Source organism: Muntiacus reevesi, chromosome 13 (genome assembly GCF_963930625.1).
Source record: "Muntiacus reevesi chromosome 13, mMunRee1.1, whole genome shotgun sequence".
Taxonomy (NCBI): domain Eukaryota; kingdom Metazoa; phylum Chordata; class Mammalia; order Artiodactyla; family Cervidae; genus Muntiacus; species Muntiacus reevesi.
The window spans coordinates 63,530,058-63,674,236 of record NC_089261.1 but is presented as its reverse complement, the minus strand read 5'-3'; the positions used below and the strand labels follow the sequence as shown (position 1 = coordinate 63,674,236).

The 144,179-nt window shown below is 40.5% G+C and overlaps 2 protein-coding genes, 2 non-coding genes and 1 pseudogene across 7 annotated transcripts; 2 read left to right on the top strand and 3 right to left on the bottom strand.

The window, feature by feature from the left end:
- Positions 1–32,969: 32,969 nt before the first annotated feature.
- SH3D19 (SH3 domain containing 19) lies at positions 32,970–112,750 on the top strand. Of its 4 annotated transcripts, none has more exons than XM_065903930.1 (20): positions 32,970–33,010; positions 48,898–48,938; positions 61,430–61,472; positions 63,668–63,806; positions 63,953–64,106; positions 65,178–66,167; positions 75,842–75,949; positions 82,159–82,274; positions 89,960–90,021; positions 90,946–91,210; positions 93,553–93,621; positions 93,791–93,931; positions 97,482–97,554; positions 98,530–98,660; positions 100,774–100,829; positions 103,044–103,246; positions 104,361–104,413; positions 107,211–107,397; positions 107,801–107,898; positions 108,592–108,801. In XM_065903930.1, the coding sequence occupies exons 6-20, from the start codon at positions 65,486–65,488 to the stop codon at positions 108,724–108,726; spliced, it is 2,379 nt and encodes a 792-aa protein (XP_065760002.1). In that variant the 5' UTR covers positions 32,970–33,010; positions 48,898–48,938; positions 61,430–61,472; positions 63,668–63,806; positions 63,953–64,106; positions 65,178–65,485; the 3' UTR covers positions 108,727–108,801. The 4 variants fall into 4 exon arrangements, with proteins under 4 accessions (XP_065760002.1, XP_065760001.1, XP_065760004.1 ...); XM_065903929.1 differs by having other exon boundaries at positions 63,953–64,115; XM_065903932.1 differs by lacking the exon at positions 108,592–108,801 and adding an exon at positions 111,076–112,750 and having other exon boundaries at positions 32,984–33,010.
- A 15,796-nt stretch (positions 112,751–128,546) lies between these two features.
- Positions 128,547–133,120, bottom strand: RPS3A (ribosomal protein S3A). Its single transcript, XM_065903968.1, has 6 exons — positions 132,994–133,120; positions 132,252–132,355; positions 131,700–131,887; positions 129,537–129,745; positions 128,915–129,024; positions 128,547–128,714 (listed from the first exon to the last, which is right to left on the bottom strand). Exons 1-6 carry the CDS (start codon positions 133,053–133,055, stop codon positions 128,593–128,595), a joined length of 795 nt encoding a protein of 264 aa, XP_065760040.1. The 5' UTR covers positions 133,056–133,120; the 3' UTR covers positions 128,547–128,592.
- LOC136146187 (small nucleolar RNA SNORD73) lies at positions 129,221–129,289 on the bottom strand. Its single transcript, XR_010658920.1, has one exon. It is a non-coding gene; the product is annotated as a small nucleolar RNA SNORD73 (small nucleolar RNA).
- LOC136146186 (small nucleolar RNA SNORD73) lies at positions 130,383–130,449 on the bottom strand. Its single transcript, XR_010658919.1, has one exon. It is a non-coding gene; the product is annotated as a small nucleolar RNA SNORD73 (small nucleolar RNA).
- Positions 133,121–135,256: 2,136 nt separating the features above from the next.
- LOC136146192 (small nucleolar RNA SNORD116) lies at positions 135,257–135,354 on the top strand (annotated as a pseudogene).
- Positions 135,355–144,179: the final 8,825 nt, after the last annotated feature.

Below are 144,179 nucleotides of genomic sequence, written 5' to 3'. Positions count from 1 at the left end.
CTGTTACAGAAAAATACAAACCAACTTTTTTGGCCAATCCAGTATATGTATTGAAAGTTTACCATTTAAAAGAACAATATACTAGTCACTTACAAATAGCGGTGAATAGGAGAGAAGCAAAAGGCAAAGGAGAAAAGGAAAGATATACTCATTTGAATGCAGAGTTCCAAAGAATAGCCCGAAGAGGTAAGAAAGGCTTTGTCAACAATCAATGCAAAGAAATAGAGGAAAACAATAGAATGGGAAAGACTAAAGATCTTTTCAAGAAAATTAGAGATACCAAGGGAACATTTCATGCAAAGATGGGCACAATAGTATGGATCTAAAATAAGCAGAAGATATTAAGAAGAGGTGGCAAGAATGCAGAGAAGAACTGTACAAAAAAAAAAGATCTTCATGACCCAGATAATCACAACGGTGTGATCACTCAGGTAGAGCCACACATCCTGGGATGCGAAGTGAAGTGGGCCTTTGGAAGCATCACTACGAGCAAAGCTAGTGGAGGTGATGGAGTTACAGTTGAGCTATTTCAAATCCTAAAAGATGATGCTGTGAAAGTGCTACACTCAATATGCCAGCAAATTTGAAAACTCAGCAGTGGCCATAGGACGGGAAAAAGTCAGTTTTCCTTCCAATCCCAGAGAAAGGCAATGCCAAAGATTGCTCAAACTACTATTCTAGTGCAAAGAATGCTCACAATTGCACTCATCTCACATGCTAACAAAGTAATGCTCAAAATTCTCCAAGCCAGGCTTCAACAGTACATGAATCGTGAACTTCCAGATATTCAAGCTGCTTTTAGAAAAGGCAGATGAACCAGAGATCAAATTGCCAACATCTGTTGGATTATCAAAAAAGCAAGAGAGTTCCAGAAAAACTATTTCTGCTTTATTGACTATGCCAAAGTCTTTGAATGTGTGGACCACAACAACTGTGGAAAATTCTGAAAGAGATGGGAATACCAAACCACCAGACCTGCCTCTTGAGAAATCTGTATGCAGGTCAGGAAGCAACATTTATAACTGGACATGGAACAACAGACTGGTTCCAAATCAGGAAAGGAGTATGTCAAGGCTGTATGCTGTCACCCTGCTTATTTAACTTCTATGCAGAGTACATCATGAGAAATGCTGGGCTGGATGAAGCACAAGCTGAAATCAAGATTGCTGGGAGAAATATATCAATAACCTCAGATATGCAGATGACACCACTCTTATGGCAGAAAGTGAAGAAGAACTAAAGAGCCTCTTGATGAAAGTGGAAGAGGAGAGTGAAAAAGCTGGTTTAAAGCTCAACATTCAGAAAACGAAGATCATGGCGTCCGGTCCCGTCACTTCATGGCAAATAGATGGGGAAACAGTGGAAACGGTGACAGACTATTTTGGGGGGCTCGAAAATCACTGCAGATGGTGACTGCAGCCATGAAATTAAAAGACACTTGCTCCTTGGAAGGAAAGTTATGACCAACCTAGACAGCATATTAAAAAGCAGAGACATTACTTTGCCAACAAAGGTCCGTCTAGTCAAAGCTGTGCTTTTTCCAGTAGTAATGTATGGGTGTGATATTTGAACTATAAAGAAAGCTGAGCACTGAAGAATTGATGCTTTTGAACTGTGGTGTTGGAGAAGACTCTTGAGAGTCCTTTGGGCTGCAAGGAGATCCAACCAGTCTGTCCTAAAGGAAATCAGTCATGGATGTTCATTGGAAGGACTGATGTTGAAGCTAAAACTCCAATACTTTGGCCACCTGATGTGAAGAACTGACTCATTTGAAAAGACCCTGATTATGGAGAAGATTGAAGGCAGGATGAGAAGGGGAGGACAGAGGATAAGATGATTGGATGGTATCACTGACTCAATGGACCTGAGTTTGAGTAAACTCCAGGAGTTGGTGGTGGACAGGGAGGCCTGGTGTGCTGCAGTCCATGACGTCTCAAAGAGTCAGACAGAACTGAGCAACTGAACTGTACTGAAGTGAACTGATATTAGTCACTGTGGGAGTCTCAAAAGTGGCTAAAAATCAGTTTGGAAGTACACCTGAACAAAGTGTGGAATTTTAAGTAGAAAGAGGAGGTGACTAGGTGTTAACTTGTGTCAGTAATTTGTATAATGAATCCTGGATTCCTTCCTAGTAAACATATTTGTCATTTTCTCAGGAAATGGCATTTAAAGATTTTAGGAAAGCCTCTGAAACTCTCATCTGAGATATGTAAAATTCCATCCATGTACTATTGAGGAGAACCAGTTTTGCCATCTTTTAAAGAGTCATTAGGGTAAGATTTGTGAACACTGAGTATCTTCTCTCTTCTCATGGAGGAATTCATTATTTTATTTATTCTGTTTGCCATAAGGTGCAAAGAATTCTTCTCCAGAACATGTAGATGTTTCAGTTAATACTGACTGGCATTGATCATTCTTTAAAATAACATAAAGTATTCATATATACTTCCAAGCTGGAATGTGTAAGTAATGCTTGGAAGTCTGATGCAGAATCCCTTTACAGATAATAGTCATTCTAAAGAGAGATATTAGCACTCCAGTATGAAATACAAGAGAGACTCCTACTCTATTTTGAGTGTGTCGATGTATTTTCACTCCTGGGGACTGAGTCTTCCCACAAATTTCAAAGAATGACCTAGGACCTTTTGTTGCCCACTTGAGCTAGTAATATAAGTCCTGACCCAATGGGGTTTGATTTTTCTCTCTAGTTAATTGATTAGAGCCAGATTCTCAAAGCCCACATTTCTTAGAGTAGATTCTACTAAGTTCTGAGTTGGCCATTCTTCTTTTTATCAAAGCAAAAGAGGACATCTGCATTTTTGTTATATTCATTTCAAAGTGTTATCCTATTAGATTCAGAATCACCCTGAATAATTAGCAGTAGTAGAATCTCTCTCTCCATTTCCAAAAAGCTGTCCCTGCCAGTATAAGGGCCTATTTCTACAATGGTGTGGTATACCATATAAATATATAAACATTGGGATCCTGAATGTCCAGATTACTTAGGACCAGGAGTCATCATGGCAGGAAGATTTGGTCATCTGGAGCTCTCAGAGCCGTGGAAGCTTCCCAGCCTGTCCTGACTCTTGGCTTTCTTGCCCACTGCCTCCTCAGTTGTCCCTACAACACCCACACATACAGAGTCTTGAACACCCTTTGCGCCAGTTCTGCCTATGTTCTGCCTTTGTTGTTCTTTCAGGGTGTTCTTCCATTTCCTCAATGAGCTTTATTAACCAGGAGATGTGGATGAGTGGGAGCAGGAAGTCTAAGGTCTCTCTCTGTCTCTTGCATGGCGTGTATGTGTGTGTGTGTGTGAGGGAGAGAGAGTGAGTGACTTAAACCTACAAAGCTGCACACTTTCACACAGCCATCCAGCCATGCTGACTTTCACCTTGAAAGTATACTGCCAGCCTCGGCCCCTGGAGCTAGTGCATTGTCCACTGGAAATGTGCAGCGTTGGGTAACTAAATTTTAGAGTTAGGCCATTCTTTTTTTGAATTTATTTTTAATTGAGGATAGTTGCTTTGTAATACTGTGTTCGCTTCTGCCAGTGAAAATCAAAACTACAATGGGGTATCACCTCACACCGGTCAGAATGGCTATCTTCAAAAAAAAAAAATCTACAAACAATAAAAACTGGAGAGGGTGTGGAGAGAAGGGAACCCTCTTGCACTGTTGTTGGAAATGTACATTGATGCAACCACTATGGAGAACAATATGGAGATTTCTTTTAAAATTAGGAATAAAACTACCATATGACCCAGCAATCCCACTACTGGGCATATACCCTGAGAAAACCATAATTGAAAAAGGCCATTCTTATTTTCCGTAACTCTTTTCTTTGTGGAAATGGTGAGGCTTTGGACTAGTAAATTATCTAAGTATGTAAAGATTTGGAAAGCCTTTGCAAGTATTTTCTCTCATAATTATTTAAAACTTAGAACTCTGAAAAATTGGGGGGAATATGCCAAAGAATACTTGATTTGAAATAAATAGAAACCATACGCTTAAAAAGCACTGTATGTAGTCAAGATGAAGTGTCCATGTTTGCTATAGATCTGTTCTCATTTTTCTTAAGGGAATTTTAATCCAAATGTTTTATTATCGTTGGCAAGATCCAGATTCTGGATCTACCCTCAGTGCTTTGTTTTGTTCAGTCTCAGCTTTTGGATCAAAATAACCACTTATTATTTTGCCAGAAATTCAGCATTAACAGTAATGTATTTCTTGACAATTGCACAATAGTGTCGGCTATCATGAGAATTACTTTGCTTAAAATAAGTATATTAAAATGCAGACACACAACATGCACACAGTATATATTTATATGTTTTCAAGCTAAAAGATGGCTTATGGAAAAATGTGAAGTCCAGTTATTTGTGTATTTTAAGAAAAAGGCTTAAGCCAAGAACATGAATCTTAATTTGTTTTCCATTGCCAAGAGCCAAGATGGGGGAATACTTTAAGTAATGGATAATTTACCCTTACCCTCAAATTATCAAATATATGGGTCTTAAGAGTAACATATTATAAGCACTGTGTATGCATATTTATGTGGAAATATAACATGTGTACACTAAGAGTGAATTTGGGAGGAAACGTTTAAAATGTCCTCCAACAAATTATCAAGTTATTTTCTCCAATTTTAATTACTTCTCCACTGGGAAGTACAGTGGGAAGGTATTTGTATTTTCTTGGAGCAGAAAGTATTAGAATGTTGGTAGAATTTCCTGTTTTAAGCAAGAATGAAGGAGAACTATGAGCCATTTGCTTCCTGAATGGCTGCATTCCAGCTGTGCAGACTGATCACAGCACATCTGCCAATCAGAACAGGCCCTGGAGGGAACCTTGGAGGCTGAGTCTTGTTTACATGCATCGTGACTCTGTTTCTCCCCTCCTCCTGTGAGTTGTATGACTAGGAAGATTTGTAGGGGAATTCGCTATTACGTGCCTAAATGAGCTATATGAAACTAAGACACCAGCCGCAGCAAATTGTATTACGGGCAGACTTAGCTCATCTTAGTTACAGGTAAGAGCTATTACTTTGTTATGAGGATAGCTGATGTGCATCTAGTTTCTGGCTTTACTTTGAGACAGTATGCTTTACTTTTGTTAGCAAAACTAACAGGCTAAAAGCTGAAGAGGAACAGTAAAAAATGGTTTAACATGTGCGCTGTATTCTTGACTTTAAATTTTGTAGTACTCAACAAATGAAAAACTAGACTTTTATTTAGAGGAGGGGTAAACTAAGTTAAATTAAAAGTTTTAAAAGTGGCAGTAACACTAAGTCACTGTGTAGAGAAATTGGAACCAGAAGCGTATTAACCTCATGTGTTTGGGAGAGCCTTAGCTAAACAAATATGTTTTATTGTGGGTCTTTCTCCTTGTCAGCTTTTCAGAGGACAGTATCTTCCTGTGTGCTAACTCCTTGGTTTAAAAAGACATTTCTTTTTAAGTACCCATTCAGAAAGAATTTGTATTTGACTATGTAAATCTGATTCATTTTCTTTCATAAGTTTCTCATAAAATTTCTTCAGAAATTTTAGAGAATGTTTTCGTTATCTTTATGCTGCTGCATCAGCAGTAAAATTAAGGGGGGAAGAAAGGATTCCAGTGTAATCTTTGTTTAGCCACTAAATCGTATCATGTTAGTGTTAATTCAGAAGATAGTTTCGAAAGCTACCTTTTGGTAATCTTGCATAGGATTTTTAAAAGTCATTCTATAAGATTTTATTGTGGTTTTACCCGTTGCTAACTTTCTTCTTCTTCTTTTTTTACCCATTGCTTTCTGTTGTTAGTTTTTCATTAACACTGCTATCTTGCTACTTCATTTATTTTTAAGCATGTACTGAAGGAAAAATTATTAGTAAAAAAAAAAGGACAACCTGTGGGTTTTGTGGTTCTTTCTCTTATATATAATAGTCTTCAGGTTGATGAAACACGTTTTAGAGTAGTATGTAGAGGCACTTTTAAAAACGTCTAGCAGCTAGGCTTTGGCCTCTTATTCTGTAGCAGGATTTCTCCATTTTAACACTGTTGACATTTTTGGTGAGATTATTCTTTGTTGTAGTGGTTAGTAGCATCCCTGGTCTCTGCCCGCCAGACGCCAGTATCTCCTTCCTCCTGAACTGTGACAACCACAGACTATTTCCTGGCGTTGCCAGGTGTCCCCTTGGGGAGGAGGAGCAGAATCGCCCCTGGTCGAGAACCTCTGCCCTGTAGCCCATTAGACCCAATTTTCTGTGAAACACGGAAATCCAACTTCTGAAAAGTTCTGGGTGATAGAGAGTTAAGGAGGAGGCTGTACTGGTCTCAGTGTATTTGCAGATGTAGCTGACTGCTCATTTCTTTCCCCTCCCCATCCTGTTAGAAGCTTTTGCCAACCATGATTCATGGAATGATTTTTTTGAGCTGAGTAATTTGTGGCTTTTCAGTTTCCTTACTTTCTTTCCTTAGCTAAACTTGTTTTGGTTTTAGCAAAGTGTTAAAACAGCAAAGATCTTTGAAAATGAAATAATACATGTAATGATATATTTTCTAAGTAGATGATTTTTAACAAACTGTAAAAACTTTATATGCCTGTCCTTCTTTGTATCTTTCATAACTCCTCTGTCAGACAAATCCTCTCAACTCTGAAGGAGCGCCTTATGTAGGGGAAGACAGCAACCTTTGAACAGTCCTTTGTGAAATCTGATGGTATGGCAGCTGGTATTTAAGAACTTCTTTTCTAAGACTTCTAAAGAGCATTTAAAAAATATAACTGTCTTCTTTCTTTACAGATCGAAACGAACGAAATAAACCAGAGCATCGTTCTTCAAGGTATGAATTTATAGTTATAGTATTTAATAACTCTGTATATAGCTTCTCTTTTAGGAAATATTATTTGGAAGAAGTGCAACTGTACCTTTTTGAAACACTGTATATTTGAATCTTCCATGGCCCTCAGGCTTCACAAGGGAAATACTGTTCATTCTCAGAACAAACATTCTTTAAAAAGTATTGACTACCTGGAAGACATGTTTTATTTTGAGAATTTGTGTCAGTGACAGGTATATTTTTACAGAAAATTATTTTATCCCTGTTTCTTTTCTTTTGTGGTTTATTTCCCTCCACTTTCTTTAATTGGTATTTTTATAAATGTGTACTGCTTTTTTTTCTAATTATGTATAAAGCTAGCATGGGCTTATAGAAATTTAAAAATTATTTTTTAAAGTGGAAATCATTTAAAAAAACAATGTCTTTCATCAACTGGAAATGGCAGGCTACTGCTAAAAATTTGATGTAATTAATTCTTTCTAGAGCTTATCAGTATCTATCTATCTATCTATCTATCTATCTATCTATCTATCTATCTATCTATATGTATATTCCAGTTGAATTCTTTAAGTTCTCACTAGATATTTTTGAATGGCCAGGAAGATTCTATCCCTTCAGCCTCTTATTCATGCTGAGAAGTGTGTCTTATGAGATCTTCACCAACACTGAAGAGTGTTTTTTAAAATCCTTGTCATACATATGGGATGGTGGTAGCTCAGATGATAAAGAATCTGCCTGCAATGTGGGAGACCCGGGTTCAATCTCTGGGTTGAGAACATCCCCTGGAGAAGGGAATGGAAACCCACTCCAGTATTCTTTCCTGGAGAATCCCATGGACAGAGAGGCCTGGGGGGCTACAGTCCCTGGGATCACAAGGAGTTGGACATAACTGAGCAACTAACACTTGTCAAACTTATATGTGGAAAAGTGTCTAACTTCCACTCTCTAGGCAAGAATGACAGATCTTTTTTGATTTTTTTAACCTAGTTCTGTGAAGGATTGTAACTTTTTAATATCATTTTCACCTTATTCCACATTTCATCACTTTTTCTTTGCATTTTATATTGTGATAGTGTTATTAGTCGCTCAGTCGTGTCTGACTCTTTGAGACCCCTTGGATTGTAACCCACCAGACTCCTCTGTCCATGGAATTCTCCAGGCAAGAATACTGGAGTGGGTTGCCATTTCCTTCTCCAGGGGATCTTCCCAACCCAGGGGTCGAACCCAGATCTCCTGCAGTGCAGACAGAGTCTTTACCATCTGAAGCACCAGAGAAGCTCCAGTACATTTTGCAGAGATTGTCAATCAGAGTAAGTTACTAAGATCTAATCTGGGAGGAAAATATAACTAAGTACTTGGGATGTGAGGTGTTTTTTTGGGGAAGAAGTATAATTCACATACATTAAAATTCACTCTTTTTGGTGTATGATTCTATGAGTTTTGACAAACACGTACAGTTAGATAGCCATAATCATAGAAAACTATGTAAGATTGATTTTTTTAATACTTAAAAAATAATAGAAAAAAAGAATGTAAGAGGACTTTGACAGCATGCTTGACTGTGAGTGACATAAAGTTGAAAGGGTAAAAAATACTTAGGATGATAAAATCAGGATCCTGACATACTGAAGGTTTGATTGAATTAAGCAATATGAGTTTTAATTGGAACAAATGTAAATCCTTACCCCTATGGCTAAAAGATCAGTGGAGCATGAAGCAGTAGGGGAGAGGTGACTTAGCAATATTTTTGAAAAAACCTTGAGGATTTAATTCTTCATAAATTCATCATGAGGGGAGTTCCCTGGTGGCCTAGGGGTTAGGATTCTGGGCTTTCACTGCCATGGCCCAGGTTCAGTCCCTGATCAGTGAACTGAAATCCCTCAAACTCCACAGCATAGCCAATAAGAACAAAATAAATAAATAAATCCATTCATTAAGAGTCAAAAATTTCATGTTGTTGCCTCCACTGCCCCCCAAAATGTCAGCATTGATTTAATTATGCTGAAAGACCTAGAATGTCCAGTATAAGAAAAGTGATAGCTGAGACCACACTTTTGATATGCTATTCAATTCTGGGCCCACAAGGCTTTGAGAAATTGAAGTGTGCATAGGACTGGCTTTGTCGATATTACTTGAGGTACTTAAAAGCAGAATCCTATGATCTACTCCAGAGATTCTCATTCAGTAGGTGTGGAGTGAGGAGATCATGGGAATCTGTATATTAAAGAAGTGGCGAGTGAGTCTGATGGAGAGCCAGGTTGGGAACCACTGGGATAGAAGACCACAGCTGAGTTGTTGGGAGAGGGAAAGTGAAAGAGAAGAGCTGGGTAGAAGTCAAAGCTAAGTCACAGGAAGACTTGTTTAAGGAATTGGGAGAAGTTAGCCATGGTTTGGAAGTTTGGGAAGGGGTATAAGACAGAAATAACTGGATTCAAATACCTGAAGGACTGTAGAAGAGACTAGCAAAATTGTTCTCATAATTGCTGTTCCTAGCATTAGCTCCCATTTGCTAGGAAGAACCAGGGAGCCTCAGAGGAATAGCTAATTCCAGATCCTGGGAAAGGGAAAGTCCGGGTAAGCCTGGACCCTACTGATAGGAAGGTAGGAAGTGCTCAACCATTGGGGTCATGTCAAAAAGGCCTAGGAGGCAGCTTCAAGAGGCTCCCATTGGCCAAATTGGACAATTCGAGTAGCAAAAATTTTAAGTGACAACAGATTCTAACAATGATTTTTTTAAAATCCATGTAGAAGAAGAAATACTTAAGTTTTTAATTATAAAAGGAAAAATGTACCTTTGTCAATGAAGAGCTCTGGTAATCACATTGTTAATCAAGTGGCCAACTTGTATACCTGTCACCATCTGTCTCGCTCTCGGGTGAGACAGCCTGACATTCTGTGACTCCAGCTGATGCTCTCGCAGTGCACATAGATGTCATTTATGTAATAGGAACCCTGGCCAAGAAAAGGTAATATGAAAAATACAAAAAGGCTAAAAAGATTTTAGATTTTAAAAGACTATGGTTGTTTTTTTTTTTAATCTGGAATTTTAAAATCTAGATTAAAAAAAATGCTTTGGGGATAATTAAGAAAATTTAAATATGAACTTTATTTTAGATTTTTTTGTTATTATTTCTCTGATTAGGTGTATATAGGAAAGCTGTTATGTGGGAGAATGTCCTTATTCTTAGGAGATGTAAGCAGATGTATTAGAGGCGACACAGGCTTATGTTTACAGCATACTCTCAAATAATTCATGAACATTAAAAAACAGAGATATAACAGTAAATACAGGAAAATATTAATAATTGGTGAATAGATGAAATGTATATATGGATGTTCAATATACTATTCCTTTAGCTTTTCTGTAGAGTTGAAATTTTCACAACAAGAAGTAGTCAAGGAGGGAATCTGGAGAAGGGGATGGCAACCCACTCCAGGATTCTAGCCTGGAGAATCTCCATGGACAGAGGAACCTGGCGGGCCACAGTCCCCGGGGTCACAGAGAGTCGGACATGACTGAGCGACTAAGCACACACAGTCCAGTGGAGGGAATTGTTCTATATGTTCTGTGTTGTCCTGGGGGTAAAATATACATCTCTGGGTGCAAAGCTGAGAGAGTGGATTTCTGCACAGTGTGAGGAAGGATTTCCAGACGTAGCAGGTCAAGGATGGAATGGCATCTGTGGGGGACACTGTCAAGGAAAAGCTGGACAAGCTAGTGGAGGGGATAAAATGGAGAAGTTTCATGCATAGCTAAATCATGATTCTAGACGGCTCCAGCCCGTGCTCATTCAATAGCCGATAATATTTGTTGAGAGACCCTAGGCCTAATCCAGGCTCAGGACACAACAGTAAACAAGGGAAGGTCTCCAGCCTTGTGGAGCACAGAGTGCCCATTGTTTGGGATTTGCATTCCCGATCGCTCACGTCAGGATCCGAGTCTTCCCAGTTCTACTTCAGGCAGTGCTTGTGGCGCTCGGCCTCCAACCTCTAATTTATACTTTCAGGCTCTCCAGGACTGTGAGGCTGGCCTTGGTAACCCTAGCAATTAGCACACGCCTGGTTCGCAGTAAGCACTTAATAAACAAATGTTGGAATAAACGTCAGATGTAGTTCAAAGAGAGACAGGGAATGCCAGTATTTTTCCTAGCTGCCTGGAAAGAGCCTGACTCTCCAAAGCTTGCCCATGAGTGCTGTTGAGTGCTCGTCACTACAGCAGCGAGGAGTACACCCTATAAAAAGAAGCGTTTTCCAGGAAAGGCCAATGTCCTCTGTCTGAGGCGTCTGCCGAGACTGCAGTGACCTGCTCTTCCCCTGCTGTCCTTAGTTGAGCAGGGCCACCCTGCCAGTCCATCAACCAGATTAATACCTGCTGCATCAACAGGGCAGAGGGGAGAAAATATAAACAAAAGTCACTTAATTTTGGTGTGCTTTTTGGTTCTCCTCAGGCCACTTGGCAGCAAGAACATGGGCTCAATGCCCAGCATGCATAAGAGAGATGCATTTCTTTGGTTTGTATTTTTATAAGGCCAAATACTCCTATAGCTTTCACAGTGAGAGGTGAATAAATCTGGGACGGCTGCCTGTTCTTTCATTTCAGTGCTGAAATAAAAAGGAAAGTAAAACTTTTGTCAAGTTAAAGGAAAAGTTTTATTAGGTATAGGTCAACACTAAGACCCCAAGCTAAAAAAAGCATCACTTAAGCATTTCGGAAAGGCTTGCTGGGTGCTTTTTGATTGGTTTGTTTTGTAGAAGTCAGAAATATCTGAATTCTTGTCTTTTCCTTGTTAGTTTAAATATACCATTTCCCAAACTGATGTCCTGTGGAACTTTCTTTGTAGGATATTAATCAGTATGCAAAAAGTAAACAATTACTGCATGCAAAAAATTTGGAAATGGTGAGTTAGCAAAATTAGACATATTTCTTTACTGAGGGTCTTTCTGAGGGACTTTGATATACTGAAATGCATTATAAAGCTCCAAGTGAGAAACTTACTACAGAGGATTTTTTAAATTTGTCTGAATTTATAGCTTCCTTTCCCAGACACAGGTACTAATAACATCTAGAAAAATGTACTATGGAATGGCAGTTGGGAAACTAATTGAGAGGGAAGTAGGAGCTAAAGATAATAAAAAAAGTTAAGCCCGGTAGTAATCAGTGCCAGCAATGGAAAATTAGAACTTTTTTAACCACCCCAGCAGGTCTGAATAATAGGTCCGAATGACTTATAGCGACTGAAAAATAAGCTACTTTGTCTTAAATGTTTTATGTACTGCAAGAAAATAATTTATAGCAGAAAAAATAAGAAGGCAGCAAAACAGAGAACCCTTAATCTGTTTCTCAGAAATTATAATTTTAATCTTAGTCTTTTTTAAAGCCTTTGATATCTGTTTATAAAGTTTGATGGAACTTCAGTAAAATTCACAAAAACTATTTAAAAATTAGACAAAAATAAAATTTCCTAAAATTTATCAGGAAGAACAAGAATAACCAACTTTGAAGATCAAAACTGGGAGATGGACTCTTGCAAGCAATTAAGACTGAAAGAGGTCGAGGGAACAGAAGGGAGAGCCCAGCAAAGATACACATGGCTTCCCAGGTGGCGCGAGTGGTACATAGGACCTGCCTGCTAATGCAGGAAACATAAGAGATGTGGGTTCTATCCCTGGCTCGGGAAGATCCCCGATGGAGGAAATGGCTCCCCGGCTCCAGTATTCTTGCCAGGAGAATCTCATGGACAGAGGAACCTGGCCAGCTCCAGCCCATAGGGTCACAAAGAGCTGGGTACGACTGAGCGTCTGAGCAGAGCGTGCACGGTCCGTCAGGCGCTGGCGATACAGGTCCGTGGGGAAGGTGCACGTGTCAACAAGTGGTGCAAGAACAATTGATTACCTCTATTTTTAAAAAAATCTTTTTTTTTTTTTAAATTTTCTGCGGGGACACGGAGGGATAGGGTCAAGGGCAGAAGAGGGTCTAGAGTCTGGAGAGCTAGTCTAGGGGGTCGGACCAGACTAAAATGATAAGGTGGAGTTTGAAGCAAGAAAAGGAGGGGCCACATCAACAGCACCTAGGCTAGGCAGGAAAAGTTGAAGTCGCTCAGTCGTGTCCGACTCTTTGTGATCCCGTGGACTGTAGCCTACCAGGCTCCTCGGTCCATGGAATTTTCCAGGCAAGAGTACTGGAGTGGGCTGCCATTTCCTTCTCCATGGATTTATGAAAAACCCAAATGAACTTTTTGGCCACCCCAATAAATCATCTATACATCAATTAAAAACAAAAAAAGCAAGTCATAGAAGAAAGATAGCTCAGTATGATACCATATATATAAACCAGAGGTTAGCACATGGGCCAAATCTGGCCTGCCACCTATTCCTGCAAATAGTTTTATCCGGCCTCAGCCACGCCCATTTGTATGCATACTCTCTGTGTCTGCTTTCACATCACTGCAGCAGAGCGGACTAGTTACCACAGAAGCCACACGGCCCTCAAACCTCTGACCCCTTACAGAAAAAGTTTGTCAACTTCAGATACAAAAAACAGTTTGCCAACTCCGTTTGTCATAGGTGAAACACTAGCAGCATATTCTTTATTGTATATTTTTATGGCTATATGTATATATATACTTCTATATGAATATGCGTACCTTTAAAATAAAAATATGGTGTGGCAGTCTGGATGGGAGGAGAGTTTGGAGAACAGATACATGTGTATGTGTGACAGGGTTCCTTTGCTGTTAACCTGAGACTATCACAACATTGTTAGTCAGCTGTACTCCAATGCAAAATAAAAAATTTAAAAGGTAAATTAAAAGTATACAAAAAGTGCATATGGAAGTGACAAATAGTGAATTTAGGACATTGCTTATCAAAAGAATGGATGAGAAACGAGTACACAGGGAGTTTCAAGTGTATATTAATGGCTCAGTTTTGGGCTTTGTTTATCTATACTTTTTTTGAATCTTGAAAAATTTCATAATTTTAAAAGTCTTTAAGAAGACCTTCTTTAATTCTGTGACACCAACAATGGTGTTTTTACAGGACAGGAGCATAAAATTGAGTGAAATTTTCTTGACTATTTCTGAAAGAGGAAAATAAAAAGGAAGAAGTAATTGAGAATGTTAAAAAAAAAAACATGATCAAACACTGTTTCCATTTCTACTCATAGTGTACACCTGTAGATCCCTCTACTCTGTTCAGTTCAGTCCGGTCACTCAGTCGTGTCCGACTCTTTGTGAGCCCATGGACTGTAGCACACCAGGCCTCCCTGTCCATCACCAACCCCCAGAGTTTAATCAAACTCATGTGCATCAAGTTGATGATGCCATCCAACCATCTCATCCTCTGTCATACCCTTCTCATCCCGCCTTCAATCTTTCCCAGCACCAGGGTCTTTTCAAATGAGTCAGGTTGCCAAAGTATTAGAGTTTCAGCTTCAGCATCAGTCCTTCCAATGAATATTTAGGACTGATTTCCTCTAAGATGGACTGGTTGGATCTCCTTTCAGTACAAGGGACTCTCAAGATTGTCTTCTCCAACACCACAGTTCAAAAGCATCAACTCTTCAGTGCTCAGCTTTCTTTATAGTTCACACCCATACATGACCACTGAAGAAACCATAGCTTTGACTAGACAGACCTTTGTTGGCCAAGTATTGTCTCTGCTTTTTAACATGCTGTCTAGGTTGGTCATAACTTTCCTTCAAAAGAGTAAGCATCTTTTAATTTAATGGCAGTCACCATCTTCAGTGATTTTGGAGCCCAAAAAAATAAAGTTGGACACTTTTTCCCCATCTATTTTCGTGAAGTGATGGGGCCAGATGCCATGATCTTAGTTTTCTGAATGTTGAGCTTTAAGCCAACTTTTTCACTCTCCTCTTTCACTTTCATCAAAAGGCTTTTTAGTTCTTCACTTTCTGCCATAAGGGTGGTGTCATCTGCATACCTGAGGTTATTGATATTTCTCCCAGCAATCTTGATTCCAACTTGTGCTTCATCCACTCCAGCGTTTCTCATGGTGTACTCTGCATAGACGTTAAATAAGCAGGGTGACAATATACAGCCTTGATGTACTCGTTTCCTGATTTGGAACCAGTCTGTTGTTCCATGTCCAGTTCTAACTGTTGCTTCCTGACCTGCATACAAATTTCTTAAGAGGCAGGTCAGGTGGTCTGGCAGTCCCATCTCTAAGAATTTTCCACATTTTGTAGTGATCCACACAGTCAATAAAGCAGAAATAGATGTTTTTCTGGAACTCTCTTGCTTTTTTGATAATCCAATGGATGTTGGCAGTTTGATCTCTGGTTCCTCTGCCTTTTCTCAATCCAGCTTGAACATCTGGAAGTTCACGATTCATGTACTGTTGAAGCCTGACTTGAAGAGTTTTGAGTATTACTTTACTAGTGTGTGAGATGAGTGCAATTGTGCAATAGTTTGGCATTGCCTTTCTTTGGGATTGAAATGAAAACTGACCTTTTCCAGTCCTGTGGTCACTGCTGAGTTTTCCAAATTTCCAAATTTGGCATATTGAGTGCAGCGCTTTCACAGCATCATCTTTTAGGATTTGAAATAGCTTAACTGGAATTCCATCACCTCCACTAGCGTTGTACTTTGTGATGCTTCCTAAGGCCCACTTGACTTTGCATTCTAGGATGTCCGGCTCTAGGTGAGTGATCATACCATAATGATTATTTGGGTCGTGAAGATCTTTTTTGTATAGTTCTATGTATTCTTGCCACCTCTTCTTAATATCTTCTGCTTCTGTTAGGTCCGTATCATTTCTGTCCTTTACTGTACCCATCTTTGCATAAAATGTTCCCTTGGTATCTCTAATTTTCTTGAGGAGATCTCTAGTCTTTCCCATTCTATTTTTTTTCTGCTATTTCTTTGCACTGATCATTGAGGAAGGCTTTCTTATCTCTCCTTTGGCCTCTGCTAAAGGGACTATTTATTGCTCTGTGGATTTTTACCTCATTTTGATTTTGTTACCCAAGAGTTAAACAAGTAACACATGAAAACACTTTTCAGTAGTACAGAAATATGTGGTGTCTGTCTTTGTCCTACAAGCAACTTTTATTAAAGGAGTCTGGTTCAGTGTCTATCCTAGTCTACTTCTATACATATATGTAGCAGATACTCAAATATAATACTAACATAAGTGAGGATATATCTGTGTGTAGTGTAGATGTACATGTTGTTGTTGTTCAGTCACCAAATTGTGTCTGAATCTCTGTGACCCCGTGGACTTCAAGCTTACAAGAAATCAACTTTGAATATTCATTGAAAGAACTAATACTAAAGCTCCAGTACTCTGGCCAACTGATGTGAAGAGCCGACTCACTGGAAAAGACCCTGATGCTGGGAAAGATTGAGGGTCAAAAGAGAAGAGGGTGGCAGAGGATAAGATGGTTAGATAGCATCACTGACTCAATGGACATGCATTTGAGCAGACTCTGGGAGGTAGTGAAGAACAGGGGAGCCTGGCATGTTGCAGTCCTTGCGGTCAAAAAGAATCGGACACAAATTAGCAACTGAACAACAACCCTATTCTTGGTCTTATAAAGATGTTAGGATTTTATTTTGACACTTTACCATTATCACATTACGGTTTAAATAGATTAGCTAAAAGCAAAAGATTTAACTTGTTTTTGCTTTTCTCCTTTCTAAATATGTCTATTAAAATGTCATGCTCTGCTGGGCTTAGTTTAACTACTATAATTCTATAGCATCTCCCTACCCGTATATTTTGATTCCTGTTCCTCTATAAAATATAGCTTGTGTGTAATTACTTTTTGGCATTATGTTTTCTAAGCTGTAAAAGAAGTATCATTTCTGCTGCAGCATCTGTTATGTTGTAAACAAGGTGAAAAATTGAAGTGTATACAGGTTTTGTAGGGAAAAATCCTTTTGCAATCAGAGATATGAAAGGATTATTAACATTTTATGTCATTCTACAGAGAATATGTATTTTTTACTATGGCTTTAAGAAATGTGACTTTAGCCTTTTCCCTTAGTGTGATGGGAATGAAAATGAAGCATTGATATGGTCTGTCAGTTGGGTAATTGAAAAGGTTTATCAGCTGGCCTACCACTGCCGTACTACTTAGTATGGGAGCTTCTCTGAAGTTGCTTGAAATTAAACTATCAGCGGGCAGTTAACTGGAACAGCAGCTGGTCCTGTATTTGCTACTTTTTCTCAAGACTGACTGACACGTGTGGCCACCCACTTCTCAGCAGTCCAAGGAGCTCATGGAAGTCCTGGCCCTTGTGTTTTTTCATCCTAATTCTTTTCTCTCTTTCCCTTGGATTATATTTTATTTCAGTTCTTTGCTTTCCTGCAATATAATTTAGAAATAGTTATCTATACAGTCTTATAAAATCTGTATTAAATAGCCTTTAGTTGAGTGAACTTTGTATCCATCTTTGTGGATCTCAGTTTGCCCTTAGATTATCATTTTACCTCAGTTAAATGTCCTTGTACAACTGGACTTTAATTTTTTATTTACATGCATTCCCTTACTGGCAGAGCATGTATCACATTCTTCAAATGTATTGCATAAGACTGTAAACCATAAAATTGTACTAATTCCTGGAAGAATCTTAGTGTGGACAGAATTGCCAAATAGTCATTTAGAAGCCCAATCACCTGCTGTGTCATTAACAGAACCCTACTGTTGATCCAGATTCAGTCGTTTCATATTTGAAAACCCTTCCATTTTGTCTCTTTTTAAAATTGAAGTGTAGTTAATTCACAGTATTGTGTCAATTTCTGGTATACAACAAAGTGATTCAGATACACACACACACACACACACACACACATATCTTTCAGATTGTTGTCCATTATAGATTCATTACAGGGTATCGAATATAGTTCCCTGTGCTGTCCAGCGACACTTGGTGCTTATCTGTTTTATTATAGTAGCTTATGTCTCCCATACTCCTAGTTATCTCTCCTCTGCTCCCTTTCCCTTGGTAGCCATAAGTTTGTTTTCAATGCTTGTGAGTCTGTTGTATATATAGATTCATTTATATTATTTCCTAGATTCCGCATATAAGTGATATGTAATATTTGTCTTTTTCTATCTGGCTCACTTCACTTAGTATGATATTCTCTAGATCCATCCATCTTGCTGCAAATGCAATATTTCATTTTTTCTATAGCTGAGGATTCATCTATTAATGGGCACTTGGGTTTCTTCCATATCTGCCCTGTTGTAAATAGAGCTGCAGTGAATACTGGGGTGCATGTATCTTTTCAAGTTATCCATTCCTTCAGATACTTGCCCAGGAGTGGGATTGCTGGATCATACAGTAGCTCTATTTTTAGTTTTTTAAAGGAAACTCCATATTGTCTTGAAACTGGAAATCGGACCAGGTTCCAAAAATATAATTTCAGGGTTGGACACCTCCTTTTTGATGAGGGGCTCCTCTGGACACTGTCAGAACATTCAATTCTGCCCCATGACAAGATCTTGTCACTTTCCATCACATTCCAGTTGTAGAGCAGCTATCAGAAGATGCAGAGTAAGCCTGCCCACCCTTGCACAACACTTCTAAATACAGCAAAAATAAGGCAGGAGTGCCAAAGAAGGACTTTGTGTGTGACTCTTCTTTTGGAAAGGAGGGCTGAGAATCAGTGCCCTTTGGTAATAAAGAAAATAAAAGAATAGAAGGAAAATATCGATTGTCTGAATGCTTCTGAGTAACATTGTGTCTAAACTACAAACATCCCGTCAATTGTAAACCTGTTTCCTAGAGATAAAGTTGTCCCTAAAGTACTGCCTTGTGCAGGCAGTCCAGGGATGCTATCAAGGAAGGACAAGCAGACCTAAACATTTATCACCATCTCTTGCCCAGTACTTTTACAGATTCCAAAGAGAAACTCTTAATAGGAAGAAATCCTTATAAGCTGAACTTGCTGTTTGGATTTTTCTTATTGAAAATTATTTAGATTTGGGGTTGGTTGGGGCATATATACTGGTAAACACTGTCCAGGTATACTGATGACTAAACTGAAAGAGTCCAACTGTAGCAGGAGATTTAAAGAGAGAAACTCGGATGGTATGGTCTCAGAAGAAGAGTTTGTGTAGGAAACTACTTTGTTTTCAGTGCTGCCTGATGTTCAGCTGTACTTCCTGTTTGTGGGAATTCCTAAGATACCCTTGTATGCTCAGAATTAAAATCCCATTTATTAAATTCAAGTTTAAAGGGTTTCAGTTGCTTTTAACCTTGCAAGGTAATAAAATAACATCTAAGGAATCTCAACAATATTGTAATTTAGAAATGAAAATTACATACTTATATTAGCTTTAGGACTATCCCAAACTGTATCCTTGACTCTAGGATTTATTTCCACCTGGGTTAGGGTATCATGAGTATGCTGAAAGAACAGAGCAGAATAGTTCTTGAAAGTGTTTATGTACAAACCAGATTTTTGCCATACAAATATATTGTGGGAAGAGGAAAATGTATTGCTTTTCTTATGAACACTGACAGCATATCTATGCCTTGGTGAGTAATAGAAGACTTTTTTTGCTTTGTCTTCTTCCACCAACAAAAGGAAAAAAAACAAACACCAAACCCCACAAACCCAGCCCCAAAATACCCCTCTTTGATGTGGGATCTCTTAAAACACAAATACAGCTAGCCCCATGAATTTTCAAACATTTGTTTGCATATACTCCTTGACATGTTATATATTATGAATAAATCCCAGAAGTGATGAAAGTCTTAAATCATTTTCTAATAAGCTTCAAGACATTTTCCCCCTTCCTCTGATTTAAATCTTCCAGTCATGAAGAGTCTGTGAAAAAAAGACAAGTTTTCAGAGTTCTTTGGTAATTAATTCACAATTTCCGCTTATTTAAATTTTTTTTAAGTTTTCTTTTGTCTTTGGTGACTTCCTCTCAATATTTGGCTATAGGTGAGACAGTGATGTTCAGCAGCTAAGAACTCAGGCTCTCGGGTCTAAGAAGTCAGTCAGTTCAGTCACTCAGTCATGTCCGACTCTTTGCGACCCCATGAATCGCAGCATGCCAGGCCTCCCTGTCCATCACCAACTCCTGGAGTCCACCCAAAACCATGTCCATTGAGTCGGTGATGCCATCCAACCATCTCATCCTCTGTCGTCCCCTTCTCCTCCTTCCCTCAGTCTCTCCCAGCATCAGGGTCTTTTCCAGTGAGTCAGCTGTTCGCAAGAGGTGGCCAAAGTATTGGAGTTTCACCCTCAGCATCAGTCCTTCCAATGAACACCTAGGACTGATCTCCTTTAGGATGGACTGGTTAGATGTCCTTGCAGGCCAAGGAACTCTCAAGAGTTTTCTTCAACACCAGAGTTCAAGAGCATCAATTCTTTTGCACTCAGCTTTCTTTATAGTCCAACTCTCACATCCATACATGATTACTGGAAAACCATAGCCTTGACTATATGGACCTTTGTTGGCAAAGTAATGTCACTGCTTTTTAATATGCTGTCTAGGCTGGTCATAACTTTCCTTCCAAGGAGTAAGCATATTTTTTCATGGCTGCAATCACCATCTGCAGTAATTTTGGAACCCAGAAAAATAAAGTCAGCCACTGTTTCCACTGTTTCCGCATCTATTTCCCATGAAGTGATGGGACCAGATGCTATGATCTTAGTTTTCTGAATGTTGAGCTTTAAGCCAACTTTTTCACTCTCCTCTTTCACTTTCATCAAGAGGCTCTTTAGTTCTTCTTCACTTTCTGCCATAAGGGTGATATCATCTGCATATCTGAGGTTACTGGTATTTCTCCCGGCAATCTTGATTCCAGCTTGTGCTTCTTCCAGCCCAGCGTTTCTTATAATGTACTCTGCATATAAGTTAAATAAGCAGGGTGACAATATACACCCTTGATGTACTCCTTTCCCGATTTGGCACCAGTCTGGTGTTCCATGTTCAGTTCTAACTGTTGCTTCCTGACCTGCATACAGGTTTCTCAAGAGGCAGGTCAGGTGGTCTGGTATTCCCATCTCTTTCGGAATTTTCCACAATTTATTGTGATCCACACAGTCAAAGGTTTTGGCATGGTCAAGAAAGCAGAAATAGATGTTTCTCTGGAACTCTCTTTCTTTTTTGATGCTCCAGCAGATGTTGGCAATTTGATCTCTGGTTCCTCTGCCTTTTCTAAAACCAGCTTGAACATCTGGAAGGTCACAGTTCACATATTGCTGAAGTCTGGCTTGGAGAGTTTTAAGCATTACTTTACTAGTATGTGAGATGAGTGCAATTGTGCAGTAGTTTGAGCATTCTTTGGCATTGCCTTTCTTTGGGATTGGAATGAAAACTGACCTTTTCCAGTCCTGTGGCCACTGTTGAGTTTTCCAAATTTGCTGGTCTAAGAACCAGACCATCAAAATTTAAATCCTGGCTTCATCATTTACAAGCTTTGAGAACTTGAATGTAAACTCTTTCCTCATCTGTAAAATTGAGGTCACAACATATTTATACACTCTTCTAAGGTAAGGGTGGACGTGGGTATAAGTGAGTTAAAAGGTATAAGGCGTTAGAGCAGTGCTCAATAAGGTCACCTAGTCTAGCTATTGTAGCCACTGGAATGGACTAGTTATCAGCTCTAACGTCTTTCACTCTAGTTAGATTAAGCAATTAATTTTTACCAAGTGGAATTTAAACTGAAATCTTGGAGTTTTTTAAGTTTCATATTAAAAAAATTTTAGAGTGGAGGGTAGAATAAAGATCATTCAATCAAATGATATTATATGACAGATAAGAAAATTGACATTAAATGATGCAGTTATGCTCAGAGTTGTGGCATGCCTGTACCTGGACCTCAAACCTCTGAACTCTTCTCACAGTCCCATGTCTGTGTCTGACAGCTTTCAGAAGGAAAACTTCTAGTCCTGAGCCCTACATGCCCTGTGTCTCTGGAATTCACTTACAGTCTTAATGCTATCAGATGCTTTAAGTAGAAGGTTGAGTCACCTCTCCCCTCTCCACTCTTCTGTTTGGCCCTTATTTGCATAGACATGTGATCTTGGTGTAAATAATGTACCATCCTTTATTGTTTTATAGTAGTGACTGTTGAGAATATAGCCTTCAGATCACCCATAGATTTGTTTTGCTTAAGCCTGAGGCAAAACCACAACCTGCATTTAGGGTAGCCCTCATGTTAGGGAAGTATCATGACAAAAATAACAAAACTCCATGAAACATCAATGAAAGCAAATTTGATATCAAACAAATGTACTGGGGTTTCTTTTTCTTTTTTTTTTTTTATAAGTAATTTTTGGCACTTTACCCTACAATCGAGCAATTCCACATTTAGGTATCTACCCAGGAAAAGCAAAAAGATACCCAGTCAAAATTTTGTACATCAGTGTTTGTTGTTTAGTCACCAAGTTGTGTCCAACTCTTGTGCCATCCTATGGGCTATAGCCTGCCAGGCTCCTCTGTCCATGGGATTTCCCAGGCAAGAATCCTGGAGTGGGTTTTCATTTCCTCCTCCAGGTGAGGTTTCTATGATGCCATGTTTGAAAGTGGGATTCACTTATATTCACCAAATAGTTATTGTGTATGATAAGCATTTATAGAGCAGTGAGATAGTTTATACTAAATCTGGGGAATTGGAACCCTAAAAGACAATCTGTAGGAACTTTGCCTCTCCCTAATTTCCCTTTAACTGTTAAGGTTAGCGGTGTTTCTGTCCTCCTCTGACTAGCCCTTCTCTTCTCTGTAAAGCAGCACTCCAGATGTTCTTTCCAGTGACACTAATCAATGTGGTGAGCCCCACAGTTGGGCCTGCTTGACCTCATTCCTCTTTGTGGACAGGACCTCACCTTGAGAAAAAAATACTTGAGTTTTGACAACACTATACTAATTCTTGTAGGGGATCTTTTCTAGTACCGCCTACAATCTCTTAGAAATAAAACATGAAAAGCAGAGTTTGCATAATCCTAGTGTTTAAAAACACAAGACTTCCTGGTGGTCCAGTGGTTAAGAATATACCCTGCAGTGCAAGAGACACGGATTCTATCCCTGGTCCAGGAAGATTCCACATGCCATGGGGCAGCTAAGCCCATGAGCCACAACTCCTGAGCCTGCTCACCCTAGATGCCGTGCTCGGGGCAGGAGAAGCCCCCACAGTGAGAAGCCCGAGCATTGCAGCTGGAGAGGAGCCCCCACTCACTGCAGCCAGAGAGAGGGTGTGCACAGCCATGTAACTGTGCAGCAAGAAGAGCGCTTATGGTCGTGTGATAACCATAGCGATTAATGTAAGAGGTAGATAACGGGGCAGCTGGTGTGGGGTATGTGAAAACTACTGATCTTCACAACTTTTAAAAAAAGGCTGTTTACAAAATTTTTAATTTTATTTTTAAAAAAATCTTCCCCTTCAAATACATATAAAACTACTGTGACAAAACAAGTTACAGCAATTCAGTATTAGCATAGTAAGTAGCTTTTATTCTGTTTTACCAGATAATCTAGGATAAAATGATCAAGCCTGAATTACTTGAATAAGAGAAAGATCACTATTCTTATACAGAGTCCTAGTTTGAAAACAAACATATCAAAGGAAATGTTAGAGTTAAAGGGGGAGTTAAAGTACAATCTCTATGTTTAAAATGGGGCTTAAAGTTACTCTTTGAAACATTTGATACCACAGGACCAACTAAAGACTGGGTACTAATTACTTGGGCATACTTCTGTCTAGAGCACGGACTACCCTGTATTATAGTTCATAATTATGTGTTTTTAAGTCTGGCTCACCACCTGAAGGCAGCTATTCATCTTTCCGTCTCTAGGTTTGGTAACATGACAGATGATCAGTGTGTTCTGATTTGAGAAGAGGTACTTGCAAATGAACTACAAATAACTAGAAATCTCAGGATCTCAAGAAATGTATTCCCTTTTGAGGATACTTGCAGAAGTAAATAACCCATGTTTTAAAGAAAATAACCTTTCTGATGTGTACTTGTATGTTGATTGTCTGTACACATTGCTGTTTTCTCAGGCTGCTAAAATCATCCCGTAGACCTACTGCCCCACCACCAAGGATAGTCCCACATCAGCTGACGCTCATAAAAGTGGCAATGCTAAGGGAACCTTTGCTGCTACTGTGGGTTCCTGTCAGAGGAACCCCATCCTGTCTTTCTCAGGGCCTTGCTATCAGGGCTGTGGCCTCTGGGAATGAGGTGGGATTAGGAGAGGAACTTGGAAACGTCTTAGATCCAAACCTCGCCATTTGTAGTTATGTTTCTTTCCTCTTTTGTCTCCATTTCCTTCTTTCTTCTTTTCTTGAAATTCCAGGAAAAATCTTAAAATGTCATCTGACTTGGTTCAACTCAGACTGCAACAGCTGTACGTCTCTCCCAGGAAAACCATGGCCCCAGGTTTAACAGTGTTTGTCTGGAAGCAAAATGTGTGGCATTATCACACCAGCTTCGGGTGTTTGGAAGCTTTCCTCTCTTCACTGCTCTATCAATAAAACAGGGATGATATTTGCTACCTAAATAAAGAGGACATACAGGGAGTTGCTAAGTCACTTCAGATGTGTCCGACTCTGTGTGACCCCATAGACAGCAACCCACCAGGCTCCTCCATCCGTGGGATTTTCTAGGCAAGAGTACTGGAGTGGGGTGCCATTGCCTTCTCCGATACAGGAAGTGGGAATTACTAAATAATGTATCTTCTTTTTTGCAAGTAAGGGTCTTAAGAAAACAACAATTCTATCTACCCATCCATCTGCCTGTCTGTCCACCCACCTGCCTATCCATCAATCTGTCCATCTGCACGTTCATTTCAGTTGATTTCTGTTGTTAGGAATTCTTGTAACAGGAAGAGCCACAGCCCAGGGAATAATTGCTGTATCTGTTGGTATTCTTAAGGTAACATAGGCGTTGGTGGCAGGTGAGCAGGATGGTCTTGGGTGCCACTAGAAATTTGAGTTAGGATGGCCAAACCTGTTCTGGAAACACCAGCCCTGAACTAGCTGGGAATTTGAGGAATGTCTCTTGACTTTGGCTGCTGCAAGGAGGTAAACTTTACTGTTCATATCTTCACAGTCTTGCCACTTGCAATCCAATTTATGATTTTTTTAAAGTTTGATTATACTTCACCCTTCTATTCATTTGAATTGACCATCATGACTTGTTTTATATTTGTGATGTTATTTTTCTAAAGATTCCAGATATCCTTAGGTTTTCCCACACCCCCTAATATGTATTAAAATTGTCTGATTAAATTTTTCTAAAAGAGCTTGCCTATTTACTTATGTATCTTCTCCACTTAACTATATAAGCTCTTTGAGTGCCAGGGCTCATCATTTTTACTCTTGTCCCTAGCACTTAGGAGAATCTCTGAGTGTAGAATATGCTAAGGAAATAATATATACATTCTTTTTTACTCTTATTTTTAATATTTTTTTATTTGGCTGCATTGGTCTTAGTTGCAGCACTCAGGATCTTCTTCCCTTGTGACCCATGGATTCTCTACTTGTAGTGCACGGGCTCAGTAGTTGCAGTTTGTGAGCTTAGTTGCTCCGTGGCATGTGGGATCTTAGTTCCCCGCTCAGGGATCAAATGTGCATCCCCTACATTGCAAGGTGGATTCTTAACCACTGGGCCACCAAGGAAGTCCCACATTAATGATTTTTAAATTATAAATGTTTATGATAATTTAATTGAAAGTATATGAAAGTGAAAGTTGCTCAGTCGTGTCCAATTCTTTGTGACTCCATGAATATACAGTCCATGGAATTCTCCAGGCTAGAATACTGGAGTGGGTAGCCAGTCCCTTCTCTGGGGGATCTTCCCAACCCAGGGGTGGAACCCAGGTGTCCTGCATTATGGGTAGATTCTTTACCAGCTGAGACACCAGGGAAGCCCAAGAATACTGGAGAGGATAGCCTATCCCTTCTCCAGCAGATCTTCCCAACCCAGGAATTGAACCGGGGTCTCCTGCATTGCAGTGGATTCTTTACCAGCTGAGCTACTAGGGAAGCCCATATAATAATTTGACTATTAACTATTTTTTGTGTGTAAATTAATTTATTTACTTTAGTTGGAGTCTAATTACTTTATAATATTGTAGTGGTTTTTGCCATACATTCACATGAATCAGTCATGTGTCCACCATCCTGAACCCCCCTCCCACCTCCCTCCCCATCCCATCCCTCAGGGTCATCCCAGTGCACTGGCCCTGAGAGCCCTGTCTCATGCATCAAACCTGGACTGCCGATCTGTTTCACATATGGTAGTATACATGTTTCAATGCTATTCTCTCAAATCAGCCCACCCTTGTCCTCTCCCACAGAGCCCAACAGTCTGTTCTTTACATCTGTGTCTCTTTTGCTGTCTCGCATGTAGGGTCATCCTTACCATCTTTCTAAATTCCATATATATGTGTTAATATACTGTATTGGTGCTTTTCTTTCTGACTTACTTCACTCTGTATAATAGGCTCCAGTTTCATCCACCTCATTAGAACTGATTCAAATGCATTTTTTTTAATAGCTGAGTAATATTCCATTGCGTATATGTACCACAGCTGTCTTGTCCGTTCATCTGCTGATGGACATCTAGGTTGCTTCCATGTCCTGGCGATTGTAAACAGTGCTGCAGTGAACATTGGGGTACACGTGTCTCTTTCAATTCTGGTTTCCTTGTTGTGTATGCCCAGCAGTGGGATTGCTGGGTCGTATGGGAGTTCTATTTCCAGTTTTTTAAGGAATCTCCGCACTTTTCTCCATAGTGGCTGTCCTAGTTTGCATTTCCACCAGCAGTGTAAGAGGATTGCCTTTTCTCTGCACCCTCTCTAGCATTTATTGTAGACTTTTTGATAGCAGCCATTCTGACTGGCATGTAATGGTACCTCATTGTGGTTTTGATCTGCATTTCTCTAGTAATGAGTGATGTTGAGCATCTTTTCATGTGTTTGTTAGCCATCTGTATGTCTTCTTTGGAGAAATGTCTGTTTAGTTCTTTGGTCCATTTTTTGATTGGGTTGTTTATTTTTCTGGAATTGAGCTACATGAGCTGCTTGTATATTTTTGAGATTAATTCTTTGTCTGTTGCTTCGTTTGCTATTATTTTCTCCCATTCTGAAGGCTGTCTTTTCACCTTGCTTATAGTTTCCTTCCCATTTGTTTATTTTTGCTTTTATTTCCAATTACTCTGGGTGGTGGGTCATAGAAGATCCTCCTGTGATTTATGTCAGAGACTGTTTTGTGTATATTTTCCTCTAGAAGTTTTATAGTTTGTGGTCATACATTTAGACCTTTAATCCATTTTGAGTTTATTTTTGTGTATGGTGTTAGAAAGTGTTCTAGTTTCATTCATTGACCAGTTTTCCCAGCACCACTTGTTAAAGAGATTGTCTTTTCTCTGTTGTATTTCCTTGCCTCCTTTGTCAAAGATAAGGTGTCCATAGGTGTGTGGATTTATCTCTGGGCTTTCTATTTTGTTCCATTGATCTATATTTCTGTCTTTGTGCCAGTGATGTACTGTCTTGATGACTGTAGCTTTGTAGTATAGTCTGAAGTCATGCAGGTTTGATTCCTCCAGTTCCATTCTTCTTTCTCAAGATTGCTTTGGCTATTCAAGGTTTTTTGTATTTCCGTACAAATTGTGAAATTATTTGTTCTACTTCTCTGAAAACTACCATTGGGAGCCTGATTGGGATTGCATTGAATCTATGGATTGCTTTGGATAGTATACTTATTTTCACTATACTGATTCTTCCAATCCATGAACATGGTATATTTCTCCATCTATTTCTGTCATCTTTGATTTCTTTCATCAGTGTTTTATAGTTTTCTATATATAGGTCTTTTGTTTCTTTAGGTAGATTTATTCCTAAGTATTTTATTCTTTTCGTTGCAATGGTGAATGGAATTGTTTCTTTAATTTATCTTTCTGTAGTCTCATAGGAATGCAATGGATTTTTGTGTGTTTATTAACTATTTTTTAAAAAGTTTTACACTAGATTCATAGAAGTTTTTAAAATATATAGGTTGTTTTCTTTTTGAAACCCGTTTTGAAGTTGTATGCATGCTGCTACTCATACTAGGATTCTGGGGGATTTTTATCCTGCTAATGGCATTTAGATTTACCTTAGCCTGCTGTTTTCATAGAGTTATTGATTATCTAATGATCTGAATGTAATTTTTATTAATAAAAAGCCATGAATTTGGGATTTCCCTGGTGGTCCAGTGGTTAAGTTCAGTGCAGGGGATGTGGGTTCGATTCCTGGTCAGGTAGCTAAGATCTCAGATGCCTTGTGACCAAAAAACCACAACATAAAACAAACACAATATTGTAACAAATTCAATAAAGACTGTAAAAAAAAAATGATTCACATTTAAAAAGCCTTTTTATTTTTTATTTTTTTTTAATTTTTTTTATTAGTTGGAGGCTAATTACTTCACAACATTTCAGTGGGTTTTGTAATACATTGACATGAATCAGCCATGGATTTACATGTATTCCCCATTCCGATCCCCCCTCCCACCTCCCTCTCCACCCGACTCCCCTGGTTCCTCCCAATGCACCAGGCCCGAGCACTTGTCTCATGCATCCCACCTGGGCTGGTGATCTGTTTCACTATAGATAATATACATGCTGTTCTTTTGAAACATCCCACCCTCACCTTCTCCCACAGAGTTCAAAAGTCTGTTCTGTACTTCTGTGTCTCTTTTTCCTTTTTGCATATAGGGTTATCGTTACCATCTTTCTAAATTCCATATATATGTGTTAGTATGCTGTATTGTTCTTTATCTTTCTGGCTTACTTCACTCTGTATAATGGGCTCCAGTTTCATCCATCTCATTAGAACTGATTCAAATGAATTCTTTTTAATGGCTGAGTAATATTCCATGGTGTATATGTATGACAGCTTCCTTATCCGTTCATCTGCTGATGGGCATCTAGGTTGCTTCCATGTCCTGGCTATTATAAACAGTGCTGCAATGAACATTGGGGTGCATGTGTCTCTTTCAGATCTGGTTTCCTTGGTGTGTATGCCCAGAAGTGGTATTGCTGGGTCATATGGCAATTCTATTTCCAGTTTTTAAAGAAATCTCCACACTGTTTTCCATAGTGGCTGTACTAGTTTGCATTCCCACCAACAGTGTAAGAGGGTTCCCTTTTCTCCACACCCTCTCCAGCATTTATTGCTTGTAGACTTTTGGATAGCAGTCATCCTGACTGGCGTGTAATGGTACCTCATTGTGGTTTTGATTTGCATTTCTCTGATAATGAGTGATGTTGAGCATCTTTTCATGTGTTTGTTAGCCATCTGTATGTCTTCTTTGGAGAAATGTCTGTTTAGTTCTTTGGCCCATTTTTTGATTGGGTCATTTATTTTTCTGGAATTGAGCTTCAGGAGTTGCTTGTATATTTTTGAGATTAATCCTTTGTCTGTTTCTTCATTTGCTATTATTTTCTCCCAATCTGAGGGCTGTCTTTTCACCTTGCTTATAGTTTCCTTTGTTGTGCAAAAGCTTTTAAGTTTCATTAGGTCCCATTTATTTTTGCTTTTATTTCCAATATTCTGGGAGGTGGGTCATAGAGGACCCCGTTGAGATTTATGTCGGAGAGTGTTTTGCCTATGTTCTCCTCTAGGAGTTTTATAGTTTCTGGTCTTCCATTTAGATCTTTAATCCATTTTGAGTTTATTTTTGTGTATGGTGTTAGAAAGTGTTCTAGTTTCATTCTTTTACAAGTGGTTGACCAGTTTTCCCAGCACCACTTGTTAAAGAGGTTGTCTTTTTTCCATTGTATATCCTTGCCTCCTTTGTCAAAGATAAGGTGTCCATAGGTTCGTGGATTTATCTCTGGGCTTTCTATTCTGTTCCGTTGATCTATATTTCTGTCTTTGTGCCAGTACCATACTGTCTTGATGACTGTGGCTTTGTAGTAGAGTCTGAAGTCAGGCAGGTTGATTCCTCCAGTTCCATTCTTCTTTCTCAAGACTACTTTTGCTATTCGAGGTTTTTTGTATTTCCATACAAATTGTGAAATTATTTGTTCTAGTTCTGTGAAAAATACCGTTGGTAGCTTCATAGGGATTGCATTGAATCTATAGATTACTTTGGGGAGAATAGCCATTTTGACAATATTGATTCTTCCAATCCATGAACACGGTATGTTTCTCCATCTGTTTGTGTCCTCTTTGATATCTTTCATCAGTGTTTTATAGTTTTCTATGTATAGGTCTTTTGTTTCTTTAGGTAGATATACTCCTAAGTATTTTATTCTTTTTGTTGCAATGGTGAATGGTATTGCTTCCTTAATTTCTCTTTCTGTTTTTTCATTGTTAGTATATAGGAATGCAAGGGATTTCTGTGTGTTAATTTTATATCCTGCAACTTTACTATATTCATTGATTAGCTCTAGTAATTTTCTGGAAGAGTCTTTAGGGTTTTCTATGTAGAGGATCATGTCATCTGCAAACAGCGAGAGTTGCAGCTCTATGCCAATAAAATGGACGACTTGGATGAAATGGACAAATTCTTAGAAAAGTATAACTTTCCAAAACTGAACCAGGAAGAAATAGAAGATCTTAACAGACCCATAACAAGCAAGGAAATCGAAACTGTAATCAAAAATCTTCCAGCAAGCAAAAGCCCAGGACTAGATGGCTTCACAGCTGAATACTACCAAAAATTTAGAGAAGAGCTAACACCTATCTTACTCAAACTCTTCCAGAAAATTGCAGATGAAGGTAAACTTCCAAACTCATTCTGTGAGGCCATCATCATCCTAATTCCAAAACCAGACAAAGATGCCACAAAAAAAGAAAACTACAGGCCAATATCACTGATGAACATAGATGCAAAAATCCTTAACAAAATTCTAGCAAACAGAATCCAACAACATATTAAAAAAGTCATACACCATGACCAAGTGGGCTTTATCCCAGGAATGCAAGGATTCTTTAATATCTGCAAATCAATCAATGTAATACACCACATTAACAAATTGAAAGATAAAAACCATATGATTTTCTCAATAGATGCAGAGAAAGCCTTTGACAAAATTCAACACTCATTTATGATTAAAGCTCTCCAGAAAGCAGGAATAGAAGGAACATACCTCAACATAATAAAAGCTATATATGACAAACCCACAGCAAGCATCACCCTCAATGGTGAAAAATTGAAAGCATTTCCCCTGAAATCAGGAACAAGACAAGGGTGCCCACTCTCACCACTACTATTCAACATTGTGTTGGAAGTTTTGGCCACAGCAATCAGAGCAGATAAAGAAGTAAAAGGAATCCAGCTAGGAAAAGAAGAAATAAAAAGCCTTTTTAAAAAAAGCCATAAATTTTATATGAACCCATCACTTTTTTGGTTTTTGCCATAATGAATCTTTCTTTAAAAATAACTTACAAATTGCAGAACTAATAGTGTTCATTATATAAAACTTGGAAAATATAGAGATATAGGTAGATAAATCATATGCAGTGATGTGCTTATACATGTTTAACAACCAGTTAAGTATAATTTCATATGAATATTGGTTGATACTTTTGTTTATATTAATGAGTAAGATGAAAGTGAAATAACCAAAACTTAGGTCAGATTTTGTCAATGACTTGAGCAACTTCTTGCTGATTCATATAATAGTTTTCAAATCCTGGAAGAATATTTCCTCAAATTTTTGTGATATTCCTAATGTAACAGCTATAAACTTGTTTTTATGTTGAATCTACATTATTAACATTTTCTCAATCACTTTCTTATGTCTAGACAATCAGTAAAACAATAAAGTGAACCCTGGTTTGCCAGTGTTTTGTTGGCCATCATGACCTCAGTGATGATGAATTGGTGAAAAATTGATGAAAAATTGCACAGTAGTACATCATTATACAGTATTTTCACCATTCAGAAATCATATGAATAAATCATCTCAAGAGCATAGATAATGATAAATTGTAATAAAATAATAAGAAATTATAAGTTTTGAGTATTTATTAGGCTGACCAAAAAAGTTCGTCCAGGTTAACTTTTTGGGCAACCCAAGTTTACCTTTTTTATGTGATTTGTTCAATTGTAAGTTTATGTGATTTAAATGTTTATATAATTTTAAATAGTAGCTATGTTTTAAAAACTGGTCTGCAAAGTTTCTGAAAATGTAATTGTCTATTTTCAGGAGCCAGTATAATCTGGTTCCACCACACCACTGGGTAGATTTATTCTCATTTTTCTTGTATAAATATAAAATATACTCATATAAATTATATAAGTATATATATATAATGTGTACATATATATGTGTATATATGACTTTTTAGGTAAGATTTAAAAAACAAGATTGGGGTCACATTGAATATTCAGCTTGGGGACCCATTTAGTTTTGTATTGGTCATGTGCTGTTTCTTTGCCACAGACTGCACTTTTGGCCATTTCGTTGGTATAGCTGGTGAGACTCAGTGAGAATGGCTGAATGCAGTGCCTCTCCTCTCCAGTGTGGATGGGAAGAGGAAAGGATAGTTGTGAAAGCGGCAGCATAAATCTCCGTTGTAGCAGGTAGTTAGAGCTAAGTATGGTGCCCCTGTGGGTTGCCTCAGGCTTCAGGCAGAGTCCTTCCCTTGAGAACTCTGGAGTTCTGCTCATCCACGGTACAGTTGAACCTATTCTCTCCTGTGTTCTCTTCTGCATCTTCTTGCTTCCCTTCTTTCTGCTTTTTTTCTAATGCTTATAAATAGATTTACTCTGTGAATCTTTTTAAATGTCCTGTAGTACAGCTATTAATACTTTGAGGGCAGTTGTGCTCGGGGTCTACAGTCTTCATATGTGCTTGCTCAGTCGTGTCTCACTCTTTGTGACCCCATGGACTGTAGCCCACCAGGCTCCTTTGTCCATGGAATTTTCCAGGAAGGAATACTGGAGTGGGTTGCCATTTCCTACTCGGGGATCTTGCAGACCCAGGAATCGAACATGCATCTCTCTTGTCTCCTGTGTTGGCAGGTGGATTCTTTACCACTGAGCCACCTGGGAAGCCCAAAGTTTAGTATACCTATTAGGTAATTTCATTTAAATGAAATTAATGATGTCATTAATGATAATGACTACCAGGAGGTAGTCATCATTTTAAATGCCTTTAAAATCTTTTGGCTGGAAAAAAAAAAGTCTTTTGGCTGCCAAATATGTTCTTATTTTCCAATGAAAAAGATTTCCAGTGGATTTGTAAAAAAAGAGATATATAATAACTGGTAATTGTCTTGCTTGCACTCCTTACATAATGGAAAACTTGTTGAATATTTGCAATAAAAGTTTTCCTCCCTACTTGCTATTGAAGGGCTGTTTTAATTCCCAGAGGAAAACAAATCCGCCAGTTGTTAGAATGAGCTCAGCTGTCTCTGTTCTCTTTTACATTCTTAGTCAAAGTTGTAAGCTTTAGCAGGAACTCTGAGAACTGCCAACTTGTTAAGTACTTGATTAAATGATTTTTTACTGTATTTGTTTTTATTAGCAAAATAAAAGCCTTTTTAGGCTTTTAATATTTGAAATTACATTGATTAGGTTTTTCTGTTTTGTATGTTCATTGCTTCATTATTATTTCCTCCACCTTTGGTTAAACCTATTTTATTCTGACTTAGACATCACTGCAATTTGGTAAAAAGATAGAAATGTAATTCTGAAGGAAATTCTAATGGAAGAATTTAGCCAATCTAAAACCTTTGATCAAGAGATGATGAAGCTAAGAAATGGGTGGCCGCAATGTTTACTTTTAAAAGAGATTTTTAAAAAGTTAATGGCCTCGAAAAAATCTTGTAGTGTCTTCTAACAAATAATTACACCTTTTTATGAATAACATTTAAACCTAGCCTTTAAAAAATATCTGCCTCACTATTTCAAATAAAAAATGGAGCTAACGTTGTTAGAAGTAATACCTTTGTAATTTTTTTTTTTTTTTTTTTTTTGCTGTGCTGAGTCTCTATTGTGGTGCGTGGGCCCTCTATCTGCGCCCCAGCCTCTCTGGTTGCAGTGCATGGATGTCTCTTATTGAGGCATACTGGCGTAATTGCCCCATGGCATATGGGATCTTAGTTTCCCCACCGGGAATCAAACCCGAGTCCCGGCATGGGAAGATGGATTCTGGACCACCAGGGAAGTCCCTACCTCTGTAAGTTTTTAAAGACAGGGTTTCAAACTGACCTAATTTCTTTTTATCTTGTTGAAAACATTAATTAATATTTTGATCAGTTACAGATGCTTAAAATATGTGTTTGTTTTTGCAATGAAAAACAGCAAACTATCATCCCTTGTGGCGGTTTTTCCTTCATACCGTAAAGAAAGGAGAAACGCAAACTCATGTTTCTCACCTTTTATCTTTCTTTCCCTGCTGCCTTCTACTAAACCCTCTGATTTTTCATATGCTTTTATTGATAGTAGTAAGGTTTTATTTTTTACAAAAGAATATTTTCTTGGTTAATTGAGATCAGTTTGGTTTCATTTGAAAGCCACCACATGCTGAGATTGATGCATCTTCTCAGATACTCATATGCCTACACACATCCCTTTGGCACACATCTTGTTGCTGGCCCCGAAGAGACATCAACTGCTTCTGGAACTTTTCTGTTTGGGTGCTGATTTTGATTGCTGCATCATCAGGAGACACTCAGCCTCCATGTTATACCATTATGTTTTCTAGGTTTCAGTCCTGAATTATTCAAAGTGAGTCAGGAATGTCAAGGTTAGAGCCAAAAATATGGTCTATACTAATTGTACCCCCACTGAAAATGAATCCACTCACTTTTACTGAGATAGATTTATCAGGTTATGGATAGAGTCTAAATCCTCTTTTCCTCCTCCCATCCTTCCTGCCTTGTCCTCCTATATCCTTTATATGACCTAAAATTCAAATAATCTATTAATCAGATACTCTCACTTACTTATCTGCATATATATTCCTTTGAGTAGAGTCAATCTCAGGTTGTTTTTTTTAATGCTAGATTTGTTCATACACTAAGGAAGAAAAAAGGTAACTAAAAGCTATAACCAGAAGTATTAGAAAAGAGCTTGTCTCGGAACTGACACGTCACATCATGTTACCAGGTACGCCTCCGAGTTTATAGAGGCAGTGGAGGGGACAGCATCATTCTACATCATTCTCTTTCTGCATCCCAACCGTCTTCCATCTTTTTGCATAATGGGACTAATAGAAAAAAAAAGATTATATGGTCTCATGAGAACCATCATTAAAAAAAAATAAAAACAACTTTTACAAAATGCAGATTTTTCTAGGTGGGTGATAAATTAATCAGTTAGGAGAGACTTCCTCCTTCTCCTTGCTCCCTGTATGTTTTTTTCATCCCTGAGTAGCGGGTTGTTACTTTGTGTTTGCTTCTTATTAGGTAGGCCTTAGGACTCAGTGTATGGTCTGTGATCTAGGAAACATCTGCCTTTAATTTTCCCCTCTGTGGTGTGACCAGGTGACTCTGGATTTCCACCACACTTCCTGTGTCCTAATTTCTCTTGCCAGGTGGAGACCCCTGCCAGTCTTGTGTCTGTCCTAGGAGTTTATCCCAGGTTTTCCCTGAATATCCATTAAGGAAGTATCCAAAAGGAAATGGCAATCTTTTCTAGTAGAAGTTCTGCTGCATAGAATTTTTTAAACCAGGATGATGGATTTTAGGGAAGAATGTGGATTTTCTTTTTTTGTTTTTTCTTTTTTACAAAGAACTTTTCTTTAAATTCTTTAAAAGTCATTGTTACATAGGGCAGAATTGCTTGAGTCACACAGGCAGGCAAGAAAAAAAGAGAATTGAAGGATGAATTCAGAAAGCTAAACATCAACTAGTAAGTTTTCCAGGAAGACAAACAGTAGAGGAAACTTGTCAAAGAGAAAACACAGCACACTTTCCCCCGGATGAAGAGCATGTCTCCAGGCTGGCTGGGTTCCGGGTACCCTGGGCACAGCGGGGGGGATAGGGGGATGCAGAGAGGCTGCAAAGATACAGGGAGTCTGGGGACCTCCAAGGAAAAACAGCAGAGGTCACAACAGGCCTCTCTGTGGTGCCAGTGGAGCTAGAAGACACTGGGATTCTGGAGAAAATTCTGGAGGGGGCATGGGCAAGGGACTGTCATTTTGTATTATAATAAGTTTCTAAGACTATATGGTTTCTAAAGTGACATTATGTGTTACTTCAAGAAAATAAAAATAAGCGTGAAGAACAAGAACTGCCATTAGTCACTAATCTTTAGGAGACTTGTTCTTTACTTATGATCTGAAATATTTTATGGCATGGAATCTGAACATGCCAAAAGTACTTTAAAAGTTGTGTTAATTTTTTTAATTTAAGGTTTATATGTAACATCTTTCCAATATGTACATTGCCTGAGAAGGAATTTATAGACTAGTAGAGGAAATAATGCAATAGAATACCTCTAATAAAGGTACCCAGTCTATGAAAGACTTTATTTTAGGAAAAGCAGAAGTACATATTGTGAGCTTCAGTCCACAGGCTTTTGACTAGACCATGAGCATCTTACAACCAGGGACCATGTCCTAGGCACAGATCTTATTTTTTGGTATCTAGCATAATACCTGGGGTTAAAATAAGCATTAAAGTTCTTAGTTGAAAATTAAAATTGTTCTCTTTGTAACTGGGTACATACCTGTCTTTTGGTCAGAATACAGACATAGTTAGCTAATAGGACAAAAGTTTGCAAAATCTGTCTCTGGATGTTTGCAGTGCTTCTAGCCGAAACTGCCACATGTTCATAGTTTTATTATCCCTCACTCTGTCCTGGCATATCATGGACACTTTTTTAGAATGTGATCTTTTCATGCTTTTGTTGTTGTTCAGTTGCTACATCGTAGCAAGCACTTTGAGACCCCATGGACTGCAGCACATCAGGCTCCTCTGTCTTCCACTATCTCCTGGAGTTTGCTCAAATTCATGTCCATTGAGTCAGTGATGCTATCTAACTGCCTCATCCTCTGCTGCCCTATTCTTTTGCCTTCAGTCTTTCCCAGCATCAGGGTCTTTTGCAAAGAGTTGGCTCTTCGCATCATGTAGCCAAAGTATTGGAGTTTCAGTTTCAGCATCAGGTCTTCCAATGCATATTCAGGGTTGATTTCCTTTAGGAATGACTGGTTTGATCTCCGTCCAAGATAATTCTCCAACACCACAGTTCAAAAGCATCAGTTATTTGGCACTCAGCCTTCTTTATGGTACAACTCGTAAGTATGAGTATGGTCCATCTCATCCATACATGACTACTGGAAAAATCATAGCTTTTTTTTTTTTTTTTAAATCATAGCTTTGATTACACAGACTTTTTTCAGCAAAGTGATATCTCTGCTTTTTAATATGCTAAGTTTGCCATAGCTTTTCTTCAAAGGGCAAGCATCTGTTAATTTCATGATTGCAGTCACTGAACGCAGTGATTTTGGAATCCAAGAAAATAAAATGTCACTTCTTCCACTTTTTCCTTTTCTATTTGCCATGAAATGATGGGACTGAATGCCATGATCTTAATTTTTTAAATGTTGAGTTTTAAGCCAGCTTTTTCACTCTTCTATGTCACCCTCATCAAGAGGCCCTTTAATTCCTCTTCACTTTCTGCCATTAGAGTGGTGTCATCTACATATGTGACGTTGTTGATGTTTTCCCCAGCAATCTTGAGTCCAGTTTGTGATTCATCCAGCCTGGCTTTCCCATGATGCATGATGCACTCTGCATAGAGGTTAAATGAGCAGGGTGACAACATGCAGCCTTGTTGCACTCTCTTCTCAATTTTGAACAGTCAGTTGTTCCATGTCTGGTTCTAGCTGTTGCTTCTTGATCCACATGGTTTCTCAAGAGACCGGTATGGCGGTCTGGTACTCCCATCTCTTTAAGAATTTTCCACAGTTTGTTGTTATCCGCACTGTCAAAGGCTTTAGCATAGTCAATGAAGCAGAAGTAGGTGTTTCTCTGGAATTTCATACTTTTACCAACAAATAACTTCTAATCATAAAAATTAATCCTCCTGTATTGCTATATGTCCAGGAAAGGGAAAACTAAATTTTAGCCCTTTTTGTCTTTCTAGGTTTTCTACATGAAAGTGAAAGTAGCTCAGTTGCATCTGACTCTTTACGACCCCGTGGACTATATAGAATGGGGTCATGAAATTCTATACATTCTATACATGGACAGGCCAGAATACTGGAGTGGGTAGCCTTTCCCTTCTCCGGGGGATCTTCCCAACCCAGGGATTGAATCCAGGTCTCCCGCATTGCAAGTGAATTCTTTAATACCTGAGCCACCAGGAAAGCCCAAGAATACTGGAGTGGCTAGCCTATCCCTTCTCCAAAGGATCTTCCCAACCAGGAGTCGAACCAGGGTCTCCTGCATTGCAGGCAGATTCATTACCCACTGAGCTACCAGGGAAGCCCAGGTTTTCTATGTAAACTTGTTCTATAGATCACTTCAGGTTGACTATAGAAGAAAGACATAAAGCAGAAAAGATTTATTCTGGTTATTGTTTCCTTGGTTCATTCAAAAGATGTTTATTGAACACAGTTATACATCAAACCCAAAGTTTGCAACCTTTTTGTATTAACATCTTAAGATCATGCCGAAGATCCTGTTCTTACATGTTGCGATAAATGCCGCCTTTCTTGGGTGCTGACTTGACATTATGCCTGTTCCTCTTCTCGGGGCAAGTTGTACATGCTCTGCATCAAGTAACATAGCTCGCGGTTGCATCTGATTAACATCACTGTGTACTATTGTGTATGGGTCATGACTTGAAGTTTAGCAGCACACCAGTGATGTGCTGCTTATTGATTGGGAATTACCAGAGGCTTGACTTATAAAGAGACAGGTTCTAAAGATAGCATATGGTAAAAACCTGTGAATAGGCAGAATTACGGCTAAAATTCCATTAATTGACACTTAAAGTACATTATTTGCTGCCAAATTAGGTGCCACGATGGATACCATCTCTTAATAAGAGAGTTTTCCATCTACTGTTAGGAGAGAGTTCTGTTCTTCACTGAACACTAGATGCTTATCAAGGTGACATTTTGTATGAAAAATTCCTGTTTTTAAGCATAAGACCCAGACACTTTTGGCAAGATGTGCATACAAGATGTAACAAACAAGCAGAACAAAGCCAGCAGCGAAATTATTGCTGGGGATTTGCTTGTTAGGTAGATTGTAGGTGGGATCACCTGTGCTATTCATGCTATTGTGTTTCTCTCTGTGAGTAGGACTGAGTTCTCAGTAGTTCAGTGAGCCTGTGACTCCCACCAAGCTATCCTGTAAAAACAAGTGGAAGATCCTCGGGTACTCTCCTTGAGAAGTTTACAGTGTAATTAGGAAATCAAGACATGCATGTGTGGGGAAAAAAAGAAAAAAGCGTTGGAAAGGGTGGGGCAACATATTCTAATTTTAAATGTACTTTAGTTATTAATAGTAGAGTTAAAAGCCTCTTTTAGGATCTTTGAACACTTCTTTTTTAATAAAGCTAAAGAAATATGAAACTGCAGAGCCATGATCACCATGCCCATTTGGTGAAAAACATCGTGGGAAGGATGACCTAAAGGAGCAGGGAAGTGTTCTCAGTGGGGAAAATACAGTGCTCAAGGAAGCCTGTAGATCTGCTTTGTTCTCTCGGCTTTATTATTGCTTCAGCTTCAAAAGAAATTAGGTACATGAGAAGCGTGCATTGTGAAGCTCAGAATGGTTGTAAGTTGTGAATAATAATTGCAACTGAAATGTGAATGGTCAATTATTTGAATTTATAAGGTAGACTTGTGATAACTACTGGGCAGCTCAACTGGTGTTGGCAGGGTATCTCCAAAAAATTTCAGCTTGGTATAATTATGGACTCCAGAAACTTGTGTACTGGGAAATAGGGTAGAAAAATAGAACCTGCTTTTTTTTCTTTTCGGCTGTGTGGGCTCATCATTGCAGTGCTCGGACTTCTGTAATTGTAGCCTTTGCGCTTAGTTGCCCTGCAGCATGTGGGATCTTAGTTCCCACACCAGGGACCACATGCCCTGCACCGGAAGCTGGATTCTTAACCGCCGAACCATTAGGGAAGCCCCAGATGTGCCAAGCATTGTACTGTATTTTTTATGTAGGTTTTTTTTTTTTTTGGTCATTCAGTTTTAGTAACAAGCCAAAAGATGGGCATTAGTATCCACGTATTACAGATAAGAAATAATTCCAGGAAGTGAGTACAGAGGCTGAGCTCTACCCACTCCAGTATTCTTGCCTGGAAAATTCCATGGACAGAGGAGCCTGGCAGGCTACAGTCCATGGGGTTGCAAAGAGTCAGACACAGCTGGGCAACTAAGCATGCACACAAATGGGAAAGCAGGCCTCTGGCTGGCTCCAGACTCTTTCCTTCTCCCACTGCAGTCATGATGCCCTGAGAGGTATATCATGCATCCTGTTTGCTTTCTCTCTACTTGTCTGTTGTTCATGCTCACAGCTACACTGTCAATAGAACCCATTTTACACATTTTATAATAGGTAAAGTATATTAATTAAACTCATTCAAATATGTATTAACTTTTTTTGTCATGAAATCAAGTATATAAATAAAGGTTTGTACAAATGATTTTCTTGTCTTTAAAAAGACTGAATAGAAAAATAACCTGATAGAGCAATGTTATGTTATAGATCTCAGTGATTATAGTTGAGCTGTCAATGTGATGAAAACATTTTAGTGAATTCAGGACTCATATAACTTTTTGTAAAGCTTTCACAGTGTTATTAATAATAGAAGTATTTTGTAGTTTTGTTATAGCTTTTCACTTTAGTAAAAGTCATTCTAATTAGATCTCAATTGTTTTTCTAATCTTTATTTTCTAAGTCTGAAGAAGGAACTCATTCTCCTTGCCATACCCAAACTTTATGGAAGCTAACCAGAGTTTTAAAGCTAAAACATAATGTGTTTTCATTAGTTTCAGGTAATTACACTTATTTTTTTCCATTCCCCATAGTTTATCAGATTTGGCCCTACATATTTTGATCATGATATTAACTTAGACACTTCAAATGGCATCATAGCTTTATATTTGTCTTAGTGGTAAATGTTATTTACTAACTCGTACTTTATCTCCCCATTACATGATATTGTTTTAATCTAGCAGGTAATGTAGGATGATAAAAATTTGAGTGATGCATACAAAAGATGAAAGCACAGGTATTTTTGTTGTTCTATAACACTATTACTTTCTGTTTTAAGAGAAAAATATGGGTTGGCCCAATGATCTGCTTATAAAAGTATATATAATGATTTTTTTTTCCTGCAGTACAGCAAGTGAAGGTTTATTGTAGTCCTGAAATTAATATCATTAAAAAAAAGCAGTGCACATAAACACCTGACTTGGTTTATAAACACCTGACTTAAAAAGGTTATATTCATAGAATGACTGACTTCTTACGTTCCTTCTTAGTAAGACTAATTTTTTCACCTGACATGGTGATAGTACCACTTTTCAAAGGCTGCTCTTGGTGCTAGAAATTTCTCTTCTTTCTTCTCTTCTAGTCACTGCCTTTGTCCTGTTCCCTCAGATTGAGCCTCCACTCCCACCCCCAGTTGATCCCCCTGCTGCCGCCATCAACTTGGCAACTGGAAATGGCAAAGCCAACTTCTTTCCCATCCATATAAATACCATTACTCTATTTTGTTGTCATTGGCTTACTAGTTCAACTGAGGGTAATTTTTCTATTTTTAAAAACATAACTTATAATATTTAGTATGAATTTAGGATACCAACAAGTGTGAAGAGCATGCATTTGAACCATTGCAGTGAACACTTCGTCTTGGGTAGCCCTACACTCAAGGCTCATACATGGCTTATAGCTTCACTGAGTTATGCAAGCCCCTTCACCACGGCAAAGCAGTGATCTGTGAAGGGGAGGCCTGGCATGCTGCAGTCCATGGGGTCACAAAGAGTCAGACACAACTGGGTGACTGAACAACAACAGAGACATTTTGGGTTGTCACAAGTGTTGGGGGTAGGGGAGCATGTTTTTAGCATCTAGTGGGTATAGGTCAGGAATGCTGCTAAGCCTTCTGTTACACACAGGGTAGCCCCCCCGCCCCCGCACCCCACACCTTTAACAAACGTCAGTAGTTCCAAAGACGAGAAAACTTACCCTGGTTCTGTTCAGGCCTCAGCTCTGTGTCTTCCTCACAGCTCCCAGGGTGATTTACACACCCCTCCTCTCAGCCCCCATAATACTTCACATAACATTTTTTTGGTCACATTCTGTTTTTATCTTTCATTTGTTGATCTTGCCAAAAAGACTGCATATTTCTTGAGGGAAGAGATTATGTAGTATCAACATTGGTGTCCCCAGTTTGTGGCAGAATGCCAGGTACATAGCTAGAGCTTCATAAATTAATAAACATACTTTTGAATAAGACATCCTAGACTACCCCAGTGTCTTTCTGGCCCTTTCAGAAATCTAGTCTTTCTCGTTTTTATCTTCTTTTTCCTATATCTACTCATTACTTATCTTTTAAAATATTAACATATCAATCTTATCATCCATAAAAATGTAGATCTTTCCACAATTCAAGACATATAAAACCAGCATTCCAGGATTTATTCATGAACTCTTAAAAAGTCAGACATGCCATAAACATCATGGCTGGTGCATACAGACTGGCTACGGTCAACAATGTTTATTCTAGGGAGATGTCCCAAACAAATTCCTACTTATTTTTTGAAACAATTTGCTGTCATATCCCTGACCATGGATCCTTAGTGTTTAACCTGACTGGTCATGCCAGCATCGACAATTCCCTCTGGCATGTTCCCACATCCTTCAGCATGGCATCTGCGTTCCAAATCTTTCTCTCTTACCGTGGCTTCTTCATATGCTATGCTTAGATCATGTTCAGCTGTCTCTTCACTCCTGCTTTCTTTCTCACATTCTTCAGGCTCAGTTAGGATACATGTCCTATGTTAGACGCCACGATTGAGCGATGATACCTTCTCTGCATTCATAGCACTTTGTGCCTACCCCTGCATACTATGAATAGAAAAGCACCTCTGATATTTGTCTTTCTCACCAAGGCCAGAGTCTGTGCTTTCAAGGCATGTCTGGTGCCTGATACATGTTATACATGTAATAAACATTGGATGTATGAGCGAATGGATGGGACAGAATGCCTCTTTCAACATGAAAAAATCACACCAATCTGGTTAAACCTTTCTACGGAGAGGTGGAGATGAATCCGTCCAAATGTTGAGAGCCTTCAGAGAAGATGTTACCATGAGATAAAGTTTACATCCACTGGCAGCTTTGTCAAGTTGACGAGAGCACTGTACCTCTGGATCACATTAACTCAACTCCTTGTTAAGCTGATGTCTTTATTGACTGGTACTTTAATAATATGCACATGACATGTATTGAGGATTTTTATAAAGAATGCATTTCTAGAGGTATTTTCAGTTCCCTCTGAAGACAGGAGCTCCAAAAACCCGTGTGGTGATGACGTCGGGCACCTGCAGGCATCATTCTCGTTTGTTTACCAAACCGAATCCAGCAGCTCCTGGATTTTCTGAAATGATTTTTTCCTTAGTAAAGTGAGGGGGAGAAGGATGGATTTAAACCTAGGAACAAACTGTTACTTTGAAGGTTGTGTAAATATTTTTTAGAATCTGTTTTACTGTTATATTAATAAATAAAATGTGACCCAAAATAAGGAGAGGTTGGGTTTTCTTAGATGAGATTAAGAATGACCATTGTGTTTGTTGTTGTTGACAACATTACAACGTCATACTTAGCAACTTTTATTTTGTTCTTTCCTGTATCTATAGAGTCTGTATGAAATCTGGGAGGGCAGGCTTTATACCTATAAGTAATTTGCCTACATATTGAACTTTGTGTAATATTCAGAAACTTTTACCCACCCACCCTAGCCTGAATTAGAGACGCTTGGTCTATAATCAGACTGCAGTGAATTCACATCTGCTTCTGTCACTTTCCCTCATATTGGGGCTTCTCTGAAAGCTCAGCTGGTAAAGAATCTGCCTGCAATGCAGGAGACCCCGGTTCGATCCTGGGTTGGGAAGGTCCACTGGAGAAGGGAAAGGCTACCCACTCCAGTATTCTGGCCTGGAGAATTCCAAGGACTGGATAGTCCATGCAAAGAGTTGCAAACAGTTGGACACGACTAAGCGACTTTAACTTTCTGTCACTTTCCAGCTGTGTGACTGAAACCCTAACCTCTAAGCCTATTTCCCCCTCATTTTCAAAGTTATGTTTGGCACACATGATAATAAGCTATTCTCATCATTATATTCATTACTGGAATTTCATTTCATTATGCTGAGAAACTCATTTTTAAAATGCAATTTTCTTTCTTAAAAGCATCTTCTTAACCACTAAGCAAGATTCTGTGCAAAAGCAGCGGGAGACAGTGATCCTACAGCACAGGCCCAGAGGGGCTTTTGGGGGAAAGTGGGAAGAAAAGATGGAAGGGGACCCCAAAGTCCTGGAGGAAGAGAAATCCACAGCAGCAATCAGGCCTGAGACAGTTCTCTCTTGACCTAAACTTTTGGTTCTCCTCCTCAGGATCCAAAAGCCATTTCCCCAACCCTTCATTTTCCTCTAGAAGATTCCATGATTCTCATGCTCTGGACTGGGTTATCCGCTGCACTGAGAACAAGGGCTCCTAGTTATAGGGCAGCAGTGCTTAAAGAGCAGGCGGCGAAAGATCTGGGTCAGCTCTGCCAGGGGCCAGGACACAGGCTTATAACATTAAAATGGAGTGAAGACGCACTTCTGCAGTCCTGTGTTTTGTCGTGGAGGAGTCGTTCTGGGCTCAGGTTCTGTCTGAACAGCAGAAATCAGAGGAGAGCAAAGTAAGCCTCGAGGAAAAAAATCTCTTAACGTAAACTGTTAAGCCTATTCTCTATAGGCTATCAGACCCCAAAGTGAGAACTTGTCAAGGTTTATATGTGTTGTCAGATATTTTGTGATGCCCCCAAAGATTATGAACAAACAAATCATGCTCATAGTGACTTGTGTTTAATGAACACACACTTCGTTCCAGGCATTGTATCAAATGCTTCCATATAGCAGTCCCCAACCTTTCTGGCACCAGTAACCAGTTTTGTGGAAGACAGTTCTTCCATGGATCCAGGGCGGGTGAGGCTGGGGTGGGGTGGTTTGGGGGTTATTCTAGCATATTACATTTATTGCAAACCTTATTTCCATTATTATTACATCAACTCCACCTCAGATCATCAGACATTAGATCCTGGAGGCTGGAGTCTCCTGCTTTAATGGTTTCTCCCTCTTATTCTTCACAGCAACCTTGTGAGGAAGTTGAGTTATCTGTGCTTTTATATGTGAGGAAATAAGGTTCCTCGGAGAAGCTAAGGAATTTAATTTGCACAAAGTTGCACCAGCTGGCAAGCAGAGGCGCTGGAAGTGAATGTGGGCAGTTGGATCCACAACAGTTCCTGCTACCCGCTTCTTTAGTCAGAGGTCAGGTGACCACACCTCCACCCCCGTGGTGGCTGTCCTGCCTGGGTGTCCCCCGCTGGGACAGGAGCCTGAACTGTGCTGAGCAGGATTCCCATAAGCTCTCATGGAGTGGTACCTTCACCTGTAGCCTGGGCTCTGAAGAAAGGTGGAGATACGGGGGCATCTGCAAAACCACGGATTTTTCAACCACAGCTACATTTGAGGTACAGAAATTGTATTGTATGCACTGCACAGCCTGGAGGCTACTGCAGCATCTCCCAAAACTGCTTCCCATAGACCTGCATTTGACCACAGGCCTTCTTTTTTATTCTCTCTTCCACAAAACCTGACAACCACTAAAGCAGAACTTTAAACCAGATATAAGATGTTGGTTGGTTTCTAGATCTAGCCTAAACATGATGCTGCAAGTCTTGAGAACTGTAGAATCTAAATTAATCTCAGTCAAAATTCGATTTTGTAACAAGGTCTCCAGTGGCCACCCCCACCCTCACAACAGCTTGTGGGATCTTAGTTGCAAAGCAGGGATTGAACCCTCACCCTTGCTAGTAAAAGCGCAGTCTGAAGGAGTGGACCACCAGGGAATTCCTGACACAAATTTCTTTTTAAGTGTTAACGTACAGAAAAATACACGCAGTATACAGCTCCCACTCAGCACTCTAGAGGCTGCCCTAGCAAACTGGGTGACTTAGAACAGCAGAAGTGTGTTGTCTCACAGTTCTGGAGTCTAGAAGACGGAAATCCAGCCTGTCGAGGGCGTTCTTCCCCTGAGAGCCACAGGGGAGTCCTCCCTTGCCTCTCCCTAGCGTCTGGGGGTGTGCGGTGTCTTCCCGCTCCTCAGCTGGCGGCTGCCTCCCATCCCCCTGCCTCCGCGTCGCGCAGCACTTTCCCTGTGCGCCTGTCTTCACACTGGAATCAGGGGCCCTCCCCACTCTAGGATGACCTCATCTTGGCTATAGTAATGACATCTGTACTGACCTTATTCCCAAATAAGGTCACTCGCTGAGGTACCAGGGATTAAGAATTCAACATATTTTTTGGTTGGGGGGGGTGGGAGGAACAGTTTAACCATAACACCCCCTACCATGTTCCACTCCAGTCAACATGCCTTTCTCCTTCACATAGATAACAAAGTGTTATAACATCCTGTAAAATCAGTGGTATTAAATAAGGAGATTACTACATGTAGACATTCGATTATATCCATTAAACCCTGCCTGGACACATACATGAAACTTCGCCTTTTTTGGCCCTGCTTCTAAGTACTGATTCTGATCCTTTTAATTGCTGTATCTAAGTCAACATGATGTTAACATGTAGTCTCTCCAGTTTTATACCAAGAAGTTTCTTCTCAAAACTTCAGTCAACCTGCTTGTATTTTAGTGCTGTTATTAATACCACTTTTATGTCACCATATATTAATCTTTTTTCAAGTAGTTTTTTACAGAAAGCCTTCAAGAACCTTTTAAAAAAAAAAAATAAATATTACTGAAAATACTATACTTTTTTTTTTGTTTGTTTGTTTTTTTTTTTTTTTAATACTATACTTTTAATTACAGTCTTACCATCATGATATTGGAGACCTCCTGGAATTGTTTTTTTTTTTTTTTTTCTGCTCTGGTATAATAGTATATGCTTAAAATTATTCCTCCCATAAACTGAGCTGATATATCATTGTATAGTCATTTATTCATTTATTTTTTATTTTCATTTATTTCATTTATTTCATTCATTTTTATTAGTTGGAGGCTAATTATTTTACAATATTGTAGTGGTTTTTGCCATACATTGACATGAATCAGCCATGGATTTACATGTGTTCCCCATCCCAATCCCCCCTCCTGCCTCCCTCCCCACATTGTATATTCTTGAAGTTTTATCTTATCTACCTGCTGCTGCTGCTAAGTCTCTTCAGTCATGTCCGACTCTGTGCAACCCCATAGACGGCAAGAACACTGGAGTGGGTTGCCATTTCCTTTTGCAATGCATGAAAGTGAAAAATGAAAGTGAAGTCGCTCAGTCGTGTTGGACTGTTTGAGACCCCATGGACTGTAGCCTACCAGGCTCCTCCATCCATGGGATTTTCCAGGCAAGAGTACTAGAGTGGGTTGCCATTTCCTTCTCCGTATCTACCTAGCAAGGGGATTTATATAGATTACTATAGGCATAAACTTTAAAAGAGCACAAACTGGAAAATAAGTATAAATCTTTTAAAAAGCATTCAAAAAAAAAAAAAAAAAAAAACACCAAGGAATTTTTAAACAAGTATTTGTTCCTAAATCGTATCATCAAAATTTCATGGTTGTATATTTTTTCTAAATGATTTTAAAGACAATTAATCCAGCTGGTTTGAATAAAGCCAAGAAACAAGTGAGCAACCTCACCAACTTGTGTTAATAGTATTACCCCTTGCAGTTAGGTAGTTTTGGCCGGTGAGATGAGGCTCACAAGGTTTCTGTGACTCAGCCAAGGCCACATAGTCAGGGGCAGCCAGGACCAACCAGCTACTGAACAAAACCCAGAGCAAGCAGAAGACTTTTCTTTTTAGGCAGTGATATTTGTGATTCTAATCTTAGGAAGAAATGCTGTTGGTCTTTAGGTCAATAAAAAAAGTAGAGGTGAAAGGGTCAGTCACTCAGTCGTGTCTGACTGCGACCCAGTGGACTGTAGCCCTCCAGGCTCCTCTGTCCATGGAATTCTCCAGGCAAGAATACTGGAGTCGGTAGCCATTTACTTCTCCAGGGGATCTCCTTGACCCAGGGATCAAACCCAGGTCTTCTACATTGTAGGCAGATTCTTTACCATCTGAGCCACCAAGGCAAATGACTATAAAAATGATCTAGTTTGATGTGATGTAGAAGACAGGAATTCTAATGTCAAAAGAGATATAGCAGCTCAAAATTCTTTTAGACACCATGTAATTAGTACCTTACTTTAAGCTGTGTCCAGAATTTTACTGGAAGATTCAGTATGCAGAAGCTATGAAAACAGTCTTAAGGGCTTCCATGGTAGCACAGTGGAGAAGAATCCACCTGCCAGTACAGGAATACAGGTTCGAGCCCTCGTCCAGGAAGATTCCACATCCCGCAGAGCAGCCCAACTTAAGCCATGAGCCCTGAGTACTGAGTCCGTGTGCCGCAACCACTGAAGCACACCTAGGGCCCGTGCTCTGCAACGAGAGAAGCTGCCGCAGTGAGAAGCCTGTGCACCACAGCGAAGACCCAACGAAGCCAAAAATGAAAGCAAATAAAGTTATTTTTAAAAATTAAAAAAAAACAGTTTTAAGGCAAAATTTTACTTCTATCAGCCTCCTGAATTCTCATAAAGCATCTTAAATAGCAGAGGCAATTTTTTTTTTGGTTGCATTGCAAGGTATACAGGGTCTTAGTTATTTGATCAGGGATAGAGCCCCTGCAGTAGAAGTGCGGATTCTTAACCACTGCTCTGCCAAGGAAGTCCCTCAAAGGCAATTTATAAAGTTTTTTAATTTGTGTTTTATAAATATGATAGTCCAGTAACTAATATATCAAACTGGCTGCTTACAGCTATTTGGATCCTGGAAATGATCTGGCATTATAAATGATTCTGTTTTAAAAAGATTAATGAATGAATGTGTAATAACTTTTTTTTCTTTCTTTTTCTAGCCAAGGACCCTTGTCATCAATTAGAGCAGTAATCAAGAGATGTAAGTTTATTTTTCCTGCTCTGTATTTTCCTCTGAAATAATTTTAAATGATGATTTAGATTTCCAGCAAATGATTGTATTTGATGAATCTTACAAAGAATCTGACAAGAGTAGCTTCTCCTAAGGAGTAATAAACCATTTCAGACAAGCAGCTAGGTTTTCAAGGTTATTTTCAACTTTCATTTATTTATAAACCAGTTCCTGAGAACAGTATTTTTCTTTTAGAGAACGCACCTGTTTTTAACAAATGTATTATCTAGTCAATTTTAATGATCTAATATAAATTGTAACTATTTTTCATAGGTAGAAACATCTGATGGGTTTCAAAAATATCAAATCCTGTACTTTTTTACTGATTTACTTCCACACTATTTTTATTTAACTCTATAAATGCTTATGGAGTTCAGCTTACACTTCCACATACATGATAGAAGTACTGTACCAGAACTCTCTCTAAAATGGTGCATTCATACTTCCTGACTTTACTTCTTGGTTAAAGCTTTAAAATTTGCTGTTGGTACAAGAGTTCAAAATTCTTTTTAATAAAAGGGTTTGCAGACATCCCTTTTCCAAATAGAACATGGATGGTGGGTGCTCAGTCACTCAGTCTTGTCCAGCTGTTTGAGATCCCATGAACTGTAGCCTGCCAGGCTCCTCTGTCCGTGGGATTTCCCAGGCAAGAATACTGAAGTGGGTTGCCATTTCCTTCTCCAGGGAATCTTCCTGACCCAGGGATTGAACCTGCGTTTCTTGTGTCTCCTGCATTGGCAGGTGGATTCTTTACCACTGCACCACCTGAATTAACTGTTATTTTTTTAAAAATAAAGATAAGAAAGGGATATTAAATGTTCTTTGCATTATTTGAGCTGAGGTCACCACCCTGAGGAGAAGTATCCTGTTTTTAAAAACATAACATAATATTTAGTATGAACTTAGGATACCCACAGGTGTGAAGAGCATGCATTTGAACCATTGCAGTGAACACTTTGTCAGGCAACAACGCGGAAAAGTATTTCACATTTCCCATATTTAATTTTTTGATGATGGTCATGAATTATAAAGGTGTGGGAATGCCACAATGGATACTGGTGGGAATTCATATATGAAATGAAAAGTTTATAGTAGCTGTACATGCCTTAGAGCCCTTGGGGAAATTGGGGGAGATGGGGCAGGAAAGGAATCTAGAAAGAAAAGTAGGATTTCGAAATTTGGTAAGAGTTTCTTGCTAAAGGTATAATTTGGGATAATTAAGGTTATATGTGTGTAAGCAAAACCCTGGAAGTAGCTCAATATTTAGGAAGGTAGTGCTGACAATCAATAGAGAAGGTGGGAGAAAAAATGAAACAAAAAACCAAAAAATAGAGAAGGTGAAAAAGACAGAATCTTATGAAACATTGGTGTCTGAGATCAAGCCGTGCCTTTAAGGTTCTCTAGAGCCAGAGAGATGTGACCTGGCAGGAGTCTCGTCTGCCAACTCCTGCCTTTGTTCTCTGACTTCTTACCTTGCCTTGCCTCCCTGTTGAATTTCAAGACCTCTTTTTGGGGGGATTTGTAATCCATACCTGATTTCCTATAGATCCTCCAAGATGGATCTTGCTTACCCTGAGGCCTCTGTACCATGCAAGGCTTAGGAGAGGTCGGCTGAGGAGGAGGGGGCCAAAAAAAGCTGAAAAAGAAGGATACAGTAATAGACAAACTCAGAGACACCTGGATGTTAGTGGCCAGGGGAGGAGAGGTTTTCAAAGCGAACGAGTGAAAGCCGCAAACAGCGCTTCCTGCTGCAGCAGGCGAGGTGACAGGAGGTGAGACTAGGGTGTGTGCGGTGCTGAGTGACCTCTCAGCCTGGGAGAATGCGAAGCTGGAAGCCGCCCTTCATTTCAACAGTGAGTGGAGCGTGGGAAGTGGGGGCAGCTGGATAGGCTACTCTTTCATGCACTGGGTAGAAAGAGGAGGAGAAGGATGGAGGGTCAAGCAGAGAGATCTGTGCACACATATAGATTGTTTAGAAAGAAGAAGCCTGGAGATGTTTGTAGGCCCCGAGGAAAGAGTCAGTGGGGAGACCACACTGTTGAGGAGAAGGGAGGAGGGGAAGAGATGAAGCAGGGCCCCAGAGAGAGGGAAGGAGGGAGAGGTAACACAGAGGGAAACGCCTGCTTTAAGATGCCTGTTATAAAAAATAATGACCCACTTGTCATTTAATGTACCTCGCACTTTGTGTACACTAAAGAGCTATGTGTTGGTTATAATTATCTTTGATGTTTAGGCGAGAAGGCCAAGCAGATCCTTGGGTGCTGCCATATAAAATAGAATGAAAAATAACTGTGCCATTCCCTCTCCATTTCCCCTTTTTGTGCATTGTATAAGAAAAAGGCAGAAGCAAATTTTGTCTTTGTTGCTGTTGTTCAGTCACTGAGTCATGTCCGACTCTTTGTGACCTCTGTAGACGGCAGCACGCCAAGATCCTCTGTCCTCCAGTATCTCCCTGAGCTTGCTAATTCATGTCCATTGATTTGGTGATACTATCTAACCATCTCATCCTCTGTTGCCCTCTTCTCCTTTCCCAGCATCAGGGTCATTTCCAATGAGACAACTCTTCACACCAGGTGGCCAAGGTATTGAAGCTTTACCTTCAGCATCAGTCCGTCCAAAGAATATTCAGAGTTGATTTCCTTTAGGACTGACTGGTTTGATCTCCTTGCAGTTGAAGGGACTCTTCAGAGTCTTCTCTAGCACCACAGTTCAAAAGCATCAGTTCTTCAGCAAATCAGCCTTCTTTATGGTTCAACTCTCTCACATCCATACATGACCACTGGAAAAACCATAGCTTTACCATACGAACCCTTGTCAGCAAAGTGATGTCTCTGCTTTTTAACAGGTTTGTCTTAGCTTTTCTTCCAAGGAACAAATGTCTTTTTTATTTCATGGCTGGAGTCACCATCTGGAGCCCAAGAAAATAAAATCTGCCACTGCTTCTACTTTTTCCTCTTCTATTTGCCAAGAAATGATGGGACTGAATGCCATGCTCTTAATTTTTTAAATGCTGAATTTTAAACCAGCTTTTTCACTCTCCTCATTCACCCTCATCAAGAGGCTCTTTAGCTCTTCTTCACTTTCTGCCATTAGAGTCGTATTATCTGCATATCTGAAGTTGTTGATACTTCTTCTAGCAGTCATGATTCCAGCTTGTGATTGATTCATCCTGCCTTTTCACATGATGTACTCTGCATATAAGTTAAATAAGCAGAGTGATAATATACAGCCTTGACATATTCCTTTCTCCATTTTGAACCAGTCGTTCCATATTCAGTTCTATCTTTTGCTTCTTGACCTGCATACAGGTTTCTCAGAAGGCAGGTAAAGTGGTCTGACCCTTCCATCTCTTTAAGAATTTTCCACAGTTTGCTGTGATCCACACAGTCAAAGTCTTTAGCATAGTCAATGAAATAGAAGTAGGTGTTTTTCTGGAACTCTCTTGCTTTCTCCATGATCCAATGACTGTTGACAGTTTGTTCCCTGGTTCCTCTGCCTCTTTGAAACCCAGCTTGTACATCTGGAAGTTCTAAGTTCACATAATGTTGAAACCTTGCTTGAATGTGAAATGAGCACAGTTGCACAGTAGTTTGAACATTCTTTGGCATTGCCCTCCTTTGGAATTGAAATAAAACTGACCTTTTTCAGTCTTGTGGCCTCTGCTGAGTTTGGCAAATTTGCTGACATATTGCGTGCAGCACTTTAACAGCACCATCTTTTTGGATTTTCAGTAGCTCAGCTGGAATTCCATCACCTCCACTAGCTTTGTTCATAGTAATGCTTCCTAAGGCCCTCTTGACTTTACACTTCAGGATATCCAGCCTAAGGAGTGACCACACTATTGTGCTTATTACCCTGATCGTTAAGATCTTTCTTGTACAGTTCTGTGTATTCTTGCCACCTCTTCTTCATCTTTTCTGCTTCTCTGAGGTCATTATTGTCTCTGTCCTTTATCGTTCCATCCTTGCATGAAGTCTTCCCTTGATATCTCCAATATTCTTGAAGAGATCTCTACTCTTTCCTATTCTATTGTTTTACTCTGTTTCTTTGCATTGTTCATTTAAGACAGCTTTCTTATCTCTCTCCATGTTATACTCTGGAACTCCACGTTCAACTGGGTCTATCTTTCCGTTTGTCTCTTTTCCAGTCCTGTGACCACTGCTAAGTTTTCCAAATTTGCTGGCATATTGAGTGTATCACTTTTACAACATCATCTTTTATGATGTTAAATAGCTCAGCTGGAATTCCATCACCTCCACTAACTTTGTTCTTAGTGATGCTTCCGAAGGCCCTCTTGACTACTTCGCACTCCAGGATGTCTGGCTCTAGGTGAGTGATCACATCATCATGGTTATCTGGGTCATTAGGATCTTTTTTGTACAGTTCTTCTGTGTATTCTTGCCACCTCCTCTTAATATCTTCTGCTTCTGTTAGGTCCATACCATTTCTGTCCTTTATTGTGCTCACCTTTGTATGTATGTTCCCTTGGTATCTCTGATTTTCTTGAGATCTCTAATCTTTCCCGTTCTATTGTTTTCCTCTGTTTCTTTGCATTGATTGATCACTGAGGAAGGCTTTCTTATCTCTCCTTGCTATTCTTTGGAACTCTACATTCAAATGGGTGTATCTTTCCTTTTCTTCTATGCTTTTCACTTCTCTTCTTTTCACAGCTATTTGTAAGGCCTCCTCAGACAACTGTTTTGACTTTTTGCATTTCTTTTTCTTGGGGATGGTCTTGATCACTGCCTCCTGTACAATGTCACGAACCTATGTCCATAATTCTTCAGGCACTCTTATCAGATCTAATCCCTTGAATCTATTTGTCACTTCTACTGTATAATCTTTAAGAATTTGATTTAGGTCATACCTGAATGGTCTAGTGGTTTTCCATACTTTCTTCAATTTAACTCTGAATTTGGCAATAAAGAGTTCATGATCTGAGCCACGATCAGCTCCCAGTCTTGTTTTGGCTGACTGTATAGAGTTTCTCCATCTTCGACTACGAAGAATATACTCAGTCTGATTTCAGTATTGACCATCTGGTGATGTCCATGTGTAGAGTCGTCTCTTGTATTGTTGGAAGAGGGTGTTCGCTATAATCACTGCAAAACTCTTTGCCAAGAGAGTTAGCCTTTGCCCTGCTTCATTTTGTACTCTAAGGCCAAACTTGCCTGTTAGTCCAGGTGTCTCTTGACTTCCTACTTTTGCATTCCAGTCCCCTATGACGAAAAGGACATCTTTTTTTTGGTGTTAGTTCTAGAAGGTCTTGTATAGGTCTTCATAGAACAGTTCAACTTCAGCTTCTTTGGCATTAATGGTTCTGACATAGACTTGGACTGAACAGTTTGCCTTGGAAACTAACAGAGATCATCCTGTCATTTTTGAGATTGCACCCAAGTACTGCATTTCAGATCCTTTTGTTGACTATGAGAGATACTCCATTTCTTCTAATGGATTCTTGCCCACAGTCAGTCAGCCAGTTCAGTCTCTAAGTTATGTCCGACTCTTTGCAACCCCCATGGACTGCAGCACGCCAGGCTTCCCTGTCCATCACCAACTCCTGGAGCTTGCTCATACTCATGTCCATTGATTCAGTGATGTCATCCAATCATCTCATCCTCTGTTGTCCCCTTCTCCTCCTGCCTTCATCTTTCCCAGCATCAGGGACTTTTCTAATGAGTCAGTTCTTTGCATCAGGTGGCCAAAGTATTGGAGTTTCAGCTTCAGCTTCAGTCCTTCCAGTGAATATTCAGGACTGATTCCCTTTAGGATGGACTGGTTTGATCTCCTTGCAGTCCAAGGGACTCTCAAGAGTCTTCTCCAACACCACAGTTCAAAAGCATCAATTCTTCAGTGCTCAGCTTTCTTTATGGTCCAACTCTCACATCCATACATGACTAATGGAAAAACTATAACTTTGACTAGATGGACCTTTGTCAGCTAAATAAGGTCTCTGCTTTTTAATAGGCTGTCTAGGTTGCTCATAGCTTTTCTTCCAAGGAGCAAGCATCTTTTAATTTCATGGCTGCAGTTACCATCTGCAGTGATTTTGGAGCCCAAAAAAGTAAAGTTTCCATTGTTTCCCCATCTATTTGCTATGAAGTAACAGGACCGGGTGCCATGATTTTTGTTTTTTGAATGTTGAGTTTTTAGCCAGCTTTTTCACTCTTCTCTTTCACTTTCTTCAAGAGGCTCTTCAGTTCCTCTTCACTTTCTTCCATAAGGGTGGTGTCATCTGCATATCTGAAGTTATTGATATTTCTCCTGGCAATCTTGATTCCAGCTTGTGCTTCATCCAGCCTGGCATTTCACATGATGTACTCTACATATACTACATATAAGTTAAATAAGCAGAGTGACAATATGTAGCCTTGATGTACTCCTTTCCCAATTTAGAACCAGTCCATTGTTCCATGCCTGGTTCTAACTGTTGCTTTGACCTGCATATAGGTTTCTGAGGAGGCAGGTAAGGAAGTTTGGTATTCCCATCTCTTTAAGAATTTTCCACAGTTTGTTGTGATCCACACAATCAAAGGCTTTAGTGTAGTCAATGAATCAGAAGTAGATGCTTTTCTGGAACTTTCTTGCATTTTCTATGATCCAACGGATGTCGGCAATTTGATCTCTGATTCCTCTGCCTCTTTGAAACCCAGCTAGTACATCCGGAAGTTCTCAGTTCACATAATGCTGAAGCCTAGCTTGAAGGATTTTGAGTATAACCTTGCTTGCATGTGAAATGAACACAATTGTACTGTAATTTGAACATTCTTTGGCATTGCCTTTGTTTGGGATTGAAATGAAAACTGATCTTTTCCAGTCCTGTGGCTGAAAGATGACCTCCCCAGTTCAGTAGTTGTCCAATGTGTTACTGGAGAAAAGTGGAGAAATAGCTCCAGAAAGAATGAAGAGGCTGAGTCAAAGCAAAAACATTGCCCAGTTTGGGATATGACTGGTGATGGAAGTAAAATCCCATGCTGTAAAGAACTATATTGCATAGAGTCCTGGAATTTAGGTCCATCAATCAAGGAAAATTGAAAATGGTCAAACAGGAGATGGCAAAGTGATTATCAACCTGTTAGGAATCAGTGAACTAAAATGGATGAGAATGGGCAAATTTAATTCAGATGACCATTACATCTACTACTCTGGGCATACAGATCATCTACTATGATCTGTTGGATCATAGAACAAGGAGGAGAGTTCCAGAAAAATGTCTTCTTCTGCTTTATCGACTATGCCAAAGCCTTTAACTGTGTGGATCACAGCAAACTGTGGAAAATTCTTAAAGAGATGGGAATACCAGACCACCCTACCTGCCTCCAGAGAAATCTATGTTCAGGTAAAGAAGCAACAGTTAGAACCGGACATGAAACAGTGGTTGGATGGCATCACCAGTTGGATGGCATCACCGACTTGATGGACATGAGTATGAGCAAGCTCCAGGAGTTAGTGATGGACAGGGAAGCCTGTGTGCTGCAGTCCATGGGGTCGCAAAGAGTTGGACACGACTGAGCAACTGAACTAACTGGAACAACGGACTGGTTCTAAATTGCGAAAGAAGTATGTCAAGGCTGTGTATTGTCACCGTGCTTATTTAACTTATGTGCAGAGTACATATAAGTGACTGAACTGAACTTGTCCCTTGCCTTTCACATCTCTTATTTCCTCAGCTATTTTCAAGGCCTCTTCAGACAACCACTTTGCCTTCTTTCACTTCTTGTTCTTTGGGATGGTTTTGGTCACTGCTTCCGGAACAATGTTACAAACCTTATCCATAGATCTTGAGGCACTCTGGCTACCAGATCTAATCCCTTGAATCTGTTCGTCACCTCCACTGTATAATCATATGTGATCTAAGTCATACCTGAATAGCCTAGTGGTTTTTCCTACTTTCTTAAATTTAAGCCTGAATTTTGCAATAAGGAGCTCAAGACCTGAGCCACGGTCAGTTCCAAGTCTTGTTTTTGCTAATTGTATAGTGTTTCTCCATCTTTGGCTGCAAAGAACATGGTCAGTCTGATTTTAGTATTGTGTTGTTGGGAAAAGGTTTTGCTATGACCAGTGTGCTCTCTTGACAAAACTCTGTGAGCCTTTGCCCTGCTTCATTTTGTACTTCAAGCCCAATCTTGCCTGTTATTCAGGGGGTCTCTTGACTCCCTAGGTTTGCATTCCAATCCCCTATGATGAAAAGGACATTTTTTGGGGAGGGTGTTATTTCTAGAAGGCATCATAGATCTTCATAGAACTAGTCAACTTCAGCTTCTTCAACATCAGTGGTTGGGGTATAGACTTGGATTACTGTGATGTTGAATGGTTTGCCTTGGAAACAAACCGAGATCATTCTGTCGTTTTTGAGATTGCACGCATGTACTGTATTCTGGACTCTTGTTGACTATGAGGGCTACTCTATTTCTTCCAAGGGATTCTTGCCCACAGTAGTATATATAATGGTCATCTGAATTAGATTCACCCATTCTCATCCATTTTATTTCACGGATTCCTGAGATGTCATCTCCTGCTTGACCACGTCCAATTTACCTTGATTCGTGGACCTAACATTCCAGATTGCTATGAAATGTTGTTCTTAACAGCATCAGACTTTACTTTTACCACCAGCCAAAACTGAGTGTCATTTCTGCTCTGGCCCAGCTGCTTCATTCTTTCTGGAGCTTTTAGTAATTGCCCTCTGCTCTTCCCTAGTAGCGTATTGGAGGCCTTCTGACCTGTGGAGCTCATCTCCCAGTGTCATATCTTTATGCCTTTTCATTACTGTCTGTGGGATTCTCCAGGCAAGAATACTGAAGTGGTTTACCATTCCCTCCTTTACTGGGTCATGTTTTGTCAGAACTCTCCACCATGACCCATCTGCATGGCATGGCTCACAGCTGCATTGAGTTACGTATGCCCCTTTGCAATGATAAGGGAGTGATCTGTGAAGGGTATCCTTAAAACAACCCTAATGAAGTAGGTGTTATTTTCTTCATTTTGTAAGCTGAGCAAATCAAAAGTCACCCAAATCATATGTGCTTTCTTTTCTGCAGTAGTTTGCCATTCCCTTCTCCGGTAGACCACATTTTGTCAGAGCTCTTCACTGTGACTCGTCCGTGTTGGTGGGCTCTGCGTGGTGGTGTGGCTCATAGCTTCATTGTGTTACACAAGCCCCATAGCTATGTCAAGGCTATGATCCAGGAAGTGGAAATTTTGTCTTACCCAACCCAATAAAATGTTTGCTTTCCTATCCCAGACTTAGTCATCTATTCTTGACAAGGAAAAGACCTTATCACATTTTGAAAACAATATTCCTTAACTGATTGTATTTTAAATTCTTTCATAATGATTCTGGATCCAGTCAAGTCTTGAGATTCTTCCTTTTGTGTTCATTCTTATGAACACTAAATATTTTGGGCAGAGTTCTCGAACGTGTTCTACATGGATATATATGGAAATTCATGCTTTTCCTTTCATTAACTTTTTAAGAGGAAATTACACTTTGAAATTCACAGACTTAGCTAATATTCATTGCTTACTATGAGTCAGGAACTGTTCATTTACATTATAAAATAATGGCCAGCATTGTAGGTGTTAACCCCATTTTACAGATGGTAGGGATACTGAGTCTAGGAGATTAAATGGCTTCATGAGATAGGTCTGAGATGTGAACCCAGACTTCCTGACTTCAAGGCCATTTTGAGCTTTCCACTCCAAGGGTATTCCTGTTACCATGTCATATGCCTCTAGTTTATACTCTGTCTGAAGCAAATGTAGTTAGTATTTTTATTATTGTGATTTTTATTGGTAAGGTAGTACTATAGCAAAGATGCTTATAATATAATAACCCTTCTATGTGTTTATTTCTCCTGCCCATCATTTAGTTAATAATTTTGAATTATTTAGAATGAGGGCTAGCATCCAGCTCTCCTGGCTCCACAAGGAGTTAACTGGTCATTCTCCTCACCTCAGGATTGGAGAAGGATGGTCATTAAGCATTCATCCAAACTTATGACCCTGTTGGAATTTAGGAGAGTTCTTTATTAGCACTAATATTGCAAATCAAGATCTCAATCTTTTATAAACAACTGGACCTTTGTACTGAGAATTTAGCCACATGAACTGGAAAGTTTGTGAATGATTCTATGAAAAAAAAAACATTTCACTAAGAAAATCTTGCCTTTGTTCTGTGGTCTTCATCCAAAATGCACGGAAGACTGGCAGTTTGTGGCAGAGGTTAAAAGGAGCGTGTTCTGTCTGGGCCATGGTAGCAAATTTGATTCTCTTGGCAACAACCAGATCAAATCTATTTAATATGGGCAAATGAGAATGAGATTAAGCAGATAGCTGAGAAATTAGCAGGAAGATTGTGAGGCACTACGTGAAAATCTGCCATGAAAATCTGAAGTGTTTCTAGCTGCTAAACTTGTTCACTGACAAAAAGTGCCAGTCATCCTATAAAAGGTCAGGAGCAAAAAGAGATTTCAAAGATGAGGGGGTGTGAGGGGAAAAATTCAGAGCAGGAGAGGGGAGGGGAGTGATTCTGCAAGACTGTGGAGGAGGCCTGTAAGTATGATTAGTGACCTTCAATCCCCTCATCCTGCTCCATCAGTGTGGGAGTTCCAGTCTGCTTTCCAGGGGTGGGGGCCAGTTCCTAACAGCCGCTGGTGTGAAGGGGCAGAGTCAAGTGAAAAGCCACCGATTTGAAAGATGTAAATTGACTACTGAATTACCTTTTACATATTATTCATACTTTAAAATTGATCCCTGTTGAAGTAGCAAATTGATTTTGTAAAATGATTCTTTTTTTTTTTTTTTTGCTAAAAACTATAGGAAGATTTCCCCCCCCCGCCCCCGCCCCGTGCTTATTTGTGTGGATATCCTGCCTGCAACATAATTCTCTACTCTCTGAAACTATGGTTCATCAACTTTTCCTTTTTCTCGAAATACAGAGGGGGAGAAACAGTGGCATGGCAAGACAGATTTGCTGCTGAATTCCTTTTAGAGCTTAGGCAACTGGGTTCACTCTTTTTTCTCCCTTTCTTCTTCTGTAACCCCTTCTTTTTTTCCTTTAGCATTCATGAATAGTACACAGCAAAAATGCCCCGTGGAAGAGGTATGTTTGTGATGATAAGTAACATGATGTCTTTTAAAAGTGCTGTGTCTGCTGATTCTGGCTTTAGTGATTGTGGTGATGTGATTGTAGCTTACTTGGTGAGCCTCTGACTTAATGAAACCATTCTTACAAATCAGACCTGCTGCTCAGAGCTTCAGCCTCTCTGCACTCTTTTTCCAGTAGAGAAAATATACTTCAACTTGGTTTAACTCTTGATAGACATGTACCAGTCGGTCACACCAGTTGATGATAGGTCAGAACATCCTCCAGCTCGAGATCCAAGGGTTTTGGTTTCAGGTATTAGGTTTGCTCTGCTAACCCCATGCAGGATCCGCTGTCACAGCTCCAGCCCCAGCCTAAATTTCATCCCCGCCGCCCATCTCTACCCCTGCCTTCCCAGCTTGGGCAGCCTCCTGGATCAGAGGGAACCAGAACTCAACAGGAGGAAGAAAGATTCATACCTTCAACCTGTTCAAATAGAAAGAACTGAAAAAGTAGATCAGAGAAACATAGGAAGTAGAAATAGAAATATCTGAAACAAATCCCCCTTTGTCCACAAATTTTTTACCATATACTATTTGATTTTTTTAAGGTATCTTTTAAATGTGCTTCTTAAAATAGGAATACTGTTCTCTGTTACACATGTGTATGTAATAGTGACCCCATGATGTGTGACACATTTTCCAAGTCATCTGGTTAATACAGAATTTAATTTTAAAATAAAATTTGGAAAAATGTAATTCATCTAGTTTTTGGAGTTTGAGGTTTAAGGGAAAAGTTAGTGCTGCCTGTACAATAATAGTCTCTAAACATGTTTATAAAAGTGATTTGAACACTTTTTGCATGTATTATCTCAATTTAAGTAATAAAACAACTTAAACCTCATAAAACTCCAGAAAAACTAGAAAATAGTTGGAAATTTGACCACTTCCACTCTTTCAATAGACTTATAAAGAAATAACACAAAAGCATAGTCATATGGATTAGAATAGATATTTAAATTTTTTTTCTGCCCATTTTTATTTCGTATCATCATAATGTTCTTACCAGGCAGTTTCTACTTAATAGCTGTCTGCTTTGTTCATTCTTCAAATTATTTTCAGAACCACAGAACGTGCTTTGGAATTTTTTGAAATCTATATTTTCTTATGCAACTCAAATATATAACTATAATTAACTTTATGCCATATGAGAAGATTGTTTTGATTTGCTTTTCTACTTATGGGTGATAAAATTTGTATGTTCTATCTGATGTCAAGTGTCAGCTAACTTTTTCCAAAACTGTATCCTGTAAAAGTTTAAACCTTTATTCAGTGTATGAATTTTGTACTAAATCAGAGTATTGTTTCTTTTGCAGCTTCTCGGACTTCTATTCAGAGTGAGCTTCATCGAGATAGGAGGTATGCTTATATTTATAATAGAGGACATATATTCTGCTAATTATGAAGTAAAAGTATCATCAGTTAATAAATTGCATATTTTTCTCATAAACAGTATATTACAGTGTTCTACCTCATCAATACATTTTCTGAATTAGTCTACAAGTTTGAATGATGAAGATTTCTCTTGAGAAAAGAAGCAGTACAAGCCTGAAAATGTTCTCTTGACAGTAATCATTTACTGAAGTCAATTTTAGAATGTTTATTAAGCAATTGCTATATGGAAAGCAAAGAAAGTAAATTCTTCAAAGATATGCTTTGTACCTCATAGTTACTTAGTAAATGTCACATGGATGAATGAGCTGATGACAGGATAGAAAACGGAATAAAGGAAGGATAAAGAAAGGAAAAGTCAGGCAAGCTAGATAGATAGCAGGTGAATAAAAAGGGCTAGATGACTGGTGAAGTTGGGGAGCAGGGAGGAGTGAGTTGCTGTACAGATGGAAGGAAGGAACAGTAGATAGACCGATGGTAGGATAGAGGGAAGGGTGGACAGGTAGATGGATAGAAAGATAGATTTATTGTCCCTGCTTTCAGATTTCTTAAAGTATAGTGTAGAGCAATGAACAGGGACTTTAACCAAGTTCAAGTCCTGACTTTGCTGTCTCACCCTGTGACCTTAGGCAAGCTCCTTAACCTTTCTTAGTTTATGTATCCCCACCTTTAAAGTATGTCATAGGGTTGGCATGAGGGCTAATACATGTATAGTGGTTAACATTTATTAACTAGTAACTCACTATCTATTTAGATAAAAGCTATGTAAACATTGGAATGACTCATTTGGATTCCACAGAGGGAAGTGATAGTTAATTGTGCTACCCTTAGCATTATATCTCAGAGGGGACTGGCTAAATGCAATTTGTGAAACAATTTTTGTAACTCTTAATACATGCTCATTACAGAAAGTATTGGAAAACTAAGAAAAATATGAAGAATAAAACACAGCTTATTCATTCTCCTATGTAAAGACAGCAACAATTAATAACTTTGAATAGTACATTCCAGATTATGAAGATAGGTAGCTAGATTCTGTACATATACCTCAGAACCTAGCTTTTCTTCATAATTAGATCTGGTTATTATAGTTCCCTTTGTCAATGCAGTTTCTTCTAATATATGACTTTTGTGATCAAATAATATTTGTGAGGTGATCATATAGTTTGTTTAATCATTTTTCTCTTTGAAATATGTTCTTATTTCAGTTATTTGTCCTAATAAATAATTCTTATTCTTTAAATGTTTAAAACCTGTAAGCAGAGGTTCTTAGGCAATACAGTTCAAACAAAATCAATGGGCAGGTTCAGCTGTTACACAAGCTAGCATGAGAGTGTGTGTGTGTGTACAGTTTTGATAATGGCAGTGCATTTTATTTTTATTTTCCATAGAGGACCAGAGAAAAGCCGAGCAGGTCATCATCATACCTGTTTGTTAGATGAGAAAAGTGAGGCTCAAGAGAGGTTGAAGAGTTTACTCAGAGTCATGCAATTGGTATTTGTTACAAAATCAGGTTGAAGGTTAAACATGAAATCAGAGAGTCAGCTTAAGAAAATAATGAAAGAAGCCACACCTAAATCACTGTGGCTCCTCAGGACTGAAGATTAATCTTCAGATTCATATACAAACTGACCAGGAACACAGAAACACACATCAGGGTCTGGAAATGAACATGCAAACTCTAAACACTTAAAGATAACTCTGACTAAGGGAGAGGTGGAGTGAGGAGGAGGAAGCTGTTCTTCTACTTATTAGTATTGTTTCAGAGAATGTGCTTTGTAATAACAGGAAATGAAACATTTCCATTTGACCAATGCATTTTTTTGCCTCAGGATGCACCTATGTTTGTTCCATAGGCTAGGTAGCAGATCCCTGGGAGAACGAGGCTGTATGGGTCTTGGTTCTTAATTCTGACCAACCAAGGCCGAGTAAAGCGTGCTTGAGGCGTATCTCTAACTCTCTGAGGCCTGTGTCTCAGAGGACGGCTGTCCTTTGCTCCCTCGAAGCCTGCCCGGGTATACTGTTCAAGACAGCCCCGGCCAGACAGGTCATTTCTGTGACTGGCAGGCCTTATGTCACTTTCTTAAGTGATAGTTATTTTCATAAATCTTTGAATACTTGCAAATAGACAAAACCTCACTGACGCTTCTGTCTGTTTCCAGGCGCCCAGAGATCACCATTGTGGCAGCTGAGCCGCTGAGGCCCACCTCGTGGTTTCCAGGAGCCCACCCACCAGGACTGGCATTTCCCCCGGCTTCTGCAGCAGGCCCTTGGAGGCCTAGTGAGCTGGTTCCTGCTGAGGTGAGTAAATATCACATCACCTCTTTGCATTTTGTTTTTAAATGAAGTTCAAAGATAAGAACCTTGGGAAAAAAAAAAAAAAAACAAAGATAAGAACCTTGGCTATCGCCTACAGCTGTTTAAAATCTTCATTCTTCATTTTGCAGCTCCCACCATCTTATGAACAAGTCATAAAAGAAATCAACCAAGTTCAAGTTAACACTACAAATAATAATAATGCTGCTGCCACTCCACGGCACACTATTACTTCAGCAACTCAGACTGACTTTTCAGAAGAAATAGACAACCATCTGCCTCAAAGTAATGCAAGTAATTTGTCTTCCTTCCTTCCAACCTAGTTCTCAGGAAGTAATCAGTAGACTCCAGCCTTTAAAATAGTTTGCAATTTGAGCATAATTCATTGAGCTCGATTTCCAGTCGGTATGTGATCAGTGTGTGCTTGCTTTATTTGGGCTTGCTGTGATTATTATAATAGATCATTCTCACAAGCTGCAGCCCCAATCTCTAGGGTTCATCCTAGTTCATATCACAAAAAGATCATCCTTTTAACTCATGCTGATGCCCTTTACTTCCATTGAGAAAACTGTTATATTTAGCAACTTAAAATTGGTAGGATGCTAAAAGTTGTTGTCCTTTTGGGCTTTTTAAAAGCCTTGTAGGGATTCCCCGGGTGATCCAGTGGGTAAGTCTTTGCATTCCAATGCGGGGGGTGTGGAGTTTAATCCCTGGTTGGGAAATTAAGATCCTGCATGTGTGTGTGTGAGTGTGTGTCTGCGCTCAGTCACTCAGTCGTGTCTGACTTTGTAACCCCATGGACTGTAGCCCGCCAAGCTCCTCTGTTCATGGAATTTTCCAGCCAAGAATACTGGAGTGGATAGCCATTTCCCACTCTAGGGAATCTTTCCAACCCAGGGATTGAACCCGAGTCTTTTGCATCTCCTGCATTGGCAGATGGATTCTTAACCACTGCATTGTCTGCCAAGCCCAAGATCCTACATGCCACATGGCAAAAAGAAAGAGGGACGTCATATTAGGATAACAGATAAGAATAAGTTACCTTGGAAAAGTAAAGCAAGAGTTGTTAGAATTTTGATAAGAGAGATGGTTTATTGATACATCTACTGAGAATCAGGAATTTAATGGTGTTTTAAAATATTATATAATGAATATTTCTTAAATGAATAAATGCAACCTCAAGAACCCTCCTGCAGGAAGCTGAATAGAAACGTTTCCCCCATGATTTTAGAATTACTTTTTACTAAAGAAGGAAACCAAAATTTCTTGTTATTCTATATGTATACTTAAAAATCTGTGTATCTTTTTTCGTTGACATTGTCACATTGCAGCTTCTGTTCATTTTGGTCTTGTCAGCCCTGCAGGCACCTCTGAAACCCCTCCAGCCTTCCCCAGCCATCTCAGCCAGGCACCCTCCGACAAACGAGGAGCCTCTAATAGTCTTTGATATTTCTGAAGAACAGAATTGTCCACAAAACTCCAGTGCTCCAAGATGTCCAGTGCCAAAACCAAGATCAAAAAGCAACCTCAGACCAGTGGCCAGAGATTCTCACCTTAAAGAGCAAAATTCCCGGAGCAGCCCGATAGCCGCGCAGGAGGAGGCAGCCCCGAGCCGGCCCCCGCCTCTGTGGGAAGGTACCAGCCACCCCGAGGGTCAGGCCGTGATGAACATGATGAACGCAGAGCAGAGCCGCAGCACTGTCGTTTCCAGGATCAAAGCACTTGAGGGTCAGACAAATACAGAAAGCTTGGGACTGCCCAAGAAGCCAGAGATCGTGCCCCGCACAGTCCCGCCAAGACCTGCCGTTTCCTCAGGGAAACCCTCGCTGGCTCCGAAACCTACAGCCAACAGAACCTCCGGAGAATGGGACTCCTGGACCGCAAGCAGACTCAGGGGGGCCCCCACCCCTCACTCTCCACCGAAGGAAGCAGGGAGCAGCCCCGTCACCAAACCCGAATTGCCAAAGAAACCAAATCCTGGCCTTATCCGGAGCATTAACCTGGAGAGTCTGGGAGGAGGGTCCGCGGCTGAGAGTCCCAACGGTGGGAAGAAAGCGCCGACTCCTGCTCCTCGGCCTTTACTGCCCAGGAAATCGGTGTCCTCGGAAAGCACCCCCTGCTCTGCGGCTTTGCTGAAACCAGGCCCTGTGCCTCCCCGGCTCTCGGTGGCGTCACAAGCCAAAGCCTTCAGGTCGCTGGGAGAAGGCCCCCCAGCCAGCCCCCCGGTCCCCGCGCAGCAGAGCCAGCCTCCGGGGGACATAGACCTCATCAGCTTCGACGACGATGTTTTACCCGCACCGTCTGGGAGCCTGGCTGAGGACTCTGCTGGTCCAGACATGGTTCTGGGTGAGTAAAGCCTAGAGGTAGAGAGGAATCTAAACTTCTCACAGGGTTCCCTTGAAATGGCACCTGCTGTTTTCATTTCCAGCACGTGAGTTCTTGAGGTGTGGACATGCACATGTGTGCACATGCATGCGTGTGTGTGTGTACAGACAGGGAGATACAGTGAAGTTAAGAAACAAGGAGCTAGGTGGAAGAAAGAATCAGAGCGAAGGGGAAGTCTGAGGTGGGGAGATAGAGACAAAGAGGGACACATGTGGGTTTTTAAAAAATATTTATTTGGCTGCACCAGATCTTACTTTAGTAAGATCTTTACTTGCGACATGTGAGATCTAGTTCCCTGACCAGGGATTGAATCAGGAACCCCTACATTGGGAGCTCGGAGTCTTAGACCACCGGGGAAGTCCCACATGTGTTGCTTACTGTCATCAAGGCAGGAATAAGCCGGCTGGGACCAGGGACTTAACTAGATGAGAGGCTGCCTCTTCCTCAGGCAAGCGGAGCTTCGCGCATGAGGAGGATGTAGGGGAAACTTCTCAGAGATGGGGAGTCATGTCGCAGAAGGGCTCCTCAGACTGAGCCCTGAGGCAGTGCCGGGAGAGGCGCCAGCCCCGCGGAGGACTTTGGCAAGAGCAGTAAACCCGGCCATGTGTTGCAAAACGTTGTTCCACAGTCTTCACAGAACACCTTCCCTTGGGAATGCTGAAGCTTTGTAAATAAAATACAACAGTTGTAAATTTCCTGCCAAAATTAGGACAATTAGATTTCCCAAGAGGCAGAGAGTCTTTTTAATTTCCTTTCCTCGCACTGTTGAGATGGAGAATGTGATGGTAAAGCTAATCTTTCATTTGCCAAACCAAGCTGCTCTACTGGTCATCAGTAAGATTCCTTTTACTGCCATTCACTTATTTGGATAGAATTTATGAACATATAAACATGATACTATTTTCAAAAGGTTAGCTGTTATCTTCTAAATGTTTCAGATGCATCAAAATGATATAAACTCTAATGCAAAACCAAATTCTGCAGAGCACAGATGTATTTCAGATGATAACAACCATATATTTATTAAATATTTACCACACACACAACATTGGAACTGGCTGTAGCATGTCTCTTTTCCATAAGAAGTGAAAAGAAAAACATTAGAATATATTGGGTTTCTGCTGTGTCCCAAACCCTCTGCTAGATCCCAGAGATACGTGATTGAATTTAATCCTCACAGTAACCCTGCATCGTGGTTCATTTACATATGAGGAATATCAGACTGAGTGAGATAAATACATAACTTAATCAGAATCATAAAACTAATAATTTTCCAAAGCAGGATTCAAGCTGCATCTTTTTTTTCTAAGTCTAGCTTATTTTTCACTCTATCATGTTGCACCTCAACATTTTCATGAATCCTTAAACCAGGCAACACATTAAAAACTTTTCAAGTCTTCATTATAACATTTTTTATTTAAACCTTTTTAGTGTTAACAGGGTTCCGAGTAGGACAGAGAGGGTTAGATCCAACACCAGCAAGCTGTGAAGGGGTGGGAACAGTATAAGTGAAAGTAACACCACCTTCTGAAGCTGCTAGAGGCTGTGCTGATGGCAACGTGGTTAGTAATTGCTGAGAATTTATTCTGGGTCATCAAGCAGATAATTACAGTCGTCTTCAAAAAGGAAGGTCAGCAGGATACATCAACATGAATATAGTTTCGAGCTTCCTACTCAGCCTTTTCTGTTTCTCGATTTCTGTACAACGTTTAATTATTGAGGCACCTTTCAGTAAAAGGTGTAATTTGCTTGCCCTACCTGACTGCCTTAACCATTGCTCTTACTTGTGGAGTTATCCTGAACTGAGCCCTGTCTTCTTTTTATTTTTATTTATTATATGGCTTGCTGGAGCTTCGTTCCCCAAACGGGGCTTGGATCTGTGCCCCCTGCACTGGGAGTGCTGACTCTTAACCACTGGACTGCCAGGGAAGACCCTCCGTCTTCTTTCTAAACCTGCTCCTCTTCCTGTATTCTGCTCCTGTCCTGGTTTCTCCATTACACTCCGGCCTCCCTAAAGAGTCCTGTAGGTCATGCTTGAGCCTCCCTACCTGTCACACACAGTGGCTAGTTGTTTGAATTTGGAGTCAGGCAGGCTGGGTCCACCACTTAATTGCTGTGAGATCTGAGGCAATTTACTTAACCCCATAGTGCCTTGGTTTCCTCATCTATAAAACATGATCATAATACTCCTCGTGGAGGCATTGCGAGTATTAAATATGATTATGCAGGAAAGCTCTATCACATTGTCTGAAACACAGTGTGTGCTCATTAAGTGGTGGTTATTAGTCTTACTTCTTGCCCTTCACACCCAATAAGTTGCCAGGTCCTGCTGGTTTTACCTTATGAGTAGCTCTTTCTTTCATTTCCACCCCTCCTGCTCCCGGCCCAGTTTTCTAATCTTCAGGTCCGGATAACCGCAGTGCCCTGCTAACTGAGCTTCTGCTTCTGCTTCTAAACCGCCATCAACCATAGCGTGCTTACCCAAGGCATGCTTCTAGAGCGCACGTTGGACCTTGTTGCTTCCTTGCTCATTGGCCTCCAGAGGCATTCAAGATTCTCTCTGAGTTCTTCAAAATGTAGGGGGATTTTTGGTTAATGATTGGGGCTTTGTGACTTTTTTGGAGAGGAAACTATTTTTTTTGTTTGTACTGGGTCCTCATTGCTGCATGCGGGCCTTCTCTGGTTGTGGCGAGTGGGCGCTGCTCCCTGGAGCTTCTCAGTGTGGTAGTTTCTCTCCTTGTGGAGCATGGGCTGTAGAGCACGGGCCCAATAGTTGTGGTGCACTGGCTTAGTTGCCATGTGGGATCTTCCTGGACCAAGGATCAGACTGGTTTCCCCTGCATCGCAAGGCAGATTTTTAACCACCGGACCACCAGGGAAGCCTACACATTTTTTAGACTGAAGTATAATTGACCTACAGCATTATGATGGTTCCATATGCATAGCCTAGTGATTCAGTATTTCAAAATGATCACCATAAGTCTAGTTACCATCTGCCATCATACAAAGTTATTACAATATTATTGACTGTATTCCCTATACTGTAAGGCTTTGTGACTTTTTGATGGTATATTAATAGTATTATCTTTGTAAGTAAAAGATTATAGTCTTTTTGTGAAAACTTGCCTAATTGTTCTGGCATTAGCCAGAAACTGGGGGAGGAACCCAGGAGAAAAGCAAGAAACTCACAAATAGGCCTTTCCTTCTTTTTCTCTCCCCTCATAAAGAAAGAAAATCCAATAAAGTAGTTTTCATAAAACAAAGTTGCCATATTAATCTCAGGAAATAGAGATCAGAAAATACTGAAGCTATGAAAATATTGTAAGGATTAGAAAAATTATTAAGGGGAAACTCATAAAACAGGCGTTTAATATTGGATTCATTTCTTGGCTAGAATGCCTTCCAGGTTAATGTAATGGATCTGAGGAGCTGAGAAGCATTAGCAGTTCCTCTTCACACCTTTACAAATCATACCCAGTTGTCAAAAAAGCAGAATGCTTCTGCTCTCAGCCCCATTACACAGATCAGAATAATAGTTTAGCAGCCAATTTCTGCTATTAACAGAACTGAAGGGGAAAAAATGACAGAAAAGCAAGCCAAGGATGGTGAAACCAATTATGATGACAAGCATATTATTAGAGACAAGTAATGGGCAGAATACTACATTATCATCAGTGTTTTTCTCAGGCTGGTAATGAAGACCGTGTGGGTATAGGTGTAAAGGGGCCTGCTTGTTTGGCAGCAGGTTAGGAGGGGCTGAAAGGAGGGCTGAGGAAACACTGCAAATAACAGTAGAGAAAGATGCCGTGGACTTTCCTTAGACTTGGTTAGCAGATGCTTTTGCAGACAGTTGTGATGTTTTCTGTAGAAGCAAGAGGAAACAGTCTTTGATAGAGAAAATTATGACCCTGAGGTTCTTAACCCTTTCTGAATCACAGAACTCAGAGAATCTGATTAGCCTATGAATCTTTTACTCCCTTGAGAATACTGTTTTGACATATATGCACAATTGGAGGTACTATTTCCAGAGCCTCAAGGGCCTGTTCTTCACCCCAGATCAAGGACTTCTACTATGAAATATTGGAAATAATCCTCAGTGGACCACTTAGGTAAATTCTGATGCATCCATACAATGAAATATTGTGCAGTAACTAAAAAAGAGGCAGACACCTGTTATCCCCTACTATGGACCAATCTCCAAGATATTATTAGGTGAAAAATACAAAGTATAGATAGTATTCATGGTATTTTAACTATTGTTGGTGTTAAAACACATACTTACATGCAAATATGCTGTCTTTGGAAGTCATGTTAAAAATGCTAACAAAGGTTGTCTTTTATGAGGGAACTGGGTAGGCAGGGGAGGTTGGGGGAACCTGGCCTTTAAATAGCTGGACATAAGCAGAATTAAGATGAAAGAAACTAAGAGAGATATCTCTTGTCTTTGCCCCTGAGAAAAAATGGCCTCCTGCACTGATCCTCAGCCCGTGGGTCATGATAGGCTGAGGATTTTAAAAAATAAAGAAATTTTTTAAATAATAAAATATACCATTTCTAAACAATTATATTATTCAAGGTTACAAATAAAAGCTAATTATTATTACCTAAATATGTCTAAATTAGGCAAATTCAAAAATACCTGTCTGCATTCTTTCCTATTAAATAGAATCACTGAGGAGTAATAGCCCAATAAAAGAGAGTTTTTGTTTTTCTGGTTACTTTGTGGAAAATTTTAGGGCTGTTATTGCCTTGAAAAAGCAACTAAAGGGACAAATATTTTCATATTTTTCCCTTTTATTTCTAAGTGATTTTTGTTTCAGGTGTTATTTCAGCTTAATTTTGTAACCTTTTCATGTCATTGAATTTATTTTATTGGATTTTGTTTCAGTTACAAAGTAACACTTGCTGTAATGAAACAATGTAAACATTTAGTAAAATAAAAAATTAATCTCTCTCCAATCCACTCAAATCCTCAGAGTAACCAGTCTGAACCATTTTGTATGTAGCTTTTGGTGCCTTTGAATGTTCCAAACCAAAGCTTGCAAATGTGTACACATATATAAACTTTTTCCTGCTTTTTACAGAAATTTGTACTGAACTGTACCCATTACTCAGCAGCTTGCTTTTTTCGTTTGGTACTGAGGTTTCAGGTCTTCTCTCTGGGCCAGTGGACCTAAGTCTGACCCTTGTTCGCTTACGCCTGCCTCATATTCCCCGGTATGGGCACAGCATGGTCAAGTCAGTGTTTCCTCTAGTGATGGGCATTTCAGGTTGTTTTGTTTTTATTTATTTATTAACTTGCTGCTAAAAAACATGCCATAGTAGACAGTTTCCTGCCGGCACTGCCAGGAGTTCCCAAACATGAGGTGCCACCTTGCTTTCTAGGTCACCTACTTACATTGCGGTTGGAGAAAAACACCCCCTCATGAAAAGACATAAAAGGTAAACATATGGCATAGCTAGAGAGAGACTCACACAGCATCATCAAGATGAAAACCAGGCCTCTGGCTCCGCCTTCTCACTGCCGTGACGCTGTGTGTCCTCCCCACTTATCTGCACGCCTCTTCTGGACGGCAGCCCGGAACAGCACGCGGGCAGAGAGGCGGATGCCGAGCTCGCTGACTCAGGGAGCCCAGCTGGGGGAGGTCGCTAGGCAGACCCACTCCTGCCGAACAACACGGTGCGGGACACTGAGGCTTCCTTGCTTCTCTTTTCCAGAGACATATATAGTAGAATAATTACCCATGATCTGAGTGCCAATTATTAAAGGGTAGCTAATGATATTAAAAATAAGGACCAAGAAGAGAGTGAATGTCTAGGATATTTTGAATGCTTTGTATATAAGTTGTATTTTGCTACTTCAGTTTAAACCCAGCAAGTGTAAAAGAATGACTACACCCTTTAATGCGATCGGTGAGACCTGCAGGCTTTGGGACGGGGTTCCCTGAGGCCAGTCCTCCAAGAGCAAGCACATTTGGGAGCCCCTGTGCCCACTCCACCGAGGGCCCTTGAGTGGCTTCTTTCTCCTTCCCCACCCACTTTATTCATGCTCTCACTTCTGGAATGTGAAAAAGACAGAATTTCAGATAAATTGGGGAACGATTCAAGTGATACCACACTCAAGCTTTTCCCCTCCCTCCACAATCACCCCCTAAACTCACCAACTAGACACCTATCCTAATAACCAACAGCGTATGAGGTCCCAAAGCAGCTGTTAGCGCTGACATGCTGCTTGAATGGAGAGCACCAAGAGTGGTTATCAGTCTCAATCCTTTTCTTGAGTTTTGGTCCTCTTCCCAGGAGGAAGCAGAGCTCTGAGAGGATGGCTGTCACAGCCGTGGTTGCGGGGTGGGGATGGTGAAGACTGTGCCACATTCACAGGAGGGGACAGACGGCTAGCAGGTTCCAACACAGGCCACGAGGCAGAGCAGGGGCAACAGCAGGGGAGAGAGAGATGAACAGGAAGGAAAGCTGGGCACAAAGGAAAGATACGGTATTGCTGTGTTTGAATCATAAATATGCCAGATTACATGGGGTCTTCAGATTATCCCGTTTTAGCCAGCAGTACTCAGATGAAACATCCAGGGAGTTCCGAGTCAGGTAGTATTTGCAATAATGGGCTTTCATATCAGTGTACCTACTCCTTTTTATCATGGGCACTGCTATTTCCCAAAGACAAGATGTGTATTATTCAACTTGGAAAAGCTGTTAGGATGTGTAAAATCCAGTTGTTTGGAGGCCCTGGAGCCCTCTGCTCCGCACACCCCCTTGCTCTGCCATTTCACGTTCAGCCTGCTTCCCTTCAGCACGTCTCACCTTGTAAAATACCACATGGATCACTTTTCTATTATATTTATTGTTTGTTGTCTCCATCTCCTGCCCAAGTGTAAGCATCATGAGGGCAGAGTTCTTTGCTCTGTTCACTGACATATTCCCAGTACCTAGAACAGCATTTGTTATATAGCATGCATTCAATCAATACTGAATGAAAAAAAGAGCAGGTTACAAATGTTACCTAACCCCCAGGTTCTTGGGCTCCTTAATCAATAGAAAATGACTAGAGGCCAGACAAGAAATTCAGGCAAGGCTTTATGCGGGCCCCTCCTCTAGCAGCGGGGAGCGAGAACAAGCGACAGCTTCCCTTGCTCACTGGCTCTCCAACAGGGGCCAAGCTGGTTCCTGGTGTGGAGTGAGTCATGGATCCAGCTGGAGGGGTGTGTGTGTGTGTGTGTGTTGGTCCCTCAGTCATGTCCAAACTCTTTGCGATATCATGAACTGTAGCTTGCCAGGCTCCTCTGTCCATGGAATTCTCCAGTCAAGGATACTGGAGTGGGTAGCCATTCCCTTCTCCAGGGGATCGTCCCGACCCAGGAACTGAAGCCCGATCTCCTGCATTGGCAGGCAGATTCTTTACCTTCTGAGCTGGAGGGGCAGCATAGATGTTTTCCCACCCCTTAGGCGGTATTGTGTGCAGGGGGCATGTGCCGTACCCTGCTTTTGCTTGGGGTTCTTCAGAAGTGGCAGTTGGGTTCTTTGGTCTCTTTGTATCTTTTGTCCAGAATCTGCAACAAATGTAGATGCATGCAGCTATTTTAGTCTCATGTGGTTTCTTAGTTGCTTGAGGAGGGGTGTGTCCAAGTGCAAGCGTTGCAGCACGGCAGCCAAGAGTCCCAGGTCCCAGCCTGTCTCACAGAGAAATAGATATAAAATGATTCTCCTTTTGTTTTTCAAAATACCTGCATAATCAGGATCTTCCTGGCGGTCTGTGGTTAGGACTCAGCGCTTCCACTGCCATGGCCCGGCTTCAATCCCTGGTCGGGGAAGATCCCACAAGCCATGTGCTGCAGCCCAGAAACTCCAAAAAAACAAAAATGTCTACAATGCGATAATAGAAAAAAAATCTATAGATAGATGCACCAAATTTTAGATAATTTTTACTAGAGGGATGGGATTACAGGAGATTTTCTATCATATATTTCTCAATGTTTCCCATTTTTACAATAATTATTATTTTTGAAATGAAAAATAATGCTATAACAAAATAATGGATTAAAGAATTTGGTTAGACCTAAAAGAGCTTTGTTTATTTTCTGGGGTTATATTGGAAGAGCCTTTTCTGAAAGTTTGACATTGTTTTGATGACACTGAGTTGGGTTTTTGAACATAGACAAGGCTCGCCTCACTAATGTGCTACTGATAGGTTTCCATAGAGGGGCCATCTAATTTTTTTCCCAGTAGCGTAGTAGTAATTGTGTTATCTAGCATGCCCCCTGGGGCTCTTATGTAGGTGATAGATAGCAAACTTAAAGTGGGGTTGTCCTTCACTGTCCTGTCTCCCACCTCTCACTGTTAGGCGCACGCGGTAGGCAGACATGAGAGCAAGTGGCTAGTGAGTGGGTGCTGCTCTGGTGGCGGTCTGGGGTGTCCTGAGAGCTGGGTGGGAGGGAAGGCAAGTGTCAGGGAGCTGAAAGCGCTTCTGATCCTTAGCTCGGCTTTTCATATATCCTGAAAAGAGCTGGTCAGCAAAAGGTGCTTTATTGAACAGTGGCTGTAACAGGCCAACCACGAACGCTTGGAGTGCATTGTTTCACAGGGAGCATCTCCCCACAGGTGAGATCCAGAGGACAGGTGCCAAATACAAGATATATTCATTCTGTCTCTTGTGGAATAAAGGCAGAAGCAGCCTCATGAGATCCCATGTGCTGTGCAGAGTATGCATCATACAGCATTTGATTTTATTTTTGCTAATCTATTTATTTTTAGATTTCTCATCTTTTAAAAAGTTTATGGTCATCTTTCCAAGCTACTAAAAAGAACAATTGTGTTAAAGGAAAAAAGACGATTTCTTTCAGGAAAAAGTCTTGGTGGGAGAATTCTCTGGCGGTACAGTGATTAGGGCTCCATGCTGTCACTGCTGAGGGCCCGAGTTCAGTCCCTGGCCTGGGAGTTGAGATCCCACAAGCCATGCACTGTGGCCAGAGAAAAAGGAAAAAGGAAGTTTGGTGGTTGTGCTGTTGTTTAAAATACTCTCCCTAAGCACATAGCGCCCATTTTTAAATGAATGAGTTAAGATGGAGGAATGCTCACTCATGTATCCTTGCCCCCAAATTAAATATTTGAAGGGAGATGTCTTACCTTACTTCCAGGGTAAAACACTCTCTGTTTCATGTTAGTGAGGTGTAGGTTTACCTGACTATTCAATCCGAGACTGCGGAGCGCCCCCTGTAGGCTCTGGCGGCCCTCGGGGGAGGTTTTCCAGCACAGGCATGGGAGTGGAGGACCCAGGAGGCTTCACAGTGCGGGGAAATGGGCTCCTTGTTTCAATTGCCCCTCATTTTCAGGGAGACACTTATAAAGTGATTACACTCCCGTGGAAGATAGCTTCTACATAATTGAAGATTGTCCTGGCTATCTCTCATCAGAGAGGAAGAAAAGCCATATAAATTATTTACAGAGCTCCAAGTTGTTTCCTTTCATGAGCCCTGATTTTGTTTTTGTCTCTGCAAACTGAGATTTTGTTTATCCATGAATAGTTTTCCCTAGGGCATGAGAAATATGACTGTTTAATTATGAATGAGGTTTTTTGTTTGAGTCCATATTAACTAAAATGTGCAAAATCAACTGTTTTTCATTAGATCCCTTTCAGCTCCCCACCAGAACAGAACCAACAAAGGAACAAGCAATTCAACCAGCACCCACCAGGAAGCCCACTGTGATTCGAATTCCAGCCAAACCAGGAAAATGTAAGCAGTTCTCTGCCTCATTTATTTGTTACTCCAGGAGCTGGGGAGAAATATATGCTAATTTATCAATGTCTGCTTCTGAAATTATGTGTAATCGGCCATTTATTATTATTACTCATAGCTAAGAACATATAAAAGCAAGTTGTTTTTTCATAATTCTCTAGACAGTTAATTTAGATTTTACTTCTTTTTAACATCCTTTGAGGCAGAGAGATTAGAAGGAGGCTTAAACTCAGAATAAGTGTATTATCCTATGTTAGTGTCAGTAGTAAAGATAGAGTAGAGAAGTACTTGAAACTGATAGCAAATACAGTTGTATATGTCTGTTAGGAATATTTTATTCCGGTCAGCATAATCTAAATATAGCTATGTGTGAATTATCTGAAGGCAAATAACCAAAAGTTATAAAAACGTAGCAATGTATAAAAAGACTTTTTACTTAGTATAACATTACATGTTTAATAAACTTCCTTACTTGATTTTTTTGGGGGGCTGTCTTTGTGGGGGTCTTTGTGCTCAACCAGGGATCGAACCCAGGCTCTCGGCTTTGGGAGTGCAGAGCCCTCACCACTTTCACACTCTCACATGAAATTTTGGATGAGTTTTAGTAACTACTGCAAACAGAAATCTGATATTATTATAAGAGAGATTCCTAGAGGCCAAGGGAAAAAGTGTGTGAGATGTATGCGCACAAATGACATCCAGTGGACTCCAGGGTGATCACACACTTTCTCTGTTAGCCTCTTTCGTTTCATGTCCTCTAACGTTTTTTGCATAGCCCGGAGGCATCCTCGCCTCTGTCTGACGAGACTCTGCCCCTGCGCTCCTGGCAACAGCAGAGCAAGTATACCAGCCCTTCACCTGCAGCATCCCAGGGTCACACTGCAGGCGTGCCCTGCAACGCCATGAGTCCCTTTAGTTTAGGGTTTGACCCCTCTCTTTGTAAAACACTGCCTAGAAGCATCATGCTGGTTTTAGTCTCTTGATGGTTTTATTACTGAATGGCTCCAATCCACGTAGTGAGAAGATTGAACAGAGTTGCTTTGAAAAATGAGGAGGAGAGAAAGTCAACAGTACCAAAATCTAGTGGCTTTTCACTTCGCTCAGTCCAGTCGCTCAGTCGTGTCCGACTCTTTGTGACCTCATGGACTGCAGCACGCCAGGCCTCCCTGTCCATCCCCAACTCCCTAAGTTTACTCAAACTCGTGTCCATCACGTCAGTGATGCCATCCAACCATCTTATCCTCTGTCGTCCCCTTCTCCTCCCACCTTCTATCTTTCCCAGCATCAGGGTCTTTTCCAATGAGTCGGTCTTCGCATCAGGTGGTCAAAGTGTTGGAGTTTCAGCTTCAGCATCAGTCCTTCCAATGAATATTCAGGACTGATTTCCTTTCAGATTGACTGGTTGGGTCTCCTTGCAGTCCAAGGGACTCTCAAGAGCCTCCTCCAACAACATAGTTCAAAAGCATCAATTCTTCAGCACTCAGCTATCTTTATAGTCCAACTCTCACATCCATACATGACTACTGGAAAAACCATAGCCTTGACTAGACGGACCTTTGTTGGCAAAGTAATGTCTCTGCTTTTTAATATACTGTCTAGGTTGGTCATAACTTTTCTTCCAAGGAATAAGCATCTTTTAATTTCATGGCTGCAGTCACCATCTGCAGTAATTTTGGAGCCCCAAAAAATAAAGTCTGTCACGGTTTCCACTGTTTCCCCATCTATTTGCCATGAAGTGATGGAACCAGATGTCATGATCTTAGTTTTCTGAATGTTAAGCTTTATGCCAACATTTTTACTCTCCCCTTTCACTTTCATCAAGAGGCTCTTTAGTTCTTCTTTGCTTTCTGCCATAAGAGTGGTGTTGTCTGCATATCTGAGGTTATTGATATTTCTCCTGGCACTCTTGATTCCAGCTTGTGCTTCATCCAGCCCAGCGTTTCTCATGATGTACTCTGCATATAAGTTAAATAAGTAGAGTAACAATATACAGCCTTGATGTACTCCTTTTCCGATTTGGAACCAGTCTGTTGTTCCATGTCCAGTTTTAACTATTGCTTCTTGACCTGCATACAGATTTCTCAGGAGGCAGGTCAGGTGGTCTGGTATTCCCATCTCTTTAAGAATTTTCCACAGTTTGTTTCTTGATCCACACAGCCAAAGGCTTTGGCATAGTCAATAAAACAAAAATAGATGTTTTTCTGGAACTCTTTTGCTTTCTCGATGATCCAGAGGATGTTGGCCATTTGACCTCTGGTTCCTCTGCCTTTTCTAAATCCAGCTTCAACATCTAGAAGTTCACGGTTCACGTACTGTTGAAGCTTCGTAGGAAGTTATATAGTAGTGTTAGACTAAAGAACTGGTCATGTGTTTCTTTTGACAGCATGATATAACCCACAGATATAGCCCACGTGACAGCTCATTGGGTTGTCTGCTTGCTTGCTGTTACCTTATTATAACGTGTCTTGGGTTTTAATAAGCTGTGTGAGATATAATGATAATAAATATTGTCCAAAGCTCATGTGGCTTCAAGGAATATAACTTGTACATTGCAGTGTATTCTCCTGTTGTGTCAGGGTCCCCGAAACCCCCATGTTTGGTGATTTGCTTGGAGGACTCACAGAACTTAGCATACAGTTGTGTTTCCAGCTGTGACTTACAGAAGGCAACATCTGCAGAGGGAAGCGGTGCATGGGGCCAAGTCTGGAGGAAGCCAGGCCCCAGCTTCCGGGAGTCCTCTCCTAGTTGGGTTGCACAGGCTGTTCCTCAGTCTCCTCAGCTGTGAAACGTCAGTCACGGAAGCTCATTAGAGACGCAGTACCCAGGGCTTTGTTGGGGCTGTTTGCATGGGCGCCTCTAGAAGTTTTGTTATGTACCAAGATTCCAGATTCCCAGAAGGAAAGCAGGTGTTCAGCATAAACCACATTCTTTTGTTTTATCTGTCCTGGGAATGGTGGGAACCTTCCCCAAATCCGGCTTTCTAGGCCATCAAGGGCCAGCCTTGTAACTCAGTCCTGCGATGTTTCTTCTTCTCTATACACTGATAAGTCGAATTAGTAGTCCTGAAATCCTAAAAAGACATGTTGAAGAAGCACCTTTATTTATTACCCTGACAAAGCTCCAGGAGCTATTAGAAAGCTGAGTTCTGTACTGCTATATGTAAGAGAACTGAAGGGCTAGTTCCTAGAGAATTATTTCTATTTATATAAAAACTAATTCCCCAGGGGCTTTCCTGGTGGTCCAGAGGTTAAGACTATGCTACCACTTCAAGGGACACTGGTTTGATCCCTGGTAGGGGAACTAAGATCTTACATTCCACAAGGCACAGCCAAAAAAAAAAAAAATCAGTCCCCTCAAATTTTATTATTACAATTATTAAGCAATGCATATATGCTGTGGAGGAAAAATAAATAAGACTCGGGGTCCGAAGAACTTGGAATGCATAAGAAAAGAAACGAACAGCTTTGTGGTACAAAACTCCTTCCTCTGAACCTGTCAGCTTCTTCCCCTGGAGATCTGTTTCTTCTGACTCAGATGTCCTTTCCCCAGATAGCTGCATAGCTTCCTTCTTCATTGTTCTTTCAGATTGTTGCTCATATGGCACTTTTCTCATTGAGGCCTCTGCTGACCACTTTATTTGAAATCAAAAATCGCCACCTCCCCCACGTACCCACATCAGATAATTGCTATGTCCCTTCCTTCCAGGAAGCTATCTCCTCTCTACTTTCGTGTTCTTACTGCTTTGTACCCTTCAGTTTTTTGTCATGACAATATATCCTAAGTGATTCATTATTTCTGCATAAGAATAAGGAAACTACAAGACAGAGAGTCTTCAAGGTGGCAGCTGAGTCGGACAGTCTCTGTGTGGCAGCCCCGCTTCTCACTAAGAAAGGTCACCTGTATCTGGATCCTTGTTTTCCTAGTAGCTGGCGTAGGCACTTCCCTCTTTTGAGAGTGTTTCCCTGTCTGTGAATAAAACAGGAACTCATCCTTTTGTTACAAGTTTTTCATGTGAAATGGAAACAGAGAGTGTTCATTTGAATGAGAAAAATTCCCATCTCCTTTAAATACCTTAACCAGTAAAAGGTGGCTTTAGCCTCCTTTATATGTTACCATCATCCTCTCTCCAAGTATTTTGCACACAGCTTTAATTAGCTATCACAAATTAAACCTGGTCATCTTTGTTTTCTTCTTTTTATAATAAGTTGGCACACTATTTCTGGGTTAAGGATATAATTTGGATGTAAAGATATTGCGTGTGGAAATGAGAGCAAGTAAGCCCATTAATCTGGAGCTGATGAATTGGAAAGCACATTTAATTATTTGGATTGGGGGAGAGTTGGTCACACCACCTATTGGGAAGCAGCAAGGCTTATTACAATGAAAATAGACTTTTGGGTTCAAAGCTGTGGTCTGACTGTTACTAGCATCAAGACCTGGATGTTTTTGTTGTTCAGTTGCTAAGTCATGTCCAACTCTTTTGCTACCTCATGGATTGCAGCATGCCAGACTTTCCTGTCCTTCACCATCTCCCAGAGTTTGCTCTAACTCTTGTCCATTGAGCCAGTGATGCCATATAACTATCTCATCCTCTGTCAATCCCCTTTTCCTCTTGCCTTCCATCTTTCCCAACAGCAGGGTCTTTTCCAATGAGTTGACTCTTCATATCAGGTGCCCAAAGTATTGGAGCTTCAGGATCAGTACTTCCATTGAATATTCAAGTTTGATTTCCTTTAGGATTGACTGGTTTGACCTCCTTGCTGTCCAAAGGACTCTCAAGGGTCTTCTCCAGCACCAGAGTTCAAAAGCATCAGTTCTTCAGCACTCAGTCTTCTTTATGGTCCAACTCTCACATCCATACATGACCACTGGAAAAACCATAGCTTTGACTGTACACACCTTTGTCAGCAAAGTGATGCTTCTGCTTTTTAATACCCTGTCTAGCTTTGTCATAGCTTTTCTTCCAAGGAGGAACTGTCTTTTAATTTCATGGCTGCAGTCACCATCCATAGTCATTTTGGATCCAAAGAAAATAAAATCTGTCATTGTTTCCATTTTTTCCCCATCTATTTGCCATGAAGTAATGGGACCAGAAGCCGTGATGTTAGTGTTTTAAATGTTGAGTTTTAAACTAGTTTTTTCACTCTCCTTTTTCCCTTTCATCAAGAGGCTCTTTAGCTCCTCTTCACTTTCTGCCGTTAGGGTGATATCATCTCTATATCTGAGGTTGTTGATTTCTCCTGGTAATCTTGATTCCAGCTTGTGATTCATCTAGCCCAGCATTTCACATGATGTACCCAGCATATAAGTTAAATAAGCAGGGTAACAATATACAGCTTTGATGTACTTCTTTCCCAATTTTGAACCAGTCCTTCATTTCATGTCTGGTTCTAACTGTTGCTTCTTGTCCTGCATACACGTTTCACAGGTGGTCTGGTACTCCCATCTCTTTAAGAATTTTCCACAGTTTGTTGTGATCCACACAGTCAAAGGCTTTAGCATAGTCAATGAAGCAGATTTTCTTTGGAATTCCCTTGCTCTTTTCTATGATCTAGCGGATATTGGAAAATTGATCTCTGGTTCCTCTACCTTTTCTAAATTCAGCTTATACATCTGGAAGTTCTCTGTTCATGTACTGTTGAAGCAAGACCTGGATAGTTCATTTGTTTTCTTCTCAGCTTCAGTTTCTTCATCGGTAAAATGGATGCAACAGTATCTAGCATAGTACGGTCTAATATGGTAGCCAGTAACCATATGTGGCTACGGAGAACTTACAATGTGGTCCATGCAACAGTGGGACTGAACTTTTTATTTTATTTTAATTAAGATTTAAGTTCAAACTGCCATATGTGGCTACTAGCTAGTGGACTCAACAGATCTAGCACTTAGATAAATGTCGGTTAGAGAAATGCATATGAATAAAGTGCCTTAACTTAATGCCTGGTCCATAGAAGGTTCCAACAAATGCTGGCTTACTGTTGTAATTATTTAGTATCATTTTTACTCTTGATAAAACATTTGGTAAAATTAACTGATGACTGCTAACCCATCGATTTTCTGAGATTTGCCAGGAGATCTTTCTCATTTGCTTAGCTATCTATTCTTTTGTGTATAGACATTTTCCTAAGGAAGTAAGCTGCAGTCTTTTCATCCTGTGAAAACTTCGAAGACTAGAAATTACTGATTAATTATTTCTATTTTTCCAGGTTTACATGAAGAGGATCCACAAAGCCCACCTCCTCTCCCTACTGAAAAACCTATTGGAAACACCTTTAGCACAGTATCTGGAAAGCTTGGTAATGTTGACAGAACTAGAAACTTGGTAAGTGGTCATTATTGGTTGTCCTAAGCTACGCACTAATTTTAAGTACTCAGCTGATGTCTAAATTATTTTACTATTGGTCAGATAAAACCTTTATTACAAACCATTTTCTAAGCTCCATGTACTTATTTAATATTTTTAAAATTCATATAGGATAAAAGACTTAGGCTAATTCATTATACTTCATCATCAAATAATTTGCCCTATACCAGTATGTTGTTCGGAGAAGGCAATGGCACCCCACTCCAGTACTCTTGCCTGGAAAATCCCATGGACGGAGGAGCCTGGTAGGCTACAGTCCATGGGGTCCGAAGAGTCGGACATGGCTGAGCAACTTCACTTTCACTTTTTACTTTTATGCATTGGAGAAGGAAATGGCAACCCACTCCAGTGTTCTTGCCTAGAGAATCCCAGGGATGGGGTCTCACAGAGTCGGACATGACTGAAGTGACTTAGCAGCAGTATATTGTCTTTTAAAATTTTTTTTTATTTTTTACATTTTTGGTTGCACTGAGTCTTTGTTGTGATGCATGGGTTTCTCCTTGCAGTGGCTTCTCTTGTTTATAGAGCCTGAACTCTAGAGTGCACAGGCCGAGTAGCTCCATGGCATGTGGGATCTTCCGGGACCAGGGAAGGAACCTGTGTCCTCTGCATTGGCAGGCAAACTCAGATCACCCTGAGAGTCCCAGCATTATCTTTTAAATAGCACTGATGATGAGGAAGTTATTACAAATCTCCAAGAACTTTAAATTTTTGTGAAAACAGATTTAGTTCATTGATCAGATTATATTTGAAATACTGAATGAATCACATAATTTTAAGATAATCATGAGAATTTGTTCATCTGAAATTTAGGTGAAAGTTATTTTTTAAATTTAAAATTAGTGCTTTAGCATGTGCTTGTTAACAGATGGTAGTCAAAAGTTTTAAATATATACACATTTTTAAATTTTTTTTAATTTTTATTTTATTTTATTTTTTTAATTTTTTTATTTTTCAGTGGGTTTTGTCATACATTGATATGAATCAGCCCTAGAGTTGCACGTATTCCCCATTCCAATCCCCCTCCCACCTCCCTCTCCACCCGATTCCTCTGGGTCTTCCCAGCCCACCAGGCCCGAGCACTTGACTCATGCATCCCACCTGGGCTGGTGATCTGTTTCACCGTAGATAATATACATGCTGTTCTTTCGAAACATCCCACCCTCACCTTCTCCCACAGAGTTCAAAAATCTGTTCTGTACTTCTGTGTCTCTTTCTGTTTTGCATATAGGGTTATCATTACCATCTTTCTAAATTCCATATATATGTCCAACTTCAATACCATTTTTCCATACTTTTTGAAATTCCTAGGTTATCTTTACAGTTTGTTTCAAAAGAAACCAGTTCTTAAAGTCTTAGAGCCAAATTTTCAGTTCAAATTTCGTAATAGCTTTACATTGTGAGTTAACTATGCTTATTATACATGCAAACTGATCTAATCATCTAGTGAAAAGAAATTTCTTTGATGGATCCATTAAATTGAATTAGCCAATATCAAGTTAATGAGATTTTCCTGTAGGCTGAATTAAAATTTAGTGATCACTTGCATTTCAAAGTCATTGGTAATAAATTTTTATTAAAACTGGCCCAAGGAAACCCAAAAGAGGATGATAGAGATCCTGCCATAGAGTTGTTGAATGGGGGAAATCTCGTATTTCCATGGAGAAAAAGTTACTTGAGAAGGTTACTAGCCTCTACTGTGAAGGGCTGTAGAATGGAGTGAGAGGATGATGAGTAGACATACTTAGCATTCATTGAGTCATGGGCTTTGTCAACCATAAAGCTGTATTAAAATATTAAGTATTATTCCATTTGGTGTTAAGCAATCCACAAAGCAACTCCAACATAGAAAAAAAAGAGTAAAGAAAAGGAAGTTAGAATAAACTGAACCATCTAGAGAGGGAACTTTATTCATAACTGTTTCTGCCTCGCATGAACAGCGTGACAGAAATCTCATCCTGCAGTGTTTACAGAGGGGGGTGGGCAGAGCTCAGAGCCCCCTGAGCTGTGCTGTAATGAATGCGTGTGTAACAGACACACTGGGTCTGAGGGAAGAAGAGACAAGAAAGAGATCCCAGGTTAAATGGTTTGGCTGAAGTCACGCACATAGATTTCCAGGGCCAGGAATCTATGACTGAGAAATTCCTGTTGTTTTAAGAATTACAATGACTGAGTGGATTTTCAACCAGAGGCCAGAAAGTCTTCAGGTGTGGGGAAAGATCTCTGGAAAGAATGTTTCACCAGTGCGATGACCCATGCAGAGAGGGTCTTTGACAGGTGAGTCTTCTGATGAGGCGCAGAACAAAGACCCTCTACTGCTTCTCCTGCCTAAGAGCCAGGGAATTTTCCGTCTCATGACAAGATGGCTGTCCCTGCAAAATCTCAGTCCTCACTTAAACGATAAAGGACTCCAGGGTGAGAAGCATCAGGAGGCAAATGGTGCCATATTCTGTCAGTAAGAGCAGACTTCTGTGGAAATCCAGGGCTTCTGCTAGCCCGCGCAGGGAGAGAGTTGGGGGACGTGGCCCGGAAGGTGGAAGACGTCTCAGCTGCAGCCCACGAGCTCTCTGATGAGTTCAGGACGTGAGAAGTGGTATCAGTGCCTGGAGAAAGAAGAGAAGGCACATCTGCAGAGGCTGCTCAGTGATTCCAGTGAACAGGAATGTGGTTTTGGAAGAGATGTCTGTCTTTTGAAAATACAGCAAGAAAGGGGGGAGGGACTGGAATTATTTTTAAATTGAACATAAGAAACCATCCCAAGGAAGATGAAGAAAGAGATGGCATCTGCAGGGCAGTACAAACAGAAAAACCAACTTCACCCAGAACTAAAATGCTTACCCAAACACATCAAAAGTCATAGTTCAGGGATGTCAGAGCTAGAGAAAAACTGCAAAAGGCAACTACAAGCTCCATGCATGTGTGGAATATTGAAAAACAGGAAATCCCTAATCAATAATCTTCCAAAGACTGTCAGCAGAAGCTGTGCGCAAACCTGAACTTGACCAGACACTGAGACTATGGCTCCTGCAAGAACCAAGCCCCTCCTCAGTATGTGAAGTCTGTCCAGTGCAGCAATGCCTTTTCGAGTGTGCCTAACAGTCCTGGAAGATTCGAGTATACTGCCTTTTTTTCTGATTTATTTTTGCTCATAATTCAAAGTTGAGAAATTAAAAAGATATTTAAGATTTCCCATAAAGATATATAAACCACCCAGAGAAAACTGCAGCTAATATTTGGTAGAAGATTAGGATTGTGTGGTATGTCTTTATTAAAGTACATCATCCATGTCAAATTTATACATCTTTTTCTAATCTGCCCTTAGTTATTAAGTAATTTTGAAGAAAAAGTATATGAGTTCCTACCTATCTGCTGGAGTGTTTTTCTCTTTGTTTCAATTTTAAAGGTCACCAAAGAAGTAAATGAGTTTTTCAGGTATCATAGCAGGATTTGTTGGGAGGCATATAGGCAGCAGTGTATTTATAAGGCATGGATGATGGTCTGTAATATTGCAGGGTTTATGAGCTGGTGACTTGCCTCACTACATTAACTGAACTCATTAGTGAAACCAGGTTTTAAGGGCAAGCTTAATTTGTTTTTTAAAATGGGATTATAAAACATTGAAACATATTCAGATGATCGCAGTTATTAGCAATTAATCATTTGGTATTTAAAGAAAAGTTATAAATATTCAGTGTGAATTACAAACCACAAAAGTGAGTTTTAACTCATTTGTAAGATAAGAAGGGGGAAAAGAGACCAAATTAGCCCAAAGATTATCAATCTGTAGCTATATCACCTTTACAAAAAAAAAAAAGGAATGTCATTTTAAAGACCTAGCATTCCCCTCCCCTCTGGTGATCTTGGAAAAATATTATTTCCTGGATGTCAATGGTCAGGGCTTAGAAAGTAGCAAAGTTGAAAAAAAGAGACTCAATTAGAATTAGAAGAATTCAGTGAGGACTTTTCCCTTGAAATAAAGAATAAAAGTCTTGGCATTAAGAGCCTCTAACTTCTCATTCAATAGATGATCTGAAAAAATTTTCCATGTTTTATAGTCATTACCCAACCCCTGGGCAATAACGTGTTCAGAAAACTTATTTAATTATCACAGTTTGAACCCCTTCTCCTAGAGAAGTCTTCCTGTTGATCTCCACACTTTCAATTTCTCTCATCTACTTTCTTTTTTTTTTTTTTTAATTAGTTGGAGGCTAATTACTTTACAGTATTGTAGTGGTTTTTGTCATAAATTGACATGAATCAGCCATGGGTTTACATGTGTTCCCCATCCCATCTCATCTACTTTCAGACCAAAGATTCCAACTCTCCCTCTCTTGTTTTTCACACCACCTCCCTTTGCTCTTTCCTCCAAAAATCTTCTCAGCACATCCAAACTTGCCTTTGCTCTAGATGTATAGTTCAGTTCAGTTCAGTTGCTCAGTTGTGTCCAACTCTTTGTGACCCTATGGACTGTAGCACACCAGGCTTCACTGTCCATCACCAACTCTTGGTGATGCCATCCAACCATCCCATCCTCTGTCATCCCCATCTCCTCCTGCCTTCAATCTTTCCCAGCATCAGGGTCATTTCAAACGAGTCAGTTCTTTGCCTGAGGTGGCCAAAGTATTGGAGTTTCAGCTTTACGGTCAGTCCTTCCAATGAATATTCAGAACTGATTTCCTTTAGGATGGACTGGTTGGATCTCCTTGCAGTCCAAGGGACTCTCAAGAGTCTCCTCCAACACCACAATTCAAAAGCATTAGTTCTTTAGCGCTCAGCTTTCTTTATAGTCCAACTCTCCCATCCATACATGACTACTGGAAAAACCATAGCCTTGACTAGACAGACCTTTGTTGACAAAGTAATGTCTCTGCTTTTTAATATGCTGTCTAGGTTGGCCATAAGTTTTCTTCCAAGGAGCAAGCGTCTTTTAATTTCATGGCTGCAGTCACCATTTGCAGTGATATTAGAGCCCCCCAAAATAAAGTCAGACACTGTTTCCATTGTTTCCCCATCTATTTGCCCAGAAGTGATGGGACCAGATGCCATGATCTTAGTTTTCTGAATGTTGAGCATTAAGTCAACTTTTTCACTCCTCTTTCACTTTCATCAAAGGGCTCTTTAATTCTTCTTTACTTTCTGCCATAAGGGTGGTGTCATCTGCATATCTGAAGTTATTGATATTTCTCCCAGCAATCTGGATTCCAGCTTGTGCTTCATCCAGCCCAGCATTTCTCATGATGTACTCTGTATATAAGTTAAATAAGCAGAGTGACAATATGAAGCCTTGACGTACTCCTTTCCCAATTTGGAACCAGTCTGTTGTTCTAACTGTCCAGTTCTAACTGTTGCTTCTTGACCTGCATACAGGTTTCTCAGGAGGCAGGTCAGGTGGTCTGGTATTCCCATCTCTTTAAGGATTTTCCACAGTTTGTTTGTTGATCCACACAGTCAAAGGCTTTGGCATAGTCAGTAAAGCAGAAATAGATGTTTTTCTGGAACTCTTTGGCTCTTTCGATGATCCAACGGATGTTGGCAATTTGATCTCTGGTTCCTCTGCCTTTTGTAAATCCAGCTTGAACATCTGGAAGTTCACTGTTCACGTACTGTTAAAGCCTGGCTTGGAGAATTTTGAGCATTACTTTGCTAGCGTGTGAGATGAGTGCAGTTGTGCAGTAGTTTGAGCATTCTTTGGCATTGCCTTTCTTTGGGATTGGAATGAAAACTGACCTTTTCCAGTCCCGTGGCCACTGCTGGGTTTTCCAATTTTGCTTGCATATTGAGTGCAGCCCTTTCACAGCATCATCTTTTAGGATTTGAAATAGCTCAACTGGAATTCCATCACCTCCACTAGCTTTGTTCTTTGTGATGCTTACTAAGGCACACTTGACTTCACATTCCAGGATGTCTGGCTCTAGGTGAGTAATCACACCATCATGGTTATCTGGGTTGTGAAGATCTTTTTTGTATAGTTCTGTGTATTCTTGCTGCCTCTTCTTAATATCTTCTGCTGCTGTTAGGTTCATACCATTTCTCTTCTTCATTGTGCTCATCTTTGCATGAAATATTCCCTTGGTATCTCTAATTTTCTTGAGGAGGTCTCTAGTCTTTCCCATTTTGTTGTTTTCCTCTATTTCTTTGCACTGATCACTGAGGAAGGCTTTCATACCTCTCCCTGTTGTTCCTTGGAACTCTGCATTCAAATGGGAATGTCTTTCCTTTTCTCCTTTGCTTTTCGCTTTTCTTCTTTTGTAAGGCCTCCTCAGACAGCCGTTTTGCCTTTTGCACTTCTTTTTCTTGGGGATAGCCTTGATCCCTGTCTCCTGTACAATGTCACGAACCTCTGTCCATTGTTCATCAGGCACTCTGTCTATCAGATCTAGTCCCTTGAATCTATTTCCCACTTCCACTGTATAATCATAAGGGATTTGACTTAGGTCATACCTGAATGGTCTAGTGGTTTTCCCTACTTTCTTCAATTTAACTCTAAATTTGGCAATAAGGAGTTTATGATCTGAGCTCAGTCAGCTCCTGGTCTTGTTTTTGCTGACTATATAGAGCTTCTCCATCTTTGGCTGCAAAGAATATAATCAATCTGATTTTGGTATTGACCATCTGGTGGTGTCTATGTGTAAAGTCTTCTCCTGTGTTATTGGAAGAGGGTATTTCTTGTGACCAGCACGTTCTCTTGGCAAAATTCTATTAACCTTTGCCCTGCTTTATTCTGTACTCTAAGGCCAAATTTGCCTGTTACTCCAGGTATCTGTTGACTTTCTACTTTGCATTCCAGTCCCCTATAATGAAAAGGACATCATTTTTGGGTGTTCGTTCTAGAAGGTCTTGTAAGTCTTCATAGAACCATTCAACTTCAGCTTCTTTAGCATTATTGTTTGGGGGCATAGACTTGGATTACTGTGATATTGAATGGTTTGCCTTGGAAACGAAGAGAGAGCATTCTGTCATTTTTGAGATTGTGTCCAAGTACTGCATTTCAGACTCTTCTGTTGACCATGATGGCTGCTCCTTTTCTTCCAAGGGTTTCTTGTGGTATAAGCTGTCTGCTTTCTCAAGCCTTCTCTGTTCTTCTCACATGCTTTCCTTTCAGGCCACTCCTTAAGTTTCTGTTATGTTCCCACTTCCTTCCAGTTCAAAACCCACCACACAATGTGGAAACCAGCCAGTATGAGAGATTTGGCTGTTCTAGGTAAAACACACTAATCAACCACCTCACTTACTATATGTTTAAACTTAGGAGCACTGCATATCTTAAGTATTGTCATGGGATAAATAAATGCCATATTTAAAAAAAATTCCCTACAGTGCCTGCTTAAATTGGCGCTCTGTAGCCTATCGTGAGTTAAGCACCATCCTTAATTCCTTAGAACATGCTGGGTGTGCAATCTCCAGTGCCGTCGGGTGGGCCATGGCCCGCGGCAGCAGACCCCCAGCCTCTACCTCTCTGTTCTCAGTTGCACTGTGACATGGACAGTGAGGACCGAGATGAGAAAACTCTTCTAATCTCCTTTCTGTAACTCAGCTACTTATAGATCCACTTATAGATCTAGCCAAAAATTTGTCCATAATTCCTCTTGACATGCCTTGTTTCAGATTAACCTTAACTGAAAATCATTCTCTGATTCTTTCAGGAATCTGACATTGCTGGTCAATCAGGAGGATCTGTGCGAGGACCCCCAAGGTTGCCACCCAGGTAGGTAAGCGTGGGAAAACCTCTAAAAAGTCAGTTAAAGAAAATCTAATGACTCCAAGACCAGACTTTCTTTTCTGTGTTGTTGGCCTTCTGTCTTTTTTTAGAAATAACTCACAAATTTATGCAGGCCACTAGCCCACAGTCTGTTTCTGACAGCACGTTGTAGGAGTCTCTGTTTCTTGTTTAACACAATCTAAAAACTCACAGAGCACACACACGAATCTCTGTTGTTGTTCAGTTGCTAAGTCGTGCCTGACTCTTTGTGACCCCGTGGACTGCGGCATGCCAGGCCCCCTGTCCTTCACCATCTCCTGGAGTTTGCTCAAACTCCACTGTTTATAAAATTTTATTATTTCATTATTATTATTATTATTATTATCAAACTCCATTGTTTATAAAAGTCCATTGGTTGGTGTTGCTATCCTATTTTCAGAACTAGCTTTCTTTGTTTTAATCTAAATTAGAGTTTTAATAATGATTCCTAGAACATGAACATTAGAGTTTGTTTTTCCCTTCCTGATCATCTAGAAGACCCCATCACATCTACATGATATCTTATTATAAGCTTTTCATCTCAGGCTTTGGTAGAAAGTGCTTAGTTTTCTGAAACAGTCATGGTGTGTTTAAGAGCAAATGGGGCCTTAGAGAGCTCATGATAGTAAATACTTGTTTGTCTTGAACTAATGAATCTCTAGTGCAAGATAAGAGGAAGCTGGAACATCATGGCATTTCTTCTAATAATATAATGTTTAATGCAGCAGTCATTTGCTGAAAAATAGCATACCCAGCACGTTTCAGTAAATGGTATTACATTAGCAGAAAGCCCTGTGTGTGTGTGTGTGTGTGTGTGTGTGTGTAAGAAAGGACAAAGCAGAACCTACCATCAATCAAACCCTAACTCACAGCTGGCACCTTGAATTTCAGGCCTGTAAATGGAAAAGTCATACCAGCTCGACAGCCTCCTCCCAAGGGGGCCCCCGAGAGACCACCTCCCCCTAAACTTCCAGCAACCAGAACATCAAATAAAAAGCTGCCTTTTAATCGGTCTTCTTCTGACATGGATCTTCAGAAAAAATCAAGTAACTTGGCACCTGGACTCTCAAAAGCCAAGAGTCAAGTCTTTAAAAATCAAGATCCAGTACTGCCCCCGCGTCCCAAACCAGGACACCCTCTCTACAGGAAGTACATGGTAAATGTAGCTTTTAAAAATGTTTCTGGTCCAGAGGTTTGTCCTAAAGTATATATAAGACCCCTGTTCCTTAGAAAAAGTTGGTGAGACAAATGTGTAATTGCCCCTTGATGCTAGAGTGTTTTAGACAAGTAGGCTGTGATAAAACCTAAGTTGTTAAAGCACAGTTTCATTATTAGAAACAGAGGAAAAGGAAGCAGGGCAGCAGGGATTGCAGTCTGCTGTCTGGCTTGACCAAACAGAAATTCTGAAGAACTTGACCCGGTAGGTTATACTGATGGGAGTACCTGACAGATATTATATTCACATCTCAGTATAGTTTATATCTTATATCTTCCTTGCCCACAGAGTAAAATTTGAAGTGAAGTGGAAAGAAAGTTTTTATTAAAATGGTTTTTCCCTCATTTTCCACTTTTTTAAACCTGATTATCATGGTCCATTTAATAGTTACCAGTTAGAAGTTTTCATCAATAATCAAGATAGTTGAGATATTAAATTTGTTCTCTTTGAATGTTTTTCTTATCCTATGTGACCTTAGCCTTTGTCTTCGGAGTTGATGTGTTCTCTCTACTTTGGTCAGGTTAACCTGATGAAATCTAGAGCAAATTAAAATGATAAGGAGCTGGAGTGTTGGCACTTTTTAAACAATTGTACAACAGTAGCTCTTAACAAGAACAGCATTTATTCATTTCATATTGTTCTACAGTTCCATCATTGAGCTGGAAATTGTTTTCATTTTAAACCATTTAGGATTTCTTTTCCCTCTTCTTAAGGGAATGAAATAGACAGATAAGAAGGAGGTATGGTATTCATATATATTCATATTCATTTAAACTGATAAAATTTTAATTTGGATAGCTTACTTAAAAATAATAAAAGCAGCAGCTGATGTGTTGAGTACTCATGAGTCAGGCATTGTTTGAAGCACTTTATATATATTAAACAACTATTTGTTCCTCATATCAACCCTGTGAAGTAGATGCTATTATTATTTCTGTTAGGCAGATGAAGAAAATAATACTCAGAGAAATTAAATAGCCTGTCTGGGATCACAAAGCAAGTAATGGTGGAGCCAAGATTGGAACACAGATTGACTGGGTCTAAGCCCATGCTCTTTACCATTAAGCCCTACTAGGAAATAGTGTTACAGGGCTTCCCTGGTGTCTAGTGTTAGGAGTACATGCTTCCACTGCAAGGGGCTCGGTTTCAGTCCCTGGTCTGGGAGCTAAGCTCTCACAAAGCCCAGACTGTGTAGCCAAAAAAAGAGAAAGAAAATCATGTTACTAATTGTAAAGTCTCTAATTATATTGCCTGTTCCATGTTAAGAGCCTCATTGGGGGTATCAGATTTTGCTTATAGGTCTTAGCCTAGCTGTATAATGTCAATAAAGCATTTGAATAACTTAAAAGTGAAGTGAAAGTGAAAGTCTCTCAGTCGTGTCCAACTCTTTGAGACCCCATGGACTATACAGTCCATGGGATTCTCCAGGCCAGAAAAGTAAAGAAATTAATAAATCAAAATGATGAAGATTAGAGTAGTATGCCTCTTTACAAAATAACTCCTTAAACCCCTCATCTTTCCTGTGGGTGCCCCACTGTTAAATTGCCCCCCAGGGCCACTCTGGCACCTTGACGCCCCGACAGACTGCTGGAAGCCACCCCATCCTCCCCGCCTCCTAGGCCCGCACCCTTGTACTGTGTCTTTGCTCCCGAGGGCAGCCTCCTTTTCTTGTTCTACATGAGCTTGTGTGATCACATCTCCTGGGTACTCTACAGCCCTCTGACCCGTGTTTATCAGCCAGAATTTACCAAGGCAGGGGGCAGAGTGCTCTGGCCAGAGGAGGCCACAGACGTAAAAGCCATTCTGAGATCAGACAAGGCTGAGTGACCAGGAATGACTGAGGTCAGGCAGCGGCACCAGAGAGACTGCAGGGAAAGAGATTGAAGGCAGGTAGAAGCAGCCTGTCCAGCCCCACACAGGACACACCAATCCCCCGTCAGCCCCCCTGAACTGCAGGCTGTGAGGTCAGTACTGGGCATTCGCCCTTATGACGCTCTGGGAACCTGGTGGGGTGGACCTTCCCAGTTGTGACAGTGAAAGGGGGACCTTCGGCCGCCTTCAGCCCCCGAGTCCTGTGGGCTCAGCCCCAGGCCCCCAAGGACTCTGCGTGTCCTGAGAGGCACCAGCCCCGCCAACTAGATCCTGAGCTTGAGGAAGCTGGGTGAAGAGGTTACCCGCTGGAAGTTATGCTGCAGGCGCGTGTGCCAAATCCCCACATGATCGGCCTCTTAGGACACAGTTATTTGATTATGAATAATCCTTTATATTGGTTTATGTTCAAGATGTCTGTGCCTCATGGAATTGCCAATGAAGATGTCATCCCACAAAACCCTGGAGAACTTTCTTGTAAGGTAAAGTAGAGCTCCTTCTTTACTGACAAATTTTTTAAAAAATTTGCTGGCCTCTGTTACTGTTTTACACATTATTAAATGCTTTAGGCTCCAAAGATTAAAATGTGGAAAAAGTAATAATGTTTTATTAAATAATAATTGCTTCAGAGAGTGGTATTGTACCTTACAGCGTGGGGACGTCCTGGTGATACTGAAGCAGGCGGAAGGTAATTACTTGGAGTGCCGGAAGGGAGACGATGCCGGCAGAGTTCACCTGTCTCAGATGAAGATCATCACGCCACTTGACGAACATCTTAGCAGCAGACCAAACGTGAGGAATTAATACTGCACCATCCTCATATCACACATGGCAGCACATTTCATAGAACTATTAATTATAGCTATCCTCAGGTTTTTATTAGCACGTTTATTTTAACCAGAGTAAAAATTACAGTAGCGTTTTATTCCATTTTAAGAATAAATTACTTCTAAGAGACTTGCCACTGCCATACTAATCACTTTGATACATAGTGACTACCGAGTGGTCTGCCTTCCTCGTATCATGCTGACTCGCAGCATCCAGGACACTCAGTCATTAATTTTCAGCTGTGAGACCTATTTACTTTTGAAATAATGTAAATACATTTACCAAGTACTAGAGATTGGTTTTCTAGCAGAATGGATAATTATTTTAAGGAGGGCCCTATAAAGGCTGACATTAAAAAGCTTCCCTGTAAGATTTAAGATGAGTATAGTCCTTGTTTCTCTGATCATAGCTCATAAAATAATGAAATGAAATGTTACAACACTCTGAAGTCACTATTTAGGCCTAACAAATCTGTGGAGCCTAGGAGAATACAATGATTATTGAAGGTCATTTGTTGAGCAAGAAAAATGCCATTGAACAATTTACAGAGGCATATTTTTTAAAGAGCTGCTTAGGGTATCCAGTTAAAATTTTCACTGTCTGTTAGGTGATGTAGCAAACATGAAAAATGAGACCTATCAGTCATTTAAGCCAAGGTAAAGTGTTTGGTTTGTCATTCATCCTAGTTTTCATAATCTCATGCAGTTCTTCTTGGAAGGCAGTCTATCATTTGAGGTTTGCTAAGAAACTAAAGATTCGAATTTCGGAGAGCAGAGAAGATATGTGTTATGCTGGCTACAGCTGGAATGTTGACATTTCTGACTTCAGTCCACATGGGGAAAGTTCTTCTGTCGCTCATTTCTCTGCTTTGAGGCAGCATTACCCATCTGTCACCACTGTGCTTCCTCTCTTTTGAAACATTGATGGATAGCCATGGGGATTGTACTGTCAGAAAGCTTTCCTTTCTGAAAAGGAAAATGGAAGTTGAAAGAAAGAAATAGAAAAATAGAAGCTGAAAAAATTACAAGTTGTTCTTTTATAAACATTCATGGTTTTGTCACTTGGAACATTACTTTACTCATGCTTGTGATGACTTGCAGAAAGGTGACCAGCAATGACCCACAGCTGGTGAAACCTAAGTGGGACCTCTCTTAGGCTCTGGGTCATGGCTAACATTACCCTTTTCAGAAAAGTAAAACCTACTTGAAAGCCTAGTGTGAAGGTAAATATCTCTAAAACTGTGTTACACTCTCCCCTGCCTTAGTCAACAGAAGACATTGCACGATATGAGGTAAGGCTGGGCTGTCCGAGCAGGGAGGCAAGGGATCTGCACCTCGCGTGGTTCTCACACAGCTGCGGGTCTCAGTTGCCCTCCCACCACCAGAGGCAGTGGTCTGACCTCTCTGAACCTCATTTTTAAAACGTGTGAAATAGATATGAGAATCCTCAGAGTAGATTATAGAATTGATTTTTCATTATGATTTCATTTATATGAAAGTTCAGAATAGGTAAATCCAGAAGGTAGATTTGTGGTTGCCCAGGGCTGGGGGAAGGGTTAGGGGGAGTGATGGCCAATGGGTGTGAGGCTTCTGGAGGGATGATAAATACGTCCTAAAGTTAGATTGTGGTGGTGGTCGCACAATTCTGTGAATATGCTAAAATTAGGTACACGTTAAATGCTTAAATTTTATGGCATGTGCCTTGTATCTCAAAGATCCTTAAAAAATTAAATGAGCTAATTAATTTAGGTAATTTAGCATCTGTAAGGTGCTTAGTATCGTGAATAGTGCATAGTGGGCAAACTGTATATTAACTATTCTCATTACTCATTAGTATTAGCTATTATAGTCATACTAGAAAGAACTTTGAAATATGTTAGATTTCCCTCCCAGATATCCACTCTAATGGTGTGTTCCTGCCCCTGAGTTGTTCTGACCCCTGTGGCCAGCCCCATTCACCTTCACTCTCACCCTTCACCTGCCAGGCCAAGGTGATGAGCAGCATCAAAGGGACAGCCGTGCCCAGAAGGCAGGGAAGCAACAGCGGGAGGCACAGGCTGCCGACTGTCCCCCTTCTACCCTCTTTGGCTGGTGTGTGGGCCTTGGTCCATCTGCAGGTCCATGTTTATGTTTGCTGTGGGGTAGGCCTCTGACTTCACTTTTTCCAGATGTAAAGTCATCTAGCCTAATACCATTTATTGGAGCAGTCATCCCTTTGTCTACAGATGTAAATCAGAAAAAAATGAAAACCACACATATGCTAAATTGGGTAAACAGTAATTTTAAAAGCCCCTCCAGGCTTAGCATATCTCATAGTTCCTTTCTGCAATCCCTGAAATTCCCATTATGCCCATTTATTTAAGGAAAAGCACTAAGCAGCCTCTAAGACAATGTTGGTGTTGCTTTGGTAAATACACCAGGCTGCCTTAGCCCTTCCTGTATTAAGTTCAGCTGATGTGAGAGAAGGCAGCGTGCCTCCGCAGCTGCCTTACAGTTGATTCAGAAAAGAGTTGCGCAAAGGAGCTGCAGGGCAGATGTGGAGGGGGTGGACCATGACCCCTGATGTCTGACCAGCTGAACATCATGGTCAGGAAAGGGGCAGTCCCTGATGGGCAGGAGCCATTAAAGGAAGGGAGAGACAAGAAAGGCACAAAAAATCACTTTCATTTAAAAATCAAAGAAAGTAAGTTATAATTCCAAATAATATCCATCAGTCAGATTGGATGATGATGATGATGATGTGGATAACAACTTGCCTGTCATTAAGAAACGGTCACTCTTCAAATTTGGCTTCTCCTCTGGCCAGTCTAAGCAGCTGGTTAGATGGGTGGAGAATATTGAATTCTCTTTGCTAATTTACTTAGAATTACTATTGAATAAACCATTCAGATTAAATAGAAAATCCAGGCCAGGCATGAGAGGTAGCATTGGCTTTCAAATTAGAGAAGGCATTCAGTTAAGTGGTAATAAATGAAATGGATTTTACTTTTTGTGAATTATACTTTTGTAAAAGTCATTAGCTCTTTTCATTACAAAAGGGAAGAGTGTAAATTGCAGAACTTCCTTCTTTTTCCATCTTAATGAAGAGAATACTTTGAAGGTCTTGTTCTTGAGGTTTAGTTCTGATCACAGTTTATGGAAAAAGCGATCCTTGAAAGGTAAAGAGGTAAAAATGACTACTTCAGTGTAGAATAGATACTGCTTTAAAAAAACAAAAACAACCAACAAAAACTTAAGTTTAATTTCCTTTTGTTTACTCTCTCAGTTTAAGAAAAGTGCTGGGGGGGTATCATAATTGAGAGTTATTTCTCTTCTCCTCCAGCAGGGACTCACACCTTTTCCACTTGGTCATGCTTCCCTTGTTTGGCTCAGCTGTGTGGTTTGCATCTTGTACTCATAATATAATTGTGTCAAGAGGACCTCAATGAGGAAAAAAAAAACAAAGGTCTCCGAGTGAATAATAAATCCAGCATGCATCATGCACACGCCATTCACGGCTCTGTTTGCTCCCTCAGGATCCGAGCTGCCCTCAGAAGCCTGTTGAAACTGGTGCCCCCCACGCTGTCGTCCTTCATGACTTCCCAGCAGGTAAGGACAGAGATGATAAAGCAGTAGAACCTTAGGATCCAGGATCGGGCATCCTCCCCAGGTTAACCTCTCAAGGACACCTGTCTTCACTTTCTGTACCGATGGAGCCCTAGACTGGACAGGTCATCTTATCTGTTACCCCACCTTCAGGAAGAGTTGACTGCACCCAGCCATGCCAGAAAGCTTACCTGCATACCCTTGCTTTTGATACTCCCTGTGAGAGAGAGAGGAGGAGACAGTGTTTCACTTACACATGAACAAATAGCAAACTGCCTACCAGTTGGAAACTTTTTAACTCTTTCCCAACATAATGAAATTAATTCAGATTTACTAAGTGAAGTTCTTTTCTGTTAAGGGTTGTAAAACCAACACACATAGCTCAGCTATTACTTATGAAATAAAAATATACATTTTTGTCATCAATTTTTAAATACCTTTTATATCCAAGGCTTCAAATAAAATAAATCCCAGATTTATTTATACCTTTTTTTTTGTCCACTTGGTAGACTGATTTTTATTTCAGTGTAAGTAAATTTATATGCTAAAGAGCTGTAGGACTCCCTTAGTATTTTGAGATTGAAATGATTTTTAAGCATGGTTGAGAATCATATGAATATTATACCGTGTCTATAAAATGGTTTCATTGTTAAAATATGTATTCAGCAGACATTTATATCGGCACAGGAAGAATCATTGGCAAGCACAATGTTTTGTGTGTGTGTGTTTTTCAAGCATTCCCTATCAATCAGTGCCTGGTAAATATATCTCATTTGATCTTAAAAGGGGAAACTCATAATAGCAATATCCAGAAAAAAAAAATATTTTTAAAGTCAATTCAATTAGTATAATCTGTTCTCAGAATCAGTAGAACATGCTGCCTTGGCGGACAGAACTGAATGCTACGTTAGTGCTCTGCTTTAATCAGCTCTGCAACCAGGGTAATTGATCACACATCATTATAATTCTGTCGTACAGAGCAAGCTGATGATTTGAGCCTCACTTCTGGAGAAATTGTTCATCTTCTGGAAAAAATAGATACAGATTGGTACAGAGGGAAATGTAGAAACCAGACTGGTGTATTTCCGGCCAACTACGTCAAAGTGATTGTAAGTAGGTTGTGCATGTTGAAATTGGTCATATATTCAATGGATTCCATGTAATTTACAGTTTGAAAAAAATAACCAGATGCCTAGATTCTTGGCTTCTGGTTCTGTCTCTTCTATTAATTCATTTAGTATTTGAAAAATTGAGAAATAAAAGTTTGTTCAACTAGATAGTGGTTAATTATTAATATATTATGGAGTATTAGAACTTAATGCTTAAATGCTATCTGAAATCCTAAGGTAAAAAGCTACTGCAGGTCCACAGCTATTCTTGGAGAGTTGATAAGCACTTGAGGGTATATGTTAATCCTTTGAAACATTCAGCAAACAAGAATTAAGTGATACTGGATTGTCCTATAGGAATGTTTGTTCTCTGAGGTGATGGTACCACTTTTCTTTTTCCTTGGAGTGCATTTCGTTATTGATTTCTTTCATTCTTTCCATTGCCATTTATTTCCATCTTTAAAATACATATATATAGGATTTCCCTGATGGTCCAGTGGTTAAGCGTCCACCTTGCAATGCAGAGGACAAAGGTTCAGCCCTTGGCCTGGAAAGATCTCACACGCCGTGGGGCAACTAAGCCATGCAGCGAACTGCCAAGGCCCAGAGGCTCCAGAGCCCACGTGCTAGGCCCGGAGCCCTGCGGCAGGAGCAGCCGGCACAGTGAGGCTCCGTGCCCCCAGCCGGGGAGCAGCCCCCACTCACCGCAGCTGGAGGAGGCCCGCACAGCACAGAGACCCAGGACAGCCATAGACAAATAGATGAGAAGATTCTTCTTAAAAAATAGATTTGGCAAACTAAAGTGCTTTCATTGGAGGGAATGGTTTTTCACTTAATAGTTTCAAATCTGACTGGAAAATATTATATTAAAGTGTTAGAATTTTAAACACCCTCACAGTCTAACTGGTGAAAGCAGACCCTATGGTAGAGCCCTGAGTGTTAAGCCTGGGTGGCTGAGAAACAGAGAGATGAAATAAGACTGCCATGCGAGCATTTATATCAATGGGAAGAGAATGACTCAGTTGCTGATATAACTTATTGATACTGAAAAATACCAATAAAGCTAGCTTAAATAGTTGAGCATTAACCACTTATTTGAGGACGGGAAGCAAATGATTTTCAATTATACCAGAAGCTTAGCAAATAGACATAACAGATAACCTATATGTTTCAAGTATAAATGAGGTTGAGTCTCTGGAATTACAAAATGTGGGTCTTACAAGTTGTCTAATATATAAATACCCTGATTCTTTGGAGAAATCCAACCACATTCTCTAAATTAATAAGAATAATGTTGGTTTTAGCACTCTTCCTCATTTTTCTTCTGCCCAGTGTAGCCGTACTTTAAAAACCACGGTTACCACACTGAAATCAGTCACTCTGTATTTGCCACATTATTGGTGTGTTATTTCTAAGCCTGCAAGTTTAAAAAGTTGTTTTAAAACTTCAAACTTTTGGAATTCATCAAGAAGGGCACTGATTTATTTAATGTAAACCTCAAAGCTTTAAGTAGTTTTCTGACTTAGTGCATTACGGTCAAATATTTCATCACAACTTGGCTCTACTAAGCCTTGTAGATGAGGTATTATTTAACATGCTCACTGAGTGCCAAATCCTCTCTTCCTTCCCTACTTACAGTGCAGGGGAAAAAATGGCCCAGGGTTATGAAAATGGACAGAATCACAAGTTTGGTTAAAAGATTTTATTTGGGGTCATGGAAATATTGCAGAGTTCTACCAACACTTTGGCTAAGTGTCTAGATAGTACCTATGCCTAGTTTCTATGCTAAGCCCTCCTCACCTGATGTTTTCAACTTAGGGGATATGAGATAGAGAGCCCCAGTCAGGGGGGAGCGACATAATGTACTTATTCCAGCAAATAAGAGGAAGATTGATTGGCTGTACAAGGAGGGCTAAATCACAAGTTATGGAGTTTTTTCAAAACCCAAAATCTGGATTTCATACCTTTTTAGCATCTATGGTATGTTTTGTCAATTTAATACCTAGCTAAACTGTTTAACCTCAGTTGTAAATTTCCTAATTACTTAACCTTAAATTTATCTTATGAAAATCTGAAATAATACAATTGTTGCCTTGATGTTTGTCTTTACTAGATTGATGTTCCAGGAGGAAATGGGAAGAGGGAATCCATCTCATCTCATTGTGTTAAGTAAGTTTTACTTGTGTTCTTTTGCACAAAATACAAAGGATATGAGCATTTATATCATGAAGAATTAACAAGCGTTAACACTTCAGATGCATGATTATTCAGATTCTCAGTGTGTCTTTTTAATTATGAGGAAAACGACTTGTTTAAAAATTCTGATGAAATTGCAGCACGCTGACAATAGCAACTCTCTGTACCAATACAGGGCATATAGACAGCCACAGTCTGTCCTGGTGCTTCCCACAGCCTAACTTTGTCTGAATAGAGAGGTTTCCTCATCCACTGCATTTTGTGTTGCCCTTCTGGTATTTATCTACCAACTTATCTCTAGAAAGTTCAAATACTTTTGTCATAGTGTTAGGGAACCATTGACCAAAACCACCTACCCTGACCAGGCGTGACAATAACCACTTGAACAAGTTGTCTCACAACAGGAGGTCCCGATAAGAAGCATGAAAACTAACTGGGAGAATCTGGGAGAGGCCAAAAAAGGAGGAGACGCCTGCCCATAATGTGTCTTATAAAGCTAACTGGAAGAATTTGGGAAGGGCCAAAAGGAGGGAAGAGTTGCCAGACTGTAATGTGTCCTGCCAACCTCCCAGAATCCTTCCTGCTGAAATCCATCTTGGCTGAGCAATGCACACGCCAGCACGAAGGACCCTGAGTCAGAATGGTTGCCTAGAGACCACCAGGAGACTAACCCCATTACAGTAAAACCTGGGGCTGCCAGCCGTGTGGCAGAGCGGTCCTCCCGGGTTCCCTTAGCCCGCTGCTCGTCCCCGCGCCCCTTCCCAATAATGGTTCTTGCTTTGTCAGCACGTGTGTCTCCTCAGACAGTTCATTTCCGAGTGTTAGACAGGAGCCCACTCTCTCCTCCAACAATAGAAAATATTTAAACCTAATAGAAATATGAAGTCTAAAAATCTGCTAGGTATTTTGTATTGTTTTGTTTTTGAGAGGACATAAAAGAAAGTAAAGGAGGAGTTAATTTGGAGGAGTCTTCTTTTATGTTTAAAGACCTTTCAGTGAATTTATGTATCCTTTTATGCACCATTGTAACTCCTTTGTGATTTAAAACATTGCCACAATGCAACTTTATATTCCAGTTAAATGAGCAAATTAATAGAATTCAGTACCTCCTGAAGACTGTAAACCTGTCTTTGAATAGGTCAGACATAAGAAGATATGCTCTCTGAGGACTTCAGAAAATAAATGCAAAGGTTATCACAAGTAAGAAAACTTCCGAGACCACAATAGTTTCATTCTGTTTCAGGTTCCGCTTTTCTCCTGTTTTTAAGCGCTGTTTACTATGTCAGCAGGTTGAATTTAAAGTGGGCTTTCATAGCCGTTGATCCATTGACCTGACTTAAATCAGACTTTGATTGCAGCCAGTGCCAACCTTTTCTTTTCAGGCAATTGCCTCTCCTTAGTCATTGAAACTTCCTTTCTGAAACCTCAAATCGAAGGTTTGGTATTCAATCATGCCTTCAAGGGATGCAATTTCATGTCTGTTTTTATCTTATTATCAGTCAGAATTGCAGATCATTTAAGGATTGTTCCAATTCTCAGAACTGAAGCCTTTTTAAAGGAGATACAAAAGTCATTTTAAAACAACAGTGTTACATATAAGATTAAATGTTGTAAGATAATATGTCGAGTGTTTTCTTTGAACCTCCTAGTTTTGAAGACCATTCATCTATATACAGAACTCACTGACTCAGCATATCTTAAGCATCTACCCTGCCCAGCTGAGGCCCATTGCTTTTCTGCCATGGAAGCTTGATGTCTTGCCCTGAGATCCTCAGGGTTAACACGTCTAAACTCAGTGCGTTTATGACCGAGAGGGTTCAGACTCAGCCCTGGATTACTGTGGCCCAGGGATACAAAAACATGGAGACTGGGGAGATTCTGTCATGAAAAGGTGATCAAAAGATGTGACAACCTAAACTAACCACTAGTTGCTTCTCTGGCATTCTGCATGTACTATAAACCGTGACTTCAGCCTTTCTGAGTGAAACAGGCTTGTATCTACAAAGTAAGGACTGTCATTTAGAAATGTAGCTTAGTCTTTTTCATGGAAATTTTAAATTATGCCTCTTATATCTTGTTCCAAAGTAAATACAAAATAAATATTCACTGAAAGATTAAATGAGGGTTTCCAGGCATTTTGAAAGTTAGTACTGCCTAATTTAACCCACAAATGTGATCTTTCTTCAGAGGCCCAAGGTGTATTGCTCGATTTGAGTATATTGGAGACCAGAAGGACGAGTTAAGTTTCTCAGAGGGAGAAATTATTATTCTTAAAGAGTATGTGAATGATGAGTGGGCGAGAGGAGAACTTGGAGACAGATCTGGGATCTTCCCCCTTAACTTTGTGGAGCTCATTGAGGATCATCCCACCTCTGGTACAAATGTTTTAAGTGAGTACAAAGAATATGGTTTTTTATTGTGTACTGGGTGTTTAGTCCTGGGTGTTCATTGGAAGGACTGATGTTGAAGCTGAAATTCCAATAGCTTGGCCACTTTATGTGAAGAGTTGACTCATTGGAAAAGACCCTGATGCTGGGAAAGATTGAGGGCAGGAGGAGAAGGGGACGACAGAGGATGAGATGGCTGGATGGCATCACCGACTCGATGGACATGAGTTTGAGTAAACTCCGGGAGTTGGTGATGGACAGGGAGGCCTGGCATGCTGTGATTCATGGGGTCGCAAAGAGTTGGACACGACTGAGTGACTGAACTGACTGTCTGACTGATCCTAATTCAAATAAACCAGGTAATAGGTTAATACTTAAGTTGCATAACAATCCACATTGCCATATTTTTTTAAGGTAGAAGGAAAAATGATTTTTAAATGGCATTTGTCATTTTGGGGATAGTCATTATTGTGGCAGTCTCTCAAAGAGCTGGTTTATTAGCAGTAGCTTCATATTTTTTCACTAAAGTCACTCAGTTGTGTCCAACTCTTTGTGACAACCTGGGCTACACAGTCCCTGGACTTCTCCAGGCCAGAATACTGGAGTGGGTAGCCTTTCCCTTCTCCAGGGGATCTTCCCGACTCAGGGATGGAATCCAGGTCTCCCACATTGCAGGCAGATTCTTTATCAGCTGAGCCACACAGGAAGCCGCAGAATACTGGAGGGGGTAGCCTATCCCTTTTCCAGCGGATCTTCCCAACCCAGGAATTGAACCGGGGTCTCTTTCATTGCAGGCGGGTTCTTTACCAACTGAGCTATCAGGGAAGCCGTTCATATTCGCTATCAGGGAAGCTTCATATTAGAGATGACCAAAAAAAAGAGTCATCAACTTTTAAACAGAAATGGCCTATAGAGTATAGCTAATGTATTTGCTCTTTCGGTCTACAGTAAAGAAAACAAACCCAGAGAGGGTAGTTTGTACTGGCCTGGCAAAGCTAGTAGCCAGTACGTGAAGAGACTGATCTGGAATCCCAAATTTTCACTTTCCTCTCAAAGTTTTTTCCCAATGCTGTATGGTCTTTACATCTGAAGTTTTGATTTTCTTTTAAAAATATAGGCACAAAGGTACCACCAAAGACCAAAAAAGAAGATTCTGGTGCAAATTCTCAGGTAGGCTGCTTGAATAGATAACTGTGGTAAAAGCCAAGTTTTATCTGTGGGAGGACTATTAAAATCATAATTATCAAAAGAGTTGTTTAATTTTTAAATTCATGTTGCAGATATTTGAAGTAAATAGTTAGGTGATTAATATTTTTCTTGCTCATAGAGCTCATCATACAAATGAATTAGAAAAACATACAAACACTGATAAAAATTAACGAGGAAAGAGACATTGGAATATTCATGAAAGAGATAGTATAAGTGGCTGATAGTAAAAAAGGTTTTTTGTTTGTCTTTGGCTGCACCACCTGGGTTCCCTGTCCAGATCTCAAACCCACGCTTCTTGTGTTGGGAGCACAGAGTTTTAACCACTGGACCACCAGGGAAGTCCCTAAAAAAATTATTTAACCTTACAGTAATCAAAGAAATGCCTTGTAAGGAGACAATAAAATACCATTTAACATATCTAGTTAACCAAAGATTCAATACAACAACAGCAAACAAGTAATTATAGGTATGTGATTGTTAAAAGAGGAAGAGTACAGATTATTATTATCAATGTTTTTATCTCTCACCCTAAAGGTGAAAAATGAGACAAGGTTTTAGTCACAAAGATGGTCATAGCGGTGTTATTATAAACATGAAAAAATTGGAAATAACCTGAATATGGCCATTATTGGGAAAATGTTCTGAGCATGAAAAACTAGATTTGTAAAGTAAATGTCATGGGAGGAAAACATATAATGAAACGGAATATACAGCATAAAAAGACTAGCAGGAAATGTATTTAAGTTGTTAACATTCAGTTTCCTTAGGTGGCTAACATTATAGATAGATGGATGTTTTTCCCATTCTTTGTAGATTTCCGAACTTGCCAAATGTTCAGGAACATTTGCATTATTTTTATAATGGGAGAGAGAAAAAATGTATTAAAATTTTTACAGTGTTTAGCATGACTTCAGAAGTGTTCAAACTGGATGGGAATGTGAGTGACTTGCATCGTCTTTTGTGACAGATTTTAGAAGAGTGAGCCTGACGGGGTCATTGTTTGTCACAACATCAGGGGTCATTGGGCTGTGTCTCTCAATTCTCTCATCCCCCCACTAATCGTCAAACAGGAAAGAAACTGACCACAGTTCTTCAAAAGGAAATGTTCGCATGGTGGCCACTATTTCTCAGGAATGACAAGTACTCTCCTATAGAGTTGGTTTCTCAAGTGCAGGAACAAGAGGATAGGGTTAGGGTTTTTTGTTTGCTTATTTTGTTGTTTTTCTTTGAAGCCATCAACTGTTGAGAACTTAAGATGTGCCAGGCACCATGCCAAGCAGTCTACACGTATTACCTCATTTGATCCCCACGTGAGCCCTGAGATGAAGCTGAGGCTTAGAGCAGTGAGACGTCTTGCCCTGTGTTAACTGGGAGAGACAGAACTGGTCTGGAACCCAGGCCCATCTGGCTCTAAGCTTTTGATCTTGGTGTAATCCTTGCCTCCCTGCTTGAGCTTCTTGAACACAGGGCACCCATCCGAGTTGGCAGAGACTCCTTGTCTCAGAGCAGAACCCTCTTATGATGTATTTGCAGCAAAAAGCATTCTTGTTGGAGCGTGAACCATCACGCTTGTCCACCACATCTGGGTGGTTGTCCTGCCAGCCTTGGAGCGAACTATGACTTGTGAAATGAGAAGTGTGCACTAATGCAGTCATGGGCCGTGGGACCCGATAACCTCTCAGCCAGCTTGTGTGTGCAGTGCTCAGCCGTGCACTCACTTGTGTCCAGCTCTCTCCAACTCCCTGGGCTATAGCCCACCAAGCTCCTCTGTCCATGGAATTTTCTAGGCAGGAATACTAAAGTGAGTTGCCATTTCCTCCTCTGGGGATCTTCTCAACCCAGGGATCGAACCCACATCTGCATTGCAGGCAGATGCTTTATTGCTGAGTCACCAGGTAGAGACCTGGGAATTAACAGACTGCCCATTCTGATCCTTCCTAATTTAGGTAAAGATCTTCACTGAAAATTATATGCTTGGAAATTCCCTGGTAGTCCAGTAGTTAGGATTCTGGGCTTCTAATACCAAGAGGCTGGGTTCAATCCCTGGTCTGGGAATTAAAATCTCACAAGCTTGTAAAGCAATTATCCTTCAATAAAAAATAAATTAATAAGAAAAATCCCACAAGCTGCACTGTGTGGCCGAAAAAAAGAAAAAAGGAAAATTATATGTTTGCCAGAATGTTTTCATAGTGTCATAAATACTATATACAAATGTGATACACTTTTATCTAATTTTTTAATGTAACTAATGTCATAGATCATGGGCTTCCCAGATGGCACTAGTGGTGAAGAGCCCACCTGCCAATGCAGAAGACACAGGTTCCATCCCTGGTGGGAAGATCTGCTGGAGGAGGGCATGGCAACCTACCCAAGTATTCTTGCCTGCAGAATCCCATGGAGAGAGGAGCCTGGCAGGCCACAGCCCATGGGGTTGCAAAGAGTTGGACATGACTGAAGTGACTTAACACACACAATGTCATAGACCATAATTAGAAAAAAAATTTTACTTAAGCATTATATATCCCTTAAAAGCAAAAGTCACAAATTTTATCACATGTCATTTAGAATTTTAAGAAAAAGTCATTGGAAGCTTTTATTTCTGAAATTCATTAGTGACATTAGGTATTGAGTGATTTAAAGTGGCCCTCAGACTTTGAAACATTGTGACCCCTTAGTTTTTTTGCCACCACTTTTTAAGCTTTGTGAAAATTAATCTGAAATGAAATTTCACATTTCTTACAAAACTGATTTGTAACAGGAGAACAATCTTTGTGGAGAATGGTGCGAAGCTCTGCACAGTTTCATGGCAGAGACCAGTGAGGACTTATCCTTCAAGAGGGGAGACCGGATCCTGATCCTGGAGCGAGTGGACTCCGACTGGTACAAGGGCAGACTGCGGGACCGAGAGGGCATCTTCCCCGCCGTCTTCGTGCGGCCCTGCCCAGGTACCACTGCTGCCCGGGAGGCTCTTACCCTCCAAGGGGACCCCAAGACCTTTGAAATGATACAGATTTCTTTTCTCTCTGGCCATGCTCAATTTAAGTTGTTGGCCTATATTTGAAAGTTAATTCATAAGGTTATGCAAACTTTCTGCATATAATTTGTTGAAGTTATGGGGGAAAAAGAGATAAAGATGCCTTTAATCAATAATGGCTAGTTTTATCTCCTGAATATATTTTGTATAATTTTTTTTCTGCTAAGAGAATATCCGTCATCTTTTTGCAAGTTAAATTCAAAATTAATTGAAAATATTACGTCCTGGAAATGACAAGGGGGATTTCTTAAAATGTTTGATTTGTGTTTTAGTCAATGTCTTTCGATGTATTTGAATTTTCGGTGTCTTCACAGCTGAGGCAAAAGGCATGGCTGCTTTATCGCTGAAGGGGAGGAAGGCCAAAGCCTTGTATGATTTCCATGGGGAGAATGAAGATGAGCTTTCCTTCAAGGTCAGAATGTGCATCTTTTTTGTAACTGCATTAAGCAGCTGTAAATTTTGAAATGTCTTCCACTGAAGAGTGAACACTTGCATGGAGTATTGATCATTGTTCAAGAGTGAACAGATCTCAGGTTCTTAAGGATGAGATTAGAGAAGTGACTAGGGCAAATGTATCTTATCAGCAGAGCAGTTAGGTACTTAGTCTTATTGATATTGCTAGACCCACAGTTGCCTAACAAAGTCCTTATTCTTCAGCCTTATGACATGTGACCTCACTAATGCTGGAGGCTTCACTGGAAGCCCTACTAAAGGACGGTCCTCAGACTTCCCTGGTGGTCCCCCGGTTAAGATTCTGTGCTTCCCCTGCAGGGGCCACAGGTTTGATCCCTGGTTCAGGAGTTAAGATCCCATGATGCTGCACAGCTCAGCCGAAGTAAAGAAGGGCTGGTCCTCTGCATGGCCCTTGCAGCCTGCTGCTGTCACGTCTTCAAATCCGTGGGAAAGTCAGGTGGCCCCTACTGCAGCTGGCCTCTACAGCGCTGCCACACGAGGCCCCGGAGCGTTGTCCACAGAGATACTGAACAGACTCTAGGGTAGTGATCCCAAAAGATCAAGGTGCTTTGAGACGGGTTTCTTAATGAGCCTAAAGCCTAACCTTAATCTCAGACAGAATATTTGCATGATCCTGTTTCTGCATCCACAGGTGGATTGTGGTCAGAGGAAAGTACCCACGGCAGTGCTTTGGTCTTGGGCCAGATGCCTTCAGAAGAGTTGTCAGGCAGTGGGGATTCCCCATCACTGGAGATACTCAGAGCAGGGATGCCACAGAGGGAATTGAAGTATCCAGGAGTGATTGGACAAGATGAGACTTAAGACAGTGGGTACCCACATAAGGTTGACACCTGTCTACAACAAAATGAGGAAAACAGTGATGGCTGGGGATATGGAGGCTTTAGGGGAGCCATGGAGAAAGGTGGGCATGCTGAGATACATCAGTATAAGGTTGCTAACTTTTCTGTTTTGTGATGGAGTTTACTTTCTTCTGAGAATTTATTTTTCATACTAAAATGTGGCTTCTGTTATAAAATATTATTAGTAAATGATACATATTGCTTATGCAAAATTATAATTGGTAACCCTATATATTTCTTTCTTTCTTTCTTTTTAATTTCTTGGTCCATAAAATCCAAATGTTTAGAAACTGTTGCCCTAGTCCTTTTCAATCTTGAGAGTCAATGGCTCAAAATTAATTCCTTTTATCCTCAAGTATACTGTTACTGCACGTGAACTCTCTGGATTCAGACTTTTTGGGTTTTATTTTGGCCTTCATTTAGGTTATGTCAGTATAATCATCCAGAAAATAGGTTGTCTTCATTTTACAAATGCCTGACTGTAAGCAAGATAGTTCTGGAGTTTTTTAGTTAAGGGATGCTGTACCATTTTCAGTTTTGTTGATCATTAATATTTTATTCAATATCCACATAATATTAGTAAATAAAACTTTGTTTAAATTGTCCTAGCTCTCAGAAAACAGATGTGACATATATGTATGTATGAACCAGAGCTAAGAAAAATAGTTTTAGTCAAGGATTATAATTTAGGAACCAGAAGGAACATATAACAGAAACTTTGAATGCCAAAATTTTTACACATTTTAGCAGAGTAAACTAAATTAATGACATTGGATAGTCAGCATTTTCCCTTTCCATTTTCCATTAAGAATGGCTTTAGGATGTGAGGGCGATCTGGTTGCGACATCTGTCACCCCATTGATCGCCAGGGTTGATTCGGCTGATCTGGCTGGCTAGGCGGGTGTCCCCTTCCTCCCTCACCGCTCCATGTGCGTCCCTCCCGAAGCTGCGCGCTTGGTTGAAGAGGACGACCATCCCGATAGAGGAGGACCGGTCTTCGGTCAAGGGTATACGAGTAGCTGCGCTCCCCTGCTAGAATCTCCAAAGAATGGCTTTAAACCAGTTTTCCAAAGAGCAGTGTCCTAGGGCTATAAATAAATCCATTTAACCTGATAAAGATATCCTTAAAAGTAGCCAGAGTATTCTTGGACCATTACAGAATCTTAAACTCGGGTTCCAGGAAATGGTTAGAAACCATAAAGGACAAAATAGTTTCAGGAGATAATTTCAAAACTTACGCCTTCGTCTGTTGAGATAATATAATTCACACAGGAATAAGACACTCCGTCCTTTGAGTAGCCCACTGAAGACAATCATGTGCTGACTCAGGGACAGGAAGAGTGCAGTCTGATACTGAGGCCGTGGCGGAGTGGAATGCACCAAATGGTGGAGGAGAATGCCATTATGTGGAAGAATAAATGTAGAGTACAAAATGCTCAGGAGGCTGAGAAAAGGCCATTTTGGTAAAACCCTTTCTAAGTAAAAAGGTAGACTGTGTACTGTGGTGACCTCATGCCTGATGGTTAACATTAGGTTATCCATTGTGATTCCTGGATAGGCCCTGGAATCACTAGATTTGAATCCTTTCTACCACTAACCAGACATGCAGCCCTGAGCAAGTCACGTAATCCCTCTGAGCTTCAGTTTCCTTTTCTATAAGATAAGGAAATCTCTAAAAATATTTCTCAAAAATGGGGAAATAATGGTACCACTTCTAGGACTGCAGTATTGTTTAAATGAGTTAATTTTCACTGTTCTTATTTTGATCAAAAATAAAATAAATGAGTTAATTCCCATAAAGCAGATAGAAAAGGACACGGCGCACACACAGTGGGCATGCAGCGCCCTCTCGTCACCAGGCCTCTGCGTGTCGCCTTGGAGGAGGCCTTCCCAGACTGCCCTGACGCGATGGCAGCTCACTCTTTCTGCCCTCCTCCGCTGCCTCAGTTACCGTCTCCCAACTCTGGAATAACATCTTTCTTCATTGCTGTGTCCGTAGTGCCTAGAAGAGTGTCTGACACGTAGTGGGTGCCTGATAAGTACTTGTTATTTGGGGAAAAATTTATATATATATATATTTATGTTAGCTTGTATTTTTATTTATTAAAGAAGAATTTTAGATTAGGAGTGGTGAATTTGAGGGGCACAAAATACAGCCAGGAAACGCAACAAAGGCGACAATGGCAGAGGAGTGGGGTTTGAGGAAGAGAAGCAGCTTAACATGTGTACACTCAACAGACACTTAACCATTATTTCCAATTCCTGTTTTCCTACAGGCTGGAGACGTAATAACAGAGCTGGAATCTGTCGATGATGACTGGATGAGTGGAGAACTGATGGGAAGATCTGGAATATTTCCCAAAGCGTACATTCAGTTTTTACAAGTTAGCTAAAGGTGATGCTTGACTGTGCCCCCTGGCACAGAAACTCACTTGAACTCTCACTTTGACTATCAGATATGTTTTTGCACTATTTTTTTAAACTGAAAGAAATATCGATGCTGTATACGGTATACTAGAATTTTCTGAAAGCAGAAAACATCTTGATTTTGTAGTTAGCTTTCATTCGCATTAGAAGCGGGCGCATGGAAACGCATGCGCCCGTTTCTACCAAGGAGGACATCAAGCAGGAGCAAGGCAGGCGGGCCCTTCCCCCGGCAGAGCGTCTGGCGACAGGGCAGCATCGGGACGCTCAGAAGCGAACCCTGCACTGGGACGGCTGTGTTCATCAGCACAAGTGAATTAACCGTGCTCCTTCATTTTTCACTTCGGTTTTAAAAGAGGACATGTGTTATTCTACATGCTGTAACTCTCAGGCGATGGTTGGTAACCTAAATTTCATTTTTGACATTCAAATTAATTCTCACAGCTTGAGAGCAGTATCCTTATGACCAGGGCAAGCCTTGTTTCAGAAGGGAGTAGTTCACTGGCTGGTGGGGCCTTGGTGAGCCTGTCGTGAATCAGCTCACAGTCGCCAAATGCTCCTGTGTTGCCAGATGTTTCCCCTTTGTCCCAGCGTCTGAAAGTGGTTAAAGTTTGATGCATCTTGGTCATAAGAACCAAAACCACCCTGAAAAGCCTTGCTAATATAACTAACTCTTTCACATACCTGCAGTACTTATTTCTTTCCTCTGTGTATACTTTATGTTAACAGGGTTATTATAAAGCACATTTTCTGATTCTGTAATCATTCTTTTGACAATTACTGGTACTCAAAGAAAAGTTCCTTTTCTTTGCGTTTCCCCAGTAACATATTAAAGCTGTGTCTTGTAACAGTGGTACATTATGAATCACATACATATATCTCAGAATACAGAGCAACTGTTAAGGTGGGAAACAATGCCAAACCCCCAGCACATTCCTCCAAATATAATCAGAGCTAAAAATAATTTGAGAATCTGAAGGCTAATACTTTCAGGGTTGTTTTTTTCCCCCTAGCTCATCCCTGCAGTTTTTAGAGTAAGTAAAAACCACTTTCCTGCTATCTATTGTTATGCACTCCAGGCTTAAGATAAAAGTCTTAGAGCTAAAAAGTGGTTCATTGTGAGACTGAATCAATTACAGCTTCTGGGCTGAAGCCAAATATATTGGTTGAAGACAATCTTTCAAACAGATCAATGGAATAGAATTTCATTGGAAATGTAAAACACTTTCCCAACAATGTTCATAACTTTCTTCTGTTTTTGAGAAGATTTTCATATGCTGGGCCGCCTTTCTGCTTTTGTTGTTGTTTCCATTGTCCAAAAAGTTAGGCAGTTAAGTGATGAAACCATTATGTGAACACCATGTGGGATTCTGTAAGGGAGGAGAGACTTACCTTGTCTTTGATTAAAGTTCATTTCCCATTATATGGTTACAATTGATTTTGAGCTATGGGAGCTGTTTTTTGTTTGTTTTTTTTTAACATGTTTTGGGTACAGAAGATGGAATAAAGAAAACTGGTCAAATACCACTCAAGAGTAATTTCATAAAAAGTGGATGGCTTAAAGCATTGTCTCAACTAAATTCCTATTTGCAGCAAACTTGTATAACGGCAGGAAGGTGAGACTCGGGGGGACGGGGATAGGGCATGAGGTATATTTCTTTGCCTGTGTAATCTTAACATCTTATATTGAAAATCAGGAAAACCTAGCTTTATTGGAGAAAAGCATTCCTCTTAAATTTTGGCCTCTGTCAGCAGAATGGTAAGTGCAATAGGTGTATATCTACTTGACACTATAATAAACTGAACAAACTTTTCAAAGTCCTTTTCTCATGAATACTGGACTGAGGTTTTGAGAGTGGAGATGATATCTTATCTTTTTATCTCTAGCCGTTTGCACCATATAGGCTCAATAGAGGTTTGTTTGTTGGTTGGTTGGTTGGTTGGTTGGATGGATGGATGGGGTAACTTTCATGTAATAGTGATACTATCTTGGAGCCACTATGATCCAAATATCTTTCCTCTTTAACTTATTGACAAAAAAATCTTTGTTGAAACAAAATATGCAGTTATATGTCTTCCACTTCATCATGCTACATTTTTTGTCATTTATTACCTACTCAACTGATGAGAAGTAAAAATGTAGCATGGTGTAGGTTTTCATAGGTAATTTTTCTTCTGTATATTGATTGAACGTGACTTTTATACTCAGTGAATTTCACAGTGGAGAAATAGAAATGTATTCTTGCTCTTTTCAGGAATTTTAGTTGAAAACCTAATATTGTTCATCTAAGCCACCACAGACTAGGATCTCCAAATCGTTTTTCTTTGGTGGGTTAAACTAGAGAAGTCATTTAATTCTTACCCTTTTGAACACTAAAAGACAGCAGATTTCTTCAAAAGATGCTCTAGTTTATGTGACTAGGGAGGGGCGGTTAATGTCATTTGTGCTTATGGGAATCATAGGTTTTTAATAGTCTGAAATATTCATTATGAAAAAAAATCAGTACATTTATCAAAATTTGTTAGAACTGGCATTTGAAAAAAAATTTATTTTTCTATAGGGTTGTTATGCATCAATACTCTTAACAATAATTGTTTAGTTTTTGTTCAGCTTCTTAAGCTTAGATAAATACACCTAGAGAAATACTGATGATATAGGCTAATTACAAAGATATATTTGGTATTAATATAATCATTCATGGTATATTTCTTTTAATTAATATCAAATGTAACTGGACCATATGATTCATAATTAAGTGCTATTTTGAATGTCATTAGTTGAATCCTTAGCAGTGAATTTTCTCAGAACTAAATAGGAAATAATTTTCTAACCTACTCCTTTATGCTTCACTGTAATTTTGGGGTTGAGGGGAAATACAAAGCCTAACTCGGAACACCACCACCATCTAGGGGCCTTTTACCTAATTGCAGTTTCATCCTGTTAAACCACGGAAGTCTGCCCATCAGAGCTCAACCTGCAGAGGTCAAATGATTTGCTTAAGCTCATACAGGTATGACAGAGCCTAAAGCAAAACGTATCTCTACTGAGTCCTGATTCAGAACTTTTTGTATTTGTTGTGCTAAAGTGATACATTTCTTTTTTAGTAGTTAAATAAGTAGAATTGGTTTATTATAAAAAAAAAAAAACAACTATAACTTCTTGAGTGTAATACTTATGACTAGAATAAGTTACAGAGAATAAAACCTTGAATTTATTTCTTTGAAAAAGAAATAAAGATTTGTGTTGAGCTTCTCAATTTTATGTAGGCTATTTATATTGATGTTACCTAAAAACTCAAACATGGATTGATCCATTAATGGGGACTCCTTTTTCTGTTTAATAGGAAATATTTGAATGCCTGGAACATCAGATCTTGAAAAGATCTGCGTCTGTAGGGCTGTGCTCTTGGCAACAGCAGGGCAGGCTTAAACTGAGATTTTTATACACATGGAGCACAAATGTTTCAGTATTTTGGACTCTAATAGATCAACTCAATTGCTTATAACTAATAAGTTTATATTTAAGTCTGGGACACATTCTGGATTTATTTTTAAGAAATCTTAATTGTATGTACACCATGGATTATTTTTCTTTAAATACTACAAATTAGGCAATAACTCAATGAAATTTTTTTCAGGAGAATAATTCAGATTCATCATTCAGAAAGGAGAATTACCCCCGGGTTTTCTATCCTCTTTTTAAAAAGTTAATGTATGTATTTATTGGCTGTGCTGAGTCTCTGTTGCTGCCCACAGGCTTTCTCCAGTTGCAGCAAGCAGGGGCTACCCTTCGTTGAGGTGCACGGGCTTCTCACTGCAGTGGCGTCTCGTGTTACAGACTGCGGACTCCAGGCGCATAGGCTCAGCAGCTGTGCTCCCGGGCTCTGAGTGTGAGCTCAGCAGTTGTGGTGTGAGGGCTCAGCTGCCCCAAGGCTTGTGGGTTCTTCCTTGGACCAGGGATCAAACCTGTGTCTCCTTCATTGGCAGTTGGGTTCTTATTCACTGGAGCACCAGGGAAGCCTCTGTCTCTCTTTTTTTAGCAGGAATTGACTGACAATCTTAATGCATTGGAAGTCCTAGCCACAGCAATCAGATAAAAATAAATAAATGAAAATAAATTTTAAAAAGACATAAAAGAAACCCAAATTAGAAAGGAAAAAAAAGTAAACCTGTCTGCAGATGACATGATTTTATATATGAAAAATCATTAAGAGACAACCAAAAATGTGTTAGGACTAATAAAAGAATTCAGTTAAGTTGCAGGATACAAAATTAATATTATAGAAATCTGTTGTATTTCAATACATGAATAATGAACTACCAGAGAAATTAAGAAAACAATCCTATTTGCAGTTGCATCAAAAGGAATAAAATACCTAGGAATAAATCTGACCAAAGAGGTAAAAGACTCATACTCTGGAAACTATAAGACATTGATGGCAGAAAATGACGATACAAATTGAAATATATACCATGCTCATGGATTGGAAGAATTCATATTGTTAAAATGACCATACAGCCCAAGACAATCTGCAGATTCAGCACAATCTGTAGCAAAATATCAAAGGCATCTTTCAAAGAGCTAGAAAAAAATAATTCTAAAAATTGTATGTAAACACAAAATACTCTAATCAAAATATGGAGAAAGAACAAAGCTAGAGGTATCACACTCCCCAATTTCAAACTACTTTTCAAAGCTACAGTCATCAAAACAGTATGTAACTGGCACAAAAACAGACACATAGATCAATGGAACAGAATAGACAGCCCAGAAACAAACCCACACTTACGCAGATGATTAATTTATGTCACAGTCAGCAACAATACAGTGGAGAAAAACATGACGTCTTCAATAAATAGTGTCAGGAAAACTGAACAGCTAAGTGCAAAACAAGCTGGACTATGTTCTCATTCCATATACAAAAATAAGTTCAAAATGGATTAGAGACCTAAATGTGAGACCTGACACCATAAAACTTCTCTCAGAAGAAAACATAGACCGTATGCTCTTTGATGTTGGTCTTAGCAGTATTTTTTTGGATCCATCTCCTCAAGCAAGGGAAATAAAAGCCACAATAAATGGGACAACATCAATCTAAAAAGCTCTTGCACAGCAAGGGAAACCATGAACAAAACAAACAGGCAGCCTATTGAATGGGAAAATAATGGAAAATATCTGGTCCTTACCGGAAACATTGAGGGCCTAATAGAAGCAGAAGAGAATACGGAGAGGGGGCAAGAGTACACAGAACCATACGAAAAAGGTCTTAATGACTGGGTAACCTGGCGTATCCCAGTCTCGTGCTCACTCATCCATAGCCAGACAGTATAGAGTGTGAAGTCAAGTGGGCCTTAGGAAGCATCACTACGAACAAAGCTAGTGGAGGTGATGGAACTCCAGCTGAGCTATTTCAAATCCTAAAAGATGATGCTTTGAAAGTGCTGTGCTCAATATGCCACCAAATTTGGAAAACTCCGCTGATGCCACAGGACTGGGAAAGGTCAGTTTTCATTCCAGTCCCAAAGAAGGGCAATCCCAAAGAATGTTCAAACTACCAGACAATTGCGCTCATATTCCATACTAGTAAGGTTATGCTCAAAATCCTTCAAGCTAGGCTTCAATAGTATGTGTACCGAGGACTTCCAGATGTACAAGCTGGATTTAGAAAAGGCAGAGGAACCAGAGATCAAATTGCCAACATTCATTGGCTCATAGAGCAAGGGAATTCCAAAAAAAAATCTACTGCTTCATTGACTGCACTAAAGCTTTTAACCATGTGGATCACAACAAGCTATGGAAAATCCTTACAGAGATGGGAATACCCCATCTCCTGAGAAACCTGTGTGCATGTCAAGAAGCAACAGTTAGAACCTTACATGAAACAACAGACTTTTGCAAAATTGGGAAAGGAATGCAACAAGGTTGTCTATGTCACCCTGTTCTACGTCATGCAGAATGCCAGGCTGGATGAATCACAAGCTGGAATCAAGATTGCCAGGAGAAATACCAACCTCAGATATGCAGATGATGCCACTCTAATGGCAGAAAGCAAAGGGGAACTAAAGAACCTCTTGATGAGGGTGAAAGAGGAGAGTGAAAAAGCTGGCTTGAAACTTAACGTTAAGAAAACTAAGATCATGGTATCTGATCACATCACTACATAGCAAATAGAAGGACAAAAAGTAGAAACAGTGAGTGACAGATTTTCTTTTCTTGGGCTCTAATATCACTGTGGACGGTGACTGAAGCCATGAAACTTGAAGACACTTGCTTCTTGGAAGGAAAACTATGACAAACCTAGACAGTGTATTAAGAAGCGATGACATCCCTTTGCCAACAAATGTCTGTATAGTCAAAGCTGTTTTTATCAGTAGTTGTGTACGGATGTGAGAATTGGACCATAAAAAAGGCTGAGCACTGAGGAATTGATGCTTTCAAATGCTAGTGCTAGAGAAGACTCCTGAAAGTCCTGTGGACTTCCAAGGAGATGAAACCAATCAATCCTAAAGGAAGTCAACCCTGAATATTCATTGGAAGGACAGATGCTAAACCTGAAGCTCCAATACTTTGGCCACCTGATGTGAAGAGCCAGCTTATTGGAAAAGACCCTGATGCTGGGAAAGGTTGAAGGCGAAAGGAGAAGAGGGTGGCAGAGGATGAGATGGTTAGATAGCACCACCAACTCAATGGACATGAACTTGAGCAAACTCCAGGAGATAGTGGAGGACAGGGAAGCCTGGCATGTGACCATGGGGTTGCAAAGAGTCAGACACGACTTAGCTACTGATAACAACAGCATTCAAAATATATACAAAACTCATACAACACATCAAACAAATAAGCCAATTTTTAAGCAGAGGATCTGAATAGACATTTTCCCAAAGAAGACATACAGATGGTCAATAGACACATGAAAGATGCTAAGCATCACTAATTGTTGTTGAGTTCAGTTCAGTTCGATCACTTGGTCGTGTCTGACTCTGCGATTCTTGATTCTGACTTGTGCTTCATCCAGCCTAGTGTTTCTCATAAAACGCTGTTAGGGAAATGCATATCAAATTGTTAGGGAAGTGCATATCAAAACCACACCTCACACCTGTCAGAATGGCTTTCATCAAAAAGACAAATAGGTTTTGGGGATGTGGAGAAAAGGAAACCCTCATGCATTGCTGGTAGGATTGTCAGTAGGTTCAGCCACTATGAAAACAGTATGAAGTTTCCTGAAAAAGTTGAAAACAGAACTGCTGTATAATCCCACAATTCATTTCCAGGTATTTACAAATTTGAAAAGATACATGTACCAGTGTTCATTGCAGCATTTTTACAATAGAGGATCGATAAAGAAGATGTGGTGTATGTATATATGTGTGTGTGTGTGTGTATATATATATAATATATATATACATATATATATATAGTGGAATATTAGACATTATATAGTGGAATATTAGACATTAAAAAAATCTTGCTATTTGTGGCAACATGGATGAATGTAGAGGGTATTATGCTAAGTGAAATAAGTCAAGAGATAAACATGGTTTTACTTTTAAGTGGAATATAAGAAACAAACCACAGACTTACAGATACAGAAAACAAACTAGTTTTCTGTGGTTTCCCAGGAGGGGTGGAGCAGAATAGGTGAAGGAGATTAAAGGGTAGAAACCTCCAGTTATAAAGTAGATAAACCAATGTAATATACAGGATAAGGAATATGGTCAATATTGTAATAACTTTGGGGGATAGTAACTTATTGTGGTGATCATTTCATAATATATGCAAATATCAAATCACTATGTAATACCCCTGACCATAATATTAAATATTTCCATTGTAAAAAATTTTCCATTGTAAAAAAGCATGTGATCAGCCAGACTGAATCAAGATTGTGTTATTCTGGGTACATTTGTAAATGTTTGCATTTGGGAGCTACTGTTGATGGCACCAGGCACAGGCTCTACATTAATCGTTCTGTTTATGACAAGCCCAGTGGCAAGTCAGATTGTTAGCTGCAGCTGCCACTTGATCCCAGGTGGCTCAGGGGGTAAAGAATCTGCTTGCAATGCAGGAGATGTGGGTTCCATCCCTGGGTCGGAAAGATCCCCTGGAGAAGGAAATGGCAACCCACTGCAGTATTTTTGCCTGGGAAATCCCATGGACAGAGGAGCCTGGCGGGCTACAGTCCATGGGGTCACAAAGAGTCAGACATGACTTAGCACCTGAGCACACACGCAAGCCACTTGACCCAGATAGCAATTTTGGATCAAGGGTGAGTGAGTGGAAGTCGCTCCGTTGTGTCCGACTCTTAGTGACCCCATGGACTGTCCGTGGAATTCTCTAGGCCAGAATACTGGAGTGGGTAGCCTTTCCCTTCTCCAGGGGATCATCCCAACCCAGGGATCGAACCCAGGTCTCCCATATTGCAGGCAGTCCTTTACCAGCTGAGCCACAAGGGAAGCCCTGGATCAAGGGTAGTGGTTCTCAATTGCGGGAAATTTTGTCCCATGGGACATTTGACAGTGTCTGAAAACATTTCTGTCACAAATTGGGGAAAGATGCTCCTGGCATCTAGTGAGTAGAGGCCGGCAGTACCGCTAAACATCCGACACGGCACAGGACTGCTCATCACAAGTATGAATTGTCCAGCCTGAAATACCAGTAGGCCCAGTTGAGAAACGATGCTCTCCGGATCATAGTGCATTAATTATTCCTTCCCTCCCTCCTTTGTTTTCCTCCCAGATGCCAAGGTTGTTGTCTTCCCTCCGCTGCCACAAAATCTGTACCTATAATTTCGTATTTCCCCCAGGTATCCCTACTGTCACCCAGACTTTCTGATCATCACCCAGGAGGCAACCGAGATGATCCTTTTAGGGGGATCGCCATAGTCTGTGACCCAATCAGGTATGTAGAACTGGACGAGGGGAGTAGTCAGAAAGCTTTTTAATGCTCAGCTATGCTAAATATCCATGGAGAGCAGGCAGCTGTTAAATAGCAAATCTGCCAGGTAGCCTTTGTGACAAAAAGTGCCCCATAGTGAGACTGCAAGTGGTCCGGAAAACTAAGAACATGATACATGTGGCATTTTAGCTTCAAGTGCTGCAGCTGTGTGGCCAGCCAGCTGATTGGACTGAGACAGCACTGTTGTAACCTAAAAATGCCTCAGTAGTGCTGAGGCGCCAGCAGCTGCCCGGAAAGGTGACCAAAGGACTGGTGTAGTCTGTCAGTAGTCAGCCCGTGTGATTTGGCCCCAACCACATCAAGACAAACAGACCAACTTGAGAGGAGTCCGAGCGTGTCATGCACGAGGAAGATCTATTGTGTGCACAGCCCATGATGGTGGACATGTAGCCATGTGTGAGGGTTCTCCTGGGTCACATCAGAGAACTGGCCTTTTCCACAGACATCTACCTGAGTAGGGCTTCCCTGGTGGCTCAGCCGGTAAAGAATCCGCCTGCAATGCGGGAGACCTGGGTTCCATCCCTGGATTGGGAAGATCCGCTGGAGAAGGGAAAGACTACCCACTCCAGCATTCTGGCCTGGAGAATTCCATGGACTGTATAGTCCATGGGGTTGCTGAGTCCGACACGACTGAGCAACTTTCACTTCACTACCTGAGTAACCCTGTCCAACCCGGAGCCACAACTTGTTCCCACAACATACAGCCTTTAAGAGGGGTGTTTTAATTGGTCTGAAGAGTCTTTCAAGTGGCAAGCCAGATGATATGCCATGAGCAAAAGCCCCACTCAGCACAGGAGTTGGCATGCCCAGATCTGCTGAGCAGGGACCACCTCTCTGCCTCTGCATAGCTGTTACTGCAGCTAGCCAGCCACAGCACAGTGCATGCCATTACCTTTTACCCAGCTGAGCCACCGTGACTCGGGTCCAGGCAGTCAAGGGTCTCTTAAGTGACTGTCCCTTTGAAGCACCAGCTGTGCTTCAGATAACGGGGTGGGAAACAATTTTTCAAGAGTTTCTGAGGCTGGTGCATCCCAGAGAACACTATTTTTACCTGACCAGGTAGGTCTCTTTACTGATGGATAGACTGTCTCCAGTTCCCAGAGTCAGGCCTCCCTTCAGGCAGTCGACCTCATGTTTAGGGGTGTAAGTGTTAACCAGTTAACTGAGCAACTTTCGCTTCCTTCCTATGTAAGCATTAGGACAGGAAACAAATCTCTAGAACTTCTGTTAATGAAGTCAAACTATGATGCTCGTTGAATATTTTTTTCTGTAATACAGATCCTTCTTTGTGGTGGGGTGTTAACATCCCACCTAATTAGGGTTCAAAGTGATTCTGCATCATTAAAAAGCAATTCACCTGGCAGCTTGCAGTCCAGGTTTTCAACTATTTCTTCACAATTTGAACACTTGATGGTTGTCCAGTTTATTTGAAGTACTATTTTAAATGTTCATCTGCATATGCAAGAAAAAAAATTGATTCACCTGTTACTATTGACTTGCAATTGAGATTTTATATATTGCCATCTTTGAAGATGTTTTTTACACGTGATAGGTGTGGCACTCAAATTGTGGAGTTAGTCAGTCACTGCGAGTTGCAGCGAACTGCAAGCTGATGAGTACCATGTATGCTCCATCGCCAAGACCTCAGCTCTGCCACTGTAGTGCAATCAGCAGCAACTGACAACACATGAAGATAAACGAATGTGACTGGGTTCCAATAAAACTTTACTTATGGATGCTGGAATTTGAATTTCACATAATTTCCCCACATAGTGAAATACTTTTTTTCAGCCATATTAAAAACTGAAAGGCCATTCTTAGCTTGTAAGCTATTCAAAAACAGAAACTGGCCATATTTATACCATGGGGAGTAATTAGTCAACCCTTGTCTTACAGAAATACAGCCCAACATACAAGAACACAGAGCATGGATGGTTAGAGCTGACAACAGCTGCCAGAAGGTTACAGACAAAGGTCCTGTAAAAAAACAAATAAGAAAACAGGAGAAATGCTAACAACTACTGTAGGCAGTTTACACTACAAAAAAAAACCTGTTGAAACTATATGGAGTGTAGGTGAACCATTCAGTCTGACTGCACTCTGTTGAGCAGTTAACGACACTCGCTCATTCCTACCTGTGTCATACTTTGGCAATTCTTGCAATATTTCAAAGCCTCTACCAGCAAAAGACTCATATGATGTTCAGCATCTTTTAGCAATGAAGTATTTTTAAATTAATGTATGTATTTTTTTTAAAGACAGTGCTATTGTACACTTAAATGATGATGTAACTCTTACATGCACTGGGAAACCAAAAAATTCCCGAGACTTACTGTTGTATTATTCACCTTATTGAGGTGGTCTTGAACCAAACTCACAGTATCTCCAAGGTATGCCTATGCTGCATACCTGAGACTATTCTATCAGACTGTTACCAAGAAGTATTTTATAAAGTTATTTGACTTTGAATAAACAACAAATTTGGGCTTTTAGCCAAAACCAGAAGGTGACTTGCAAGGGAAAGAAAATTATCATCAGACTTGCATTAGCAATGCTTTATGCCAGAAGAAAACAGAAGTAATATAATTAAGATGCTCAAAAGAGTAAGCTGAGGATTTTAGATCCAATACAAGTGACTTTCACGTATAAAGCAAATGACAAACTGTATTCATACAGGAACTCAGAAAATGAACTTCCTGAGCAATCAACCAAAAAAGAAGCTTCAGCAAAAAAACTCCAGAGCCGTCAGCTTGACTGGGAGTGGGCATTGAGACTGTGTGGCGCTGAGACTACATAAGAGCTGAGGGAAAAGTTCTGGCCAGGTGCTCAAGCGGTGTTTACACAGTACTACAGATGTAGTGGACCATGTGCTAAAAACGTTTGAAACTGTTCAATAAATTGGCGGTGTTATTTTGAGGCTTATGCATGCCATGTGGGATAATGATGGGATAGTCTATCAGCCAGTGTGCCCCTGAGAACTTCCTTGCCTTTTCCAGCTGTTACAAGCCATTCTCTTTCCCTGGCCCATGGCCCTTTCTCCATCCTCAAAGAGGATGCAGCAACGCTGGGCAGTCTTCACACTGTAATTACAACCACTTCTGCCTCAAACTTCTGCATTTCAGAACTTGTATAATTAGGCTCACTCCAATAATCTAGCGTACTCCCTTGGCAGTCTTCTCTCAAATTAATGGTGCTGCTCAACTGTACACATTAAAGCCAGAGCCAGTTTCAAATCAAGATAGTTTTCCTATTTCAGTCATGCCTTGACATATCTAAAAAACATTTTTGGAAGCGTTTTCAAATGAACCCTTCTAAAGGAGAACCATGCCAAGCCCTCCTCAGAGCTGAAGCAGACTGGAGCTTCATCGGCTGTATCATCTTACTCGATATTCAGCATGAAGCAGCAAGCCACCACTTCTCCACTCCTGGCCCCCACCTTGAATGATCACCCTGTAGACTCAACTCCCAACTTCTACCTTGGAAAGGAAGCACCTGTCACTTCAGACCCAAGTCTACAACTGTTCTCTACTAAGAACATTTGCTTCTTCAGTAAAGGAATGCCATTCATTCCTTTATTCAAAAAATACTGAACTTCAAGGGACTGGAGAGTGTAGCAGTGAGCCAGACTCTACCTTCCTCCCCCCAAAAAAGCTGTCCACATGGAATTTTCCTAGTAGCCAGAAGTTAAAACTATAGAAAAATAAGAGGGAAAGGACTGAAAGACAGGGATGAACGTACCAGCAGGACCGACTGATTTAAGAGGTAAAAGTATAAGCTTTGGGGCCATTTAAGTGAGGAATCTGAAATGCAGTACTTGGTTTGGTGCAATTTCAAAAGCAACAGAATGATCTTTGTTTCCAAGGCAAACCATCTGATGTCACAGAAATTGAAGTCTATGCCCCAGCCAATAATGCCGAAGCAGCTGAAGTTGAATGGTTCTATGAAGACCTACAACACTTTCTAGAACTAAAAGATACCCTTTTCATTATAGGGGACTAGAATGCAAAAGTAGGAAGTCAAGAGATAACCTGGAGTAACAGGCAGGTTTGGCCTTGGAGCACAGAATGAAGCAGGGGAAAGGCTAGCTCTTGGCAGAGTTCTGCCAGGAGGATGCATGATCACAGCAAACACCCTCTTCCAGTAACACAGGAGCTGACTCTACACATGGACATCACCAGATGGCCAATACTGAAATCAGACTGACTACATTCTTTGCAAAGATGGAGAAGCACCATAGAACAAGACCAGGGGCTGCCTGACTCAGATCATGAACTCCTTATTGCAAAATTCAGACTTAAACTGAATAAAGTAGGGAACACCATTAGACCATTCAGCTATGATCTAAATCAAATCCCTTACGATTATACAATGCAAGTGACAAATATTTTCAAGGGGTTAGATCAGATACAGAGTGCCTGAAGAACTAGGGACGGAGGTACATGACATTGTACAGGAGACGGTGATTAAAACCATCCCCAAGAAAGAGAAATGCAAAAAGGCAAATGTCTGTATAAGGCCTTAAAAATAGCTGAGAAAAGAGAAGCAAAAGGCAAAGGAAAAAAGATATACCCATCTGACTGAGAGTTCCAAAGAGCAGCAAGGAGAGATACAGTCCTAAGTGAACAATGCAAAGAAATAGAGGAAAACAATTTAAGACTAGAGATTTCCTCAGGAAAATTAAAGAGATACCAAGGGAACATTTCATGCAAAGAGGAGCACAATAAAGGAGAGAAATGGTATGGACCTGACAGAAGCAGAAAATATTAACAAGGTGGCAAGAATACACAGAACTACACACAAAATCTTAATGACCCAGATAACTATGATGGTGTGATCACTCACATAGAGCCAGACATCCTGGAGTGAGGAGTCAAGTGGGCCGTAAGCAGCATCACAAGAAACAAAGCTAATGGAGGTGATGGAATTACAGCTGAGCTATTTAAAATCCTCAACGATGATGCTGTTAAAGTGCTGCATTCAAAATGCCGGCAAATTTGGAAAACTCAGCAGTGGCCACAGGACTGGAAAAGGTCAATATTCATTCCAATCCCAAAGAAAGGCAATGCCAAAGAATGTTCAAAATACCACACAATTGCACTCATCTCACACGCTAGCAAAGTAATGCTCAAAATTCTCCAAGCCAGGCTTTAACAGTACATGAACCGTGAACTTCCAGATGTTCAAGCTGGATTTAGAAAAGGCAGAGAAACCAGAGATCAAACTGCCAACATCCATTGGATCATCAAAAGAGCAAGAGAGTTCCAAAAAAACATCTATTTCTGCGTTATTGACTGTGCCAAAGCCTTTGGCACAACAACAGTATGGATCAACAAACTGAAAAATTCTTAAAGAGATCGGAATACCAGACCACTGACCGGTCTCCTGAGAAACCTGTATGCAGGTCAGGAAGCAAGTTAGAAGTAGACATGGAGCAGCAGACTGGTTCCAAATAGGAAAGTAGTAGGTCAAGGCTGTATATTGTCACCCTGCTTATTTAACTTCTATGCAGAGTACATCCTGTGAAATGCCAGGCTGAATGAAGCACAAGTTGGAATCAACATTCCCGAGAGAATCATCAATACCCTCAGATATGCAGATGACACCACCCTAATGGCAGAAAGCAAAGAGAAACTAAAGAGCCTCTTGATGATAGTGAGAGAAGAATGAAAATGTTAGCCTAAAACTCAACATTCAAAAAACAAAGATTGTGGCAACTGGTCCCATCACTTCATGGCAAACAGACGGGGAAACAATGGAAATAATGACAGACTTTACTTTCTTGGGCTCCAAAAATCACTATAGGTGGTGACTGCAGCCACAAAATTAAAGAGAGACTTGCTCCTTGGAAGAAAAGCTATGACAAAAAAAGAAAGAAAGAAAAGAAAAGCTATGACAAACCTAGACAGCATATTAAAAAGCAAAGACATTACTTTACCAACATAAGGTCCATATAGTCAAAGCTACGGTTTTTCCAGTAGTCATGTATGGATTTGAGAGTTGGACCATAAAGAAGGCTAACACCAAAGAATTGATGCTTTTAAATTGGTGATGCAGAAGACTCTTCAAGAATCCCTTGGACTGCAAGATCAAACCAGTCAATCCTAAAGGAAATCAATCCTGAATATTCATTTGGACTGATGCTGAAGCTCCAATACTTTGGCCACCTAATGTGAAGAGCCAGTTCATAAGACCCTGATTGAAGGCAGGAGAATGGGATGACAGAGGAAATGGTTGGATGGCATCACAGACTCAACGGACAGGAGTTTGAGCAAGCTCCAGATGGTGAAGGACAGAGAAGCCTGGTGTACTGCGGTCTGTGGGGTAAGTCGGGCACGACTGAGTAACTGAACACAACCAATTCCTAGCACAGGCTGGTAATGACTTCCTCCAAGTGACAGAAATGGAGGCTGTAAGAAATGGTTAGATTCCAGATAGTTTCTTCTTTATTAAAAACTTATATCCTTGGCACTGAAAACACAGACCTCACCACTGGACTGCCAAATTTCTTCTGAATGAACTGTGAATCGATGACCAGAGGACTTACTTTGGTCTAAAACAGGATGGGGGGACTTCCCTGGCATTTTAGTGGTTAAGAATCCTCTGTGCAATGCAGGTAACCCGGGTTCGATCCTGGTTAGGGAACTAAGATGCCATGAAGCAGCTAAGTCCATGCACCTCAATCACTGAGCCTATTTGCCGTAACTAAGACCTGATGCAGCCAAGTAAGTATTTTCCTTAGAAAATAAATTGTAAAAAGTAACATAGGATGGGTGAAGTTGTTCAGTCATACAATTTTAGACATGTTAAATGCCTATCTACATTAAGTTGGGGGTTGGAGGGACAAACCTGGAGTTCAAAAAAGGTAAAATTCTGAGTCAGTTTATTTAAAACCAAAAAATTGAGTAAGACTTTTAGAAAGAATATTGGTAAACATAAAAGGACTGGGGCTCTCCAACACTGAGGCCTGAAACAAGCTAGCAAACAGCAGCCAGCAACATGGGAGGGAAAGTCTGAGGGCCAATTCCAGGAGACAGTTAAGAAACATGAGAAAATCAACTGTCAGTCATCCTGTTACAGGAGTAAAAGGAAAGCCAAGGGTGAACCAACCACTGGCTTAGCAATGACATCTGTTGATCCTGACAGCAACAGCTTCCTTAAGGGTGGTGTGTAAGAAAAAGTGTCAGAGAAAAGCCCAACTGCGACAGATTCAAGCAAGAAAAGTAAAATTACGTGCAAGAAATATAGTTAACTCTTTCAAGCTTTGCTCTAAGTTTGAATAGGGATGTATCTCAAAGGGCAGAGGAATGAAAAAGGTGAGAACTGATGGAGCCAAGAACAGAGGGTAGAATCTGAGGCTTCTGTGTCTGACTCTGTGACCCCATGGACTACAGCACACCAAGCGTGTCTGTCCTTCGCTATCTTCCAGAATTTGCTCAGATCCCAACGAGTCAGTGATGGTATCCATCTCTCAACCGCTGCCACCTCCTTCCTCCTTTTGCCTTCAGTCTTTCCCAGCATGAGGCAGGTGGAAATAACAGGATTTCTGAGGTTCTTATTCTCAAGAAGCAAGGCTGTCAGCTGAACTGAGAATGCAAAACCAGAGGTCTGAGCGGAGACGGTATAGAACAGAATGGGTGAGTGACTAGGAAATACTGGATAGCAGACAAATGCCCACTTAACAGGAAACCAATAACCAGTTTCTCCACTTGTCTAGCCAACTGCAGCTTGACCATTAAGGTTTTCAGTGGGGGATTTACCTCTAGAGTACAGAAGACAGCATTTGTATTTTTAAAAGACAAACCCAGAAAAACCTAAATGGCAATAAGCTCTTTTCTTCCCACTGTGCGGTTTACGACGGTGGTTCACAAAGTGTGGTTCCTTGTCACCAGTATCACCTGAAAACTTGCAAACTGCAGACTTCATCCTAGAACTACAACATCAGAAATCCTGGAAGCAAGGCCCTGAAATGTTTTAATAAGACTTTCAGAGATTTGAGAACCACCTTGGCTTCCCTCATGGCTCAGATGGTAAAGACTCTGCCGCCAATGCAGGAGACCTGGGTTCAATCCCTGGGTTGGGATGATCCCTAAAGGGTATGGTAACCCACTCCAGTATTCTTGCCAAAGAGTCAGATATGACTGAGTGACTTTCACTTTCAAAACTTCAACCATGTAAACAAAGGGTTTCCTTTTATTCACTATCTATAATACTTCCAGACTGTTCCTGCTTAAAATAGATCTTACCCTTTCTCAGCTACGTAGTAACTAAAAACATAAAATACACATAAAAGGTAAGAAAACTTCACCACAAATCAGAACATCTTAAACAAGCTGTCAGATTATTTAAAAAGAATGATCAAGGAAAAAATACCACAAATAAGATCTTTTATTTGTCACCATTAAGAGTCTGCATTTTAAACCGATTCTTGGACTGGTGGTTCGTATCCATCAGCTCGTTCAACTTTAGCACCTGTCTCGTCCCCAGTAGCTTTTCCAGAACTACTACCTTCACCATGTAGCTCCATGAGTTTTCCCACTGAAAAGGAGAAAATTAAAATTGTTACAGCCTACCATATCTTGAAACATATTATCAGTACTCTATAATACTATACAGGGAAGACAGGAGGGAAAAAAGTAACATCTGGCCTCAAAAAAGAAAAAAAAGAAACGAGGAAACATTATATTTTTCTACTTTTCTACACAATTTTCTTTCAGAAATCCCCTGACTTCACTTACATTCAAATTTGGGCTTCTTCAGCATTTTTACTTTTCTAACGAAGACATCATGGAGCGGATAAATAGATTGGCAGGCCTTTTCTATGTCTTTTCCAATGCTATCTGGAATCCTGTAAACCAGCAATAAGTTAGAATAAACCTACACTTCATTTAATCCACAATTATCCTCATTCTGTTATTGCCCTGTCATAGGTGATGGTTAAATAATTTGAATTATACAGCTACTGAGTAGCAAAATCGGCAATTGAGTCTTCTGAATCCAAACCTTATGCCTTTTCCAAACACAGCTCTAAGCAACTGCATGGGAACATCAGAAAAATGTTAAGTTTTATCATCAGACATCATATGGGACCGAAACATTTATCATCATTTATTCCCATACTTAATTGTGAAAGGTTTGTCAACTCAGTGTATTTTCTAAGGCAAAGATGGGCCCTGAGCTTCAAGTCTCACTAACTGCCCAAACGAGAAACCATCAAGCAACATTTACTGGACACTTAACATGGTTTCATTTCAAGAGATGCAGCTAGACAGTTTCATAGAATTTAAACACAGTTCTGACCGCACCTTGTCTCACATGCTTTTCCTTATTTGAGGGTTGTACTGTAAGGAAAACACTTACAATTTATTCACCACCTCTTTCAAGTCGTTTGTCTGCACCTCTCGGGTCATGATCTCCATCATCTTCTTACGGATCTGGCGCACCTGTTGGTGCTGGGCGTAAGAGGTCTTCCGGATCTGATTGTTGCGCTTTTTAGTAAAACCCACACAGAACAGACGAAGCAAGTAACCATCTGTAGTCTTGACATCAACGTGAGCTTCAATCATGGTCTAGTGAAAAAAATGACACTGTCAGTTATACCAGACTTAAAAGTTATCCATTTTTATCCCTCAAATCCCAATTTTAAAAAAGTGGAAGGTCACGTATTCGTTACACAATATCAAATATAATATAAATGGGCTAATTCACAGAGTTAATGTCCTTGAAGTGAACTTACCAATTCTTATTCTCTTCCAGACCTAATAAATATTGAGTCCTCTGGCTGTCTTTCCCCCCTCCTCCAGGTAGCTCCTCTAGCCTCATTATCACTATCTGCAAAGAATCCCCTCTTTTACATACACATGCTAGCCTTTAACAATCTGCTCCTCCTCCAATCAATTTTTTAACTCTGCAAGTAAACAAAAAATGGGTTCTAAGAGACTCTACAATACTGACATCTAATGTAATAACACTAAACACATATACTTTAAAATATCCTTTATGTTCCAAACCAAAGTCACAAAGGATTCAATTTCATGGCTAAAACAATCTTAAAAAATCCATAGTCTTAACACTACCTAAATTCGAAAAGATTTGCCCTCTTTGCATTTTCTAAATTTTATGCCTTACTTTAAAAAATGAATATAATGCAATCATAGTGAAAAATCTTAAAATACCTCCAGAAATACAACTATAAATCCTTAGGGGAATGTCAGAAATGTAACGGTATAATCATTATATCATTTGGGACCGAAACATTTTGTCATCATTCATTCCCACACACAAAACATTCCCAAATGGTATCTGAACTAATGACATTATTTCCTGTAGTTAAAACTAACTTGTAGTAAATGCTCTGTTAACAAGTTCTGTACAAAGCATGCTTACATGGATCTTTTATTTCATCCTGATTCCATGAGCTAATATTCTTACCTACATTTAAAAAAACCAAGGCTTAGCAAGCTGTAAGTTACTTTTTAAACCAATAAAAGTCCATCTAGTCAAAGCTATGGTTTTTCCAGTAGTCATGTATGGATGTGAGAGTTGGACCACAAAGAAGGCTAAACACCAAAGAAATGCTTTTAAACTGTGGTGTTGCAAAAGACTCTTGAGAGTCCTCTGGACTGCAAGGAGAGCCAACCAGTCCATCCTAAAGGAAATCAATCCTGGATATTCATTGGAAGGACTGATGTTGAAGCACAAACTCCAATACTTTGGCCACCTGATGTGAAGAACTGACTCACTGGAAAAGAAGGCGACAGCAGAGGATGAGATAGTTTTGGCATCATTGACTTGATGGGCATGAGTTTGAGCAAGCTCCAGGAGTTGGTGATGGACAGGGAAGCCTGGCGTGCTGCAGTCCATGGGGTCGCAAAGAGTTGGACAGGACTAAGAGACTGGATTGGACTAAACTTACTTTTCAGAGACTATAACTGGGAAAGGGTAACCAAATTTCAATCTCACTCCAGAGGCTCTGCCTCTCCTATTGTATAGTACAACAGACAATCAAAACTAGCCCAGTCCCCCCTCTCATGATAAAATTCACAAGATTTTGAAGTTCAAAGGTGTTCTGAGGACAGGCAAAGCCAAAACTGCAAACCTGTGCTAATTCATGCAGCAAAAAAACTTTGATGATAATCCAATATTAAATCCTGAACTCAGTTTAAGGGCTTCCTGGGTGGCTTATTGGTAAAGAATGCAGCTGCAATGCAGGAGACACAGGTTGGATCTCTGGATGGGAAGATCCCCTGGAGAAAGAAATGGCTACCCATTTTACTATTCTTGCCTGGGAAATCCCAGAGACAGGAGCTTTTCCAGCTCAGTCCACAGGTCAGAGAGTGTGGGGACAACTGAGCAACTGAACACCACGGCTGCTGCTCACGCTCAAGTCCACACCCAATGGCAGCGAGAAGACATCAGACTTAAACAGAATCTACACTACAACTGCACAAGACGCTCCGTCCTGACAGTAAATCAGGACAGCTTTGACCATGCACACTGCAGCACCATGCATTTTCTCCTCACCTGCCATTTTTTGACCATGGAGCACATTTTGTCACGGGTAAGATCCATACCATGAAAATTAGTCAGGCAGTTTTTGCCCTGAACATCCTCAGTAATTAGCTTGAATTTTCTAAATGCTACTTCATCATTCTGCAGATCAGCAAGACTCACTTCAAAAACACGACCTTTGAGGCCATCAGACGCGATTTCTATAAAACAAAAATCAATTGTTAACGTTAGGAACAACATAAGCAACGTCAAGCCAGCTAAGTTAATGTTCAAGCACTAAGAAAATTATAAAGACCTTAACGTTTGTTAACTAAATCCATATGGTCACCAATGACTACTGACAGTGCTTATTAAAAGCTCAAAACTAACCATGCCCATTTTACTGGTAATTCTTAAAAGTACCATCTTGCTTCCACAAGTGCACTAGGACAAACAGTCCCCAATGGGGCCAAAGTCGCAATCAAAACCTGACATTTCCTTAAATATCCCATCACAGAACAGACAGTAGACCAAGATACAGGCATGTCTCAATGGAAGAAAAACAACGAAGAATAAGATACTCACTGGTTCCTTGAGTTCTCGTGACCAATGTTTTCCCAATATTCCTTATATTGAACATAGCTGGTGCTTTCACATCATACCAATCTTTTTTAGAAAATGGGTCAACCCTGGATTTAAAAACATGCTTAAGTTTTAAATCACGTAATTGTTTTGAACTTTCCTCATTCTAATTACTTCAAAAGGCTAAATTCTTCTCAGCGACGTTAGAGGCGCACACGTAAATCTAGCTCAATTAATTATGCCACGAACATATACTCTCTCCCCACACCATCGGTCCTCCCACCATACCAACACTGCCTCCGGACAAGCAATGTCACTTCACTTTTACTATTTCGTGAAGACACACACTGGTAACCCGCACGCTTTAGGACCTCGTGCTAGCTTCCACCCGGCCCAAGCAGCTGAGAGGCGCGGGGTCCTGAGTGAACCACAAAAGTGCCTTTCACATCTCCAGATCTTAGAAAGGAATTTACGAAGCCCATGATCCCACAATTCCTGTCCGACTCGCGACAGAAACCTGACTCAAAAGGGGCGCGCGTTAGGCCCAGAAGGCCAGGGGGAAAAACAGTCCACCCCCTCAAAGCAGCACCCGCCGCCGCCGGGCCGCGGTTCGGTTTACCAACCCCGCACCGCCAGCGTAATCCAACTAGAATCCTCGCCATCCGGCTTACTCTGCGGCTCCGAAGCCGCTCGCCGACTCCGGTAGGGGTCCCCCAAAGCGGAGGCCGCGATAGTTGCCACTTACACTTTCTTCTTGGCTCCCTTTTTGCCTCCTTTCGTGAGGCGCTTGTTCTTGCCAACCGCCATGGTGCAGCTCAGAGAGCCAAAAGGGCGGAAGTGCAATTCGCGCGAGAACTTAGGCGTGCGGGGCGGGACGCGCTGTCTACGTGACCTTCGACATTACGCTCTTCCGTCCTCAAGAATATCGCGACAACAGAGAGAGGCAAGCGTCCGAGTGTGCCTGTGACAGCGCCCTCCTGTGTGGGGAGGCTGTGCAGAATGCCGCGGCCGCTACTTGAGAGGCCGAGCTCCGGAAGTGCTGGCGCTGGTAATCTGAGGTGCGGAGTCCTGGTAATGATGGTTTCCGAGGCTCTGAAGTCCGGAAGTAGGTTTCCTTGGAAGCGGACGCTCACTCAGCGTCAATCGAAGCTGAACTCACCGTATCATTTCAAGGCTGTTTCTTCTCAAACCCCAAACCTGTGGGATTCGGGATTAGACAGCAGGTCCTAGGTTCCTATGCTAGTTTCAATAATAATATTTAGCCTTGTGACTTGTCTGTACTTCCTCGTATTTGAGATGGTGGCAGTAGTGTGATCTACCTCGTAGGATTAAGATTAAGTGTAACATCGAAGGTACTGGTTATGTTTTGCTTGTTACTGAAAGCTGCTGGTTAATGGAGTACGTTCGCCTTGTGAGCATCCATCAAGCTGTACACTAGTGGACTTTTCTATAAATTTCTTATACATTGATTAAAAAGGTGTTTTAGGAGCGATGGGTTTGTGTGTGTGTGTGTGTGGGGGGGGGGGGGGTTGTTTGTTCCAGTGGCGTGAGTTCTCATTGTTTCCCTGAGAGTATGAGGGACTATGGTTGCAGTGTTTCCAGATACTTTGATTTTTCGGGAAAAGTTTCAGTTGCAGGGGATAAGGAAGTTCCTCCTGGCTGGATATGGTCTGCTAGCTTCAAATGTGTAATCAGTCCCTGAAAAGCTGGCCCAGGTAGGCTTGGTACTCAGCCAGTGGTGTGTTGAGTTCCCCTCTGGCAAGAATCTCTGCTACCAAGGGAGAAACCTGGCTGGAGTCACATCACTCCCACAAGCCTTCAAGTCCTTTAATCCCTTCCAGTCCTTCAAGCCTACATCCCTTACCTCCTGTGACCCTTACTTTCTAAAACAGTCTTCCTAAATCTCCAATCCTAGCCAGCTTAGTTCACAACAGTATGAATATACTTAACGCTACTGAACTGTACACTTAAATATGGTTAAAATGATAACTTTTATATTGTGTTTTTATCACAATTATTTTTTTAAAAAGTCCTTGTGGGTGTTTTAAGTCGATTCAGTCGTGTCCGACTCTTTGCGACCCTATAGACTGTAGCCTACCAGGCTCCTCTGTCCATGGGATTCCTCAGGCAGGAATAATGGAGTGGGTTGCTATGCCCTCCTCCAGGGGCTCTTGCGATCCAGGGATCAAACCCACATCTCTTAAGTCTGTTGCATTGGCAGGCAGGTTCTTTACTGTAATCGCAAAAAAAGTCCTTAGCTTAGCCAACAAAATCTCTTTTATCTTGAGTTACCTCTGTTTTCATTCTCACACTACCTTTGTCTTTAGTGGATACCCCAGCTCTGGACATTTAGAGCTATTTAAAATTCCTTGGAGTAAGATTTCTCTTGCCTCCATTCCTTTTCCCTCATCAAATACCTGTGCATTTTCAAGTCATGTGAATGTGCTCAGTCACTAAGTGGCGTCAACTCTTTGTGACTCCATGCACTGTAGCCTGCCAGAATGCTCTGTCTATGGCAAGAATGCTGGAGTAGGTTGCCATTTCCTTCTCCAGGGGATCTTTCCAACCCAGGGACCCGCTTCTCCTTTGTGGCAGGTAGATTCTTTACCCCTGAGCCACTAGGGAAGCCTCATTTTCAAGGCAGCTTTCTTCTTTCACTAAGAGATTAATTCCCCCGACAGACAAGCCTTCCCTCACATCTGTTCCCAGAAGAACTAACACTACTTAACTTGTTAGTAACTACTGGTAAATGTGTCGCTTTCTTACTGTAAGCAGGACGGCTTGCAGTGCAGTCATTTTATTTGTGGCCATTTTTTTGCACATAGTGGGCCCTCATAATGTTTGCTGGATGAATAAATAATAGTAGACAACATTGGTGATGGTCCCAGTCTTTTGAACTTTGAGGATCAATTTAGATTTTCAAAATAATTTGGGGAATCAACATGACAACAATTTAAAATTTTCACCAATCTATGAAACAAAACCAAAAACAACTGCCATTTTCTATTGGCCTCATTTCACTTAAAAATTCTATTTTGCATTCCTTGGAAAATCTGAACAACATGAGTGAGAACTCACTACCGTCTCCTCATCGAAACTGAAGTCCAAAAAAAAAAAAAAAAAAAAATTCTATTTTGACCCCCAAAATAAAATAAAAATAAAACTTTCTAAAAATTCATAAAGAACTCGTACTCTAAATCAGCTTAATGAAAAACTCTACAGACCTTATTTTTCTTGTCTCATCACAGATTCAAGACTACTAGTGATCAGTGGAAATCAGTGAGTCCTTCCAAATATGGTACTGAGTCTAATAAACCATTAATTCTATATTTGACAGTTGCCTTTACTAAGTTTACTTCATAGGTGGCACTTCGCTGGTTTAAAAATTTCCCAATGGAAAATTTTATCAACCTGCAAGTCAGAATAAAAATTGAACTTGCTTTCTTCCCAAACTGATTCCTCTTTCTGCCCAAGAGTGCAAGAGTCACAGGGGAGTCATTAATGAAGTCAGCTGTGTCTAGTTTATTCTGGAGACACCGGCACCTGAAGGATTTGTCAGAGGTACAAATTTCAGTCGTCAACTTTGCCTTGTAATGAAAGCTTTTTAAAAATTGTATTTCTCTGACACTGTTGTCTTGTATGGTGCAATCATCAATTTTAATTAAAATATATCAATTAAATGATAGCATGAGAGGTGTGAATGAGTTTATTGGGTCTCAACTATCTAGGAATTTCAAAATTCAGATGAAATAAAATGGAACAAAAGCTGTCGATATAGCAAGCCTAGTAAACAACTAGTACGGATATGAGTTGGACCTAAAAAAAAAGGGTTGGACCATAAAGAAGGCTGCGTAGAAGGCAATGGCAACCCATTCCAGTACTCTTGCCTGGAAAATCCCATGGACGGAGGAGCCTGGTGGGCTGCAGGCCATGGGGTCGCTAAGAGTCTGACACGACTGAGCGACTTCACTTTCACTTTTCACTTTCATGCATTGGAGGAGAAAATGGCAACCTATTCCAGTGTTCTTGCCTGGAGAATCCCAGGGACGGCAGAGCCTGGTGGGCTGCCGTCTGTGGGGTCGCACAGAGTCAGACACGACTGAAGTGACTTAGCAGCAGCAGCATAAAGAAGGCTGAGCACTGCAGAATTGATATTTTTGAATTCTGGTGCTGGAGAAGACTCTTGAGAGTCCTCTGGACTGTAAGGAGTTCAAATCAGTCAATCCTAGAGGAAATAAATCCTGAATTTTTATTGTAAGGACTTGTGCTGAAGCTCCAATACTTTGGTCACCTGAAGTGAAGAGCCGACTCATTGGAAAAGACCCTGATGCTGGGAAAGATTGAGAGCAGGAGGAGAAGGGGGCAAGAGAGAATGAGATGGTTAGATGGCATCATCAACACAATGGACATGAGTTTGAGCAAACTCTGGGAGATAGTGAAGGACAGGGAAACCTGGTGTGCTGGAGTCCACAAGTTTGCAAAGGGTTGGACACGACTCAGTGACTGAACAGCAACAGTAAAGTGTCAATATTACTTTATTCTCTTTCCGTCTGTGACTGATCTGTTAAATCCACCCAGTCATTTTGTTTGAAGTTTGATTGCTATGTTTTTTATTTCTAAAATAAAAAGTGCTTTTTTTGGTTTATGTCACTTATTTATTTTAAAGATTTATTTATTTGTTTTTTTTTTTTTTTTTTTTTTTTCAGGGGAAAGCGCGAACGCAGTCCCCCTATTTGTTTTATTTTTTTGCCTGTGGTGGGTCTTTGTTGCTGCTCCCGGACTTTCTCTGGCTGTGGTTAGTGGGGTCTCTTCTTCCTTGCGGTGCGCAGGCTTCTCTTTAGGTGGCTTCTCTTGTTGCAGAGCACTGACCCTAGGCACGCAGGCTCGGTAGTTGTGGTACACAGGATGAGTTGTTCTGCGGCATGTGAGATCTTCCCATGCCAGAGATCAAACTGGTGTCCTTTGCATTGCAAGGCGGATTCTTAACCTCTGGAGCACCAGGGAAGCCCTATGTCACTTCTTTAAGCTTTATTTTTTATTGAGGTTACGTTGCTTTATAACATGATGCGTCATGTGTTCAATTTATGTCACTTTGTTGTTCCTTATTCTTTCACACATCTTCAATGTCAGATTTAAACCCAATGAATATAATTGAGATTGGCATCTGAGGGGTGGTGGGAGTCTTGTAAGACTGAGCCATTAACCTTTCTAATTGTGAATCAGGTTAAATTTAGGATACCCAGCTGGTGGCCAGGAGTTTTTTGTTGGTGTGGGAGCATCTCCCCCCACCATGTTCGAATGGGTTCCCAAATTGTCGTAACATCGTTTTCTCCCAGTCTGTAAACACCTCTATCTCGTTTCCTTTTCTTTTCAACTGCAGCTCATGGTTGTTTCATGTGAACAACTTACTTTTTCACCAAAACTGTACTTCCTCGAAGCTTTAGCCTGCTCTGACGAAGTCCAAAAAACCCTAAACCTAGTTCAATGTGCAATTTACCGTTCATGGTAGTATTTGCCCCCATTTTTTCATTCCTCCCTATGTCTATGACCACGTGGTGTCCCCTCTGGCACTGACTCTGGGCTTAATAGTGTGACTTGCTTTCATCCAGGGACACTAGCAAGTTGAGCAATGACTTAAAAGATGCTGGCACATGTGGGCTCACTCTCTCTGCTCTCTAGAACACTGCGCTCACTTCCTGAAGAAGCCTGATCTAGCCTGCTGGAGAGGAGCCGTAATTTGAAGGGGAAATAACAAGGCCCAGCTGAGGTGTCTCCAGAGCAACCTGGCTACCAACCACTAGGTATTTTTTAAAAAGGCCATCCTAGACCGTGTAGTCCAAGTGAATTCACCCAGAAGACCCACCCAACTGATGCATAGAATCAAGAGAAATAATAAATGTTTGTTGTTTTAGGTGTTGGAAGAGTTTGGGTTGCAGCAAAAACTAACGTGCATTTTTCCATAGCCTTACGGTGACCCTTACCCTCATGGCATGGTTGGAGAAAACTGCACATTTCAGACTGGAACTATTAGAAATCAATGATCTCAGTTCAGTCTTGGGCCCCCGACAGCCCTTTTCCCTGTCAACAACCCTTGCCCTTCCTCTCAATGTCTGACTATTCCAGTCGCTCACAATGCTATTCCTGTCCCCAACTCAGCCTATCGCCTGTCATGTTTAGAAAATGATCTTGTTGCCTACCTCAGATGTGGTGGGGCTTGCAGGCCACAGTAAGGACTTGATGTTTTTCTGTGTGGGGTGAGAAACCATCGGAGGATTTTGAGCAGCAGAGTGACGCTGGCTGCTGTGTGGAGAACACTGTGTGGTGAGCAGGAGTAGAAACAAGGAGACGTTCAAGGCGACGACAGGAGCTCCATGTAGGGAGATGGAGGAGGAACTGCACAGGGTGGAGAGCTGTGGCAGCAGGACCCCGTTCAAGGAGACTGAAATGCAAATGACCTCCTCTGGACTTCAAGTGAGTGCAGTTGCCCTGGGTAGAAGGATGAAGTGAAAATTCTGGTTATGTTTTGAAGATGAGAGCCTAAAGAATATGCTGATTAATTGATGTGGGAAGAAAAAGAGGAATCAACGATAATCACATTTCACTGTAATGATTTTCTTTTTTAATTGGTGCTTTCCTACCACTCCAGAATTCTTGCCTGGAGAATTCCATGAAGTGAGAAGCCTGGCAGGCTGCACTCCCTATTGTCGCAAAGAGCTGGACATGGCTGGGCAACTAACACTTACACTACCTCATTCCCTTCTGGGAAGAAGGCAGAGACTGTCCTAAATATCTCTCTCTGTGTGTTAGTCTTGAATGAATGGATGGATGACTCAATCAATGGATGAATTCTGATTACTATTTTTACCTTATATCAGACTACACGTTTTCTTTTGAAACTTAGCTTTTCTCTTTCTTTTCTATTTACAGAGTGAAATTGGAGTAATGAGTTCTCATTGTAGAGGTATTCCAAATGGGATTATGAAAACGCACTCTATTTTCTCCGAAAGCACAGTGGTCAGAACGGTACAGGTCAACAAACTATGATCAGTTGGCAAAGAGAATGAGATCAATCATGTCACTGAACACACTGTTCAGTTGACTGTTTTTTTCCATAGTAGAGCGTTGTCTCTTGAGGAAGTAGTATGCTAATTTGCATTCTGGCTTTAGCTCCTTATCTTGTTGCCAACTGGCACCTTTCATTGCCCTGTGACAAAAGATCAGCTGAATTCCCTGAGTGCTGCAGAATATTTTATTGGTCATGTTAAACACATTAAGGCCTGGAAAATTTCTTAAGGTAACAAGATGCTCTTCAGAGTTATATAGAGGAGATAATGTATTTGAAAACAAGAAAAGGCAGTTTTAACAAGTTTAAAGGCCTCAGGGTATAACTGAAAGAACAAGGATTTTGAAGCCAGACCTGGTTTCAAACCGTTGCTTTGTCACCTGGTACGGACTTTGTACTAGAGTCTGTTTTCTCACTGATTAAGCGGAAACAACGGCTGCCTCCTGTGGTTACTGGAAAGTTTAAATGACACAATATACATTGGAAGCCTAGCACAGGAATTAGCACATAGCAGACACTCAGTAACTGTTAACTCTCCTTTTCTCTCTCTCTCCAAAATGAACGTCAGATTTACTGTCTTTTTCTCAGCTGCACACTCATTGAGCCCCTCCCTGTCCTTAACCTTATTAAATGTCAAGTGTTGCTCTTGCTGGAGCGTGCTAAGCCCTGTGGTTTCTTGTGGAGAACAGATGGGAAGAAGGAGCTTGTCCAGGGAGGTAAGCAAGAGAGTTAGGAAAGCTGACGTTACATCTGCATGTGGTGATACAGTGTCATTACAGAGGCACAGCGGTACAATCAAATTGGATTCCTTATTACCATTGCTGTCACTAAAACAGCACACGTCCTAGGCGCACTCACTTTTCTTTGATACCCATGCAGCCATTATTGCTGGTTTTAAGTGGGAATCAAAACCACTTCCCTTACACTTGTAAGAGTATAACTTGTTCAGTCACTTAGTCGTGTCTGACTCTTTCAACCCCATGGACTGCAGCACTTCAGGCTTCCCTGTCCTTCACCGTCTCTTAGATCTCTAGTCTTTCCCATTCTGTTCTTTTCCTCTATTTCTTTGCACCGATTACTGAGGAAGGCTTTCTTATCTCTCCTTGCTATTCTTTGTGTCAGGCGAGTGTATGCTCTTCAGTTCTGTCTCGTCACAACAAGGATTTGGAGTGACGGACATTAAAGCTTTCGGCGTATCACAGCTCTCGGGTCTTGGACAGACCGTGTTATAGCTCTCAGGTCTCAAATGGACCGTGTTAGAGCTCTTAGACAAATCAGTGTTACAGCTCCGTGTTACAACTCTATTTTATTTAGAAAATAGCAGGTAAATCCATCCTCGAGGTACAAGGGCTTGTCGACCCAAAGACTCGAAGAGAAGAGCGACCTAGCACATGGGGGGTGGGTGGGGTGGGTGGAGAAAGAGACCCATGGCCCTTTGGCTCCTCTTATATGTCTTCTCCTCCCCCCTCGGCCTGCCCTGTGTAAATTGGGTTAGCCAGGAGTGCTGTTTGTTCTACCTGAGGTCCTCACTCCGGCCCTCGGACCTTCCTTTGTTCTATTTTGGCAGGCTTTTCCCTTCCTTGTCTTTTAGCCACCACCATTCTGGACTCCTGTTTCCTATTCTAACTACCTAACATTTGGAACTCTGCATTCAAATGGGTATATCTTTTCTTTTCTCCTTTGCCTTTAGCTTCTCTTCTTTTCTCAGCTATTTGTAAGGCCTCCTCAGACAGCCATTTTACCTTTTTGGATTTCTTTTTTCTTAGGGATGGTTGATCACTGCCTCCTGTAGTTATGAACCTCTGTCCATAGTTTTTCAGGTACTCTATCAGACCTAATCCCTTGAATCTGTTTGTCACTTCCACTGTATAATCCTAAGGGATTTGGTTTAGGTCCTTTGCCTTTAGCTTCTCTTCTTTTCTCAGCTATTTGTAAGGCTTCCTCAGACAGCCATTTTACCTTTTTGGATTTCTTTTTTCTTAGGGATGGTTGATCACAGCCTCCTGTAGTTACGAACCTCTGTCCATAGTTTTTCAGGTACTCTGTCTATCAGACCTAATCCCTTGAATCTATTTGTCACTTCCACTGTATAATCCTAAGGGATTTGATTTAGGTCATACCTGAATGGTCTAGTGGTTTTCCCTACTTTCTTCAATTTAAATTGAATTTTGCAATAAGGAGTTCATGATCTGAGCCACAATCAGCTCCAGGTCTTGTTTTTGCTGACTGTATAGAGCTTCTCTGTCTTCAATTGCAAAGAATATAATCATCTGATTTCAGTATTGACCATGTCCATGGTGATGATGTCCATGTGTAGAGTCTTCTCTTGTGTTACTGGAAGAGAGTGTTTGCTATGACCATGCGTTCTCTTGGCAAAAGAGTTAGCCTTTGCCCTGCTTCATTTTGTACTCCAAGGCCAAATTTGCCTGTTACTCCAGGTATCTCTTGACTTCCTGCTTTTGCATTCTATGATGAAAGGACATCTTTTTTTGCTGTTAGTTCTAGAAGGTCTTATAGGTCTTCATAGAACCATTCAACTTCAGATTCTTCAGTGTTACTGGTTGGGGCATAGACTTGGATTACTGTGATATTGAATGGTTTGCGTTGGAAATGAACCAAGGTCATTCTGTCATTTTTGAAATTGCACCCAAGTACTGCATTTCAGACTCTTGTTGACTATGAGGGCTACTCCATTTCTTCTAAGAGATTCTTACCCACAGTAGTAGATATAATAGAATATCTACTATAAGTAGTGGAACTTTTCTCCTGTATAACATTTCACAATGTTATACATTTCTAAGGCAGAATCTAGTGTTGTTGCAGTTTGGCATCATATATATCTGGGTTCATTCTCACCTTATCACTTAATAGTTTGACTTCAGAGAAGTTTTTAATCTTTCTGAATTTGTCTTCACCTTACTCTGTTAGTTGGAAGGTGAGTTCAAAACTGCCAAGTTGCACAACTCCAGGGAGTGCCACTCACATAGATTGTACAAGGTGTTAATCAAAAACTTGACTCAGAAACTATAATGAGACTTCACTAAGAGGCATAAACAATGTAGAAGTTACCTGTTAGTCACGCAGCAGTCCCACTGTATACAGTCCAGGGCCGATGCACAGGCTCTGGGCATTAGTGTTGGTCACTCAGTCACGACTGATTCTTTGCGACTCCAGGGGTTGTAGCGCACCAAGCTCCCCCGTCCATAGAAGTCTCCCAGCAGGAATACTGCAGTGGGTGTCCATTCCCTTCTTAATCTTATTATTCTGCCGTCCATAATGTGTTGCTTTCACTCATGTGGTCCAAAATGAAAGTTAACATTTAGTTCAGCAGGGAGAGGAAAAAGCAAACAGGAAGGCATATTTCTTTCCTTGCAGAATACCATGTACAAGTCCTTTTTTGTTTTTTGGCCATGCTTGTGATGCTTGCAGGATCTTAGTTCCACCCAGGCCCTCAGCAGTGAAAGCGCAGCGTCCTACCACTGGGTAACCTGGGAATTTCCACCATCTGCAAGTTCTATGTATATACTCTGCTCATATCACTTTAATGTACTTACCTGTAAGAGAGGCTGGGAAATGTAGACCTTATCTGTAGTCATGTGCCTACCAAAAATCCTGTTAGTTTTCCAAGAAGAGAAGAATGGATATTTAGGAACAATTAGTATCTGTCTGCCTTACTTGAATTTACTTTTGAAAATTAAATGCATGGAAAGTAACTGACACAAAGTAGATATTCAGAAACATTTATTTTTTCCCATTTCCCTCATTCTTTTACCCTGAAAGGGAAATTATTTCCAACATCATTTATTAGCAATACATTTACAAATGTAAAAGAATACTTTTTTTTTTTTTTGCTTAACTAATTCTCTATTTAAGTATGTAGCACTGTAATGAACACATGAAAGGTGTTGTAGAAATAAAAAGCTTGAGAACTGGGAGCACCAGAAAGAAACTTGAATGGGCTGATTTTGATTAGAAACTTGGTTCACAAGAACTGAATAGGATAATGAAAGTGGTGATAAGCAAATTTAGGCGAGCAGTTCAGGGTCCCAACATAAGGTCTGAATGACTGAGAGTCATTTTGAACTGTTACTTAGGGGATAAACCAGTGGTAGAGGGGAAAGAGGTTCTGGAAGAAATGACTCATTTGAAAAGACCCTGATGCTGGGAAAGATTGAGGGCAAGGTGGAGAGGGGGACGACAGAGGATGAGGTGGTTGGATGGCATCACGAACTCAATGGACATGGGTTTGGGTGGACTCTGGGAGTTGGTGATGGACAGGGAGGCCTGGCGTGCTGCGGTTCCTGGGGTCGCAAAGAGTTGGACACAACTGAGCAACTGAACTGAACTGAACTAGTTGGAAATATTATGTTAGTTTTTTTGGTTGTTTGTTTTAAATTTATTTTATTGAGGTGTAGTTGATTTGCAATGTTGTGTTGATTTCTGCTATAGACAAGGTGATTAAATTATACATATATGTGTTCTTTTTCCATGATGGCTTTCTATATGTAATAGCATTTACTAATCCTGTACTCTCAGTTCATCTACCCCCCCCCCCACCTTGGCAACCACAACTTTGTTCTCTATGTCTGTAAGTCTCTTTCTGTTTAATACATAAGTTCATTTGTGTCATATTTTAGCTCCCACATGCAAGTGATATCATATGGTATTTGTCTTTCTCTTTCTCGCTTACTTTGCTTAGTATGATAGTCTCTAGGTCCATCTATATTTCTGCAGTTGGCATTGCTTCATTCTTTCCATGATACATATTCTGTTATATATGTACCACTTATTCTTTATCCATTATTTTGTCGATGGGCATCTGGGTTGTTTCCATGTCTTGGCTATTGTGAACAGTGCTGCTTTGGACA

Bases quoted from the DNA above. Each gene is read 5' to 3' on its own strand.
- SH3D19 (XM_065903930.1), top strand. From the start codon at position 65,486: ATGAACATGATGAACGCAGAGCAGAGCCGCAGCACTGTCGTTTCCAGG. The intron at 66,168-75,841 runs GTGAGTAAAGCC...GTTTTTCATTAG, and splicing joins TGGTCCAGACATGGTTCTGG to ATCCCTTTCAGCTCCCCACC. The intron at 107,398-107,800 runs GTACCACTGCTG...GTGTCTTCACAG, and splicing joins CTTCGTGCGGCCCTGCCCAG to CTGAGGCAAAAGGCATGGCT.
- RPS3A (XM_065903968.1), bottom strand. From the start codon at position 133,055: ATGGCGGTTGGCAAGAACAAGCGCCTCACGAAAGGAGGCAAAAAGGGA. The intron at 132,356-132,993 runs GTAAGTGGCAAC...TTTTAAATCCAG, and splicing joins AAGGGAGCCAAGAAGAAAGT to GGTTGACCCATTTTCTAAAA. The intron at 128,715-128,914 runs GTAAGTGAAGTC...TCTCCTTTTCAG, and splicing joins GAAGAAGCCCAAATTTGAAT to TGGGAAAACTCATGGAGCTA.